The following is a 144,179-nucleotide window of genomic DNA, read 5'->3' on the forward strand; positions in this document are numbered from 1 at the left end:
GCCCCAGAGAAGCTCAAAACCCCCTGTGCCACTCAGTCAGACCTGCATCCATGGCTAATGGCCCCCTTCTCCAGCAGAGAGGAGTTGGACTATCAGCTAGCTAACAATACCCTAGGAATCTTCCCTTCTTCCATTAGCTGGGATTGGCAAATGTTCCCAGCTCCAGACTCCTGGCTCCCTTCCGTCAATGCTTGGTCCTGCTCAACCCACTTAAGAACCCAACGTTTAAAAAAGCCTTCAGACTTTACTGGGTGAGGGTGCCCCACCCCCTTGGACCCTAGTGGGTTGTGTCCAATTACATTTGGAACCCTAAATGACCTGACCTATTTCCACCATCCTCCCTGATGTCTCTAAAAATCTGGCTTACTTTGCTGTTTTGTGTGCCCCTTATATTGTGTTTCCTTACATTGGATTTTGGTATTTTGAACTTTCTGAAGTCTGCATCACTACAACCCTGTAGCCCCTTTCAGGAAGTCATGGTTGATTTGGGGGAGAGGGGTTTTTGTTGGTGTAGGTAACTTAGCTGGGCTCTGAGGAGTTGAACTGTAATTAAATGCATTAAATAAAGTGGTGGTTCTTTTTCTTTTTAAGTATACCAATCTGTTTGCTCAAATACCTACATGCCAGGGTCTCCAGAGGACCTGATCGACAGAGAGTTTTACTCTTCCTTTCACCAAGAGACTCAAACAAAGAATCTGGAACTGGGGATCCTTGAATGGTTTTATGATGGGCATTGGTGGACTTTGGGTCATAATAAACACATTATACTCAGTCATTTGGAATGCTTTCCTCTGCAACAGATAGAAAAGAAGATAACATTCACCATATACGGAAGTCATCTTCCTTTCACTCAAGGGCATGACTGCATTAGGAGGGGGAAACACTTACAAAACATGACAGAATGCTGACCAAATCAAATACACAGATGGGCCCAAAAGGAGGACACATCCTCAGCACTGAGAATGTCACGCAGGTCTAGCAGATATTCTGTTATTGTTCTTCAGTCATTTTTCAGTTCTGTCCGATACTTTGTGACCCCATTTGGCGTTTTCTTGGCAGAGATACTGGAGTGGTTTGCCATTTCCTTCTCCAGCTCATTTTAGAGATGAGGAAACTGAGGCAAACAGGGTCAAGTGACTTGCCCAGGGTCACATAGCTAGTAAGCACATGAGGCCAAATTTGAACTCAGAAAGATGAGTCATCCTGACTTTAGGTTCAGCACTCTATCCACAGTGCCAAAAATACTCATTTTATTTTCCCGTGTAGATATACCCTTGGAGGCTTCAAATCATAGAAAGAAAAAGGGGGGAAGAGAACAAACAGCAGGCAACAGCTAATTCTCTACCATTCATTATCTTTCCCTGAAAAAACTCATCCTTCTTCCTAACTTCTTATTCTGTCCAGGATGCCATCATCCTTCCTAGGTTCTTAATCTTTGAGTAATTCTCAACTCCCTCCTCCCCTAACTCCTTATCCAACCATTTGCCAAGTGCTAGAAGATTCTACTTCCACACAGCTAGTAAGTGTTAAGTGTTTAAGGCCGGATTTGAACTCAGGTCTCCTGAATCCAGGGCCGGTGCTTTACCCACTGTGCCACCTAGCTGCCCTCCTTCCCTCACTCCACCCCCCCCCCAGCCTACCTTTCCAGTCTAATTGCATATTATGTCGTTTGTTTGTTTTAATGCATTCTCTGATCCAGTTAAACTGACCCTTCCTATTCCCTACACATTTTATCAATCATTCCCTCCCCTTTATATAGGTTATGTCCCATGACAGAATGCACAGCCTCCTTAGCTTAGCCTCACAGGATCCCTTGTATCTCTCAAAGACCAGATCAAATGCCACCTCCTCCCTCTGAGGCCTTTCCTCTTCCCTGAGGTTTTGTGTTCCTCCACCCCTCCCCCATTACCTTGAACTTATGTAGGAAGACTATAGGGAATGCCCAGATTCCCTTTTGATAAATTCCTTTTATCAAGCCTGCTTGACACCTTACTGGAAACCTTATAAAGGTTTTTCTGGCTCTCGGGTTAGCTCTTTCCCTACATATGAAAGCTCCCTGAGGTCAGGGACAATCTTATTTGTCAGTGTCCCTCGCACCCAGAACAACGCCCGGCACATTGAAAGCACTTAATAGACACTTACTAATCAACCAACAGCAGGGTGTGGCAGGAAGAGGGAAGCAGAGCTGAGCTAAGTACATTCCATTCCTAGAATAAACAGCTCTGTGAATTGTTTTATCTATCCAAGCTCTACGTGGAGATGTACTACTTGTCATCTTGGCCAGCTCCCAGGGGAGTCCCTTCAAAAGTGCCACACCCAGAGACCTCATCTATGGGAACGCCTGAGCATCAAGAGTTTCCCCTTTTGCTACACTTCCCACCTTTTACAGAATGTGTCCCCCCCCCCCCCCCTCCTTAATTTCTCCTTTCTCTCAAATCTTCTGGTTAGTAGGGATTCTGCTGCCCAGGTTGTTCAGTGAGTAATAGTTCTCTCTCCTAAAAGAGACTGTAAATTCTGAGGAATGGGACCATGCTCACCATAGGAATTCTCAATTAAAATCTATTGTTCATGTATCAAATTGCTTGCTGTCTTGGGAGGGGGGAAATTCCCCAAATACTCTTATAAATTCAGCATCAGAGTCCATCCACCCTGTGGGGTTCATGGTGTTTTGCCATTGTGAGAGGCATGGAGGTTACCAAATCTCTCCCTGTGTGATTTGGTCATCCTGTCCACTCACACATTTCCTTGATGCCATTCTTGACATGGATTCTCCTGCATATTTATCCAATTTTGCTGTGTCGTGCTTATTCATATCCAGAATGTGCTGCTCCAATATCTTCTGGGGGATCCTTCGCTTCTGGTGTTTGAAGACCATAGTGGTCTAGTACTCACAAAACATACACTACTGGAGGAGATCTGCATAAGAAAACGAATGGAGGGGCAACTAGGTGGTGCAGTGGATAGAGTACTGGCTCAGGACTCAGGAGGACCTGAGTTCAAATCTAGCCTGACACTTGACACTGACTAGCTGTGTGATCCTGGGCAAGTCACTTAACCCTGATTGCCTCACCAAAAAACAAAAACAAAAAAACGAATGGAGCTTTGTTTGTTTGAAAGAGAGGTTTGGGATGTTTAAAAGAACTTTGTAGTTTCCCAGAGGTTAAAGGTGATAAACTCTGACTGATGGAGGTGGCCATGTTGGTAGAGACAAAGGGGACAGATGTGAAAGATGTCTTGTATGGATGCAAAAACACAAAGTTTAGCAAATCATTGTAAGTCGTGAAGTGAATAAGGTACTGGGGCTTGCAGACAGGGAGACCAGAGTTTAAATCTGACTTCAGATGCTTAATACCTATGAGATCTTGGGCATGTCATTTAACCCCCATTTGCCAGTTTCACCATCTTTAAAATGGGGATAATAATAGCACCTACCCCCTAGGGTGGTTGTGAGGATCCAATGAGATAATATTCATAAAGCAATTCATGTAATTCCTGGCACATAGTAGGCACTGCAGAAATGTTAGCTGCAGTTATTCTAATGTGTGGGAGGAGTGAAGAGTAAGGACTGGTTAATGCTGAGGTTGTGACCCTGGGGTGGCCAGAAGGATTTCAGTACTCCTGTTCAGAAGAAAGGTGCATCTAGGACAAAAAAAATTGTGAGATTTATGATGGATGTCTCAGTGGATACTTACTAAGTACCAAAAAAGGAGAGTAGGCCCTTTATTTCCTGGTCATTGTCCCATAGAGATGAGCCAGCCCTCTGAAGGGTACTTGTCACAGTCATGGTGATCTGGGGGCAGGACGGGGACAGAGGGTGAGTTGGCTGGAGAGGGGAGGAATTTCCCCATGCTACCTTTGCAGCTGCTGATGTAGGGGCCTGGTTCCAGCTTGGTTATTACTGCCCGGTGAAGAAGTGGAAAGACTGGGAGCCTAAATGGCAGCAAGATGGGCTGAGGAAGTGGATTGGCTATATACATTAAGTATAGATATGGGTCCATTGCATACAAACCACACTATCAGCTCCCCGCTCCCTCAGACAGGGAGTGAAGGCATCTATCATTCCAATCCTTAAATTGATCGCATACACCCTGAAGTCATGCCATGGCTCCCACTTTGGAGGCCACTGCTATAGAAGACTATGGGGGGCAGCTAGGTGGCACAGTGGATAAAGCACCAGCCCTGGATTCAGGAGGACCTGAGTTCAAATCCGGCCTCAGACACTTGACACTTACTAGCTGTGTGACCATGGGCAAGTCACTTAACCCCCACTGCCCTGCAAACAAACAAAAAAAAAAGACGATGACTATGGATGTCCTTAAAGTTCTTCCCATCTCTTAATCTATGACTCCACGATCAATCAATCAACAACTATTTATTAAGTACCTTCTGGGTGACCAGGACTCTGTGAGGTACAGAGATATAAATACAAAGAACAAAACAATTCCTACTCTTGAGGAGCTTACATTCTGATAATCCATCTCGATGGACACAGTTCCATCAGAATACGGAAAAAATAAAAGGAAAATGTTCAGTTCCCTCACCTTTAAGATAAAGAGGTGAAGAAGTATATGGAGAACCTCTAAAGTCTCTTTAAGTTGTCACATTTTAGACATAATTTGTTTTCAAGTAAACACAACAGCTGGGAATATTCCCAAATGGAATGAGACACCATTAGTAGCTAAGTAGAAGATATGTTAGAGTTGGCAAAAGCACCAAGAGATATTAACTAGAAAATCAGTCCATGACCCTGAAGAGTCAGCTAAAGGCAATAGCAAGGAAACATATACCTTTTCTCACTGTGAGATAAAGACCAATAATGAAAAAAAAAAGTGTGTGGGGGGGGAGAGGCACCCTAATGTAGCACCTGTTATTCATCTCAATTCAATACAAGAGAAATGAATGACTCGATTAGCTAATCTAATATCATTTTGAAATCTTGAGAGAGTGATGGATTGATAGCCATCTTTAGCATTTGCATTGTAGCCTTTGGGATCTTCTGGAATAACTGCAGTTTGCCTGTAAATAAAAAGCATTAGATTAGTCTTCAGAAATCAAATTATGTTTCTTATCTTTTCTGCCTTAATAGAAAGAACTGGTAAAAAGTGAGATTTTCTGCCTTAACAGAAAGAACTGATAAAAAGAGCACTTGTGGATTGTACATATATAACCTGGTTGCTGTCTTGTGGAGGGGAGAAGAAAGGGAGGGAGGGAGAAAAATTTGGAACTCTAAATTTTATGAAAATGAATGTTGAAAACTACCCTTATATGTAACTGGAGATTTTCTGCCTTAAGCAACAAATATTCAACTCTGAGGTTGTTGGGGGTGGAGGAGATGAATGTCTTGTGAACTTAGGAATTTAGAATAAAGTATTTGGTTGATTTTTTTTTTCTGAATGATGGGGAAAATGTTAATAGTATATCTTAACAAAGTCCCCTTTCTCTCTTCCCCACTTTGGACAGATAGCAACTGACCACACTATAAAGTGTGACCCAAATGCATGGCGTGAAACAAAATGCATCCTGATGGGATGTGAGAAAGCCTGGGATTATAAAAATGAATCCTTTTTCAAATGCCCAGTTGGGTAAATCTGAAGTTGGGAGTGGGGGAAGAAAGAAGAATTGATCTGTGAAAAAAGAGGGGACTATTATTTTGTATCAAGCAAGAAAAGGATACTTTGGCGTCCAAGAAATCAGATGTCAGGAACTTTAAATAAAGAGGAGAGATTAGTAAACTTTAGTTCTATGTAGACTGTGCCATATATACTTCATAGGATCCCTTCATACTTCATAGGATCTAGAACTGGTTAGGAGTACCTCAGACCTATATCCATCCTTTTGCCCAGGAACACCACCACAGGCACAGGAGAGAGTCCTGAATTGAGAAAAGGACTTATAGCAACACTTTAGCTACTAGCAAAGTACTGGATGAGAAGTAAGTGCCCAACAACTGAGGGATGATGGAAGAAACTGTGGATGAAATGAAATACTACTGAGGCATAAGAAATAATAAATATGAAGAATTTTGAGAAGCTTGGGAAAATTTGAATTATCTGACAGCATGAAACACTCAGAACCAGAAGAGCAATTTACATGATGACCACAATAATGTGAAGGAAAAACAAAACTGAACAACTTCATAACTAATTAATGGGACACCAAACATGACTTCAGGGGACTGACAATGAATCAACCCCAACTTCTGCAAAAGAGCACGGAAAGATGCCTATTCATATGTCTTATTTGGGGCCACGCTTGGTTTTAGTTCCACAACACTGGATTTCAAATGTTCTGTGGTTGTTGTTCCTTGCATTTTACATTGCTGAACTATTAGGTATAATGTTTTCCTGTGTCTAGCTAATCCTCTTTGTATCAGAGATATGTGATGCAAAGATTTTTCCCTTCCCTTGACTGATTCCCTTCTTTTCCTAGATGCATTAATTATACTTGTACAAAAGTTTTTCAATCTCTCATAATTAAAATGATCTATTTTGGTTTTTGCAATTGCTTCTATGCCCCGTTTGGTTGAAAAACCATTCCCTTTGTTGTTCAGTTTGCTTGTTTTTTATAATCACGTGTGACTCTATAACCCATTTGGCATTTTCTTGGCAGAGATACTGGAGAGGTTTGCCATTTCCTTCTCCAGCCCTTCTCCAGCCTGAGGAAAACAGGGTAAAGTGACTTGCCCAGGGTCACATAGCTAATAAGTGTCTAGGGCCAGATTTGAACTCAGGAAAACAAGTCTTTCTGACTCTTAGTCCCAACATTCTATCTATTGTGCCACCTAGCTGCCCGCATAACTATAAAAGATATATATGATCTTCTCTTCTAATTTTAAATGGGAGCTCTTATTTTGGATTTGTGGAATTTGGTATAAAATGTTGCCAAAAGTCTAATTTTTTCCAGACCATTTTCCACTTTTCTCAGTAGTTCTTGTGAAATAGAGAGATCTTTCCTAGGTATCTGAGTTTTCTGGTTTAGTAAACAGTGGGTTATGGAGTTCAGTTATTTATAATTCTTCGTTATATTGTGTGTTTCATTGATCCACTTTTCTATTTTTCAATCAATACTAAGTAGTTTTGATGACTGCTACTTTAAATAGTTTGAGGCCTGGAAATGCTATTCCCTTTTCATTTCTACTCTCCCCCCCCCCCGCCCCCCCCCCACTATTTCCCTTAATAGTCTAGATCTTTTGTTCCTCCAAATGAATTATTATACCTATTCTAGTAAGTATCCCTTTGGTAGTTATACTAAATCTGTAAATTAACTTTGATAGTTATTATCACTTTTATTATATTGGCATATGAGCACCGAATAGCTCTCCAGCTATTAAAGTTGTTCTTTGTTTCTTTATGGAGTGTTTGTAATTGAGTCCATACAAGTATTGAATGTGCTTTGTCAACTGGATTTTCCTATTATTACATAGAAATACTGTGGATTTTTGTGGGTTTATTTTGTAGCCTAAAACTTTACTGAAGTTATAGTCTTAATTAATATCTTTACTAATTCTCTAGGATTTTTGAATAAATCATTATGTCATCAGCAAATACTTTTGTCTCCTCTTTTCTTATATTGATGCCCTTAATTTTGTCCTCTTCTTACTGGTATTGCTAGCATTTTTAGAACTATGTTCAGTTGTTTTTCAGTTGTGTCTGAGATACTAGAGTGGTCTGTCATTTCCTTCTCTAGCTCATTTTATAGATGAAGAAACATGCAAATGGGGATAAGTGACTTGCTTAGGTTAACACAGTCTCTGAGGCCAGAAAGATGAGTCTTCCTGACTCCAGGCCTGGTACTCTCTCTACTACACCACTTAGATGTCCTCTAGAACTGTTATCAAACAATAATATATGGAGAGGGTTGTCCTTGCTTTACTCTCATATTTACTGTTACAGTTTCTAGTGTATCCCCAGTTACATACAATACAAGAGGGATGTGATTGCTTATCAAATAAAAGTCCTCATCATAAGACTTCCCTTAGAGGGACACAGAAAGATTAAATGACTTAACTAAATTCATATAGCTAGTGACAGGGCTAGAAAAGAACCTACATTTCTGGACTCTAAGCTCAGCCCTCTTTCAAGTGGGTAACAATGGATACTTCTTTTTTGTTTGTTTGTTTGTTTGTTTCTTCGGGAAATGAGGGTTAAGTGACTTGCCCAGGGTCACACAGCTAATAACTGTCAAATGCCTGAGGCCAAATTTGAACTCAGGTCCTCTTGAATCCAGGGCTGGTGCTTTATCCACTGTACCACCTAGCTGCCCCCCATGGATACTTCTTGTTTTTGTTTGTTGTTTTTTTTTTTTGGCGGGGCAATGGGGGTTAAGTGACTTGCCCAGGGTCACACAGCTAGTAAGTGTCAAGTGTCTGAGGCCGGATTTGAACTCAGGTACTCCTGACTCCAGGGCCGGTGCATTATCCACTGCACCACCTAGCCGCCCCCCCATGGATACTTCTAATAGGGATAAATGTGCTTTTCTTAACATGGCAAAAATTTTTTAATTTTACACATCTGCTTACTCATTTTGAGAGTTCCCAGAAGACACTTGTAGATTATTCTGTGATTCGCCAGCTTAATCAAGAAAGCATGATAACATAGCCATTGTGCTGCTTCAAAAGGAAATGGACCTGAGGCTCCTCTGGCACCTAGAGTAACTCCTAGAGACACAAACATATGAGTTCAAGACTGCCCAACCCCAACTTCAATGTTTTCTTAGCACATATTCCTTTCCATATACATAAGAAGAGAATTCATGCTAAGAAAAGTAAACACAAGTAATAATTATCTATGGCTGACATTTTCTTTTAAAAAAAAATTTAATCTAAGGTAGTAGTACCAACATTGCCCCCTTTGGAATTTCACTGCATATTCTTCTATAGATTTTAAAATACTTTGTTGATGCTCTTATTTCTTTTCCTTATTTATTGCTTCATATTTCTCCTCTAAAACTCTCCCTTCCCCTAATAAGAGCCCTCCCTTATAACAAAAGTATAGTCAAGCACAACAAATTTTGTTGAAATATTTGCGTCTGAAATGTATATGTCCTTCTGAACCTACAGTTTTTAAAACTATAAAAAAAAATTAAGGTGGTCATGCAAACATCCTGCTTATCTCCATGTCTGACAAACATAGGACAGGTTGACCTTGAGGAAAAACTCATGGAGAAAAATATCACACTATTTCATTTAGGAATTTGCTTAAATATATTTTTTGAATGGGTCTCTGACGTTTCAAGTGACTTTTCAAAAAACAAACCACAAAGGATTGATAGGAATGAATTTGACTTACTTCCTAACTCAGAGACCAGCCTGCAAAATTCCTGAATCTGAAAAAATAGAGCTGTTTTATAGGAGTTCATTTTGTGATTTAACAGTACCTTAATAAATTCTGTAGTAGAAATCTGGTTGCATTTTATAGTTTTATAAACAGGAGAAAAATGCAGTTGCATTTGTAGTTGTTTAGGAGTCAGTTTTGAGAATTGGTCTCATCCTTAGATAGCAGTAATTGGGCTTTTGTCTTGTGTTCCTGGACGCTTCCTCTCCTCCCCACTTCCTACCACATACACCATGAGGCAAACAGAATAATAGCAAAATCTTTGGGTTGAAAAAGAAAAGCAAAGAAAAATCATATCCAAGAAAGTTACCACTTCCCCTTAGGAAGGGTCATGAATATGATGAGTTCATTTAACTTGAAACTCAGAAGATTAACTTTAAGTTTGATTTAACTATGGCAAGAGCCTTTGTGTAGAATAGTATTTGTGTATCTACTGTGAGTTTAATAGATTTGTATTATTTGCAGATTTTTTTTTCTTTTTTTTTTTTTTGCACATTCTAGATCAGTAAAGTATGGAATAAGCCTACCAGAATTGTTCTCACCTGTCATTTCAGGTATATTTTTGTGAAATCAGTTTCCTATCTTTGGCTAGTGTACCGATCACTGCAATCCAATTTTTTATATCAAAACAATGACTGTATCTGTTTTTTCAGGGATGGGATTAGAGTTTAATTCTTTTTGTTTACATTTCTACATCCTTTCATCTAGGGCCCCCTTTTAAAGTTCCTCATCTAGCATACATAAATCAGAATAGACATGATTAAACAACTTGTCTCTAAGTTAAAAAAAAAAAAGCCAACAAAAAACTCATCATCATTTAGGGATTTGTGCTAAAATGAACCGCTGTGGTATCTCCTGTCACTTATAAGAGTTAATTTAAGCAATAAGCATGACAAGGGCCTTTTATGTTAACAGGATTGTCAGAGATGACAAAGGAAGCATTACAAATTTTGGTTTTAGCATATTCCCTGTGACTGCACCCACTCAGAGGACTTTCTGAAAATTATGATAACTATGTAAAAGTTTCTCTAACAAAATTGAAGTTGTACAATAAAAAACCCCTCCACAAAACCCAGTTTATGGATTAAGATAATCAAATCATATACTTACTTATGTAGTCTTTTTAATTTTTTAAGTAATATAACATATGAAAGGGTCAGCTTCAAGCAGAGCTTCTCAAATACAGTTATTCAAAAGGGAAACTACAAACTACAATTGGCAGAAAACAAATCCAAGAACCAAAAAAAAAAGAGAGAAACTGCCCTGCTGGAAGAAGGTCATTTACATCTTGGACCCGCCACCCATTTTTTTTTTTTTTGCGGGGCAATGGGGGTTAAGTGACTTGCCCAGGGTCACACAGCTAATAAGTGTCAAGTGTCTGAGGCCGGATACAACTTGGCCCCCTATTAAAAGGAACAGCTAAGGGGAAAAGTCAAGCTTGGGGGGCTGTAGTACCTCTTCTTAACAACCCTATTTAGATTTATGGCAAGATATTTTCCATTATAGCATGATAAGCAATGGGAAGCTCAGTACTTTAAACAACAAAATGATAAAGCTACAAAGACTGTCTATGCAGGCCATGCCAGAGGTATGATCTTAGGAAGCTGCCTCTTTTGTCATTTCTCAATCATAAAACTGTCTATTGGGATCATCCTGACTGTTTATATTAGTACTTTCCATCTTCCTAGAATATCATGGATATCAGTGAACTTATTTCAGGTGCTTAAAGCAGTAAACATCCATTCATTTTGCAAAATGGAAGATAATGATAATAAGAGAACCATAGGCTTTTAGAACTAGAAGGGGCCTAAGAGATCACTAGTTCAACCCCTTATTTGACAGATGAGGAAACGGACCTAGAAGGGCAAAGTGACTTGCTAATAAGTGACTGGCAAAGTGGGACTGGAAGGAATCTGGCTCTCCTGACATCCAGTCCAATGCTATTTTTTTTCAGTGCTATTTTTATTATATTGTGCAGCATTCAACTTTTCTACTTTCTTGTTCTGGGATAAGGTAAACCTTTTCCTAGAAAATGATTACGTCTATGTGATTATTATTCATATTTTTCACTTATACTGTGCCTTTTCTGCAAGGAACTTACACTAAATAATAACTAGCATTAATGTTGTGCTTTATCTTCATAACAACACTAGGGAGGGATAGGTTCTATTATTATCCCCATTTTCCAGGTGAGGAAACTGAGGCAGAGGTTAAGTGCCTTTCCCAGAGTAACAAAGCTAGTAAGTGTATGAGACCCAATTTGAACTCAGGTCTTCCTAACTCCAGGTACATCTCTCTGTTCCCTTTGCTAGCTTCTAGCAAATTTTTAGAAAATGTACTTCTTTTTTTTTTTTTTTTTTGGTGAGGCAACTGGGGTTAAGTGACTAGTAGCCCAGGGTCACACAGCTAGTAAGTGTCAATGTTCTGAGGCCGGATTTGAACTCAGGTACTCCTGACTCCAGGGCCAGTGCTCTATCCACTGTGCCACCTAGCTGCCCCATGGAAATGTATTTCTTGATAAACATAACTGAGAAAAACAAAACATATGATTGGGGAAAAACTGAATGTAGGCATACAATAGTGAAGAAGAATTACCAAATTTTGATCTGTCTATAATTCAAACAAGAACAGAAAAAAGTCAGACAACAGGTTAAATTTGTTCATGGGCTACCGGTGGTCATTATGAGAGGAAATTTGGGTTTGACAGTACATCTGAATTTTATAAATCCTGCATTTCACAGTAGGCACTGAATTAATCTGTCAATGCCTGCCCTGGGGACCTAAAACATTATTAGTTCAATAAAGTGACTGTTACCTTTTGGAATCTCTATCTCCAAAAAATGAAAATGAAAAGCTTATTAACTTATTCTTCCTTCCTCCCAACACTCAAGCCTTTATCACATACTTGTGCATTTACAGGAACCACTAACAAAACCAAATTCATCCCAGTAGCCTGTAATAATAGCCCAAGCTAAATAACACCCAGCTTCACCCAAACATACCTGGATTCTTGGCTTTCAGAATGGAATAGCAGCACGATGCCATGTCCGAAATGACTGAGAGAAAAAAAGCAGGGTTTTTTCTGACTTGCTGATTAAATGGCAGCTTGAGAGCACATGCATGAAACCTAATGAAAGAGAGCTGATTAATGACATATAAGCAAAGTGCCCCATTCATTATGAAAAACACAACCCCCATCATATCTCTCTATGCCAAAGGACAGATACAACACAAATGGCGGCAGGTACTTCTCATCTGCTCATAGCAAATGATGGCTCTGGTTTTGTGTTCTGACTGTTCTAGTGTTGAGAGGTAACAAAATTCTCAAAACACTGGGGCTCATATCAGATTGGCTAAAATGACAAAAAAGGAAAATAATAAATGTTGGAGAAGCTGTGGGAAAATTGGAACACTAATCCATTGTTGGTGGAGCTGTGAACTGATCCAACCCTTCTGGAGAGCAATTTGGAATTATGCCCAAAGGGCGATAAAGCTGTGCATACCCTTTGACCCAGCAATACCACTTTTGGGTCTTTTTCCCAAAGAGATCATGGAAGGGGGAAAGGGACCCACATGTACAAAAATATTTATAGCTGCTCTTTATGTGGTGGCAAAGAATTGGAAGTTGAGGGGGTGCCCATCAATTGGGGAATGGCTGGACAAGTTGTGGTATATGAATACAATGGAATACTATTCTGCTATAAGAAATGATGAGCAGGAGGAGTTCAGAGAAACCTGGAGGGTCTTGCATGGTCTGATGATGAGTGAGATGAGCAGAACTAGAAGAACATTGTACACAGTAACATCAACATTGAGTGTTGATCTACTGTGATGGACTATATTCTTCTCACCAATGCAATGGCACAGAAGAATTCCAGGGAACTCGTGATGGAAGAGGATCTCCAAATCCAGGAAAAAAAAAAAAAACTGTGGAGTATAGATGCTAAATGAACCATACTATTTCTTTTGGTTTTGATGCTGTTGTTTTTTTTCTATTTTGAGGTTTTCCATCATTGCTCTGATTTTTTTTTTCTCTTATAACATGACTAATGCAGAAATAGGATTAATGTTATTATGTGTGTATATATATATATATAAATAACCTATATCAGATTACCTGCTGTCTAGGGGAGGGGAAGGGAGGGGAGGGAGGGAGAAAAATCTGAAATTGGAAAGCTTGTATAAACAAAGGTTGAGAACTATCTTTACATGTAACGGAAAAAAAATAAAATACTTTATTAATTAAAAAAACAAAACAAAACACTGGGGCTCAAAGAGATCCACCGGGCTCTCTCTCTCTATCTGGCAGGAGTCAAGACTTCTGTCCTTCAGGGCTGGAAGTAGCATCTCCTTCTGGCTCCCCTGTTCATGACACTGTGGTTACAGGTAGAAGCAGCCTGCAGAAGGCTCACTCTCTTCCTACTTCCCCCTACCTACCTAGGCTTGGTAGATTTACCAACTGACCTTCTCCCTCCCAAAACCTCTCCAAAGAGGACAGGGAATGGGTGAATCAATGGTAAAAGAATGACAACGATAAAGGGTACAATATGCAAGCAAAACAATAATATGGGTAAGCCAAAGAGCCTAGGTCCTGTTCTTGGGCTGTATTTAGACATATGGAGACAGACACATATGCTCAGCCGATTTGGGACAGATACATGCACACATACAGACACACACACACATACACGCACACATACAGACACACACACACATACACACACACACACACCATTTGGGACAGAGACAGACACTGCCCAATTGGGTCGTTTTAGTCAGGATGATTTTGGCTCCCAAAACATTCTGAAAGTACCAATTATTTTTCTTCCTGGCATATGAAGCTGAACAGCAAAAAACAAAACAAAACAAAAAACAACAATAACAACCTAATTTATCATTGTTTTTGTCACTGCACTTCCTGGTCTAAAGGGAACTGAAGGTTTTTTAACTCACTGAAGAGTAGATATCTAAGGAACAGTTTTAAAAATAAAGTGTGTGGCAGGGGAGGGAGGAAGGAAGAGAAAGGGAGGAGGTTTCCAGCTTCTTTGCAAAGCTTATGCCTAAATAAAAAGACTTCTGTTAGCCTCTAAGTGATAAGATTATAAGTAGATTACTGCTTTTGGCTAGCTTCCCTTTACCTGTATCTCCTCTTTGTCCTTACTCTAAGAGGAAACATTAACCAATGATCAAAATACTTTCACAGAGCAAGCTTCACTTGTTCAGCTATAAAGTCATCAAGAAGTTAGTTATCTGTAATCCAACTTCACTTAATTTGGGAAAAATCTGGGCTAGGAAAATGTTCAGGTCAATGTCCGGTCTACTGGTCCAAAGGCTGAGTTAGGGAAATGATCAGGTTAATGAATAATATTTCTTGGCCTTACTAGGAGAGTAAATTTCCCTACGGAAAGATCTTCTAATCATAAATTCAGAGGATAAACACTGAAGAGACCTCAAGAGATACCGAAGAGACTTCCAGGGGACATCTAATCCTAACTCTTACCTGCCCCACACTTGTCAATGTTCCTACTATCAGAAAGAAATGGGTTCTCTTTTGTCTCCTAACTCACAGGACTGGATACAGTTCATCTACTGTCCCTCCCTCCCAGAACCTGAAGACTTCAAGAAATTTGAAGGTGAAGGTGAAGACGACTTAAGTGATAAAGCTGAGGAAGTGTTAGCTTTCTGATATGATCCATATCAGAGCTAATTGAGCCCCAAACTGAAAAATAAAGTACATTCATTTAATCCATTATTTCAATAAAAAGAATGCAGCATTCTCAGACAGAATAATATACTACACATTATATCTTTGTCAAATATGCCCCCAAAATGTGCACGTGTATTGTGTCTTAATACTATCAATCAAAGTAATTTGGCAGAGAATTTAACACATTTTTTTTTTTTTAGTGAGGCAATTGGGGTTAAGTGACTTGCCCAGGGTCACACAGCTAGTAAGTGTTAAGTGTCTGAGGCCGGATTTGAACTCAGGTACTCCTGACTCCAGGGCCGGTGCTCTATCCACTGCGCCACTTAGCTGCCCCAGAATTTAACACATTTACAAGGATGAATGAATATTTAGAAATCGCTGTTATTTCTGTGGACTTGTATTAATTCAAAATTAAATAAATGGACTCAATTAATGAAAGAATTCTAGGATGCTGAGGGTTTTTAACACTAGAAGGGTCAGGCATGTCGTGATGCTAAAATCGGATTTTAATTTTACTTTGAAATAAAAATTTTCAGTTTATCTAGATTTTCTTTGACTTATGGATTTTTAAAAAAGCACTGTATCAATTGACAGCTTGATATTCAGGTATTCTTAAATTTGTTCTGTATTGTGTGTGCATATGTATATGTATGCATATGCACACATACATATATACATATATGTATATACAGATACACATATATAATTTGCTTACTTCCTACTATTAGCTTTGTGTCAATCAATTAAGCATTATTAATTCCTATTTTTGCAGCATTAATTTATTTTTGTTTGTTTTTGTGAGGCAATTGAGGTTAAGTGATTTGCCCAAGGTCACATAGCTAGTAAGTGTCAAGTGTCTGAGTTCACATTTGAACTCAGGTCCTTCTGACTCCAGGGCCAATGTTCTATCCACTGCACCACCTAGCTGCCCAGCATTAATTTAATTTAATTTTATTTGGTGTGGTGGTGGTGGTGAAGCAATTGGGGTTAAGTGACTTGCCCAGAGTCACACAGCTAGTAAGTGTTAAGTATCTGAGGCCAGATTTGAACTCAGGTTCTCCTGACTCCAGGGCCTGTGCTTTATCCATTGCACCACCTAGTTGGCCCCATTAATTGATTTTTTAAAAAATTCCTTCTACTTCCAAGTAAGACTGTTTCCAAAGCACCATCCAAGGTAGAGAACTTTTTCTCTAGGGTTTTTTGTTGGGTTTTTTTTTTTATGCTAAGGAATTAACAAATGGGAGAACTTATCAGAGAACTAAGCTCTTCCACCACCACTACCACTACCACCTCCTCCTCCTTCTCCTCTTGTCTGCTTGGAAAATCAGTTGTTATATTATTCCCCACATCCTGCCCCTGGGGCTGTTCCATTTCCTAGCCTCTTTTTTATAACACAAAACCACAATTTTTCTTTCTTTCATTCCCTAGCCAGTTGATATACACCCTGGATTAACTGACACCTGTATAGCACTTTATTATTTACAAAGTACTATCCACGCCCCCAACCACTGATACCAAAGAGGACAAAATTACTCAGCTCTATGAAGATCTACAACATTTTCTAGAAATAACACACACACACACACACATACACAACCCAAAATGACACATTTGTCATAGGGGATTGGAATACTAAAGTAGGAAATCAAAAGAAAATTGGAATAACAGGTAAGTTTGGGTTTAGAGTACAAAATGAGGGAGGGCAGAAACTAATAGTTTTGTCAATATCATTTGCTGGTCATAACAAAGACTTTTTTCCAATAACCCAAAAGGTGACTCTACAGATGGACATCGCCAGGTAGTTTTTTTGTTTTTGTTTTGTTTTGTAGGGCAATGAGGATTAAGTGACTTGCCCAGGGTCACACAGCTAGTAAGTGTCAAGTGTCTGAGGCCGGATTTGAATTCAGGTCCTCAAAATTCAGACTTAAATTGAAGAAGGTAAAGAAAGCCACTAGACTATATCCCTCATGAATATGAAGTGGAAGAGATTGATAGATTTAAGGGATTAGATCTGGTAGAGAAAGTACCTGAAGAACTATGGACAGAGGTTCACAATATTATAAAGGAGGAAAAAACAAAAAAAAAAAATTCCAAAGAAAAAGAAGAGCAAGAAAGCAAAATGGCTGACTGATGAAGCTTTACAAATAGCTGAGGAAAGAAGGAAAGTGAAGTAGAAAGACATACCCAACTGCATGCAGAATTCCAGAGAATAGCAAGGAGAGATAAGAAGGTTTTCTTCAATGAGCAATGCAAACAAATAGAAGAAAACAACAGAATGGGAAAGAGAAAGTGAAGAAGAAGCCTCGTGATGAAGGTGAAAGAAGAGAGTGTAAAAGATGACTTGAAGCATAACATCAAAAAAACCCTCAAGATCTTGGCAACTGGTCCCATCACTTCCTGACAAATAGAGAAGAAGAAATGGAGCAGTGTCCGATTTTATATTTTGGGGCTCAAAGATCACTGCAGATGGTGATGGCAGCAGCCATGAAATTGAAAGACACTCGGCAAATCTAGACAGCATACTAAAAAGGAGAGCCATCGCTTTGCCAACAAGGGTCTGAACAAGTCCAAGCTATGGTTTTTCCAGTAGCAATGTATGGCTATAAGAGCTGAACTATAAGGAAAGCCGAGGGCCGGGGAATCAATGCTTTCATATTGTAGCACTAGAGAAGACTTTTGAGAGTCCCTTGGACAGCAAGGAGGTGAAATCAGTCAATATTTGAAGAAATTAATTCAGAGTATTTGCTGGAAGGTAAAACCATTGAAGCTTAAATATTTTAGTCACATAATGAGAAAACAGAACTCATTGGGACAGACCCTGATGTTGGGAAAGACTGAAAGCAAGAGGAAAAGGGAACAGCAGAGAATGAGATGGATAGATAATGTCATGGAAGCAACAAACACGAGACTTTGGGAGATAGTGGGGGACAGAAGGTCCTGGCGTGCTTTTGTCCATAGGATCATAAAGAGTAGGCCACAACTATCTTATCTAGCTATCTACTGAGCTGATAACAGCTGGCATTTGGATGTACTTTAAGGTTTACAAAATAATTAACAAACAAGATCACACCTGATGACATAAGAACCCTGTGAACATGTACATGTTATCATCAAAAGGCTGAATGACACATCAGACAGAATGTGGAGGATGCAGTTAGGAACACTGTGGGTTAAAATCCTGTCTCTGAAAATTATTAATCTGGATGACTCCATAGGCAGGCCACTTAACCCTCTAGGAATCTGTGTCCTCAGCTGTAAAATTATATTTATAGGAGTTACTGCCCACTCTCTTGGAAGGTACCCTCCTCAAGGGCAGGGACTGTTTTTAATTTGCCTTTTTTTGTCTTCCTGGTGCTTAGTACAATGCTTGGAAAATACTGTGGGCACTTCATTAATGCTAACTGACTCCCAGGGCTGTTGTACGGACCAACTGAAAATGTATGTAAAGAATTTTGCAAGCTACAAAGTTACTGTTATTATTATTATTATTATTTTTTTTTAGTGAGGCAATTGGGGTTAAGTGACTTGCCCAGGGTCACACAGCTAGTAAGTGTTAAGTGTCTGAGGCCGGATTTGAACTCAGGTACTCCTGACTCCAGGGCTGGTGCTCTATCCACTGCGCCACCTAGCTGCCCCTACTGTTATTATTACCATCATTTTACAGATAAGGAAACTAAGGCATGAAGAAAAGATTTATTGGTTTGTCCAAAGTCCTACAACAGTCAAGGGCAGAGCAAGGAAAGTCTTTTAACCCTGAATTCTGTCGTTGTTCCATTACATCAAGGCTGCCTTCCTAGCTTCCTCAACTGCAGTTTATTACAGTGAAAAGCCTTCACTGTCCAGCGCCAAGTACCATAATCCTAACTTCAAGAATCCATTAGGCAGAAGTATGTAGCAAAGAGCCTGATGCACCTACCAGATAGAATACAGCTACTGAGAACTAACAGAAGAGATTCCTGTTACTTACACTTAGGGGAAAAAGGGTCTCCTTCCATTCACAACTGCTGTTTTTTCAGAAAACACTGTACTCTACAACAGTAACTGAGAAGCCACCTTGTGAAAACAGCGGCTGAAAGCAATCCAGCTAACCTGCTAGTTTTGGTGGTGTATGCCTCCCCCTAGTGGGGTGAGGCAGTAAAGGAGTTCATTACAGAAGGTGTTTGACTTACCTGTAGGCCTGTAGCAAAAATATCTTGTAAACGTTTATGTAGACAGTTTGAAGACTATTCACCTGGTCAGGAAGAAAAGGAGCACAAAAGGGATAAAATGTATAGAAATTCATTCTTGATCATCAACCATCATGAAGTAGGATACAAGGAAATTTTTGACAAAGGAAAATCCAACGCCTCCGACCACACTGGGGACCCCTGAGCCTTGCTCTAATGACTACCCCTTAGATTTTCACATCTGCCCCATAACTGAAACCTCCCATATGGGTTGTCTTCCCCCAACGAGAGTGCAAATTACTTGACAACAGGGACTGTCTTGATTCTCTGTTGATAAGCTCTGAGCTTCACAAAATATTTAGCACACACCAAGTGCTTAATCAATGCTTTTCAAATCACTCGTTTATTCTACCAAGAACAGCCAGCTTTCCACTGCTTAGTTATTCACTTCATAAATTATTCAGGATCCTTTGGGAGGGAGGAAGGGAAAGGTGGAAGGAAGGAAGGGAGGAAGGGAGGGTGGGGAGGAGGAAGGAAGGGAGGAAGGGAGGGAGGAAAAGAAGGAGGGAAGAAAAGAAGGAGGGAAGGAGAAACTGAGGTAAAAAAATGAACAAAGGGAGATTATTAATGGATAAACTCTACCTAAAGGACTAAAGATTTGGTTTTTTTGTTTTGTTTTGTTTTTTGGTGCGGGGCAATGAAGGTTAAGTGACTTGCCCAGGGTCACACAGCTAGTAAGTGTCATGTGTCTGAGGCTGGATTTGAACTCAGGTCCTCCTGAATTCAGGACTGGTGCTCTATCCATTGTGCCACCTAGCTGCCCCAGGGCTAAAGACTTAAGGGGAGCTTAAATTATCAGAAGGGAAGAAAGAACTGAATTAACAATACTTTATTGACTAAATTCCATAATCTACCATAAGTGAATTGATAACTTTTATGGGAAGGATTACCTATTCTCTCCTTCCTGATCTGTAACATGAAGGGACTGGACTAGATAGAGGTGTTGAATTTGCCTCCTGGTTGTCCATGTAGTCGCAACCAGATTAAAATGTAATTGGGGAGGCGGGGCAGCTAGGTGGAGCAGTGGATAAAGCACTGGCCTTGGATTCAGGAGGAACTGAGTTCAAATCCGGCCTCAGACACTTGACACTTACTAGCTGTGTGACCCTGGGCAAGTCACTTAACCCCCATTGCCCTGCAAAAAAAAAAACCCAAAACAACAAAAAAACCACATCAAAATGTAATTGGGGATTCGTTCTCTTGTAACAGGATTAATGCAGAAATAGGATTAATGTTATTATGTGTATATATATATATATATCTATATGTATATGTATAGAGATATATAGATATAACCTATATCAGATTACCTGCTGTCTAGGGGAGGGGGGAGGGAGAAAAATCTGAAATTGTAAAGCATGTATAAACAAAAGTTGAGAACTATCTTTACATGTAACGGAAAAAATAAAATACCTCATACAAGAAAAAAAAAATGTAATTGGGGGGGGCAGCTAGGTGGCACAGTGGATAAAGCACCAGCCCTGGATTCAGGAGGACCCGAGTTCAAATCTGACCTCAGACACTTGACACTTACTAGCTGTGTGACCCTGGGCAAGTCACTTAACCCCAATTGCCTCACCAAAAAAAAAAAATGTAATTGGGAAGTGTTAAACAAAATGCATAAAAATACAACACAACACAGATAATGTTAATTTGCAGTTTGGGAAGTTACAGTAGCTGACAGGGATTGTAACTGAGTCTAATACCACTGGACAAAGTGATCTTAGAGGTCACTTCTGGCTTGAGACCTATAAAGCTTTTCCACGCCGTATAACATCTTTTTTCCTGTTAGCACTACCAATTGAGAGTGGGAAGGAAATAAATTCATTTTACTTGTCAGTAGAATCAGTGGAAAAAGATATATTTGTAATGGCTGCAAGTGATAGAAGGTGGGGATAGAGATGAAACTCATGTCTTCATGAGATTTACTGATCATCTGTGGATTTAAATTAAAGTCTATCATTAAGGACTGGCTACTTAACTGGATGGAGAATTCTAATTTAAAGGATTTTTGCAAATACTTCGAGATTATCTGAGTCATCCAAAGCTCAAAACACAGGATTCTGCATTGCTTCTTTTTAGTTTTTTATTTTTTTTAGTGAGGCAATTGGGGTTAAGTGACTTGCCCAGGGTCACACAACTAGTAAGTGTTAAGTGTCTGAGGCCAGATTTGAACTCAGGTACTCCTGACTCCAGGGCTGGTGCTTTATCCACTGCACCACCTAGCCACCCCTCTGCATTGCTTCTAAGAAGCCTCTAAAGACCAAAAGGGATTTCACAAAAGACAATGGACACCTGGTGTAAGTTATCACATGGAAATGAAAGTGCTCACCTGTAAATCCAGAAATAAAGCATGGCACTTCATCCTGAGCACCACAACCAGCTTGTTCCGCATGTTCCTCCCGGCTTGGACGCTGTGGTCAAAGGAAAGGCTGCTTCTAATGGAAGTGCGGGAGTAGCTGAAAGAGAAGAAAGGCCCAGGTCAGGCTGTTCAGCCGTCCCTCCCCTGGCCCCCTCCACCCCAGCCCTCACAGCCGTCATTCAGGGAAGCAACTCTTGTGTAGAAAGGGCCAGCCGCTGCCATGTGCCACCACCTGCACCACCATCTCCACTCAGACACTGATGGATGCAACCCTGAACCCAAGAGACGGGCAAGAACAGCTCTCCAGTTGTCATCCTAGGAAGCAGCCACTGTGGAGATACAGCCTGGAGACTGCTCCCATGGGTGTCTCAGCCACAGCTGCTGAAAACCCAGAAAAGAAAGTTCTTGCCACCAAAGTCCTTGGCTCTATCAAATGTATCAACATCAAAAACCGATAGGATTTCATCTGTGGAAATGACATACAAGTAGAAGTATTAACATTCCATCTGTCTTGTAGCTGACGACACCTCCACAAAATCTGCTGCACGGTTGACACTTAAAATGCATTTCATTGACTGACTGGGGGAAGAACACACCTTTTATTTTCTTTCTCTTGATATTGTTCTAGGGGCTTCCCATAAAGAGAGATGAAGAGACACTTTTACTCCTGATTCTGCCAACTAGAACTTCATTTCCAATAACCTGCTGGCCGTGTCTACCCATTCTTCCTTGTCATGTCAAACTGTGCCCTGAAAACCAAACTCATCCCCCTCTCCAAAGTGGATCACCCTCCCAATTCTTTTTTTCTCTTACTGGCACTCTCCTAGCAATTCAGGTTTATCTTGAATTCATTTTTGTATCTACTTTCTCCTTTACCTTCCCATATCTAAATCAATTACAAAGTCCTTTTGACTCTGCTTTTGCATTATCTGTTCAATATAATTTCTTCTTTCCCATCAGTAATCTTCATTCAGGCCCCCAGACCTACACTAGTACAAAAATTCTCCTAATTTGGTTCTTTGCTTCTAATTTCTACCCTCCAGTTCATGCTATATCCCAATTCTAAATCAATCTTCCTAAAATATCACTTTAATCAACTCATTTCCCTATTCAAAAACCAGTGCCTACAGGATAAAAGCCCACATTCCTTAGGCTAGCCTTGAAGGCCTTCAGAAGATGTCCCCATTCTCGCTTCCCAACATTTCCCCAAAAAGGGGGAACTCCATCCAAACTCATCCATTCATTGCTGCATCTAACTTATTGTCCCTACCTAATGTAATCCTTCACAGAGAATTCAAATCCTGACTTTTTCACATTTTTGTGGGGTTATTTATAGTTTAAACTTATTCTTTTGAAAACTTGGCTCCTATTCTCTGAACACAACTATTAGGGAATGGCGCTTATATTTCTGCCAATTTGGATACGACTTTTGGTACTGATACATAGGTCTTTCTCACTCTGCTGTTTCTCCAATTCTGTTCTCAGAGGCTCTCTTTTAATTTTATATAATCGAAACTACCAGATTTCTTATGCTCCACCATAAGAATTTTCTCACAGGGGGCAGCTAGGTGGCTCAGTGGATAAAGCACCGGCCCTGGATTCAGGAGGACCTGAGTTCAAATCCAGCCTCAGACACTTGACACTTACTAGCTGTGTGATCCTGGGCAGGTCATTTAACCCTCATTGCCCTGAGCAAAAAAAACCAAAACAAAACAAAACCAAAAAAACAAAAGAATTTTCTCACAGCTGTTATGGGAAGGTATCACAGCTCATTAGTTTCTCTAATTCTTTTGTGATGGGATCTTTTATAATCAGGTGCTTCAACATTTGGAGTTTATTGTAAAATACGGTGTAAGGTATTGGTCTAAATTACTCTAGAGTTTTCCCCAACAGTTCTTGTGAAGAACAGAACCTTTCCTCCAATAATTTGTTTTAGAGTTTGTCAAACATTGGGTTATTTTACAATATTGCTTATATTTTTGGCATAAGTGGCATATTTAACATATCAACTTTTCTGGATTTTAACCAATATGAAATAATTTTAATGATTAATGCTTTATAATTTGGTTTAAGAAATGTCAATACATCGTGAGGCCAGTGAGACCTATGTTCTAATCTGGGGTCACACTCACTAGTTATATGACACTAGGCAAGTCACTTAACTTCCCTCATATCTGTAAAATGGATATAGCAGGATTGTATGCAAAGGGTTGCTCAAATCTTAAAGCTGAAATATAAGCTGCTAACTTTATTCCCTCATATTTTTTTTCTTTTTATTTCCCTTGAGATTTTAGGCCTCTTGTTCTTCTGCATGAAGTATTATTTTGTCTAGTTCTATATTATCTCAATGATCTCACTAGCATTGCCCTAAATCTATAAATTAATTTAGGTAGTCATTTTTATTATATTATGGTCCAACCGTGAAAAGTGACTACCTCCACAGTTAAGTCTAATGTTAATATTGTAAAAAGCATTTTATATACATTTATATAAATCTTGCATTTATATAAATCTTGTGGGTGGTTGGCAGGTTTACTCCTAGGTCTTATGCTTTTTGCAGTCTATGTAGAAATAAGATATCTACAGGATAAGTTGAAGGTAGTCAATAGATGGAAGGGTTAAGTGTTAAAGGGATCAGAAAAAGTTTCTCATAGAAGATGAGAATTTAATTGGGGCTTAAAGCCACAGAAAGCCAGGAGGCAGAGACAAGGAGTGAGAGAATTCCAGGCATGAGGGACAGCCAGTGGAAATGCCTGGAGTATTAATCAGTAAAATGTAAGAATTATGGAAGCCTTTAAAATTTAACTTTGGAAAAAAATAATGGGCACAAACACTCCAATATGTATAAAATAGTTCAGTAACTAAAACCAGTTATGAAAGTAAAATGGTGCTCAATGTTTAGAAGAATTTCTTGTTAATAAGATAGAATTAAAAAAAACAATAACAACACCACACTACCCCCCCCCCAATAATTGTAGTATCTTTTTTGTGAGAAGGGAGAGGTATAAAGGATTAACCAGATATTATTCAATTAATTTCCATAATAGCCTAAAAATAAGAAGTATTAAGTTTATAGTTGGTATAAGATAGAAATGAAAAGGCAATGAGGGTCCTATTTGACACAGCAAGTTAGAAATAGAAATAAGATGTGAGTCTGTGACTTCTAATGTGTAACTCTCTAAGTAACTCTGCTCCTGAAAATAAGACAACAAGAAGCAAAAGTGGATGAGTTTTTTAGTCATGAATGGCTCTTTAAAGTTCTTATTTTGAATCTATTTGATAAAATTTCCTCACTATAGAATCAGATCAAGGTTTTATGCCTGGTTGACTTTATATTGACAGGGAATTCTGGCTTTGGCCCTACGGTTTTTATTTGTTACCAGTTTTTAAACTTTCCTCAAGCACCAGGAAAACAGACACACTAATGCATTGCTGGTGGAGTTGCAAATTGGTCTGGTCTTTCTGGAAAGCAATTTGGAGCTATGCCCTAAAAATCACTAAACTTTAGATAGCCTTTGATCCAGAGATATCAACTCTGGATCTAAACTCTGAAAAGAAAAAAAAGTATTTATATACACAAAAATATTTGTAGCAATTCATTTCGTAGTGGCAAGGATTTGGAAATTAAGGGAGGACCCCTAATTTGAGAATATCATGGTATAATGGAATATTATTAGACCATAAGAAATGACAACAGAGATGGTTTCTGAGAAACCTGGGAAGACATGAGCTGATGCACAGTAAAAAGATCAGAAATAGGAAAATAATTTATGCAATAACAACACTGTAAAAGAAAAGCAATTTTGAGAGACTTAAGAATTCTGATCAATGCAATGACCAACCATCATTTCAGAAGACCAATGGCAATACATTCTACCCACCTTTGACAGAGAAATTATGGACTCAAGATGCAAAATATTATATATGTATTTGGATACAGCCAATAAAGCTATTTGTTTGACTATGCATATTTGTTGCAAAGGGTTTGATTTGATTTGGTTTTGTTTCAATTTAAGACAAAAAAAAGAAAGGAAGGGAAAGGAAAAAGAAAAGAAATGAAAATTAAAGGCCAGAAAGAAATAGATGAGCAGGATAGCTTTGAAAATTATGTGATCGGGGCAGCTAGGTGGCGCAGTGGATAGAGCACCGGCCCTGGAGTCAGGAGTACCTGAGTTCAAATCCGGCCTCAGACACTTGACACTTACTAGCTGTGTGACCCTGGGCAAGTCACTTAACCCCAATTGCCTCACTAAAAAAAGGAAAAAAAAAAAAGAAAATTATGTGATCAATTGATCATATATTTTAAAAGTAGGCATACGAGATTCACATTTCACATGCAGTTAGTTGTCTTTATTCCACCATGTGTAAAGAAATTCTCTTTTTATCTTGTGTTTAAGTTCACAATAAAATAAATAAATTAAAATAGACCTTCCCTATGCACCAAAACATAAAATAGAGGCCTTCATTTCCTAACCTGGCATTCCTTTGCCTGACATAGTTCCTGACTGCTCGGCCATCTAGGCACAGAAATTTGTCATATCCGATCCCTAATTACCTTTCTACACAACTAGATACCCAATTCTGTCTTCTGCTTCCTCATTCCCTACTTATCTCTGTCTACCAAACTCCAGAACACAAAGCATGGTCTTCTAGGATTATTTAAAATGAAAAAGAATGTGAAAATTAATAAGGAATATGTCAGGGTAAGTAATAAGAAATATAGGAGAAGGCTGAGTATAGGAAGTGAAGGGCTAAGGAGGGGGGGAAAGGAAATTTAATCCAACTCTCTCCTTTTAGATGAAGAAACTGAGGCAGACATCAATTAAATGACTTGCCCTGGGTCACAAAGCTAATAAGTATCTAAGACAGGATTTGAACTTAGGTCTTCTTGACTCCAAGTCAAGAATTTGATCTACTGTACTGTCTATCATTCATTTGTTTTATCTATGTCATTTACACCTTTAACGTGTAAGCTCATAGTTCGAAACTATGCCTTTTTACTTAAAATCTATACAATGTGTTGTATACATGGTGGACATTTAATTAGCTTAGTGACTTTTGGGGGGTAAAATAGTATCCATTAGCTTGCAACTAAGTAATAGGTGTTCATATAAAATACAAAAGGATTTGTTTTGTTTTGTTTTGTTTTTTGGTGCGGGGCAATGAGGGTTAAGTGACTTGCCCAGGGTCACACAGCTAGTAAGTGTCAAGTGTCTGAGGGCAGATTTGAACTCAGGTCCTCCTGACTCCAGGGCCGGTGCTCTATTCACTGTGCCACCTACCTGCCCAAAAAAGGATTTTTTAAAAGATAGGACTTTGTGAAAAAGCTAGTCAAACCTAATTGGTATTATTAACCATGACTAAGTTTAAAGTAGAAGTTTAATAAGTTGCATCTATGAGAAGAAAAATAAATTCCACTGCCTGAGAATAAAACAAATCCTCTTTAGTAAGCAGATGCTAAGAGACACCTCTGGCATCTCTAGTAGATGGAACACAAGCTTTCTACTGGGCCACATCCTAAAATGTTCAGACAGCTGCATTAGGAGCAATCATCCCTTAATGAGGGAAATGTGGGTTTTCTAAGGACACAGTCCATCAAAACTGGAGGAACACTTACACTGGACATACACATCCGATTACAGGATATAAGAATAGTGCCTTTTCCCCTGAAGAGACCAGAAATCACTGGCAACCCATTCAATTCCCTCATTCCTTATGGAGGTGATACTCTTGAAGCCCAGTTCTGATGACAGATTGCTACAGACTGAAACAGGGAGGTGGTGGAATGAGCTTGATGATTACCTTTCATACTAAGACAGGCAGGCTAAAAAAAGCCCAATGTCTCTTTCTTCTTCCCAGGCCTGGGGGCAGCTAGGTGGTGCAGTGGATAGAGCACTGGTCCTGGATTCAGGAGGACCTGAGTTCAAATCCGGCCTCAGATACTTGACACTTACTAGCTGTGTGACCCTGGGTAAGTCACTTAACCTTCGCTGCCCCGCACAAACAAAACAAACAAAAAATGATGTCCCTGGGACGGGCAGCTAGGTGGCACAGTGGATAAAGCACTGGCCCTAGATTCAGAAGGACCCGAGTTCAAATCCAGCCTCAGACACTATTCTTCCCAGGTCTATGACCCTATGGCTAATTCTTCAACAACTATCCAGTAAGGTGAATGTACTTACTTGGAATAGTCACAAAACACATTTAGGGTCCTTGTATCCAGCAATAAACCACACCACGGGAACAGACAGTGGGCTGGTAACTGGGTAAAGTCAGAGTTACTTAGAATATCTTCTTCCACAGGAAAGTTCACCACCGTCTTCTTTGGGTTTATTAAACACCCATACTCAGGAATGCCTTTTGCCAGAGTCCTAAATTTTAAGGGGAAATGGTTAACGAATTGTAGGAGGAAGGAAAACTTCCCTAACAGAGATTTTTGAAAAAGGTATTTCAGGTCTTGGCTATCAACTGAAACCTTTAAGAAGTTAAAAAAAAAAAAAAAAGCGAGGGTGGAGGGAGCTAGGTGGCTCAGTGGATAAAGCCCAGGCTCTGGATTCAGGAGGAACTGAGTTCAAATCCGGCCTCAGACACTTGACACTTACTAGCTGTGTGACCCTGGGCAAGTCACTTAACCCTCATTGCCCTGCCCCCTCCCCAATTTTTTTTTAAAGCCTTAAAAAAAAAAAAAAAAGAATCACTTCAAGTGGTCTAAGTAACCTTGGCGGCTCTCCTGGATTTCATGAAAATCCTCCAGGATTCCAGTTGCCTCTAGTCCAAGAAGCAACTACTCTTTAAGGATGCTGAATTACCATATACTCGCCTTCTGTTTCTCAGCATACTTTGAAAAAAGGGAAACCACATCATGGGAGTAGAAACATGAACTAAACCCAAGGTCCCAGGATCCCAGGATATCTCTGAAAAACTATCAGGTAGTCTTTAAGGTCAAATTATTATCATAATAACACATATAATAATAATAATAATAATCTGTTTTGATAATACAAATAGTGAACTTTTAATAATAATAAGCTATTTTCATGATAACAATAGTAAACTAGTTTATATTAATACACACAATGATAAACTATATTTATATTAATATACATAAAAATAAACTATTTTCATCATAATACACATAATGTACAATATCTAATAAGAAAACATTAAGATATGCTTTCACAATTGGGGTGGGGGTGTCCTCAATGAGTTTTAAGAATGCAAAGAGGTCCTGAGATCAAAAAAGTTTAGGAATGTCTGGTCTAAGCCCACACCCAAATAAGACCCTCTTCTACAACATGGTGAACAAGTTATAAAGGGCCCAGCCCTTGCATGAAGACCTCCAGGGATGGGCGTCTCACTACCTTCCCTGGCAATTTAATGCTTTCTGTTAGCCCTAGCAACTTTTTTATTAGGTTAATATTAAAGTTTCTTTAAAATTCCATCCCTTGCTCCTAAGTCCTGTCCTCTGGGGCCAAGACAAACAAGCCCGATTCCTCTTATACATGACAGCTTTTCAAACACTTGAAGACACTTGAAAGACACTAGGCCCCTAGGTCTTCTTTCTTCTCCTCTGCTGTGCCCCTCTAAACCAGGTCTTTTCTTCTCTGGGTTGAAACTCCCTCATTTCTGCAACTGACCTTCCTATGACTTGATCTCAAGGCCCTTCACCATTCCAGTCACTATGCTCAGGCTTTCCAGATCCTTGGCTTTCTAAGAAACTGGAACTGAATACAACACATCAAAGGAGGTCTTACCAGGGAGAACGATCATCTTCCCAGTCCTGGACACATTGCCACTCAATACACATTAAGCCTTCACTGCTGTTTTATATCGAGCAGTGCACCCTAATCCTTCAGCTTTGGGTTTTTTTTTTTTGTTTTTGTTTTTAGTGAGGCAATTAGGGTTAAGTGACTTGTCCAGGGTCACACAGCTAGTAAGTGTTAAGTGTCTGAGGCCGGATTTGAACTCAGGTACTCCTGACTCCAGGGCCGGTGCTCTATCCACTGCACCACCTAGCTGCCCCCCTCCCTTCAATCTTATAAAGCCTATTTTTTAAAAATCCAAGAAGAATTTAATCATTTAATTTTAATTTTTAAAAATTACTTTTGAATTTTAAGAATGTAATAATTTTAGCAAGTAATCAAATGGTAAAACCAAATGCAGCTTATACAAGGTCAGAAACCCAATCTTATTTTAGATACCATACCTTAGGAAGACTTTGGCTTGTGTTAAATGAGGTGTCACGAGCAGGAAATCATCAATGAGTCGGATCAACAATCTGGAACAATGGGAAGAAAGGATGAGCAAATTTTAATAACACTCTTAGGTTTCAGCCTCAAAATGACATGTGTCAGAAAATCTTAAAATAACTGGACTCAAATTGATAATAAGGAAGATGATTAATATAATCTCCTCTTGGAATTATAATAATACAAATGCTAAATTTTCTCTAAGGAATACAAAAATATATATATTCTCATACATTTCAATTTAAGTCTCAGTTGTTATGACTTAGAAATAGGTAGGTGTGTGTGTGTGTGTGTGTGTGTTTGTGTGCACTCATGAGAGAGAGAGACAGACAGACAGACAATGTTTGCTGGTGACAAGCAGCATTTTCAAATAGTGCCAGTTCTCCATTCTAGATCAGAGAGATCAGAATAAAGCTGAGTTCCCTGAACCCTTTCAAAAACTCTTTTTGTTTAGGGGTTTAAATCAGAGTCCTATTTTATAGGCTCAGAGCACCACATTTGAGGAGCAGCTAGGTGGCATGGCAGATGGAATGTCAGAACTGGTTCAGGAAAGACCTGAGTTCAAATCCACCCTCAGATAACTTACTATGTGTGTGACTCTGGACAAGTCACTTACCCTGTTTGACTTGGTTTCCTCATCTGTAAAATGAGCTGGAGAAGGAAATGGCAAATCACCACTCTAGTATCTTTGCCAAAAAAATCCCCAAATGGGGCCATGAAGAGTCAGACACAACTGAAAACGCAACAACAACAGCAACCACAGATTTGAAGCTGGAAGGGTTCAGAGACCATCCAGTTCAATCTATTCGGTTTCCTGATGAGGAAATGGAGGAGGCCCAGAGTTTGTGACCTGTCCAAGAATATATAAGAAATGATGAGCTCGATGATCTTAGAAAAACATGGATAGACTGGTATGAAAAAAAGAAAGAGTGAAATGAGCAGAACCAAGAGAATGTTGTATACAGTAACAGCAATATTGTTTTAAGAACAACTTTGAGCAAGTAAGTCTATTATAAATACCCAAATTAACTATAAAGGATATATAAAGTATGATACTATCTACATCCAGAGAAATAACTCATAAATAGATGTATAGAATGATTTAACATTTATATATGTGTGTGTATGTATAAACACATATACCTCTCTATATATACACATACACACATCCATACACATACATATACACACATATTTGCGTGTAATGGCACCCATTTCTAGGGCAGGGAGGGAGGGAAGAAAAAGAAAGAAATGTACAGGATAACTTTATTATATATTTAAAAGGAATAGAAAGTTGTACATAATAGATTTGCAATTTCATGTGCAATCACTTTTTTATTATATTATGTTATGGAAATGCTCGTTTTATTCCATAAATTAAAAATAAAATGAAGAAAATTTAAAATTATTATTTTATTATTTTTTGGGGGGGTGGGGAAATGAGGGTTAAGTGACTTGCCCAGGGTCACACAGCTATTGTCAAGTGTCTGAAGCCAGATTTGAACTCAGGTTCTCCTGAATCCAGGGCTGGTGCTTTATGCATTGCACCACCTAGCTGCCCCCACATTTTTTAAAAAGAAAAAAGAAATAATGTTAATAAACCAAAGCCTCATAGCAAAGTCAATCAAAGGCAAGTTTTATCCAAGATTTGAGCCAGTTGTATAATAAAAATTCCAGTTCCACTTATTGAGAATCTGGAGTCTTTTGGGAAAAGTGAACTCAATTTTGCTTTGCAGTATCTCCGAACAACAAGGTATTAAGCAAGTGAACTGAGAGTGTAATTAAGATTGCAGTAGGAATTTTTAATAAACTTGTCTCAAACAGATGAAAATGAACTATCTAATCATAAAATACTCATCTATTCATGAAAGCAAATCTATACAGACTGCTAAGAGCCAACGTCTTGTTACCGCAGCCTGAGTTGTTTTATTTACTTGAAAGTAATCCAACTATTTCTTCAAATATTCAGACTTTTTCCAGTTTATACTGGATATTCTTCCAGTTAGTTCAAATCAATAAGGTTTTACTGACCTTACTTCTCCAGGCATGCTTATGTAAAATGAACAGGAATTCTACTGTAGATTTAACTTATTTCCTCAACTTATCAGACAGGCACTTTCACTAACTTCCTCATCATTGATTTTTTTTTTTTAACTTGGACAGCATACTTAAATGTTTAGGGCATTTTTTATATTATGAAACATACTCACTGTTTGGTTTTCTTGTCAAAAGGATAAGGGATAGGGAGTAGTTTTGGGATTTCCAGATGAGAGAACACCCTCTACCAATGGGCAAGCCTTGGCTGCTCAGAGAACAAAGAAGTGAAGGGAATGGCCCCAAGTCAATGATCTAGCATGTTACCAGAGGCAGGGTTTGAACCCAGGTCTTTCTGCTTGCAGGGTCAGCTCTCTACTCTTTCATCAGAGCACTTGTAAAATTTACAGAAGGAAATCTACTGAATTAGCTGAAGATTTACATTTTAAAACATTTGATGGAGGCTCTAGGTGGCACTAGAGGACTAGAGTCAGGAAGACCTGATTTCAAATAGGGGTTCAGATACTTATTTAGCTATGTGATCTTGGATAAGTCACTTAACCTCTTTCCACCCAGTTCTCTCAATTGTAACAAGAGGGTAATAATAGCACCCACTTCACAGGGTCGTTGTGAGGGTCAAATGAATTAATAATTGTAAAGTCATAACATAGTACCTGGGGGGCAGCTAGGTGGTGCAGTGGATAAAGCACCAGCCTTGGATTCAGAAAGACCTGAGTTCATATCTGGCCTTGGACACTTGACACTTACTAGCTGTGTGACCCTGGGCAAGTCACTTAACCCCCGTTGCCTGCAAAAAACAAACAAACAAACAAAAAAAATGGGGGCAGCTAGGTGGAGCAATGGATAAAGCATTGGACTTGGATTCAGGAGTACCCAAGTTCAAATCCAGCCTCAGACACTTGACACTAGCTGTGTGACCCTGGGCAAGTCACTTAACCCTCACTGCTCCATAAAAAAAAAAAAAGATAATGATGACATAGTACCTGGCACATAATAAATAGGTCCTCTATAAATGCTAGCTATTATTATTATTATATTATTATTATTATTCATTATATAATTGATTCACATAAGGAAAACCTGTTTATATTCAATACATTTGATCGAGGGAGCTAGGTGAACTCAAGAGAACTGGGCCTAGAGTCAGGAAAATCTGAATTCAAATTCAGCCTCAGACGCTTCCTAGCTGTGTGACCTTGGGCAGGTCACTTAACCTTTGTTTTCCTCGGTTCCACTAACTGTAGCATGAGGATTATAATAGGACATTCCCCCACCCCACCCCCAGGGTTGTTGTGAGGATGAAATGAGATACTATTTATACATTCAAATGAAATGTTTGTAAAGCACTTAGCACAGTGTCTGGCACATAGTAGGCCCTCTATAAATGCCAGCTATCATCTTTGTCATTATTACTGATTCACATAAGGAGGAAAACTACTAAATAACCTATTTATATTCAATACATTTAACTGAGGGAACAAGGTGGCTCTACAGAGAACTGGGCCTAGAATCAGGAATATCTGAATTCAAATCCAGCTTCAGACACTTCCAAACTGTGTGACCTTGACCAGGTCACTTAACCTCTATATGCCTCAGTTTCCTCCACTCTAATATTAGGATAATAGCACCTCCCTCTCAGGGTCGTTGTGAAGATCAAATGAGATAATAATAGTAAAGCCCTAAGAATAGTGTCAAGCACAAAGTAAGCCCTATGTAAATGTTATTTATTTTTATTATTTCTACTGACATTACTAGCTGTGTGATACTGGACAAGTCATTTAATCCCAATTGCCTCACCAAAAAAGAAAAAAAGGAATAATAATAGCACCTACCTTCCAGAGTTATTGTGAGCAACAAATGAGATACTATTTGTATATTCAAATGTAAAGCACCTAGTACAGTAACCGGCACATAGTAGGTGCTATATAAATGTTACATCCTAATTATTATTAAATTCAAATAACTATTTTTAAAACATGAAATAACATGTTACCCATCCTGCTGGATTCCAGGGAATAATTCGTTCTCCATGTTTCCGTAGCACAAACTACAAAGAAGGGTGGACAAAATAGAGCCTTGCGGAATTCCCTGGCACTGGATGTAGTACCTTGGAAAAAGGAAAAAAGTGAATTAACAATCATTATTATTCTTGTTAGAAGCTTTAAAAAGAGGGTATATTACTTATCAGTGGGAACTTGAGAAACATGACTTCAGACCCTCATAAGAAACGAACTGGTTGCTAATGAAACAACTGAGGGCAGTGAGAAGCAGTCAGACAACAGAAAGCTTCAGCTCTGGGCATTCTTGATTGGCGGAAAGAGAACTAAGTTCACTGGCCAAGAGCCTGTGGTGACAAGTGTAGCCCTTCACCACCCCTAGAGGTGTCATGGAGTGAAACTTTTCCTGTTGGGAGGGTCTATTGCCCTATCTCTGCTGACCCCTCTGACATGTTATTTTTACACATGGGCTTTTTTTTTCCCCACAGGGCAATGTGGGTTAAGTGACTTGCCCAGGGTCACATAGCTAATAACTGTCAAGTGTCTGAGGCTGGATTTGAACTTAGGTCCTCCTGAATCCAGGGCTGGTGCTTTATCCACTGCGCCACCTAGCTGCCCCCTCCTCATGATATTTTCAATCAAAAAACTGTGGATAAAAGCAGAGGTAAATTAGAGGAGAATCTCTGCCCTTATATAGTCTTTCACCCACCTACTCATCCAGAGAACCACAATAATCATGGCAAGAATCACTGGAATCTGTTCTGAAGCTCATTTTAAATTTCCTGCCACCAACCTCATCCCACCAGGTAATTTTGTGTATCTCCCCTATTAGATTATATAGCTGATGAAGGGGGGGCAGGGGCTATGTCTTATCTAAACTTGATAACTGCACCAGCCCCTAGTACTAGTGCTCCCATTGCACTAGGAATTTGGTGAATTCGCCTGTAGATCCTGAAACATTTCTCTGTTTGGCAGTTTGAATTCCTGAAAGGGTCATCTTGGAGTGAACAAATCATTAACTAAGAAATTTATAATGGAGACTTTGTCAGTGGGGAGGGTCAATGTGTTTATGAGAGATAAAGAAATACACAGCAGGGGAAGGTGGCAGGAGAAAGTATAAATGATTTCTAGTGACTGAAAGTGCTTCTTTTTAGAATTTTCTTTCTCTTTAAGTTTCTGGTTCATAGCATAAGCACCTGTGGATAAGGGGAAGAAGGACAAGACAGCTGCCGTAGGCTCCAGGGTCTACCTGCAGATAAGCCAAAGACATAGTCACCTCTTCTCTAACTCAGTAGGCAGACTAATCGACATGTTTTTTGTCATTTCTTAAATTTAATCTTTTATTGACTTCAACAACAATGACTTATTTGGGCAAAAAGCATTCCCTAATAGAGTTGTTTTTTTTTTTAAGTGAGGCAATTGAGGTTAAGTGACTTGCCCAGGGTCACACAGCTAGTTAATTATTAAGTGTCTGAGGCCAGATTTGAACTCAGGTACTCCTGACTCCAGGGCCGGTGCTCTATCCACTGCGCCATCTAGCTGCCCCCCAATAGAGTTTAAGCAAAAGAAAAAGACTTTAAGCCTTATTATTTTAACTGTATTGTTTAATTGTATCACTATGCAATCAGCTGTGAAGTGTACTAATGTTTTCAAAAACTGTGAGCTCCTACCAGCCAATGTGGTGGTTGCTTCAAAGGAAAAAAGATAGATATAAAAATATACAGAAATTAGGTGTATGTGGATATGTATATATACACAAATAGAGATATATAGAGATATAACTCTAGGTAGATACAGGATATAAAAATAGATATAAAAATATAGAAATAATATATACAGGGGCAGCTAGGTGGTACAGTGGATAAAGCACCGGCCCTGGATTCAGGAGGACCTGAGTTCAAATTCCGCCTCAGACACTTGACACTTACTAGCTGTGTGACCCTGGGCAAGTCACTTAACCCCAATTGCCTCACCGAAAGAAAGAAAGAAAGAAAGAAAGAAAGAAAGAAAGAAAGAAAGAAAGAAAGAAAGAAAGAGGGAAAGAAAGAAAGAGGGAAAGAAAGAAAGAATATATACACACGTATATGTAGAAAGCAGCTACATGGCTCAGTGGATAGTGTGCTAGGCCTGGAGTCAGGAAGACCCAAGTTCAAATCCAGCCTCAGACACTTAGTAGCTGTGCGACCTTGGGCAAATCATTTTACCTCTGTCTGCCTCGGTTTCCTCACCTATAAAATGGTTTTAACAAAAGGACTTACCTCCCAGGATTGTTGGGAGGATCAAAATGAGATAAGTGCCTGGCACCAAGTTAAATTAAATAAATACCTGTTTCCTTTCTCTAATTTTACAGAGGAGGCAATTGAGTTCAGAAAGATAAAGTGATTTTCCAATGGTCACAGAGCTAGTTAAGTGCCAGAGATAGGGTTTGAACTTTGGTCTTTCTGACTCCAGTTCCAGTACTCTATCAATAGTAGCATGTGGCCTCTTTAGAAGAAAAAAAAGAGAAAAAAAATCATGGGAGAGGATGCAATGCCAGCTACTGCCTTAGGCTGCCTCCCCTTGCTGTCTGCCCCATACCCACCACCCAGCTCACTCTCTGAACGAGATGTCAAAATGAAGTTTCTCTGATAAAGAGACTAATCTCTCAAGAATGTTTAATTGAGTCTTACTTGTTTTTGATTTTCAGGATGTTGTTACGAATCAAATGCAAAAAGAAAGTGAAGAGGTTGATACTGGTCTCATTTAAGGAAGAGCTCTGTTAAAAAAAAAAAATCCCAACATAAACAAATGACCGTCAGAGACACAGGAGAGCTAGAGAATACAAGAGAAAGTTACATACACACACACACACACACACACACACACACACACACACTAGCAAGGGTTATTAACCTGGGACCTGTCACCCTTCCTATCAAATGAGATACTTGACAAAAGGCTCAGCGCAGTGCTGGGAGTCAGGAAGATCTGAGTTCAAATTCAGGCCTCAGACACTTTACACTTACTAGCTGTGCGACCTTGGGCAAGTCACTTAACCCTCATTGCCCTTCAAAAAACAAAAAACAAATAAAAAAGAGTAGGTGGTGGTGTTAATAGGTAATAGTAATAATAGTAGGAGGAGGTGATGGTAGCAAGAATAGTAACAGCAACAGCAGTAGGAGTATTCATGAGTAACTCATGCACAGAATATGTCGTCCCCCTGGAGAGTTTTTCCTCCCATAGTTTTAGAGATAACAAGCTTCTGGCCTTTCTTTCTACAGCTCTATCCACTCCGTTCTTGCACAGGCTCTCCATCTCACCTCTTAGAGTAGGTCCTGCCCCAGAATCTGGCCACAACCCTTGTCTATCTTCCCTCTTTCACATTCTCTCCCTTGCCAGTCTCTCTCCCTCCTACCTATGGCTTCCACCTCTATTAAATGATACCCAAACCTCCCTTTCTAGTCCAGCCTTTTCCTTTGAGCTTTGGATCTACATCTGCAAATGTCTACAGGATATTTCAATCCAGGGGGGCCAGTGGTTCCTCATGTTCAACAAGTTTAAAACCAAGATCATCTTTCACTCCAGGAATGCTCTCTTCCCTCCTACTTCATTACTGATGTCAGAGATAGCATCATTCATCCCAGATGGTTCAGATCCAGGTCTCCTGACTCAAGTTCTATGATGTAACCACTATGTGATGCTGTACATTGCTTCATTCCACTCTATCATCCTAATTCACCTCTCTTCCCTAAGTCCTATTTCTCCAACCTCAATACCATCCTTTAGCCAACAGTAAACAGTAAACCGTTGGGGGAAAAATGTAATATATGTGGAGAGTTAATTGGGTGGCTTGCTGTAATATTGGGGTTCAGAAAATAATGAGGGACCTCTAGGTCCAACACTTCCTCCCTTCTAAAATGCCTTTTTAGTTATTTCTCTCAGGCGAATAAGAAAGGAGCTTAACAGCCTCTTTCCCACAAACGAATCAGGTTTCACTAATGGGAATAAGCACAGCAAAAGTGAAATTAATAAAGTCAAGGACGAGGGAATAGAGAAAAAGAAAAATGGATAATTCCCCTAACTCTAACAAAAGCCCATACAATCTCCAAACTTGCTTCCAGCTCAGCCAATTCAAAGGGCTGGATTTCTACTTTTTTTTTTCCCCTCCCCCAAAGGGGAGGTCCTTCAAGTTATGTGGCTGAGACTGGTTCCCTGTTGATGACCAAGTCCACAGCCTCTGAGTACACTCCTTTTCAGGGTTAGACTAGGCTTAACAGGGCAGGTCAGGTGTGGCTCAAGATCTAATCACCTTAAGTGGGTACTTAGTAGTTTCTCATTCACACCTAATTCAAACACTACTAAGTCAATCAAGTCGGACCCCTGGGCATCTGCCAAAGTTTGATCCTATCATTTCTTTGCCTAAAGCCTCCCCTAATGCATATAAGATAAAATATAAACTCTTACATTGGCATTCAAGGCTTCCTATAATGTTCCTCTCACTTGCCTTTCTAGTCATATCTCATGCAATTCCCAATTACAAAGAATGCTCCTGGAACATTTAATGAACTCAGCTGGCATATCCTGGGGTCTATCCTCACTGACCTAGTAAATAGTTGTTCCCAATCTCGCCCTACCCCTTTCCCACATATATGCATGCTTATTCCTGACACCTTCCCCACCTTTGCCTGTTGAAATTCTCTCCCTTTAAGACACGGTTCAGCAGCCACTTTCTAGTTTCTCTGGGCTTCAGATTCTTTTCCCCAAAATATGGAGATGGGATTTCAAGCTCTCTAAAGCACTTTCCAATTCTAAATGCCAAGAAGTCTCCCTTGAGCCCTGAGCTATGCCAGGAAAGATCCCTTCCTTCACAATTTCTCATCCCTCTATTTAATCACCCCTACACATAGCTGTGAGCCAGCTTTTTGCAAATATATCTTTAAAATTTTTAAAAATTTATTTTATTCTGAACTTAAGAAATAAAACAAGTATTTCCTACTGCATACATATCTTGTACCCCTACTCAACTGTAAGCTTCCCAAGGCCAAAGACTATGCCCCTTCTTTATCTCCCACATTTTCATCATCTTAGACTCCTCATTCTCATACACCTTATAAGGTATCTAATCACTTGCCAGGTCTCCTCCCGCCCCAATCTTTCTGCATATGCAATTTTTCTCTCCACTCACACAGTCCCTACCCTAATTCTAGCCCTTATCAACTCTCACCTGGATTCTTTACAACAGCCTCCTAATTGGTCGGCTGACCCAGGGTGCTTCCTTCCCCAAGTCATCCTCCACAGCTACCAAAGTGATTTTCCTTAGCCTCAGATCTAACAATGCACCTCCCGGACTCAATACCTTTCTCCACTCTTCTGTTCTACAGACACATCAAACCCTTCATTGCCTTGTCCCAACCTATCTCCCTAGCCTTATTCTCCATTATTCCCTTTTATGTCCTCTAAGTGCCACCTTCTTTATAGGGCTTTCCATGAAAAGTCAAGGAAAGGAATAAGCATTGATTAAGCTCCTACTGTGTACCAGACACTGTGTTAAGTGCTTTATGAATATTATCTGGGAAGTAGGTGCTATTTTTATTCCCATTTTATAGTTGAGAAAAATGAAGCAGGTAGAGATTAAGTGACTTTCCCAGGGTTACACAGCAAATAAGTGTCTGAGGTCCAAGTTGAACTCGGGTCTTCCTGACTGCACTATGGCGCCACCTAGCTGCCTTATGATTCCCACAGCTGCTAGTACCACCCAAAATGACTATGTATGTGTATGACTTTGTGTGTGTATATATTATATATGTATATATGTGTATACATACATATACGTACATATACATATATACCTACCTGTTATTACACCCATTAGAATGTTAATTTCCTTTAACTGCAGAGACTATTTCATTTTTGTCTTTGTACCACCAATGACTAGCTCACGGAAGGAACTTAATACTTGTTAGGTGACTAATTCATCTCTGTATCCCCAATACTTAGGTGCATAATAATTGTTTGCTGAATTGGATCGAATAGGCATAACCTGTTCAACCACGATGGCATTCTGCAGGGAGGTGGTCTCTTGCAAATGCGCCACAAACTGGTTCATATAAGGCAAGGCATCCTTGTAAGTGGAAACCTGTGATAAACAAAGGAGAAAAGAATCCTGGAAAACTTAACACGGGAAGTATTTGGGTTCTACAGTCTAGACTCAAAGTCCATCACATTAAAAGTCTCAATAGACTCAGAAGATAAAAATTTTAAAAATGTCTTTAAACTTCAAGGAAAAGCCTACTACAAGGTTTTTCTCTGCCTGATTGAGCATCACATGCCCTCTTGCATAGCATAAGTTCTAGAAATTTATTGGTGAATTTATACACTGGGGTTACTTCACCTTTCACCAAGAACTAATTTTCTAAATTAAGAACCACATTTTCAAATTTCCAACAATATTGAATATAACTAGATGCACTTAAATTTATTCCCTTTTTATTCTCAGTGTCTCTCTAGTTGCACTACTAATTAGTGGATAAAATGGTATACTTGGAGTCAGAACAGCTGGGTCTGAATCCTATCTTGGGTACTTAATAGCTTTTTTTGTTACTGCTCACTCGTGTTGATTCTTCTTGGCAAAGATACTCCAGTGGTTTGCCATCTCCTTCTCCAGCTCATTTTACAGATGAGAAAACTGAGACAAACAGGCTTGAGTGACTTGTCTAGGGTCACACAGCTAGTAAGTGTCTGAGGCTGGATTTGAACTTCCTGACTCCAGGCCCAGTGCTCTATCTACTGAGCCACTTAGCTGCCTATATTAATTGTGTAAGCTTTGGCAGGTGTCTCAGAGAATGTCAGTGACTTTTCCAAGGTGACACAGCTAGTAAGTATCAGAAATAGGACTGGAACCCAGCCACTTCCCAACTCCAAACCCAAATCTATCCACTATGCCATGCTGCCTCTCCAATCAAGAAGGGCTAAACATGTAATATCTGTAAAGTTCTGGTTTTGTATTCTCTGAACGTAGAGAAATCTAAGCAGATGCAAGATCAGGACGTCAGTATTAAGGACACTAAATATTTGCCATACGTGTCTTTTAAAGGATTTCTGGACGTTTCCATAGGCATTCTTCTGGACTACAGCATAACGTCTGATACAGTAGACTTTCTTCTCTTGAGGCTTAATAATGCTGGCAATCACTTCGACAAGCTTGTCATGGGGGAGAGTATCATAAGCACCTGTCACATCAGCCTGGGGGAGAACAAAAACTGGTTACAGACCTTCAAAAGGGAATAATGTTCAAAAGGCAAAGACCTGGCTAACTCTGCAAGACAATGCAATTCTTTTACAGGGGTTCTTAACCTGGGGCCTGTGAATTTGTTTAATTCTCATGTTCTGGTAAGTGTATTTCAATATAACCAATTTCCTTTGCATTTTATTTTATTCATTTAAAAACATTATTCTGCAAAGGGGTCCATAGCCTCCCCCACCCCATCCAAGAACTCCAAAACACCCACAAAAGGAGAAGAAGCCCTGCTTTATAACAGTGACCTGGAGTGGGAGTGGGGCAAGAAGATGAAAATCGACCTGAAAAATTAAGCATGTTTCAGGATTTTGCCATAACTAATTCTGGGAGTCAGTGTGTTCTGATGGAAAGGGTTCTGAACTTGAAGGGAAGAAACTCTGGGTATGAACCTTGCTTCTTGTTTGCCATTTCTTACTTGTGGCTCTAAGTCAATCACAACCTCCTAGAACCCATTTCCCCATCTTTAAAATTTCATTTAAATTCTAAATGGACTTAACACATTCTTTGGGGTCATGCAATAGAAGAGGGGAACATTTTAAAATGTGCAATATGATCAATCAACAAGCATCTATTAAAGCACCTACTACAATCCAGGCAAATTAGGGATAGGGACAGGGCCTATGATTTCACTAATATTGGGAACCCTGGAAATTCCCTCCACCAGTGCATGTCAGTGCCTCCCCTGCAGTTTACAGTCAGGGAATTGCCTATAAAAGGTCAAGTAATTTGCCCAGGCAGGGCTACACATAGCCAGTATGTATCACAGAAATGAAATTGGTTTTTGTGGGTTTATTTGTAGCCTGCCAAACCTATTTATTGTCAATATAAGGTGAATTGGCATTTATTCTGTGTACACACACACACACACACACACACACACACACACACGTAGGGAACATTTCCATTTAGTCTTCAGATCTCCAGCTCCTAGCAAAATGACCCTTAGGAAGACTAACCTTTACAAAGTAAAAGTTGGAGACTTTGTCCTTGAATTGCTGCACTCTGAGCACAAACTGTCGCCATTCTTTATAAATGCCATCAATCCCAAACAAGGAAGACCCCAAGACATCAGGGTGTATGGTCCGCTCATAATTCAGAACACTGAACAGGTTTTTAAGCTGGCCATTGAAATATCTTATCTAAAGGGGGAAAAAAAGAGAATGGGTTAAAAATATTCAAAACAACCTATTGCAAATGGCCCCATGCCCCTTTCCCCAATATCTTAACATAAAGCCCAAAGGGAGGAAAAACCCAACTCTTGGATTTATGGATTTATAGGAAAATTCTATCCAACTTTTAAAGAAAAATTAATACCTATCATATAAAAATTATCCTCAAAAATGGAGAAAGTACTATGCCAAACTTCTTTTACAAGAGAAATATAAAATTCTAATACCTAAACCAGGAAAAAATAAAGCAAAGAAAGAGAATCATATCAATATTATTAACGAATATAAATTTTAAACAATCTTGAAAAAACTACTCTTCAGACATTATAACTATGATGTATTTATACCAGGAATGCAAGTTTCAATGTTAGGAAAACAATCAACATAGTTAATCAAATCAAAAACAAAAATATCTAAAACTGTGTCTCAATAGACCCAAAAAGCCTTTGACAAAGTGCGACATTAATTTATGCTAAAACAAAACAACCCTACAAAGCATAAGCATAGAGAAATCTACTTAGAATTAAAAGAAAGCATAATAAATATGACAATAATAATAGCATTTATATAGAGCTTTAAGGCTTACAAAGTGCTTTACAAATATCACCTCATTTTGGAGGAGCTTTTTCATATAAATACAGGAACAAAGAAAAGTTATATTCCCTTCTCCCCAATATTATTTGCTATAATTCAAAAAATGCTAACAATACCATTAAGAAGATGAAATTAAAGTTTAGTATAAAGATAGGCAAAGAAGAGACAAAATAATATTTATTTGATGATAACAGAAGATCCTCAGGAATCAGCAAGAAACTATCTGAGACAATAAATAGGTTCGTCAGGCTACAAATAAACCCACAAAAACCAATTTCGTTTCTATAAAATAACAAAATCCAAGCAGCAATAATAGAAAGTGAAGTCCAAGTTAAATAAGTACAAAATCTATAAAACATCTAAGAATCAATCTACTAAAGAAAACCCAATACTTATTTAGGGTCAGTTACAAAACACTCCATGAAACAATAAACAACTTAAATAGAGGAATATTCAGTATTCATGGCTGGGCCATGCCAATATAATAAAAATGATAACGGTCTTAAAAGTTATTTACAGATTTAATTCTATACCAAATGTGGTAAAAAATGAAAGTTTTTAACTGAAATTTAAGAGTTGAACGTATACTATTGAAACGGTTTTTGAAGGACCGCCAGTTTTTGAAAGACTGCCCTTTTGGGGAAGAGACCCTGACAAATAGCCGTGTGCCTGCTGCTGCCTGAGAGAGTGCGGCCAAGCACAAGAGATTTCCGGGGCGCCAGCTTAAAAAACTCTCTCTCTCTCTCTCTGCTTGCACACTCTGGCTTCTGAGTTTAGCGGGGACTGCGATCGGCTCCGGTTCTCAGTGGTGGCACACGTTTGACTCTGGTTCTCAGTCTGAGAATATAGAATAAGCTTAGATCTGAGACTATTCATTTGTATTTCTCCTTTCCTATTTCCCTAATCAGTATCACCTGTTTGTTGTCTAAACAATAAAAGCTAATTAATCCCTCTCTAATTAAAGCTCAGAGGCTTTTTTCTCTTACTGGTCTGAGAGATATATAAGGGAAAAGTTAAAGGGGAGTTTAAAGCTCTTATAGTCAATTTTAAATCTCACACAACCAATCTACCAAAGGGATAATTCATGGAGACAGAGAAGAACTTACTGGTAAAATTGGAAAGCAGTTGGGCAGAAAGACCAATAATTTAAACCATATTCTACAAAAAATTAAAAATGAGTATGTGACTTGAATATTAAAGATCTTATGTAAAAAATTAAAAGATAAGCAGCTCTGATAAAGGCCTCATCTCTAAAATATATAGGGAATTAAATCAAATTTATAAGAATCCAAGTCATTCCCCAATTGAGAAATGGTCAAAGGATATGAACAGGCAGTTTTCTGATGAAGAAACCAAAGCTATCTATTCCCATATGAAAAAATGCTCTAAATCTCTAATGATTAGAGAGATGCAAATTAAAACAACTCTGAGGTACCACCTGACACCTATCAGATTGGCTAAAATGACAAAAAAGGAAGATAATAAATGTTGGAGAGGCAGTGGGAAAATTGGAACACTAATCCATTGTTGGTGGAGCTGTGAGCTGATCCAACCATTCTGGAGAGCAATTTGGAATTATGCCCAAAGGGCGATAAAGCTGTGCATACCCTTTGTTTGTTTGTTTTTTTGTTTTTGTGGGGCAATGGGGGTTAAGTGACTTGCCCAGGGTCACACAGCTAGTAAGTGTCAAGTGTCTGAGGCTGGATTTGAACTCAGGTACTCCTGAATTCAGGGCCAGTGCTCTATCCACTGCGCCACCTAGCTGCCCCTGTGCATACCCTTTGACCCAGCAATTCCACTTTTAGGTCTTTTGCCCAAAGAAATCATGGAAGGGGGAAAGGGACCCACATGTACAAAAATATTTATAGCTGCTCTTTACGTGGTAGCAAGGAATTGGAAGTTGAGGGGGTGCCCATCAATTGGGGAATGGCTGGACAAGTTGTGGTATATGAATACAATGGAATACTATTGTGCTGTAAGAAATGATGAGCAGGAAGAGTTCAGAGAAACCTGGAGGGTCTTACGTGAGCTGATGATGAGTGAGATGAGCAGAACCAGAAGAACATTGTACACAGTATCATCAACATTGAGTGTTGACCTACTGTGATGGACTATATTCTTCTCACCAATGCAATGGTACAGAAGAGTTCCAGGGAACTCATGATAGAAGAGGATCTCCAAATCCAAGGAAAAAAAAAAAAGAACTGTGGAGTATAGATGCTGATTGAATCATATTTCTTTTGTTTTGGGTGCTATTGTTTTTTTTTTCTGTTTTGAGGTTTTGCATCACTGCTCTGATTTTTTCTCTTGTAACAGGATTAATGCAGAAATAGGATTAATGTTATTATGTGTGTATATATATATGTGTGTGTGTATATATCTATATCTATATGTATATGTATAGAGATATATAGACATAACCTCTATCAGATTACCTGCTGTCTAGGGGAGGGGGGAGGGAGGGGAGGGAGGGAGAAAAATCTGGAATTGTAAAGCTTGTATAAACAAAAGTTGAGAACTATCTTTACATGTAAAGGAAAAAATAAAATACCTTATACATTAAAAAAAAAGATAAGCAGCTCATATACCTTTCATATTTATAAATAAGAAATGAATTCTTAACCAAATAAAAGACAGAAACAGGTATAAAAAATAGATCATTTTGATTACATCAAATTGTAGTTTTGCACAAAAAACCCCCAAAATGAACAAATCTAGGATAAACAGTTCAGAAAAAAAAATTCAGAAAACTCAGTAATTCAGAAAAAAATCTGTCAAATATCACTGATAAGGGTTTGACATTCAAGATACTACACAACTAACAGAAATATATAGGATGAAAGTCATTTCCCAGTAGAGAAGCAGTTAACTGATGTGAATAATTCTCAAAAGAATTGCAAAACTATTAATAAACATGAGAAAAAATGCCCAAAATCATTAAAAAGAGAAACGTAAGTCACATCAACCATGCCCAGCAAATTGGCAAAAATGACAAAAGACAGGAATGTTGGAAGGGCTGTGGAAGGGCAGGCACATATATTAATGCAGTTTTCATAGAGCTAGGAATTAGTAAAATCATTGTGGAAAGCAATATGTAATTATGGAAACAAAAGAACTAAAACGTCAATACTCTTTGACCCAGAGATTCCAGTGCTAGGCATATATCCCAAGAAGGTCAAATACAAATAGAAAAGTCCAATACACACCAAAATATTTATAGCAGCACTTTTCATAGTAGCAGAGAACTGGAAACAAATGATTAAACTACTATGGCCTATGAATGAAATGGCATATGCTGAATCTTAACAAACAATGAACATGATAAATGCAGAACAGCATGGAAGGATTTACATGAATTGATTCCAAATGAAGTTAAACAGAGTGGAAAAAACATACAATGATGGTGGTTGTTCTGTCATTTTTTAGTCACGACTGACTCTTCATGATTCCATTTGTGGTTTTCTTGGCAAAGATACTAGAGTGGTTTGTCATTTCCTTCTCTAGCTCATTTTACAGATGATGAAACTGAGGTAAACATGATAAAGTCACTTGCCCAGGGTCACACAGCTAGTGTCAGAGGCCAGATTTGAACCAAGTGAGTCATCCTGATTCCAAGCCCACTGTGCCACCTAGCTGCCTCATACAATGATTACAATGATATAAATAGAAATGACAACCACCACAAATAATCAGAACCAAATGATGTGAAATTATTAACAAGGCTCGGCCCCAAAGAAGAGCTATGAGAAGACACCATCCTCCCTTCTTTGCAGAGGTTGGAGTCTTTGGATGTGGAATATTACATATCTTGTCATTTTTCCTCCAATGTGTTGATTTGCCTTACCGAATTTTTTTTTTTTTGGGGGGGGAAGTGGGGCAATAAAGGTTAAGTGACTTGCCCAAGGTCACATAGCTAGTAAGTGTCAAGTGTCTGAGGTTACATTTGAACTCAGGTCCTCCTGAATCCAGGGCCAGTGCTTTATCCACTGCACCATCCAGCTGCCCCCAGCCTTACTGAACTTAAAAAAAATGTTTTCTGGAAAGACTTACATGAGCTGATGCAAAGTGAGATGTACTATTGTGAGTGGCTGAAATTGGCCTGGGGCACCCCAAACAGGCCATGCCCCTGTGGCCAACCAATTAGCTTTGTGTGTGTGGGGGCTTGGCCACGGGGTTCCCAATGAGAGGCCTTTTATATACTGGGGAAGTTAGAGAGGGGGATGCTACAGGGACGCTATGGAGACAGAGGGAGGAGAGCTATCGAGAAAGTGGAGACAGAGGGAGGAGAGCTAGCGAGAAAGTGGAGACACGAGTGGTCAGTGGGTGGGAGAAGAAACGCAGGGGAGCTGGAGTGAAGGAGAAAAAGAGTGAAAGGGAGAGGACCGAAGGCAAACCAGTCCAAGTGAGGTGTGGCTGCGGTGGTGGCAGCGGCCAGCATACCCTCAGGCAAGAGACATGCCAGCCCGAAAGAAAGTTTAAAATGCAGTCAGGTCGTATTTCTTGCGTTATCCTTATTTTTAAGTTTATTCTCATAAACAAACCCTTTGCTGTTAAATTGGAAAAGACTGTTTCTTGTGGTCTGGGAGAAGCAGTGGGAGAATTTTTAAACGGCCCTTGCAGACTAGCTTAGGCAGCTAATAGCCAGCTCTATAGCTTTACCAGCTAAAAGCAATCAGCTAGCTAGCTAGTAGTTCACAGATTAGCACCCAATTAAGTTAATATAATTTTTACACTGTATATAAAGAAACAGCAATATTGTAAGATAATCTGCAATGAATGACTTGGCTATTCTCAGCAATGCAATGATCCAAGACAACTCTGAAGTATTTATAAAAAATGTGATCCATCTCCAGAGAAAGAACTGATGGTGTCTGAGTACAGATTGAAGCATATTTTTTTTAGTTTCTTTTTCTTCAGTTTTTTTGTCTGTCTGCTTTCACAACCTGACTAATGTGGAAATGTTTTGCATGACTACACGTATAACTTATACTGATTGCTTGTATTCTTAAGGGGGACGGGAGGAAGAGAATTTGGAACACAAAGTATTAAAAATGGACATTAAAATTGTTTTTACATGTAATTGGGGAAAAATAAAATTCTAAATAAATGGAAAAAATTAAAATAAATTTTTAAAAATGCAGGAAGGGTAAGAGTACTTAAATTTCATAAGAACCAAATTCTAAATCCTGGGAAAAAAAGATTGGACAGCCTACCAAGCCTTTAGTCAAATATTTGTTTAGATTTACATGTAAAGTAGACATTTTAGCAGATATTGCTAAAAGGGCAGTCAGAAGATGGCCCCCTCTCGTTGATTTTGAAAAATAAAGACTGGTGATAGATATCTTTAAAAAAAATAAACAAGCAAACAAATAAATGAATGAATGCAGAAATAAATAAATAAATAAATGTTTTCCTCCCTGTCCCACCAGCCCCTTAATTATTATTTTTTTTTTTATTATAAGGAATGGCTTTCTGGGAGTAAAGAGGGATGCAGAGGGAAAACTAAGAAATGTAAAAACAAAGTGTGTGTGTGTGTATACACACACACACACACACACATATATATACACACACTTTAAAAAAAAATAAAATATGCACAGGGTCAACATACATATATGAACATGAAGTACAATTACCTTCTTATCTTTGGTTTCCTTATTGGATATTTTGGCTCCAACGATGCTGTCTACATTAACAATTGGCCGAAGCCCATTGGGTTTGGGGATGAACCGGAGTCTGGATGCCAGGCAGATAAATCTTGTTTCCGAATTTTGCTTAATCTCCTCTTCTGACAGTGCTTTAAGATGCACTTTATCAAAATGCTTTCTAAAACAAAAATAACTATTAAATTAATAGCAATAATAATGATGAAGATAACAGTTAACAATAAAACAATAATATTTATAGAGTACTTATTATGTGTTAAGTAATTTACAAATATTATCTCACTTGATCCTTACAGCAACCCTGGGAGATTAAGTGCTATTCTTATCTCCATATCACAGTTGAGTAAACTGAAGCAAACAGGTTAAATGACTTGTCCAAGGTCACAGAACCAGTCATACTAACAGAGTCACTTTCTTTTACATTCCATTAGCAGTCTACAGAATAATAAATATTCTTTATTCATTAATAAATAATAATTCCATGAATGGTCCACCAAATAATATTAAGTTGCTCCATCTAATCTTTTATCAGAAAGTAAGAAGCCCTAATTATTATAACTGGCTGAGGTGCTTGGGTGCCTGGGCACCATGGTGGAAGGTTCTTGGGTACTGGCTTCTTGTGACCCAAACCAGATCAGAGTCTTCCAGGCACCCAGGATTAATGGACAAGGGACAAAAATTTGACCCCAAACCATTTACAGCAGAATAGTAAGAAATTATCATTTTAATTAGACTATGCAGAACCCCCCACCCGCAGCCTTCACTGCATCATAGCAGTGATTCTCATCCTTCTCAGTTAGTTCCAACAGGAGCAAGGTACCTGAAGAACACCCACTTTATTTATTTTCATTTTCCTCTCCAAAAAAATTTTTCCACACATAAAGAGGGAATACTTTTGGCTGAGATATCAGCAATGTCGTTTCTGGGTTTTATTAAATCATATAATTACGACTTTCACCAGAAAAAAAAATCTAGATTTTGTCCAACTGCAAAAATCAATACTTCTTCAAGAGAGATCTCTTGTGGGTCACTGATAATCTGTTGGCCAATACCTGGAGAAGCACGGATACCAAGAATAAAGGGGAAAAGAGCAGAAAAACCTGAACCAAAGCAGGTCCTTCTTTTTAGTCTTTGGTGCAATTATATGCATCTCTTAGCTTGAAGTAATGCCCAAGAAAGGTTAGAAATGGATCTGATTGATCACTGGAATCATGACAATCCAACTGTTCAAGAAAATAACACATTCAGTTTGGATAATTAGCCAACTCCACAGAAGATCCAATCTCCACACTTAAAAGACTGTGTTCTGTCTTCTGCTATACTGAAATGTTACTGTATTGAACACTTCTTGAAATAAGCGGGCCATTGGGTGAAACCTGAATGTATTCTCTTTAAAGGAGAGTATTGCTCTCATGATATTATCTGTGAACTGATCTACACTAACAAGGAGATCCTTCAATGCAATTCAAAAATAGACATTTGTTAACATTTACTTATATATGCAAACAAAGAACGTCACAGCCTCTGTCCTGTGTTCTTTTGGAGGAGAAGGGGAGAAAATGATGTAAGGGCATACACTTAAGTATAATGCTAGATAGAATATATGGTCTGTCCTCAAACAAGTCCTTTACTCTTTTTGTAAATGAGTGCTGAGGCAGCTAGGTGGTACAGTGGCTAAAGCACCGGCCCTGGATTCAGGAGGACCTGAGTTCAAATCTGGCCTCAAACACTTGACACTTACTAGCTGTGTGACCCTGGGCAAGTCACTTAACCCTCACTGCCCTGCCCTCCCCCCCCCAATAATAAAATTTCTTAAAAAACAACCAATATCCCAAAAGGTAATGAGTGCTTTTCTTGCTTCTGCCAATCTGCTGATATCTGACTTTCCTCTTCAGCCTCCCTGTCACTTTTTGCTAACTGAGCTATTATGGAATATACTGACTGGGTTTTGGCTTGCTGTTTTACTTGGTCAGTAGGGTTGGGATCCTGCTTCACCCCACAGAAATCCTTAGGTCTACCCTAAAGAGGTTTATTTACCAGATTCCTGGCACTACTCCTGCTCTGAAAGCTAGGGAGACTCCTTTTCTTTTGGTAGAACATAGAAGTAGCTATTTTTATTTATTTATTTATTTATTCTTTTTAAAAAACCTTTCTTTTTCATTTAGTATTTTATTTTCCCCCAACATTCATTTTAAAAACTGGGTTCCAAATTCCCTTCCTCCCCACCCCTTTCATTGCAAAGGCAAGTAATTTGATATATGTTATACATGTGTACTCATGGAAAACTGACTTCCATATTAGTCATGTTGTAAAAGAAAGCACAGACCAAAATAAACACTCATAAAAAATAAAGAAAGCAAAAAAAGTCTGCTTCAATCTGTATTCTGCCTCCATCAGTTCTTTCTCTAGAGATAGATAGCATTTTTCATCTTAAGTCCTTCAGTGTTGTTTTGAATCATTATATTGCTGAGAATAGCTGAGTCACTGACCACTAATCATCTTACAATACTACTGTTACTATGTACAATGTTCTTCTGGTTCCATTCATTTCACTTTGCATCAGTTTGTCTAAGTCTTCCCAGGTTTTTCTGAGAGCATCTAGATCATCATTTCTTACAGCACGAGAGTATTCCATCAGAATCATAAACCACTTGGTTCAGTCATTCTCCAACTGATGGACATCTCAATTTCTAATTCTTTGTCACCTAAAAAGAGCTGCTATAAAAATTTTTGTTCATATATGTCCTTTACCTTTTTGTTTTTTATTTTGTTTGGGATACAGACCTAGAGGTGGTATTGCTAGGTCAAAGGGTATACATGGTTTCATAGGCCTTTGGTCATAGCTCCAAATTGTTCTCCATAATGGCTGGATCAGTTCACAGTTGCACCAACAGTGCATGTGTCAACTACTTTTCCATATCCCCTCCAACATTTGTCATTTTCCTTTTCTGTTCTATTAGCCAATGTAATGGGTGTGAGGTAGTACCTCAGAATTGTTTTAATTTGCATTTCTCCCCCCAACAGTGATTTAGAGCATTTTTTCATGACTATTGATAGATTTGATTACTTCACCTGAAAAAGTATCATTTTTTGATCACTTATTTGGGGAATGGCTCTTATTTTTGTAAGTTTGACTCATTTCCCTAGATATTTGAGAAATGAGGCCTTTTTCAGAGAAACTTACTTCAAAATTTTTTTCACAGTTATGATTAACTCTATTTCCCTTCATTCTATTCCCCCCATTTATTCTATTCTCTCTTTCACCCTGTCCCTCCTCAAAAGTGTTTTGTTTCTAAATACCCCCTCCTCCAATCCACCCTCCCTTTTTAAGCATCCCCTCCTTCTCTTATCCCTTCCTCTCATACTTTCCTGTAAGGTAAAATAAATTTCTATACCCAATTGAGTGTGTATGTTATTCACTCTTTGAGCCAATTCTAATGAGAATAAGTTTCAAGCATTCCCTGCCACATCACCCATCTTCCCCTCCACTGTAAAAGTTCTTTCTTGCCTCTTTTATGTGATATAATTTACCTCATTATACCTCTCCCTTTCCCTCAGTGCATTCCTCTTTCTCACCCCTTAATTTTTTTTAGATATCATTCCCTCACATTCAACTCATACTTGTGTCTGTCTATATATAATCCTTCTGTCTTAATAAAAAGAAAGATTTTAAGAGTTACAAGTAACATCTTCCCATGTATGAATGTAAACAGTTTAACGTTATTAAGCCCCTTATGATTTCTCTTTCCTATTTTCTTTTTCATGCTTTTTTTGAGTTTTTTATTTGAAAGTCAAATTTTCTATTCAGCTCTAGTCTTTTCATTAGGAATGCTTGAAAATCCTCTGTTTCACACAATATCCATTTTTTCCCTTGTAAGAATTATATTCAGGGGGCAGCTAGGTGGCGCAGTGGATAAAGCACCAGCCCTGGATTCAAGAGTACCTGAGTTCAAATCTGACCTCAGACACTTGACACATACTAGCTGTGTGACCCTGGGCAAGTCACTTAACCCCCCATTGCCCCGCAAAAAAAAAAAAAGAAAAAAAAAAAGAATTATATTCAATTATGCTGTGAAGATGATTCCTGATTGTAATCCTAGCTCCTTTGCATTCTGGAATATCCAATCTTTTAATGTAGATGTTACTAAATCTTGTGTTATCCTGACTGTGGCTTCATGATGCTTGAATTCTTTCTTTTTGACTGCTTGCAATATTTGCTTCTTAACCTGGGAGCTCTGGAATTTGGCTATAATACTCCTGGGAGTTTTCATGTTGGGATCTCTTTCAGGAGGTGAGCAATAGATTCTTTCAATTTCTACTTTTACCCTCTGGTTCTAGAATATCAGGGTAGTTTTTCTTGATAATTTCTTGAAAGATGATGTCTAGGCTCTTTTTTTTGATCATGGTTTTCAGGAAGTCCAATAATTTTTAAATTATCTTTCTTGGATCTATTTTTCTAGGTCAGTTATTTTCCCAGGGATATCTTACACATTGTATTCTATTTTTTTCATTCCTTTGGTTTTGTTTTATTGTTTCTTAATGTCTCATAGAATCATTAGTTTACATTTCCTCAATTCTCATTTTTAAGGATTTTGGGGGGGGCAGGGCAATGAGGGTTAAGTAACTTGCCCAGGGTCACACAGCTAGTAAGTGTCAAGTGTCTGAGGCCAGATTTGAACTCAGGTCCTCCTGAATCCAGGGTCGGTGCTCTATCCACTGTGCCACCTAGCTGCCCTAAGAAATTATTTTCTTCAGTGAGCTTTTGTGCCTCCTTTTCCATTTGGCCAATTCTACTTTAAAAAAAATTTTTTTTTTTTGGTGAGGCAATTGGGGTTAAGTGACTTGCCCAGGGTCACACAGCTAAGAAGTGTTAAGTGTCTGAGGCCAGATTTGAACTCAGGTCCTCCTGACTCCAGGGCTGGTGCTCTATCCACTGCGCCACCTAGCTGCCCCCAATTCTACTTTTTAAGGTGCTGTACTCTTCAGTCAATTTTTGTGCATTTTTTTCTATTTAGTCAATTCTGTTTTTCAAGGCATTCTTTTCTTCACTGGATTTTTTTTTTGGGGGGTGAGGCAATTGGGGTTAAGTGACTTGCCCAGGGTCACACAGCTAGTGTCAAGTGTCTGAGGCCAGATTTGAACTCAGTTCCTCCTGATTCCAGGGCTGGTGCTCTATCCACTGCGCCACCTAGCTGCCCCTTCACTGGATTTTTGTACCTCTTTTACCATTTGGTCTAGTCTTTTAAGGTGTTATTTTCTTCAGTATTTTTTGTTCCTCCTTTACCAAACTGTTGACTCTTTTATCATGATTTTCTTGCACCATTCTAATTTCTCTTCTCAGTTTTTCCTCTACCTCTCTTACTTGATTTTTTAAATCCTTTTTGAGTTCTTCCATTATCTGAGACCAATTCATATTTTTCTTTGAGGCTTTAGCTGTAGGAATGTTGACTTTTTATTCTTCTTCTGAATGTGTGTTTTAATCTACATCGTCACCAAAGTAACTTTCTATAGTCAGAATTTTTTCTGTTGTTTGCTCATTTTCCCAGCCTATTTCTCAACTTTTAATTCTTTGCTAAAGTGAGGCTCTGCTCCCAACATAGAGGGCTCACTATCCCAAGTTTCAGGAGTTTTGTGCAGTTGTTTTCAGAGATACTTCTAGCCATCTTTAAGTTTTCAGTTCTACCAAGGTGATATGACCTAAGGAAAGGTATATTTACTACTCTCCTGGCCTGTGCTCTGGTCTGTAAAAAACCACAAGCACTATTTTCTGCCTAGAACTGTGATGAGGGTCCGTGCTCCATTGCAGCCACAAGTTCTGGTGTGCTATTGCTCCTCCTCACCCTGGGACTGCCACCCAGGACTCTGACCAGGATCTGAGTATGGGCAAGGCAATAGAGTCCTGCCCCAGTGCCAGCAAAGAGAGCCCTATAATCTCCTTCTGACCAGTTTTCTACCCCCTCACTACCTATAGGTTGAGAGCTCTGGAAGCAGCCACTGCTGCTACTGATTCAGTCACTTCCAAGGCCAGCTCCTGGTTTCTGGGGTCTGGTCTGTCCTGGTATGGCCTGTGCTGGACTATGCTGCACTTTCTTAGTTCAGTATCTTCAGTTGCTACTATCTCTTCTTCTTCTTCTTTTTTTTTGGTGAGGCAATTGGGGTTAAGTGACTTGTCCAGGGTCACACAGCTAGTAAGTGTCAAATGTCTGAGGCCTGGGGCAGCTAGGTGGTGCGGTGGATAGAGCACTGGCCCTGGATTCAGGAGGACCTGAGTTCAAATCCGACCTCAGACACTTAACACTTACTAGCTGTGTGACCCTGGGCAAGTCACTTGATCCCAACTGCCTCACTGAAAAAAAAAAAAAAGCAAACAAACAAATGTCTGAGGCCAGGTTTGCACTCAGGTCCTCCTGAATCCAGGACCGGCACTTTACCCACTGTGCCACTTAGCTGCCCCTTATGCTGCACTTTCACCCCAGAGTGACAGACCTTTCTTGATGACCTTCTAAGATGTGTGGGCTGGAAAATTATTTTACTCTGTCCTTTTATGGGTTCTGCTGCTCCAGAATTTTTTTTAAAGACATTACTTAAAGGTAGTTGAAGGGGTTTGGGGGAGAGCTCAGTCAAATACCTGCCTTTTCTCTGCCATCTTTGCCTTGTCCCCAAAGTAACTATATTTAAAACAGACAGGATACAACATTTGACATTTGAATACTAGAGAAGCAAATCCACTTGCCTTTTGTATCTGCATCACCTCCCTCTACCAACTTAGGTTGTACTCTAGAGATAAATACCTGATGCCCACATTTTGCAGCTTGTTCCAAACACACTTCCGGTAGAAGAAGAGCCTATTTTTCTGGAACATGGTCTCAGTGATATAAAAAAAGGACCTGAGCAACTCCACCACATATGTGTCCATCAGCCAGTATACAAATTTGGCCAAGATTTCTTCACGCAAATGGTGTTCTGAGGCTGGAACAAAGTGATTCCCTGAAATGAGTCAAAATGTCAGAAAACTAAATTATGTCTACAAAGTCCACAGAACTTCAATACTGAAGTGCAACCTTTTTCCTTATCACCTTACCTCCTCCACCCTCACCCTGGTCATAGGAACAAAATGGAAATTAGAGGGAGAAGTAGAATCTCCCAGCAGAATATAAATTCCTTGTGGATAGGGACTGTGTCTATCTTTGTATCCCTATCACCTAGCATCATTATTATCATCCTTTATCATCAACATTTATATAGCACTTACGGGTATACCATAAAACCACCTTAAATATATAATCCCCATTTGATCCTAAGGCAAGTGCTATTCTTATTCCTAATTTATAGATAAGGAAACTTGAGATAGAAGAGAAGTTAAGTGACTTCCCCAGAGTTACAGAGCTAATAGGTATCTGAAGGCTGGATTTGAACTCAGGTCTTCCTGACTCTAGGCCTTGTTTTCTATCCATTCACCACCTAGCTGCATCACTAACCAGCTGCTATTAAATAAGAGTTAGTACCTTTCACCAGGGCAAGCCAAGCACAGTCCTTCACTCGCATCTTCCACATCAGCTCCCGAAGAGAAAACTTGTCATGTTTTCCCAGAGTGAGGAATTTCCTCACATTCTTTAAGAAGCGGCATTTGTTGCGAGTTGATCCCCAGAGCTCAGCAGGCACCAAACGGTGAAGACACTCCCTCAGAAATACATATACTTGCCAAGGGCTGCTGTGCCAACTGAGAAGCTGTAAGATATCACTACTTTCCTTGCCTGGGAACACTTCCTTCCCAACTGCAGGTGACCCTGGCTGTGTTTTTTTAGAAATCTTACTGGAAAGGACTGATTCTTTATCAGGTATCTGGTCTATAAGTGAGCAACGAGGCTCATTACTTCCACAGCTCAGGGGAGCTTCGGACATCTGTCCCCCCTCCTGGCCTTGGTCTTGGGTTTGATGCTGCATTTCCTCAGATTCAGTTAAACAGTTGGAAGCAATGGCTTGTGGCTTTTCCAGTTGGCTGGAAGGATCTGCTTTGGGTGCTGAAATCCTCAGGGGACAGTTCTTTTTTAGAAGCATAAAGTAAGGACACTTTCGGTGGTTCTGTATTAATTCCTTAAACAGGTGCCGCATCTGCCAGTAACGTTTGGGGAGACGTCTCTTTTTCCAGGGGGTCCTTTGCTGCTGTGGGTCACCCTTCTGCACAAAGAGTTGATTAGTGAAGAAGATGGTTTCAACCAACCTTTGACCCCCAGACAGTGAATTGTGTAAACGGTTCAGCAGAAATGATGTAGGCAAAGATTCTCTGAAGTTGCGGCCAGAATATAAGAAACGTTTCCTGTTAATGTATACAATAGAACTGGAGGCACTTCTCAATTTCTTTGGTGGGTCATTCCCAGGGCAATGTGGATGTGAGAAAATGGCATCAGTTTGTTTGGTGCCTCCATTCAAACCTTCTTCTGAAGATCTGGCTTTAATTTTACCTTTGGGAGTGGATTTGATCATAGGAGAATCATGACACGCTAAATCCCCATCATTATGTTCCAAAAGGGGCAGGCCACTCTTGGCTTCATTGAAACATCTCTCCCCAATACCATCTTCTTCGAGGACAGATTTCTCATTGGAGAAATGCCTTGAAGAACAGTCTTCCATCGATCTTTGGGTTATGTTCTCAGCACTGTCTGAATTAGACTCATTTGCATGGAGTTCAAAACCCTCTCCCAAGACCTGCTCTGTTCTATTTTTGAGAAGGCATTCCTCTTTCTTTGGCCGCTTTGCTGAAATTTTACTTTCCTCTTCATCTTCCCTTTGCCTTTTAGAGAACAGAGACGTGATGGAATGTATGGAGTGGGTTCTGGCTTGTTCTTCTACTTGGTCAGAATTAGGCCCCTGCTCAGTCCCACAGGAATCTTCAGGTCTGTCTTGAAGAGGTTCATCTACCAGATCCTCGGCACCATTCTGGTTTTGACCTGCAACTTTTAAGGCCTTGTGTTTGGATCTAAGCATCTCTTTCCTCAAATCTGATTTGACCAAGGATTTTCTGTGGAAGGAAATCTTTCTGGCACTGTCAAGTGAGGCATTTGGTCTCTGCTTTGGGTATTTTCTCCGCATGAATCCAGATGAAGAGTCAGGATTCTTTAAAGAGAGTTCATAGATAGGTAGCCCAGAGATCTGGTAAGAGCAGCTTGGGGGTACCATCATGAACAGGGAACAATGTTCTAACATATACATCATCACATCATCTCCTATCCTGCTTAGGAGCATCTCCCACAAGGCACTGACACTAATTGTTTCCGTTATTGTGTTAGGGTGATAGTTGTAGACATTTGTTGTAAACATAACTGGCAATGACATTTTGTTTTCTTCTAACAGGGTATAGCCAAAAGCCAGGATATTCTTTTTCTTCTTTTCACAGATCCTCTGGACAATTCTTGCAACCACCTCCTTCTGGGAAGATAGCTGAAGAAAGAAAAAATTCAAAATTATTCATGGCAGTTTTCTCTGATTTACTAAATAAGCATTCACAAAGTGATCCTAGGTTACTCAAAGCAGAAAACCAATTAAAAAATATATTCAACAACATTTTGAAGTTCTTCCTATATTCAGGGTACCTCTTATATTCAGGTATGGTCTTCAGGTAGAAGACCATATCCCCTTGGATCAATGTTTTTAAAAAAATGAGTCAATCAACAACCATTTGAAAGGTACAGACCATGTACCAAAACTGGAAATACAAAAAAAGAGACCAAATACAAAGCCTGCTCTCAGGGGCCTCACATTCTAAGAGAGAGACATAATCCTTTCCCTTAAGGAGTTTACACTGGGGGAAGGGGGGGTGGAAGACAACCTATACATTTAAGTGTATATAGAGAATAAATACAAAGGATTTAAACAAAAGGTATTTTGGGAGAAAATTCACGAATTAGTAGCTGGGAGAATCAGGAAAGATTTCCTAGACAAGATGCTGCTTGAGCCATATCTTGAGGGAAACAAGGGATGGTATGAGACAAAAGTGAGGAAGGAGTGCATTCAGGGCATGGAAGATGCAATGCCAATACAAAGTCTCAGAGGAAGATGGTGTGTCCAAAGAACAGAAAGAAGGCCTACTCAGCTGCACCATAAAGTAGGGAGAGTGGAGTAATGCATAATGAGGCTGGGGCCAGGTTGTAAAAGGCCTTAATAGTCCAACAAAGGAGTTTATATTTTTTCCAATAGGGCAGTGAAGATACTATGGAGCCCCTGAAGTTTACTAAGTAAGGGAGAGCCATGGTCAGATCTGAGCTTAGAGAAAATCACTTTGGTGGCTGTATGAGAGAAGGGAATGAATGGGAAGAAACATGAGCAGGGAAATAAATCAAAAGGCTATTGCAGGGGCAGCTAGGTGGCGCAGTGGATAGAGCACTGGCTCTGGAGTCAGGAGTACCTGAGTTCAAATCCAGCCTCAGACACATAACACTAGCTGTGTGACCCTGGGCAAGTCACTTAACCCCAATTGCCTCACTAAAAAAAATAATAAATTTTTTAAAAAAAGGCTATTGCAAATAATCCAGGCAATGGGTAATGGCTTTGTGGATAGAGATGGAAGGATGTTGTAAAAGTAGAAATGGTGGCATGTGGTGACTGATTAGATATGTGGTGTGAGGGAAAGTGAGGAGTAGAAGATAATGCTGAGGTTATAAACCTGACACACTAGAAGGTGCTAGTATCCTCAACAGATATCAGAGTGGGTTTTGGGGAAAAGATGAGTTCTGTTTTGAACGTGAGTTTAAGATGTTTAAGGTACATCCAATCTGAATAGTCCAATAGACAAGAAGTGATGTTGTTTGTCCTTCGTTCTCAAAAAGGACCATGACATCAAGGTGATGACATGACTTACAATGAATTGGATTTAAGTGAGGGAGGGCTATGCCTCACTCTCTTCTCCAGAGTCATCTGGTTCCAGTGGCAAGATATGGAGTTCAGCAGAAAGACCTCAGCCGACTTGAATATAATTCTGGGAGATGATGGGGTCACCAAATGAGAGAATGATGGAGAAAAGTGCCAGTGACAGGGCCTTGGAATACACTCATAAAAGGGCATATCACAGATGAAAAACCAGTGAAGCATTCTGAGAAGGAATGGTCAGAAAGGGAAGAGGAAAACCAGGTGAAAGAGTTTTTCACAAAAACTCATAAGCAGAAACCAAAAAAAGTGAATCAGGAAAGGCGACCAGATTTGGCCATTAAGAGACCACTGGTAACTCTGGAGAGAGCAATTTCAGTCGCAGGGATGAGGTCCATACGGCAAAAGGTTGAGAACAGAATCGTGGAAGGATTTTTCTAAGACTCTAGCTCAGAAAAGGAAAGGAGATACAGGGCAATTAATTGCTTGAGGAGATGATAAGGTTCTGAATCTTTAAGAATTGGAGGGGCAGCTAGGTGGCAGTGGATAGAGCATCGGCCCTGGAGTCAGGAGGACCTGGCCTCAGACACTTGACACTAGCTGTGTGACCCTAGGCAAGTCACGTAACCCCAATTACCTCACCAAAAAAGAGAAAAAAAAAAGAATTGGAGCCTTGGGTACTTTTGAAAGCAACAAGGAAGAAATCAATAGATTGGGACAAACTGATGATTATGGAGAGGGAAAGAGGGACAATCTGCTGGAGAACCCAGGGAATGGCATCTAAGAGTGCAGGTAGAAAGATTGGCATTGGCAAGAAGAGGTGGTTGTTGTTGAGTAAGAGGTGACTTCCCCAGGAGAGGAGAAGGGGGAGGTATGTGGAGTTAAAGGGCGGACAGCCTAGAGAGTGGGACAGGAAATCACTTAGGGAGGAATAAAAGGTAGAGATTGAGAAATTCGAGTTGTTAAATGACGTGCCCCCGACTTGGTGGGGGGGGGGGCAGCGGGTGCCCCTCCACAATCCGGGTATGATCCAAGCATTGCTTTGGTCGGGAAGGTAGAAAAGAGCAGCCACTAAAGGCAGTCGCCGGGCTCCTGGGGTGCGAGCTAATCAAGGCAATGATGAATTACCTGCTGGAAGGTGAGAGGCCTGGGGAGGGGCCGGGCATCCCAGGGCACACACACCACACATCGGGACACAAAAACGTGGAAGACCTCGGGGTCCTCGCTGCGCAGGAGCTGCACGTCTACCTGCCTGTCCGAGCTGTCCCCCAGACCCCGCGCAGTCTGCGCCTCGTGCTCGAGGCGCTGCACAAACTCGGCCAGTTCCAGCACGTCCCGGTAGCGGGCCAGTAGCACGCTGCGCACGCCGCGGAAGGCCGCCGAGGCCAGCAAAGAGCGCGGGGTCGTGGAACTAGAGGCCATGGGACACGAGAGCCCGGGAGGGCAGGCGCTACGGCGGCTGCTGATCCTCCTGCCGTAGCTGCCCTTACTGTTCCTGCTCCTCCTGCCACTGCCTCTGCTGCTGCCGCTGCTCCTCCTCCTGCTGCTGCCTCCCCCGCTTCCGCCGATACTCCTGATGCTGCCGCTGCAGTCGCTGCCGCTGCCGCTGCTGCTGCTGCAGCTGCAACGCGGGGCGCAGTCCGAACCAGAAGCTAGGCTGGCTGCTCACTGCAGGACCCGAGCCGGGAGAGAAGGGAGGCGGAAGAGGAAAAGGGGAGGGGGCTCCTCAGGCCGTCTGGGCTCTTAAAGGGGCAACAACTGGAAAAAGACAAGGCAGCGTCAGGAAGGATTCAGGAACCAAATTAGTTGTCAATTTTTATTTGGTCTTTCCAGAAGTGGCTAGGTCAGCTGTCTGATATTTGTTAATTCAATGGGGGGCGGGGGGCGCGGGGGTGGGGAGTCCCTCCCCTTCGCTCATTCATTAACTCCCTACTATGTGTCACACTCGTGCTCAGCACTGGGATTAAAAAAATCACAGAATCTCAATCTTGGAAGGATCTTCAAAAACCCATCTAGCCCATCCCAAACCTGAAAAAAAAATTATTTCTGCAACGTCCTCCTCCTTACTGTTACTTTGTGATAGGCATAAGTGTTACTGGCAGCTGACATTCTAGCTTGATTCTTTACTATAAATGTACAACCAGTGTTCAGGGAGGACCAGCACCTCTAGCCTGAGGGCTGGCCATCCCTCTTTGATGTCCATCTTCACCAACTCTCATCAGTGGCTCCAAGAAGCTGTGGCATGCACAGCTGGGGTCACACCCTGGTAAAACCATCTCTGCAGGTGGCCTAAATCAAGTTGAGGATAACCACAGGCCTCAAACCAGTTGGTGAGTGAGTTAGGAGGGTGTCTACCTCATCCATATGAAGACTTCCCAGGGCAGAAATGATGAGAATGGCTTGTTCCAAGGGCCATGAAGAAGGCTGAAGCAGGTGCTTAGTGGTTGGTCAAATATGAAAGACTCAAGGTCATCCACTGTTTCTCTGTCCATCACCAATAATCTAAACTTTTGTCTTGCCATTGGTCTTTTTTTTTTTGTGAGGCAATTGGGGTTAAGTGACTTGCCCAGAGTCACACAGCTGGTAAGTGTCAAGTGTCTGAGGCTGGATTTGAACTCAGGTCCTCCTGAATCCAGGGCTGGTGCTCTATCCACTTGCGCCACCTAGCTGCCCTACCATTGGTCTTTGATGAACTTAGAAGAGAGTAAAGCTGTGCAACTCTGCCTAACAAATCCAATTCACTTGCAGGTCAAGACATCATCACCCTTATGCCACTGGTCCTCTTCTAAGGCCAAACAACAGCTGGTAGGAGATTACTCAAGTAGACACACCCATTCTTTTTGTTCCTATCCCACCCTTGCTTATGTGGTCTTCATGTAAAATTTATCTCTTTCCAGGGTAAAAAGTTTTGTTGATAATAAGATAACTAATGGAGTGGGATTAAACATTTATTGAGCACTAACTAGAAGCAGAACACTGTATTAAGTACCAAAAACAAAAACAAAAAACCAGAAAACTCTTCTTTTATTCTTATCCTTTTTGTTGAGGGAACATACCATCCATTGGGGAGAAACAATGTATGCACAAGAAATGATATGAATACCAAGATATGAAGCATTTGTTGAACTTTCAAAGTAAAATAAGTTTTCTGAAATTCTCTGTATTTTCCTAGCTGAAAATTTGAACGAGAATTATAGAAATATAGATATGAAAAATGCCTCAGAAGCATTCTACCCCAACCTACATTTGGTCATGAATTCCTTCTGTAACACCAATGTTACCTGAACATCATTATTGACTTTGGATATCTTGCCATCTCTCTGCTATACTTTCCCTGGCACAGCACCCTCCTGACCAGATCTCTAGAGATCATGTCTTGCTTGAATGGTTGATCCATTCAGCTTTAGAACCTTATCCTGGGCTCAGCTATTCTGATAGGTATGTGGAGTACACATTGACCTGTCCCACTATCTGTAGCCAGCCCCAGGCCATGTGTCACATCCATTCACCCCAGGTATCTTGTCAACTGCCCTATCTCTACTCAGTAATCCTTTCATCAACCCCCAACCCTTTCTACTTCTTGTTCTGGGAACCATAATTAAATCAATACTACCATAGCTTGTGGAAAAGTTGTGAAATTTGACCTCCCTACTCATAACTCTATTCACTCTTCCTGTGAGTGCCCAAACCCAAACTCCCTTGCCTGGCTACACATATTCCCTTCCTACACATATTGCTCTGCCTATTAAAACAGAAGGTTTTTGACGTCAGAGATGGTCATTTTAAAATTTGTATCCTCGGGACCTAGCACAGTGACTGATACATAGTAGGTATTTAATAAATGCTTTTTTTATTCATTTATTATCTAAACTGTGAATGAAAACTTTGAAGAGTGGAACTCACCACCTCCCAAACATTTTTATATCATTTTTTGGACACCTCAAATTTTGGAAAGGTTTTTCACTTCTGTTGAGCCAAAGTTGTTCCACTTAAACTTTAATCATTGTTCCTAACTTTGCCTTTTGGGATCAAGCAAGATAAATCTAAATCTTCCTGATAGCAACCTTCCAAATATTTGAAGACAATTATCATGTTCCCTTCCTTCCCATAACTGCTTCTACTCATCTTCACATGGTGCTATCTCCAAGCCTTTCACCATTCTGTTCATCCCTTCTCTGAATTTTCTCTAGTTTATTCATGATCTTCCTAAACTGCGGTGCCCCAAACTGAACACAGTACTCTCTGACAATAACAGCTATACAATAATATCTGACTAGGACATAATAGACTAAAACTCTTAGATCTTTTTTGGATGAACTACTATCTGATTATGCCTCCCCAATATTATATACATATGATGATTATTTCTTTACCCAAATGAACATCTAGCAAAGGAAGAGCTCAATTTAAGGTTGACATAACTAACAAGAATGGCAAGGCAAAAGTAGAATGTGCAGTTTGAGGAGGCAATGAATTCGTTCCCTCTGGAAGTCCTTTTTTTACTTTGTTTTTGCAGGGCAATGAGGGTTAAGTGACTTGCCCAGGGTCACACATTAGTAAGTATCTGAGGCTGGATTTGAACTCAGGTCCTCTTGAATCCAGGGCTGGTGCTTTATCCACTGCATTACTTAGCTGTCTCCCCCCACCCAAGTCTTTAAGCAGAGATTAGGATGATCATTTATTAGGGATGTTGTAATGGGGAACTTTTTCACAAGTATGGGTTGGAGAAGTTGGCTATTGAAGTCCTTTGTACTTCTCAAATTTGGTGATTCTGTGATTCTGCTACAGGCCATGGCTGGGGATTAGCAGTGAAAAAAATAATGAAGAACAAGGGAACAAGAGACTGGTGTTTAAAAGGCAGTGCTTTGTTGTTATGTCTAGCTGTAGGGTCAAGATTATGAAGACAAGAAAGTGAAGCCAGAGCAGAAGTGATGGGCTGAGAGAAGAAGGCAGAATAAGGGGACCAGAGGTCATTATGAAGGCAAAGAAGAGTTTCAAGAGGAATAAGCCAATGGGAGAGAAGGAGAGACAGGAAGTGTTTAGGGAGGTTGTTGAAGGGAGCCTGGGAATTCTGGATCCCAATGAGAGGCAGAACTATTCTGGTGATGGTGAGGTCTCAGATGTGAACTCCTCTGTGGGGTAGCTATGGTCACATGGAGATGGGGTTCATGGGAGTTGAAGAAGCTGAGCAACTGAGCAATGAGTTTGTTAGAAGGGCCAGGAATGTGAATATAGAATTTACCAAGAATTGGGTTGGAAAAGAAAATTATGGGCAAGGTGTTGAAGTCATGGAGAAATCATAGGTGGAAAAAGGTGAGAGTGTACCCTGGAGGAAGGATCTGGGCGAGGTGATATAATTGGATGGTATTAATTTCAAAGATAGAATAATTGGTGAATGATGATGTCAGATCAAGGGCAAAAGTGGCCAGGGGACTAAGGCAGTATGTAAAGTACCCCTCATGGTCCTATGAATTAGAGTTAAAGGAGGAACATTTAAGAGGGTAGCAAGCCATATGGTTCTCTTCAAGAGAAAGCCATGTTTCAGTGAGTGCCAAACGGTGGGAGCCAGCCCCACTGGTTTTCTGTCTTCCTCCAGTCTAATATCCCTTCTTTCTCATTGGGTGTGTCCTTATTCATACAGTTCTCTCTTATGACATTCTTACATGCTTCTCCAGTGCTTTTTTCCCCCATCAATAAGTTGTTATAGCCTACTCTTGCTGACCATATACCTCCCCATTGCCCTCTGAATGACAAAACTTTTAAGTGCAGAGAGTTATGTATGCATAACATACAAGTCACTACAGCATGACTGGAAAAATGCTGATATTGAAAAAAGATTCCTCTTTGTTACAAAGAAAAGCTTGGGGTCATGAAAAGCATCATGTGGTTCTCTTAAAGTAGTCCAACCTCTCCTGCTGTGTATTTCTGGGCCTGGTTCATTGTTCATTCACACTATCTGTGTAAGATATGTATGTTTTGGGGGGCAGCTAGGTGGTGCAGTGGATAAAGCACCAGCCCTGGATTCAGGAGGACCTGAGTTCAAATCTGGCCTCAGATACCTGACACTTACTAGCTGTGTGACCCTGGGCAAGTCACTTAACCCTCATTGCCCCGCAAAAAACAAACAAACAAAAAATATATATGTGTGTATGTATATATATATGTATATAGATAGATATAGATGTAGATATGTTTTGATGCACTATTGCTATGGGTTGTCTATCCAACCATATATCTAGTCCAGAAATATACATTCTTTATTAATTTGGTTTTTTCTCTGTGGATAGTTAAACTGAACTCTTGTGAAGGATTCTGGATTTCATTTAGGAGACTCTCTGCTGTGTTCTTGTACTTGATGCAGTCAGCACAATGTTGTGGTAGCAGCTAAGTGGGGCAGTGCATAGAGTACCAGACCTGGAGTTAAGAAGATGAGTTCAAATTCAGCCTGAGACACTTATTAGCTGTATGACTCTGGGCAAATCACTTAACCTCTATCTCCTTCAGTTTCCCCATCTGTCAAATGGGGATAATAATAGCATGTACATCCCAGGGATATTAGGATAAAATGAGATAATATTTGTAAAGTGCTTAGCACAATGCATAGCACATAGTAGGTTCTATTAAAATGTTAGGTATTATCATTATTATTAGCCACAAACAGAAGCATCTTAATGACACCATTATCTAGAACAGAAGTTTTTAACTTTTTTGTGTGTCATGGACTTCTTCAACAGTCTAGTGAAACCTATGGTCTCTTTCTAAAACTAATGTTTTTAAGTGCATAAAATAAAACACATCAGATTATCAAGGAAACCAATTCTATTGAAATGTAGTCATTTTTTTTTAAAGTTCACAGACCCTAGGTTAAGAAATCCTAATCTAAAAATGCCTAGAACAATGCCTGGCAACATTGCAGATACTAGATAAATGCTTATTTCCATTGGGAATCCCTCTTACGTGTGGAGTCTGTGTTAGACCTCCTCCATGAAAGTGGAAATATCTTTGAGTATATGTATGTCTTTTTTTTTTTTTTTGGTTTAAATCACTGGAGAGATGTGGGTTTTTTTGTTTGGTTTTTGTTTTATTTTGGTTTTTTGGTGGGATAATGAAGGTTAAGTGACTTGCCCAGGGTCACACTGCTAGTATGTGTTAAGTGTCTGAGGTCAGATTTGAACTCAGGTCTTCCTGAATCTAGGGCTAGTGCTTTATCCACTGCACCACTTAGCTGCTCCCTGGAGAGTTGTTAAGCAAAATTATCTCACAATTTAATCTTTCCAGGAATCTTATATGATTTTGACATAAATTCACTTTCTCAAAATTGCAAAAAGAATAAAACAATTTGGATGTTTCGATTCAATTTAGCAAACATTTATTAAGGAACTACTATGTGCAAGGAACCATGCTAGATTGCTGGTATAAAAAAAGATACAATATAAACTCTCATCTCAAGAACCTTGCCATTCCTTAGGGGAAGAGAGGAGAAGAAGGGTTATGATAAGTGCTAATGAGATGTCCCAGAAAAAGTTCTGTGAGAACTCTGAGGTAGTGGGAATCACTTCCAACTGGGGGATCAGAGGCAACTTTGTGAAGGAGCCAGCACAAGACCGGGTAGAATCTTGAAGGAAGGGAGAGCTTTTGAAAGATGAGGTGCAGGGGACAGCTAGGTAGCAGCATCTGCTCTGTAGCCTTTAATTTTCAAAAGTTACCCAGATCCATGCAATTTAAAAAGCTAGAAAAAGAACAAATTAGAAATCCCCAATTAGATACTAAACCAGAGATCCTGAAAATTAAAGGCAAAATTAATAAGATTGAAAGCAAAAAAAACTATAAATTAATCAATGAAACTAAGAGCTGATTTTATGAAAAAACCAATAAAATAGATAAAATATTGGTTAATTTGATTAAAAAAAAGAAAGAAGAAAACCAAATTACCAGTATCAAATATGAAAAGGGTGATGTTACCACCAATGAAGTGGAAACTTAATCAATAATTAGGAATTATTTTGCCCAACTGCATGCCAATAAATTTGACAATCTAAATGAAATGGATGAATATTTACAAAAATACAAACTGCCCAGGTTAACTGAAGAGGAAATAAAATCCTTAAATAAACCCATATTAGAAAAAGAAATTGAACAAGCCATTAATGAACTCCCTAAGAAAAAATCCCCAGGGCCAGATGGGTTCATGGGTGAATTTTACCAAACATTTAAAGAACAGTTAATTCCAGTATTATACAAATTATTTGGAAAAATAGGTGAAGAAGGAGTTCTACCAAATTCATTTTATGACACAAATATGGTGGTGATACCAAAACCAGGCAAAGCAAAAACAGAGAAAGAAAATTATAGACCAATTTCCCTAATGAATATTGATGCTAAAATCTTAAATAAGATATTAGCAAGGAGATTACAGCAAGTGATCACAGGATAATACACTATGACCAGGTGGGATATAAATCCAGGAATGCAGGGCTGGTTCAACATTAGGAAAACTATTAACATAATCAATCACATCAATAAGAAAACCAACCAAAATCATATGATTATCTCAATAGATGCAGAGAAAGCTTTTGAAAAAATACAGCACCCATTCCTAATAAAAACACTAGAGAGTTTAGGAATAGGTGGAGCTTTCCTTAAAATAATAAACAATATCTACCTAAAGTCATTAACAAGTATTATATGCAATGGAGATAAATTAGAGGCCTTCCCAATAAGATCAGGGGTGAAACAGGGATGTCCATTTCACCCCTATTATTTAATATTGTACTAGAAATGTTAGCTTTAGCAATCAGAGAAGAAAAAGGAATTAAAGGAATTAGAATAAGCAAGGAGGAAACAAAACTATCACCCTTTGCAGATGATATGATGGTATATTTAAAGAATCCTAGAGAATCAACTCAAAAATTACTTGAAACAATTAACAACTTTAGCAAAGTAGCAGGATATAAAATAAATCCACATAAATCATCAGCATTTCTATACGTGACCAAAAAAGTCCAGCAGCAAGAGATAGAAAGAGAAATTCCATTTAAAGTAACGGTAGATAATATAAAATACTTGGGAGTCTACTTGCCAAGAGAAACCCAGGAACTCTATGAACACAATTACCAAACACTCTTCACACAAATCAAATCATATCTAAATAATTGGAAAGATATCAATTGCTCATGGATAGGCAGAGCTAATATAGTAAAAATGACAATACTACTTAAATTAATTTACTTATTCAGTGCCATACCAATCAGACTACCTAAAAATTATTTTATAGAGCTAGAAAAAATAATAACAAAATTCATCTGGAAAAACAAAAAATCAAGAATATCCAGGGAAATAATGAAAAAAAAAATTCACAGGAAGGTGGGTTAGCGGTACCAAACCTGGAGCTTTACTATAAAGCGGCAGTCATCAAAACTATCTGGTACTGGCTAAGAAATAGAGTGGAGGATCAATGGAATAGGCTAGGCACAGGAAATGCAGTAGTAAATGACACTAGTAATGTAGTGTTTGATAAACCCAAAGACTCCAGCTTCTGGGATAGGAACTCAGTATTTGACAAAAACTGCTGGGAAAACTGAAAGATAGTATGGCAGAAATTAGGCATAGACCAACATCTTACACCTTATACTAAAATAAGGTCAAAATGGATACATGATTTAGACATGAGGTGATACCATAGGTAAATTAGGAGAGAAAGGAAAAGTCTACCTATCAGATCTTTGGAAAGGAAAACAGTTTATGACCAAACAAGAGATAGAATATATTATAAAATGCAAAATGGATGATTTTGATTACATTAAATTAAAAAATTTTTGTACAAACAGAAACAATGCATCCAAAATTGGAAGGGAGGCAGAAAGCTGGGAAACAATTTTTGTGGCCAATACTTCTGATAAAGGCCTCATTTCTAAAATATATAGGGAACTAAATCAAATTTATAAGAATCCAAGTCATTCCCCAATTGAGAAAATGGTCAAAGGATATGAACAGGCATTTTTCTGATGAAGAAACCAAAGCTATCTATTCCCATATGAAAAAATCCTCTAAATCTCTAATGATTAGAGAGATGCAAATTAAAACAACTCTGAGGTACCACCTGACACCTATCAGATTGGCTAAAATGACAGAAAAGGAAAATAATAAATGTTGGAGGAGCTGTGGAAAAATTGGAACACTAATTCATTGTTGGTGGAGCTGTGAACTGATCCAACCATTCTGGAGAGCAATTTGGAATTATGCCCAAAGGGCGATAAAGCTGTGCATACCCTTTGACCCAGAAATACCACTTTTGGGTCTTTTCCCCAAAGAAATGGAAAGGGGAAAGGGACCCACATGTACAAAAATATTTATAGCTGCTCTTTATGTGGTGGCAAGGAATTGGAAGTTGACAGATTACCTGCTGTCTAGGGGAGGGGGGGGGAGGGGAGGGAGGGAGAAAAATCTAAAATTGGAAAGCTTGTATAAACAAAAGTTGAGAACTATCTTTACATGTAACGGGAAAAAAAAATAAAATACTTTATTAATTTAAAAAAAAAAAAAAGTCGCCCAGATCATTGAGAGATTGAGTGACATGCCCAGTTTCAGAAATCTGTGTCAAGAGGCAGGATTTGAACTCAGTTTTTCTAGACTCTTAAATAAGCTTTCTATCCAGTATGCCATCCTACCTCCTGATTCTACATATACACACCATACACACATGTATACACATATATGAATGTATACATACACACACACATATATATATAGTATTATAGAGGAAATTGTGTGTATGCACATTTAATACACACATGCATATATATTTGTTTTAATACCTATAATACATATTCTATAGAGATATATAATAATATTATATAATAAACTGAGACTTGGAGATGCAGCGTCAGTCATCTGTTGGTCAGTTGTTTCAGACACTTTGTGACTCTATTTGGGGTTTTCTCGGCAAAGATAGTATAGTGGTTTATTGTATCCTTCTCCAGCTCATTTTACAAATGAGGAAATTGAGGTCAACAGGGTTAAGTGATTTGCTCAGGGTCACACAGCTAATAAGTGTATGAGGCCAGATTTGAACTCAGAAAAGTGAGTCTTTCTGACTCCAGGCCTGGCACTTTATTCACTATGCCACCTGACTCCATGGTTAATCAGTCAGTCAGTCAGTCAATCAACATTTATGTTTAGACTTGGAAATGCTAACCTTTTGCGATGTTAAAACATTTGTGAATTACATCAGTTTTTTTTTTTTTAATTCTGGAGGACAGCATTTAAATAGTCCTTTGCTCACCTGCTTCCGCCAGGCATATAGGTCTTTCACATTCATCATATTCAACATCTCTCAACTGCTATGATATTGTAAATAGTCAGGATTAGGTTTTCCTATTTTTAAACCACATTTAGTGAGCAGCACTGTATATAAAACCTGGTTTTAAGGACTGTATTTGAGAATTACTTATTCCTACTGACAGATGGCTTGGCTCTACTTTACAAAATCTGTGCTTTTCTAATAAAGAGATTAGTATTCTATTCACCAAGGGATTAGGAAACTAAAAAATTAGAAATTTTACCATGAAAACAAGAATTAAGTTCAATAAATAAGTGCAAATCAGATGGGAAGAAGAAAATCACATAGACACAATTAGTTGACTTACTGGTGAGAAAAAAAATTTTTTTAATTGCCAATATACACACTCAAACTCCAGAAAACTCTTTCCTGTCATTCAATGTAAAACCTATCTTCATGCAGTGGATAAAGCACCGGCCCTGGAGTCAGGAGTACCTGAGTTCAAATCCGGCCTCAGACACTTAACACTTACTAGCTGTGTGACCCTGGGCAAGTCACTTAATCCCAATTGCCTCATACGCACACAAAAAATATCAAACAGGCAGTTCTCAAACACAAATGATCAATAGCCACCTGAAAAATTGCTCAAATTTATTAACAGTTAGAGAAAAAGGACCTTTTCATACTGCTTTGCACCCATTAAATGGTAAAATATAGTTAAAAGTGATAAAAGTTAAGGGTGGCAGGGCTGTGGAGAAATAGACACTCTATTGTACTTTGGGTGGAGCTAGGAATTGTGGTAGTCTTTTCAGACAGCTATATGAGAATAAACAGAAAGAGTTACAGAACTAGTCATATCCTTTGACCCAATGATACTACTCCTAGGATTATGCTCTAAGGGTGGGGCTAGAATAGGAAAAAATTACTTAACCTGTGCAAAAAGTATTGATAGTAGCATTATTTTTAATAATGCAAAATACTGGAAATAACCCATGCGTTAAGCAATTGGGGAATGGCTGAACCAAATGTGTTACATCGTGGGATATTATGACAGCACAAAAAATAACAGATTTGAAGAATTCAGAGGAATATGGGAAGAAATATAAGGTAGAGTTGAGTGAAGAAAGCAGAATCAAAGTAACAACAGACCCCTGTAAAACAAAATCTACCAACATCTGAAAAAATACACAGAAACAAGGGAATTTAGAAGAAGACTCAGAAACAAAGAAAGTAAGCAGAATTTCACTTCTGCTCTTAGCACAGTGCAGGCCATGTAGTATTGTATTGTATTATAAATGTTTTGGGGCAGCTAGATGGCACCATAGTGCACAGAGCACTGGGCCTGGAGTCAGGAAGACTCATCTTCATGAGTTCAAATCTGGCCTTAGATACTTACTAGCTGTGTGACCCTGGGCAAGTCACTTAACCTTCATTGCCCTGCAAAAAAAAAAAAAAGAAAAGAAAAGAAACATTTTGTATTTCAATTAATTATATATTTAATTAAAAGGTTTTTTTGTGCATCACATATATGCCTATACATATACATTATAATACATATACAGAAAGCCTTATACATATACATATACGATAAGCATTTCTATATTTGTTATTTATATAAATAGCACGTGTGTGTGTGTGTGTGTGTGTGTGTGTGTGTGTGTGTGTGTGTGTGTAAATATATATTATAAAAACTCTGGCTGGTCAGTGCTTTAAACATTTTACAATTTTCTTTGACCATAATTTTGTTGTCGTATATTCTTAGTAGAACAGATTTCTGATCCCCTCCCTGTAGTGGCTTTGCTATATTAATCCACCCAGATACCATTTCCATCTCCCTATTTGCCTTTCCTCACTCTTTAAACCACCTTATAAAAACTAATAAAAAGTACTTAGGAAAAAAAATCCCTCCAAAGGCAGCTATTTAATCCCCCTACCTGTGCAAACATGGCTCAGGCCCTGTTTTACATCTCAGGATTTCCGCAGCTCTAGAAGTTACCTGTTGGAGGTTAAGAAAATGGTGAGATACAATTTCTCACTCGGATGCTGAAGACTTGAAATTTACTCTAGGTATTAAACATCATTTTTTTTCCTAATAAAATCAGCGAGCACTTCCCTCAAAGCCTAGCCCAGCCAGGTAGTAAACAAGCCATAAAGTTCTTCCCTTCAGGTGAGGTGTCTGGAAGAAGGGTGAAGGGAAAAATGAGAGTGAAAGTCAAATTGGTTCCATTCAAAAGTCATATATTAAGTGTCTATTGTGTACAGAGCAACCACTGTGCTAAAGGGAGAGTATGAAAGCAAAGATTGGATTAACTATGGCTGTCTGATGAGGTTTTACAAATAGCTGAGGAAAGAAGGAAAGGAGAAAAGGAAAGGTATACCCAACTAAATGAAAATTTTCAGAGAACAGCAAGGAGAGATAAGGTTTTCTTAAATGAGTAATGCAGAGAATTAGAAAAACAAAACACAATAGAATGGGGAAGATCTCTTCAAGAAAATTAGAGATATCAAGGGCACGTTTCATCCAGAAAGGGCATGATAAAAGACAAAAATGGTAGAGACTTAATGGAAGAAATTCTGGAATCTTCCCAATGATCACTGTAGAAGAAGGGGTGGAATTAGCTTTTCTCTGTGTAACAGGGGTAGGGGCTGGAATGACCTTGGGCACATCACTTAATCTCTGTGTGCCTGTTTCCCTATGTGCAAAATGGAGGGTAGGTAGACTAGACTACATGGCCTCTGAGGTCCTTTCCACTCCCCACCTCCCCATGCTATCCCCCCAAAATCTGGCTGATATGATAGAGGAACAACACCTGCCAATCTTCTATCATCTTATCCCCAATCCTCTTGTGATAACTCTCCTGGAATTTAGTCCTCAGACAAAGGACATATGGTCTGACACTAGACCCATACTCAAATCTTTCCCTTTAAAAAAAACCAAAACTATGAACCTGGCAAACATGAAAATTAATATAGACAAAGATTACAAAAAAGAGAATTGTATGTGAAACTATGAAACATGCAACTTATTTTTAAAAGTATATTAAATTTTACAGAGTAATTAGCTAGCTAGCATTTTTATAGCTCTTTTAAAATTTTTAAATGTAAAAACTTTTGAGAAGTTGATTCCATTTCTTTAAAAACTCTATAATATGGACAAAATGTCAGGAAAAATTAGACAGCAGTTTATGCCTAAACAAAAATATATATCTGAAATAACACAAACTTTTAAAAGTATATTATATGTATGGATACAGATTATATTTTAAATGGCATGGCTACAAACTTAAAGTATGACAAAACTTATAGTAATTACATCCTTAACTGTAACAAAATATATATACATATTTAGTCAGTGTCTTCATTTTTCAAAGTTAAAAAAGGAGATGAATTTACAGATACCCTTGCTTATCAAACAAGTTAGAATATTTGAATGGCAAAGTGGTTTTTAAAAATACAGCAAGAACTTACATCACTATTTTCATCTTAATCTTCTTATGGTTTTGAGGAAATGAACTACCATTGTTATAAGAAAAAAATACTACTAAGGAAACTAGACAAAAGAACTAGGGGCCCCCAAGATGGAATCTCAAAACTAAGGTCAGCAGAACCAACTGAAGGGGAGGAGAAAAGGGGGGCAATCTACTGAGAAAAAAAACATGACAGAGCAGAAACATATAATCATATAAAAACAAAAGAGAAAAAGGAACAAATAAAACCCTAATGGAAAGAGGCGCTCTATCCACAGTGCCACCTAGGTGTCAAATATCCATTAACTGGGGAATGACTAAACAAACTGAGGAACATGTATGAAATGGACTACTATTTTCCCATAAGAAATGATGTGTGTGGGGCAGCTAGGTGGCACAGTAGATAAAGCATTGGCCCTGGATTCAGGAGGACCTGAGTTCAAATCCGAGTTCAGACACTTGACATTTACTAGCTGTGTGACCCTGGCCAAGTCACTTAGCTCTCACTGCCCCACCCCTCCCCCCAAAAAACAGAAAGAAAGAAAGAAAGGAAGAAAGAAAGAAATGATGTGTGTGATGAATATAGAGAAGCATGGAAGTAAGCAGGGCCAAGAAAATAATATGCATAATAACTACCACAATATGAATGGAAAGAACGATGATACATCCCAATATCAAAAGTAAATGCAACATAATTATAAAGATCCAGTGGGACTCTGATGAAGAATTATGAGAAGAAACCCTTCAACCTACTCCTTCATGGAGATATGGCGTCCACAGCTGTTACACATTGCATGTGGTTTTGGACTTTTTCAATGTATTGATCAACTGTGCTACTTTTTTTTGTTTTGTTCCTCTCCCCATAAATACTATTTGTTATGTCATTTGGCTCTCTGAGATTGGGACTGGAAGGGTTATGTGATGACATAAGAAACAGAAAATATCAATAAAACATAAAAATGTATTTAAAAAGGAAAAGAATCATATATAGAAAAATATAGCAACATTTTGTGTAATTTTGTGTAATACCAAAGAAAAAAGGAATTTATCAATTGAGGAATGACTGAACAAATTATAGTATATAAATATAACTGCTTGTTTCTATCCTATTCCCAACAATCTAACATTTTCTTTTCATTCCTATGGAGAGATTCCAGCATGTTCAGGTGCTTAGCATATATCTGATGCTTAATAAATGAGCAAAAAAGCTCATGGCCATGGCCTTGCCTTTTTGTGCTGAGCTCATACCTCACAGTTGTATAAGGGGCTAAAGTTCTAGCTATGATGTCTAAAATCTAATGAGTAGTTGCCTTAAATTAGAAGCTTTAGCAAGAGTTTAGACTTTTAAGTATTTATTAAAGTGCATAAGAAGTTGGTGAATAGAGAGAGAGAGGTAAAAATCAAACTTCATATAACTATCTAAGAGAGCCCCACATCTCACCAGCCAAAGCCCGAGTCAAGAACCAAAAAAAGACCTCGTCTCAGCGGCTTCTCCCAGAGCCTCTTATGAAACAGGAAACAGGGCCATCCACACACACACAGCTCCAAGCTAATTGGCTGGCAACTTTGATTGACACAACTAACAGGTGGTAACTTCCAGACACTAAAGCCACATGGTTTCCAATTGCATGCTTTCTCCTCATGGCGGAGCTTCTCTGCAATATCTTTCTCTACAGGTTGGTAGTGCTCTAAATCTCATGGTTGTGACCAAAATGTGGCTGCAGAAATAAATGAGAATTTGCTCCTTTGGTCCCTTCCCTAATCTTAGGAAACTATTGAATTGAGTGCTCCTGAGAGACATTAAAACTGTGATAACACTCTGTATGCTGAATGTTGAATCTGTTCCAGTCAGTCAGACACTTAAAATTTGTTAAGCACCTACTATGTGTCAGGCTGGCACTGTGCTAAGTGCTGAGGATATAGAGATGACAGTCCATGCTTTCAAGGTTACGGTCTGATAAGGGAAACAACATGCAAACAATTATGGATAAACAAGATATATGGAGGATAAATTGGGCACAGTCTCAGAGGGAAGACACTAAGATTGAGGACTGGGATGGGCTTCTTGCAGAAGGTGGGACTTTGGGTGAGATTTAAAGGAATCCAGGAGACAGAGATGAGAGAGCACACTGGAGGCATGGGGACAGGTGAATGAATGACTGTCTAGCACCTCCACTGAGTACAGCCTGTCAGGCCAACAGGAAGTGGGCACGTCTCAGACCCAGGTTTACCCAGGAGGTCCGGTCTTCTTAGCTTTTAGCCTGGAGGCGTGAGGGCAGCCCCCTCTCTGACTCAAGAGCTCAGAAAAGAGCTATCTGAGGGGTGAGGATTGCCCCATTAGTATATCTAGGGAACAAACTCTAGCTCAACACCCAAATAAAACATGTCCTTGCGTCCAATAGGAATCAGTCAGAGGGTGTCTGCATGTTTTCTAAAGAGAAAAAAGAAATCATTGGCCTAGGGAAATAGACAAAGAGGTCTGTGGACACTAGGGATGGATTCTGGCCGGGAGCATGTCACACAGAGAATTCCAGCACCCAGGGACTGAAAAAAGACTGAGGCTGTAGACCCTGGGACAGGAAGCAGGAGGGTAGGAAGAGGTCCCAGAGGGCCCCTGAATTAAAGTGCAGGATGTAGGAAAACGTGCCATCTGTTGCTCTGTTGCATGCTACCGATTTGTAGGTTACAGATGCAGGGTGGACTGAGGAAGGGACCTTTGTCTAGGGATGATGGAGAGGAGTGGACGCAGGCCCTCTTTGCTGAATAAGGAACAAATTCAGAAGCAAATAGTTGCTGTGTGACTCTGACCTCAGGAGCAGATCAGGGACTCAGTTCTAGCCTCCAACCCAGGATGAAACTCACAGTGGGATAATCAGGATAGGAATCACAGACCAAAGGCAAGGCTATAGTTTAATCACTCTGAACCTGTAGAACTTCTCAGCAGGCTGGGAGTCGTTGAGTCCAGCAGCAATCCAAGGGTACTTCCTTTTTTTTTTTCAGGGCAATGAGGGTTAAGTGATTTGCCCAAGGTCACACAGCTATTGGGTGTCAAGTGTCTGAGGCCGAATTTGAACTCAGGTCCTCCTGAATCCGGGTCCAATGCTTTATCCACTGTGCCACCTAGCTGCCCCCACAAGGGTACTTCCAACGAAGAACAAGCTAACAGTTATCTTGCTCAGACCCACTCAAACCCAGGTCAGGAACTTGAAAAGCTCAGACTAGAAGAGCAGTGAGAATACTTCATCCTGGATCACATCACTCTGGGATCAGTGAAAGCTTGTAGGTCCCCATCCTGAGGTGTCCCTGAGATCTTAGAATAGCACAACATTCAATACCCATAAGAAATCTACAAAAGAGAACAAAAACTCAGCCCAGACATTTCCCTAAGAACTTAGTGTGTAGAGCCCAGCCCTAACATAAAGTCCAAACTCAGGAAATGGGATGGAATAATGAGCCAATTAAAAAAAAAAGAATTCTACTACAAAGAGCTATTATGTTGACAGAGAAACTCGAAACACAAAACCAAGAGAAGAGAATGACTCCAAAATTATTTACAAGCAAAGTTCCCCCCCCCCCCAAATAAAAAATGCAGCTTGGACACAAGTTCAACCAGAATTCCTGGAAGAGATAAAGGAAAAGTTTTTTGTTTTTGTTTTTTTTAAAGAGAGATAAAAATTATTTTAAAAGTCATGAGAATATGGGAGGCAGAATGGAAAAGAAATGAGAGCCATGGAAGAAAGATATGGTAAGGGAATTAATAGCCTGGAATGAGATACAAAATCCTAACCCAAGAAAATAAATCTCTTAAAATTAGAATTGGCCAAATAAAAGATATCAAAAATATTTTGAAAAAGTCAAAAGACTGAAAAAATAGAAATTGAGGATAAGTAGAAATATACGGGAAAGTAAGGTTCAGGAAGAAGAAATGAGAGAGGCCAAAGACGACTAGAATACACAGAAGCCTCAAATCTCTACATCCTGTATCCTCTTCCGAGAAAAGAATTGATAGGTGTTGGACATTGTGTGCACCAAATAACATCAGAAATAACAAAATATATTTTAACAGGAAAAGAGTTATTCTTACTATGAATGACTTAGCTGTTCAGGTACAGTCTGACCATTAATTCATCAGAACTAAGATCGAACTTAGTTCAAAACAAAACAAAACAAAAAACCAACTCCCCCTGTCCCCCAAACTTATCCTAACCCTAACTTTAACCATGAATTTATACAAGTAGTAGACAGTAAAGAATGGGAAATAGACAACCAAATGACATAAACATTGGCTATGAGAACTTTATCCGTAAGTTTAACCAATGGAAACTAATTATCAACCTACTCTCCCATCACTACATCTCATTGTGTTATTTTGTGAAAGGAATGGAGGAAAGGCAAATTAAATCGTGATTCCTCATAGATGGTGAGACCCTAAGGATCTTCCTATTTGTGGATGGCAGTATGATGCTTGAGTCAAATCCTAGAATACTACAGAATTTCCTAGAAGAGATCTATAATCCCTCAAAGGAAATCAGTCTGACCAGGCACACAGGAAGAACCCTTTTGTTATTGTTCAGTTGTTTTTGCAATCATATCTGACTCTTTGTGACCCCATTTGAGGTTTTCTTGGCAAAGATATTGGAATGGTTTGCCATTTCCTTCTCCAGGTCATTTTACAGATGAAGAAACTGAGGCAGGGGTGAGTGACTTGCCCAAGGTCATACAGCTAGTAAGTGTCTTGAGGCTGGATTTGAATTGAGATCTTCCTAATTCCATGCCCAGCACTGTATCCACTGTTCCACCTGGCTGCCCCTATTGTATAGGAATATGATCATATCTATAGATTTAGAATGAGTATTACAAAGAGGGCAATGAAGAGGCATATGGTATGCCTGAGAAACCTGCAGCATATAACCAATGAGGAACTTAGAAGGAAAGGATTAAAAGATGTCATTAAGAAATTTGTGATATTGTACACAGTCAACATTGTGTGATGATCAGCTGTAATAGACTTAGCTCTTCTCAGCAATAAAATGATCCAAGACAATTCCAAAGAACTCATGTTGGAAAATGTTTTCCACATCCAGAAAAAAAGAACTGGATTCTGAATGCAGTTTGAACCATACTGTTTCTACTTTTGTTTTTTCTTTTTTGAGGTTTTTCCCTTTTCTGATTCTTCTTTCACAAGATGACTTAATGTGGAAATATGTTTAATGTGATTATACATATATAACCTATATCAGATTGCTTTCTGTCTTGGGGAGGGAGAAAAATTTGGAACTAAAAATCTTATGAAATCTATCTTTACATGTAACTGGAAAATAATAAAATACCTTTATAATTAAATTGAGGAGGATTTCTAACATTTTGAGTGAATCCTGGGGTGAACTTATTGGAGATCACAGATAAGAATTGCTCAAGATGGACTGTGATCTATGTTACTGGAAGGCACATCTGAATTGATGACATCACAGGTCCATCTGAGTATTCAGCTCTCTACCATATGTAGAGCATTTATAAATGTACACATGTACATGTACACTGTAATGATTGGAGTGACGCCACCTGCTGGAGAGCTACCGTAGGAAAGCCCCACCATGAGGAGAAGGCCTCTGAGGGCAAGGCCATGCGGCTTTTCTTTGGTGTCAGGAAGTGACGTTTGCTTGTGGGAGGAATTGGGGGAGAGGCTGGCTCTCTTGCTCTCTTTCCATCTGGACTCTCGTGGAGAGTGGAGCAAAATGCACTCTCCCTTTAATAGATGAATCTAGGCCTCTTCCTCTCCACCAAATTCTTATTCTCCTTAATAAATGCTTAAAAGTCTAACTTTTGCTAAAGCTTATAATTTATTGATGACCACTCATTAGATATTTTAGACTAGCTAGAATTTTAGCTCCTTACAACACATCCACATATACATACATGTGTGTTTCTTCTTGTTGCTTGTTTTGGGGATGATTTTATGTTTTCTTAAGATTTGTCTCATCTCCCTTCTAGGTATCTTCTAGTCATAACTATAATTGTATGATTTAATACCAGATGTTAAACTCTTATCTCCTTATGGAGCTAATTCTGATGCTGATGGATGTGTTTGGGCAACATTTTTCTAATACTTTCAGCATACATTTTAATTTTGTATGCTTTACTGAACATTGGCAGCTAAGTGGTAAAGTAGAGAGTGCATTGGGCCTAGAATTACAAGGATTTGAGTTCAAATCCAGCCTCAAACACGAACTAGCTATTTAGCCCTGGGCAAGTCACTGCTGTCTGCTTCAGGTTCCTTATCTATAAAATAGGGATAATAATAATACCTATCTCACAGGGTTGTTGTGAGGATTAAATGAGATATTTGTAAAATGCTTCACAAAACTTGAAGCACTACAGAAATGCTATTATGAATTTCTATTCCTATACTCAAAGGCAGAGAACCATGAGCCAGTGGTTGGTTACAATCTGCAGTCACACTATTGCCCAGGTTAAAAAAACCCAATTTCACCAGACCTGTGTAAAAGCATATCCAAGGAGTCCCATTAGCATTAAGTTCTTTCTTTCTTTTTTTTTTTTTTGTGAGGCAATTGGAGTTAAGTGACTTGCCTAGGGTAACACAGCTAGTAAGTGTTAAGTGTCTGAGGTCATATTTGAACTCAGGTCCTCCTGAATCCAGGGCCAGTACTCTATCCAGTGCGCCACCTAGCTGCCCTTAGCATTAAGTTCTTAACGACTGCTTCTTCATACTTCCTTGATCTCACATTTATTTTATTGTTTTGGTTTTTTTTTTTTGGTGGAGCAATGAAGGTAAAATGACTTGCCCAGGGTCACAGAGTTAGTAGGTGTCAAGTGTCTGAGGCCAGATTTGAACTCAAGTCCTCCTGAATCCAGGGCCAGCGCTTTATCCACTGCACCACCTAGCTGCCCCCTCACATTTATTTTAAATCACCACCTACTGTTTTCTTCTCCAACCCACTTCCTTTGCAAAGCTTTTCAGTTCATTCTATGATTAAGTCAACTCCTTGTTTTCATTCTAGTTTTTAAGCACCTGAAAAAATTCATCTACATACAATGATCCAAGACAATTCCAAAGAACTATTGATGAAACATACTATCCACCTCCAAAGAAAGAACTGATATTGATGGAACAGACTGAAGCATGCTATTTTTCACTTTCACTTTTTCTTTTAATCAAGTTTTCTTGTACAAAATGACAAACATGGTAATGTTTTACATAATCATACATGCATAACCCATATTGGATTGTTTGCCACCTCAGGGAGAGGAGAGGGGAAGAAGGGAAAGAGGGATAAAAATTGGAACCCAAAATTATAAATAAAAATATTACCAAAAAAACTTACTTAGATTAGAATGATGGACTTTTCTTCTTGTTCCAGTAGTTTATATGAAAAAGAAATACAAGTGGTAAATTCTATTATGCTAGTTTAGATGGGCTTTTCCCAATAAGGGCAAGGTGAATGTCTAGAATAATTTGGATACTAGTTATAATCATTTCACCAAATGCCAACCCCTCCATTGCTTTCATTATAATAGCTTTTTTTCCCCTCTCCTTTTGCAGTTCCTTTTGTAAGCATAGACAATTAAAACCAATATTGTCCTTTGCTGTCACTGTAACTGAATGTAAAGGTGCTCTAAGGTAACAAATGCAATAAGCCCACTTTAGTGACATTTCATTTCCAGCCTGTGTGGATTTGTCACAAGCCACCCACCTCCTTCTGCCCCCCAAACTCAGAATGCATTTCCTCCTTACTGGCAGCCTAAACCCTTAGCTTACTTCAAAGGTTAGCTCAGTGCCATCTTCCCAGTTTTTATTATTCTTTCCCTCTTTAGTGTATGAATTGTATTCCTTCTTTCCACCCAATAGGATGCAAGATCTTTGAGGTCAAGGACCATTTTTCAGTTGTGTTCCTAGCACCTTGCACATACTTAATACATGTTTTTGAATTGAATAATTGCCCACATATTAATTTTATTTTTTTAAAAATTCATCTCAAGAAATTCTTGAATAAAAACCATTCAACGTTTAATCTTTCACTTGTTCTTCAAAGAGTATACACTTAAGTTGTCATGTAATTTTTCCTAATAGGAATTAAAACTTGTTAAAAATGTCAAGTTTTGGGGGCAGCTAGGTGATGCAATGGATAGAGCACCAGCCCTGGAGTCAGGAGTACCTGAGTTCAAATCCGGCCTCAGACACTTAATACTTACTAGCTGTGTGACCCTGGGCAAGTCACTTAACCCCAATTGCCTCACCAAAAAAAAAAAAAAAGGTCAAGTTTTCCCCTTTGCAAACTTATTTCCTATGTTTGACTAGTTGAACATCTTTTCAAAGTTTTTAAGTTCTCTAGCAACAGCTTCACTTATAATACTCTCAGAACCCTGCTTCATAACTCAAAATCTTTCATATCTCAAAGTTCTATAACTTTTTGCAGTTCCCTCTACTGATACACGTTACAACTTCTCTACATCTTAAGACTGACAAGGACAAAACAGTTTCTCATCCTGAAGCCTCTGATTATGAGGTTGGCCCAAGGATTGCTGGTAGGTCCATATTTTGTTTTTAATTTATGCTAAGATTTGCCAGAGCTTGACTGGTATAGCCTTCAGGGACTCAGAGTCACCTCCATGTGATGAAGTATCAGAGTGTTAGCCAATTATAAAGTACTAGGAGATATAAGCTTCTGACTTTAGCAAGAAATGTTAAAGCTGGAAGAGGAAATGACACTTTCCATTCCTGCCCATGCAAGATTTTTTGAAAATGGATACAGGTGATTTAAGGTTTTAATTTCAACAGACACTCAAAAAGTTTCTTCTGTGTGCAAAATACTGTGCAAGATATTAAGTGAAATAGGAAGTTTAGAAAGAATACAGTCCCTGCTGTTATGGAACCTTCATTAGGATGTAGATATCAAAAATATTAAATGGAGCTGGAAGTGAATGTTCAACATCATACTGGTGAGGAACAGAAATGTGATGCATCAAGAATGCTACTGTAATTTAATGTTAATAAAGTTTGTTAGCATAAAAAAAAGTCAAAAGTGAAGTGAGGAATCATCATGTTGATGAACGTCCATGGAAGGCTAGTAGTCTCAGAGCTGGCAGGGATCTTAAAGATCTTCTAGAACAAACTCCTTATTTGAGTTTAACTTCTTGCCAAAGAAGAGACAGATGCAGAAGCTACCTTACACACAAATAATTTATTAGCACATGGAACACAGAAAGCATAAATAACTAATTCATTCAAAGCCTTACAATGGCTAATTAACAGCCTGTAACTTACTGATCACACGTCTTTAAAATATAATGTAATCTTAGCAGTCACAGAAAAAAAAGTTCCACATGCTGAATCATCACATTTCATTTACAACTTGATAAAAAAAAATTGGGCACTGGAGACTCATTGACTGATCACTGAGTATCAATGCTGTAAGCACTCTAGATTCAGAAATAAAACCACTGGAAGAGAATCTGTCTAATTCCAATTCTAATTCATTGGGAGATTAATTTTTGTCACTTTGAGGGAATTTCCACATGAGGATTTTTAAAAAAAAAGAATCATTCCATACTTTGTTGTAAAGTTAATTAGGTCATAGTCTAACTGTGGTAATACCTTTATGATTATTTGTCTAGATCACATGTCAGTTTTGGAAAAAAAAACAACTGAGCAGTAGATTTGATGGCAGAACAACACAGCACCTGTTAATAGCAATTATATCAATCTCTCAGATAAAAAAAAACCCAGTAGATATTAAAAACCAAAAATGAAATATATATATATATATATATATATATGTAAAAACAGGAATATCAGCAACATGAAACTAGATTTATTATGTAGACTTTCTAAAAATACCACTCTGCTGGTTTCTAACCCTAAATGACAATGCCACAAAGTAATGTGATTTTCTTTCCTTTTCATATTTTTCAGGACAAGTGCATGACATTAATTTTCTTAAGGATGTCTTTTACCAGACAATAACAAAACACCCATCTCTTTAAGAATGTAAAGGTAAATTATTAATGAGTGCAAACTTCCAGTGTTGGCACATGATTAAAAAAAAAAATCTCAATAAGCCAAATGTATCCAGATAATGTATCTACTTAAAAGGCTTTTTGTAAACATTAAAATGACATTTCTCCTGACTTGAAAATATCTTAATTACTGGCATATCAAAGCGTAGTGGAAGAGTAATTCTGTCTATAGAACAGAACTCATTACAGTAAAACAAATAAAAATCCAAGCAAAAAGCAAACTGCAGAAATTGTGGGCTGTGGGGAAGGTAAAATACCCATTGGGTAATCTGAAGCTTATAAAGCGCCTTGAGCGCATCAAGTAGAAAGGCACTATATAAATATAAGTTGATTATCTGAAATAATCATTTACGAACCTACAATCTGTTTTAGCATTTATTTTTAAATACAGAATTTGAAAATGTCAATTCACATCTCCTTACTGGAAATCTGCTGATACCGTGGACCAAATTGAATTTTCTTTCAAGTTTCAAATTAAATATCTACACAGCATTCCCAATCTATAAAGTGTTGGTGTAGGGAAATTAAGAATGTTACAAGTGGATTTTGCATAGTGACAAGATTGTGTGATTTGCTTCGAAAGAATGACTTATAAATGGTGCTCCTCTTCCATCAAAATTAATGGAATCAGGAGTACAGTCAGTGATTCTTCATGACACACTGCTGTACAAGTCAGAGTTTAAAAACTGTCCACTTTAACCCAGCATTAAGAGACCAGCAATAAAACAACAATGAAAAGGGAATTTAAGGCTGACCCTCCCATGCTCTTTGCTTTGAGATTACTGAAAGCATGTGCCAGGAACCTCAATTATTCATACACAAATATAGGTGTTGATAAAGGCACGTTTTGAAGACAGCTCCTCAAGGACATCATTTCACTGATCAGAGTGAACTTTAACTGATTCCTACCTCCTTTTGAAAAACATTGTGTTGAAGACAGGTATTCTTTTTTTAAGAGGGTTTTTCATGTTTTAGAAAAATGATGAAAATACTAGTCAATAATTGTATAATATTACAGCTGGTAGGGACCTTAGAGATTCATCTTGTTCAACACCTCCACTTTATGAGGCTCAGAGAGGTTAAGTAACTTGCCCTAAGTCACATAGCTAATTTGTGGCAAAGGCAGGGCTAGAACCCAGGATCTCCTGACAAATCTTAGGCAAGTGAAAATAATGCAGCATGCAAATGACACCTTACAACTTTAAACAGACATATATTTTGGGCCAGAGAACTTTATATAACTAAGTCTGAGAACATAGATGATTGGAAAACTGAATGGGAACTTTGTGCTACATATATATGTATTATTAGTTTTCAATTTTTTAAAACATTCTCAAAAAGACATCACGGAAGAGCAGTAAATCCATGTTATTTGTTAATTTCTTGGGAAAAGTGAAACTTTAAGTATCTGAATGATACTCTTTAAGAAAAGTAAAATAATCAGTAAAATTTATTTTAAAATGTACACATTCATTCAGCTTTAAAACAACTAAAATATAATCCAAATGGAGGGAAAAGCGAGTTGATCCCAAAGTGTCAATATGGAATGATTTGATATAGATATCTGGAATTTATGTAAGGTGCAAATTTAAATCCTAAAATAAACATAATTTTTAAAACCACGATTGTGATGGAAGTTCTGACATAATTTAACCTACAGAAATGCTACTTATCCCTGCTAGAGTTTCACAGTATCTGGCCTATTTGATGTTAATGTTTAAGTCACTGGCACAGGGTGCTCTTTCAGCAGTTAGTATTCCATAGCCAAAATCTATCATGCACCATCAAGTATGACAAGAGAAACGCCAAAAAGCTTTGTGACTGAGACTTATGTTTAAACTTTTATGGAAAAAAAAGTTGTAAGTGCTTAGCAGTGACTGATAGCTGGTATAAATATTGGCAGCCTTCTTTCCAAAGATAAACAAGTAAATCAAGAGATCTATGAGAAACATTCAAATATTTTGGCAATGCAGAAGATGTAAATGTCCATGAAAATCCATGAGACGCTTCCAAAAATACTCAGTTACTTGACAATCCAAACTTTTACTCTTTGCTTAAAGAAGAAAAATAAAAATTCAAGACACATAGCCAGTGGCAGTCCCAAGAGTAGCCTCTTCTAGACTTATTTCAACGATTATTCTCTGTGGGGTTTTCTTTTGGGTTTTTCTTCATATGACTCTCCATACTCATTAACTCTGCTCTTATCCACAGGATAAAGCCTGAAATAAAACAATTTTAGCAGAATTATTCTTTTCCATATGGCATTTTAAGTTATAATTATTATTGTTGGGTGGGGGAGGGGGGGCAGCAGAAAGTGACACTTGATTCATTTCCCAATATCTTGTAACAGATGACACAACCCATCTATTGTTAAGTAGTCCAAGCTAAACAGCTTGAACACATTAAACACGTTAAATTTCAGGGACTTGGGGGCCAATGAATCCAGGAACCTGAAGAGATGATACAGTTATTCTTGTTACTCTCACTCTGAAATGCATAACTATTCAAAGGCAGGGGAGGAGCGAAGGCAGGAAAAGGAAGAGAGAAGGTGGAATGAGGCCACCTTGATCTGGAGAGAGGAAAACCTGTACTCACTTTTCAGCCATTGGGAAAAAACAAGAATTCCATAACCTTTAGTTATGGAAACTCATCAGTCATTAGAAATGAACAAGCCATAAACTGATGAAACAAGACTCAAATGGGACAGTCAGTAGAAGAATCAAACTGATGCCCTTTTGGTCCATTACTAACTGCTGGGCAGAGAAGGTTTAGCCTCCTAATAGAACTTCTCTCCTCTGTTCTTGAGTCTTCTAAATCATCCTCCACCCCCCACCCTCAACTCATACTAAGAGACTATTTGCTAGGAGCTCCCCTCTTCTCCACTTTTCTACATCACAAGGCTCTTAGACATCAACCCCACTTCCACCGCCATTTCTCCTTTAATCCAGTCTCTAAGGTCTTAAGAAAGTGATGTTTCTACTTCCTAAATACAACTTCTCTATATAATACCTTTAGAATCCCCTTCTGTCTTTTCCTGAAGACTGCTCCTACAATCACCCCATCTTCAATCTCTCCTTATATTAGTTCTTTTCTTGTTGCCTACCAATATTTCCAAGTCTCTCCCAATCTTAAAAACCTTCATTAGAGCCCACCATTTCCTCTTCCCCATCAAACTACTGTCCTTTCTCTTTCCTCCCTGTGCCTCCACTTCAAGTCCTCTCACTCTTTTCTCACCCCTTTGCAAGCTGGTTAATGACCTCATCACTCAATTGAACCTGACCTCTCCAAAGTGGCCAAAGATGGATTAATCACCAAATCTGATGGTTCTTTCTCAGTCTTCATCATATTTTGACCTCTATGCTATATCTGACTCTGCTGACCACTCTTGCTTCCTGGATAGCTACTCTTTCCTCTCTAAATTTTTTGTGTAAGTGCTCTCTTGATTCTCCTCTGTATATGAACCTTCCTTCTCAGGCTCTTTAAAAAAATTTTATCATCCCTATCACACCCCCAAGGTCCCATCTTGACCCCACTTCTCTCTCTGCACTCTTATACTTTCTTGGTGACCTCATCAGCTCCCTCCTATAGGTTCAATAATCATTTCTATGTATATGATTCTGAGACCTATGTATTTATCCACTCTTCCTTCTTGAGTTCCAAATGGAAATCTCCAACTGCTTAGTGGACATTTGAGATTGTCATTCTCATCTCTGTCTCCCAGGCCTGCATCATTCTCTCTCATCTCTGCCTCTTATGAAGATTATTGCACTTGTAGTGTAGCAGTGTTTTGATTTTTATAATCAACTGCCTAAACAGAAAACCCTAAAATGAAGGGCAGTCACATTATAATAACAAGAGTCATTTTCATTACTATAGCTTTATTTAAGAATATCTGACTACTGTATCTCTAATTCTGTCCTCTTCAAACAACATGCTAATTTGTAGTTTGGTCTCTTGCATGGACTAACAATCCTCTAGGGGGTATAGCCCTATTCAAACGACAAATAGTAATTACCCTGTTAACTTCCATTATAAATTGATAATTTGGGATTCTAATAGTTCATTGTTTTTTATTAGCTAGCTTAGTATATAGTTTCCCTAGAGTGAGACAACCTCAAGTGAACGAATAAGATCAAATTTCTTGACTTATAAAACTTATGACCAGAACCTGAGCCTGTGGAAACCTTCAAAAAGATACAAAAACCTCATGAGTCCCAACATGTACAGTCAGAGAGTCTATGCTACAATTTTAATAGAAATATTCTATTAAACAAATAAAATTATAGGTAGGAGTGACATTTCTAAATTTGTTAAATTATTTTGAGTCAAATTGTCAGTGACTTAGCAAATTACACTAATAAACTACATACAGGACTGCTCACAAATACTCATTTTTCACGTGAACAGTGTACTTATGCCCAAGGTCCCATATATAAACATGAAATAGTACATTAAAAGCAAAGGATGGGAACATAAAAGTAAATGAAGAAAAACTCACCATCTTTGGTAAAGGTAAACAAGAAACACCACATCATCCCTAAAACACGCCAGCCTGTGTGATGTTGGCATAGTGATGATAAAAGCAAAGATATCATCAATGAATGTATTAAAAGCCTACAAAAATAGAAGGAAATATGGGTTAATAAATATTTGATATCTTATCCATTTCTATAACCTGAGTGAATAAGACTGACTAATAAGATGACTATTAAGTGGCTTGGCTAAGTAGAAATAGAAATACTTCATTATAGCAGAAAATGAACATAGACTAACTGTATACTTTTGTTTGTTATTCTTTTTTTTTTGTGAGGCAATTGGGGTTAAGTGACTTGCCCAGAGTCACACAGCTAATAGATGTTAAGTGTCTGAGGCCGGATTTGAGCTCAGGTCCTCCTGAATCCAGGGCCGGTGCTTTATCCACTGTGCCACCTAGCTGCCCCTTGTTATTCTTTTAGTATATAATAATCTCACTTGTTTTGATAGTAAAATTATTTCATCACACTAAAGAGACTAAATGTAAGAATACAAAATTCTCTTTTCATTGACTAAAAGTTAAATAAGAAGGAAATGTGCTCCACACTCCAAAATATTAATAAAGTGTAGTTGAAGTTATACCCAACTAAATTCTAAAAGGTACCTCGACCTTCAGCCTATCAGCAGTAATTTCCTAGTTAATTTTAGTTCTCATACTGTATAAAACGACTAAATCTAACAATATTGGATAACAATAATGGATGTTTCCCTCAGTCTGATAGATTACATCCTAAAGTGACCAACTAGCAAATGGGTATGATATGCTCTTGTTTTCTATAACCAACCTACCTAACGCAAGAGAACCTGAATCATTCAACAGCTTGCAGAGGGTGTTTAGAAGGTAGTTTAGTGAAAACAACAGGCCACAGGTGAATGTTTCTAAGGTTTTCACCAAGACAACAAAAAATTTGTAATCTAAAAAGCTCACAGAAAAAGTTACGGGGCTGCCACTGAAAAACATATCTAGAAATCCAAAAGCGACAGGTTCTAAATTGCCTCATTGTTCCTCTCAGACAATTTACTAAACTCAACTACTGTCAAAGTACAGAAAAAAAATGCCCCACCTCAATGAAATAAGTTAACCTTTCGTCAGTATACACTACAGAGTTCTTTCACTAGTTTTTCTAAGAAGAGAAGAAATCACTCTAGGACACGGAGAAACTACTGTACTCGCCACTGAACAGACTGAATGGAAACAGATCTAGGTAATATTGTACATTCTTGTAAAAGCAGGTCATTATAGGACTTTTAAAAATCCAAAGAATGATGCTATGGTACAGTCAAATAAATCATATTTTGCCCCACAACAAAAATACTTCTTGTTCTAAAACTGGACAGAGTTGTACTTTAAATAATAACTCAAAGTCTTACCATATCCTTTCCTTCCTGGGATTTCCCATGACTAATCATGGTAGACAACTTTCAGAATTATACTTGACACTTAGAAGTTTAAACTGTCTGGGTATATGACTTGATCATTTGGATTTCTGATTTGTGTGTTTTAAAGAAAAAGATTCCAAAAGTACCTTCCTAGAAGAGATTGGGCATGTATTTAAAATTCAGAAGAATTTTTAAGATGTCAATATTGCATAGTTATTTTCTATTTGAAAGCTTTTCATGTATATTTGGTATCATGTGGTTATAAATTAAGGTAATGCTCTACAACCACCAGAATGGGAAGAAGATTTGTAAATTATTGTAGGCAATTTCTTGAAAAAGTAACAATTGTCTTAAAAAATTTACAACCATATGACAATTTGGCAACATAAAACTGGGAGTTATATATCAAAATGATCCATTGGCCTTGGAACATCTTTGAGAATTACATCTTTCAGTCATACTTAATCTTACTTATCGAAATATAGTCATGCCTGATATACCAGCATGAAGTCTTTTAGAAATAAACAGCTTGAGCAGCTAGCACCAGCCCTGGATTCAGGAGGACCTGAATTCAAATCCGGCCTCAGACACTTGACACTTACTAGCTGGGCAAGTCACTTAACCCCAATTGCCTCAAAAAAAAAAAAAAAGAAAAAGAAAAAAGAAAAAGAAAAGAAAAGAAATAAACAGCCTTCACACTCTCTCCCTTCTTTGCAAATGTGGGTGACTGTGGATATGAAAGCTCTGCCAGAGAGTCTATTATGTCTTCATTTAGGTTTTTGTTTGTTTGTTTTGCTTCATTTAGTTTTGATGAGCTGTTTTCTTTTTGTTTATTCTGTATTATAAGGCTCTTTAAGGAGGTGAAAGGAGAGGAATAAGTTTGGAAATGAAGGGGATATAGAAACAAAAGTTATTACTACATTAAAAAAAGAAATAACACATTTACACTTACTTTGTATGTAAATGCCTTCCAAGGTAAATGTGCAACAGATTTCATCTAGAATAAAAGGCCACAAAGATTACTATTGGATTACCATATGGAGAAAAGAGTTATAAAATGGGGGGAAAAAAAGAAAACAGAAAACAACCTGGAGACTACCTGAATAAAATCATGCTGTTATCATACCTTATAATTCACAAACAGCTGGGGCAACATAAAGAGAAAGCCAAAAGCATATACTCCTAAAAGAGAAAATATAGACATTTGATGAAGTCTGTGAAGTAGTCAAGATTCCACGAGGCTCACAGTGGCACATGCAGACCTGAGTTTCACTCCTGGCTATGAGTCATAATAAGTATGTGATAGGGCAAGATTCTTAGGCTTTTAGTGTCCTAGTCAATTTACTAAGGCTGAGCTGCAAAGCAGTTTCTGATTTTAACTGGAAAGAGGAAGTTTCTTACACCAATGAAACCAAAGGTCCCATGAAAACAAATTACTTAAACAATTCATTTCTTTAAATAAAAGGTAGTATTTTCATTTTTGGTATCTATGAGAATATTACTTAATACCAATGCAGTACTACAGAAAGTCTAAAATATATTTCTGGCCTTAAAGTGTGTTGACTAGTAGATTTCGGCAAGGCAAAAAGTACCTGATGGAAAACCATAATTTTTGTTAAACAAAGTTAGTTAGTTAGTTACAATTTCATGTAGCTACAAAATTTTAAGCATTTTCCTCCTAGTATTCAAGAAAAAAAAAGATAAGAACAAATACTTAAACTTTAGCTTTAATTATATATCTGATTGTTTTGCAAAATTACTATCCTAGTAATGCCCTACATGACTCCCTAATGGATTTAAAGACACATTGCATCTCCTCAAATGTCTTATTTATGCAGAGAGTAACTTGATATAATAAAACCAGCTCCAGCAAAAAGAATCAAATGATAAAGGGCTATTTTACTTCTCTTTTGGGGAGTATGGTAGTGTAACAATTGGAGTGACACCACCTGCTGGAGAGTTACTGTAAGGAAAGCTCCGCCATGAGGAGAAGGAGTCTGAGGGCAAGCCACGTGGCTTGGGAGGTCAGTTCCGTGGCGTCAAGAAGTGACATTTAATGTTTCTGGTTGAGACAAGAGGCTTCTGGGAGGAAGAAGGAAGAGTTGGGTCCTTTTTGTTCCTGACCTTGCCACGGCAGGTTGGATGATTGGATCTCTTAGAAATAGTTAGATTTTTACCTTTCTCTCTGATCATTAGATCCTAATGCTCTTTAATAAATACTTAAAAGTCTAAACTCTTGTTGAAGCTTCTAATTTATTGACGACCATTCATTAGATTCTTAGACAGTATAGCTAGATAGCAACTTTATAGTATCATCAGGACTTTCTACAATTCTAGTTACTGGGAATATATCTTAGAACAGACATCTGTAGATAAATATAAGGACATTACATCCTACCAATTCTTTCTTTTGATAACTCAGGAAGAAGAGCCTAGACATAAAGGTTTTTTTTAGCTAGGAAAAAAAGGTCTTAGAGAAGCTTTAATAAAGATAAAATCCTGGATGAACCTTTCAACACAAAGTTAAATAGGTGTGTTAGTCTATTTGAAATTAATACATCAGATGAAAATGAGAGAAAGGATTAGGAATAAATATTAAGTGACAAGAAAGATACTTAATAACACACTTCAGAGATGTTTTTTCTTCAATTTTGTAATAAAACATTTTCTTTAAATATGATGTTCAAAGTTTGCTTTTATGAGTTATATATACTTTTGATATACATAGGAAATTGAAATTATGTTACAAATCTGGGGCTATGAACTATGGTCCATCATGATCAGTCACAAGAAAAGCACATACTTTTGGAATTGGACTGCCTACTCATCAAACATGGTCCCCTGGGGACAGTACGCCCATATCTGACTGTATACCAATCTAGTGGCTATTAGGGTAGTTTTTAAAGACTTGGGCCCTTTGAGGTACTAAGTTTACAAAATTAAAACAGGTGATATATTCTGTACACTTGATCATCAAAAATCTAGCCAAATAAGATCATTCAATAAAGAATATATAATAAAAATGTTGACTCACCATTGACAAAGCTGTTGATTAACCATGAATACCAGCTTGAAAAAATTAATAGAAAAGTTATTATCAGCATTATTTCATTTTGTACTAATCATTATAACATTCTTTTTCAATTCAGAGAAAATGGCCATAGCAGAAGTACCCTTGTTGGTAGAGGCTGTGGTGTATGAAGATGATTGCTGGGGTATAATCAATATGTAATAAAAACTCTAAGAAGTATTATATATATTGGATAACATGATTAACTTACATTAAAAAAAATCTATTTTGTAAAAACCTCAAGAAACAAGGGCTAAACCTGGCTTTTCTTTTCTTTTCTTTTCGGTGAGGCAATTAGGGTTAAGTGACTTGCCCAGGGTCACACAGCTAGTAAGAGTCAAGTGTCTGAGGTTGGATTTGAACTCAGGTCCTCCTGAATCCAGGGCTGGTGCTCTATCCACTGCACCACCTAGCTGCCCTTTTTCTTTTTAACACATTCAAAATTCCGATTTCATTGAACTTCTCTTTCCCCACTGGTCATCCTTTCACACTAGTGAGGCAGTGAGGTGGCACAGTAGAAAGTACTGGACATAGTCGTAAAGACTTGAGTTCAAATCCAGCTTTGGACACTTATTAGAAACATGACCTGGAATAAGTCATTTAATTTCTTTGTGTCTTAGTTTCTTTCTCTGTAAAATAGAGATAAATAACAGCATCTATTTCCCAGCACCTAGTTTCCCTTGTTTTAAGGACAAAATGAGGTAATATCTGTAAAATTCTTTGCAAACCTGAGAGTACTATATGAATACTAGCTGTTATTACTTATGTCAACCTACGCTACATAAGGGGATAGGAACCTGAAATTGGACTGAAAGTGTTTCCTTTCTAGGTAACATCACCTAATTTTCAATGCCTTCATTTATTTATTTATTTTTGGTCACTGAACTCCTCTTATTAATTCTTGGAACTGTTTTGGATCTTAGAGTATTCTTCATCATTAAAGAAGACATAATGATGCTTTATTTACTTGAGCATAACTTCACTGTCCTCCAAATTAATTAACTCTTTTAAACTTAAAAGACCAGATAAATCTTGTCAACATTGGCTTAAGCATACCCTTATGGGTAGGTCCAGGATCTTTAGAACACAAACCCAAGGTATTAACTACTGGTTTTCACAATTACTTAATAAAATCCTTCTCAAGACAACTATCTATTTAGACTTGACTTTTCTTAGCAATACAATGGTCCAAGATAGTTCCAAAGGACTCATGATGGAAAATGCTCTCCAAACCCAGAAAAAAAAAAGAATTGTGGCATCTAAATACAGATTTAACCATACTATTTCTATTTTTTTTTTGTTTTTCTTTCTTGAAGTTTTTCCCTTTTGCTCTAATTCTTCTTGAATGACTAAAGCAGAAATATATTTAATGTGATTGTACACATATAACCTATATTGGACTGCTAGCTGTCTTGGGGAAGGGGGAGGGAGAAAAATTTGAAACTAGAAATATTATAAAAACAAATGTTGAAAACTATCTCTACATGTAACTAGAAAATAATAAAATACTTTTATGATTAAAAAGGGAGACAACTATCTATTAGGCTGATTATACAGATTATTCATGAGGAATTAATTGTCCTTGCTCCCCCTGTTCTTGCTCTTCTCATGAGCATCAGAAAATGTGTAAGGAATTTATAAAACAAATGTCTAAAACCAGGCAATTTTACTGCCTATTAAGTAGCACTGGCAAAAAGTCTGAAGGAGCAAAGATGTTAAATTGGCTAAAATGAAATTTTTGAATTATCTATAGTAGTGCCAATCCTGAACTTCATGCTTGCTTGTTCCTGATTAATTTCACATATGTGTGGGCAGCTAGGTGGTGCAGTGGATAAAGCACCAGCTTTATTCAGGAGGACATGGGTTCAAATTTGGCCTCAGACACTTGACACTTACTTACTAGCTGTGTGACCCAGGGCAAATCACTTAAACTTCATTGCCCCCCCCCCCCAATTCACATATGTGATTAGTATAAATTGTAGTTTAAGAGTCACACTTTATCTCTCATCATTCATAGCCATAGCTCATCTACAGTCTAGAGATTAAAGGATGATACTTCCAATTAGTTTGAATTTCTTAAAATTTACTTTGCTATAAATCATTTGGCAAGTCTTTGTGTTATATACGAAGCATCCTTCACTTGAATTCTTTAGAAACACGGACATTTAAAACTCCTTCCTTACTATGAAGAAAAACTAGATCTGTTGTTAAGATTAAAGATTTTCCTCACTGTTAAATGAAGGGATAAAACCAGATCAGGGCAGCTAGGTGGCTCAGTGGAAAGAATGCTGGTTTTGGAGTCAGAAAAACCTGAGTTCAAATTTGGCTTCAGACTTACTAGCTATGTGATCCTGGGCAAGTCATTTAACCCTGTTTCCCTCAGTTTACTCGTCTGTAAAATGATCAAGGGAAAGAAATGGCAAATCATTCTAGTACCTCTGCCATGGGGTCACAAGGAGTAGGACACGACTGTATGATTGAACAACAAAAATGACCAGATTGCCTCTAAGAGATCCTCCAGTTCTAAAATTCTATTTCAACCCAATGGTTTAGACAAAATAACCTAAATTTAATTACATGCATCCCTGAATTATTTGTAGAGATGAATAGTTAATACGAATAGCTTACTGGGATATTCATCACCATGAACTATACAGGGTGAAACCACATGAAAATATGTATGAAGAACATTTCCTGGTTAACTATGCCTATTTAATTTTGGGGTATCCTGCAGTCACCTAGTAAGGAAGAACAGTATTACTGATGAGTGCACAGTGATGTTTTAAATTCATAGCTATCTCTATAACCCAATTTACTGCTTCTCTTCCTGAAGTTAACAGTCATCACACCACCTAGTCAGTAGCTAAAAATGAATTTTCTGCTAAACTTGTTACCAGCATTAAATGTGATATTTTAAGGAATCTTACCTTTTGTATTTGACATTTAGGAGTGAATAAGCTGCACCTCCAATACATAGTGGGTACAGTAAATAAGACAAATATTTCATAGCCTAGCAAAGGAATGAAAACACTTGGATTAATTGTTGGTGAAGAGTTTAAAACATAAAACTATTTGAAACACATTTCATGTAACTAATGGGAAATGTGATTAAGGAGCAAAGAACCCAATCTATGGCAAGTCAGTAAAAAGTAAAAGGAACAGACATCTGGAATCACATTCTCCCCAAGAAACAGGGTATGCAATTTAATTTAATCATTAGCTATATTCATTTATATTGCAGATTGAATTGTTTAATTCCGGGTAAATCTGGAATGAAAACTGAGGTGTACTAAACATAAAGGAAAAAACAAAAATATTTCTATTTGGCAAGAAGTGCCATTTATTACTCAAAATTCAAATCACAGCTACCCAAACAGTAGCTATCAAAAGACATAATAGTTCTACAAACACTGGAACCATTTTTCTACAGATTATTCTACCAATATGCTATAGTAATTGTTTTTCCATTTCAGTGTTGAGTTTGAAAAAATATAAACCTACATAATCTAAACTTTGATTGATTTGTGGTAATATAATTTCAATGAAAAAAGACTGGAATGGGTAAGAGGTTATGGAATCTCTTTGAGATTTTTAAAATGAAAGAGCCTCTTATCTGTCAGGGATAACATATAGATGGCCCTGTAAAGTACTAGGAAAGTCAAGACAACCTGCCAACTTTCCATTCAACCCTAAAATAGTAAAACATTATAGAATGACCGTGTGGTATCGGGTTTTTTTAGGTTCCATGTCTGTGAAATTATGTTTAGCCATTTAAGTGGAAACATTTTCCAGTGTATTAATCAGCATTTTTAACATGGATATTAAAATTATATTTTAAAATTACCACTGTCTACTATATTCTTCTTCTCCTTAGCCCTCCCCTAAAAAGCCTTTGAAATCAGTGTCATATTACTGACACAGTGCCTTGATTGAATGTGCATTAATAAAGTCTCACTATAAGACATTATCTTACCTGAGTATCATATTCCTCAGTTTTTCTTTCAGATTCATTGTAAGCTCCAAACTGTTTTAAATTTTAAAAAACTGCAATTAGTACATTTATGAAATGATTATAAAGTCTATTTAGTTACATATCTTAAGACCCAATGTTGTTCAATGGTAGGAAAAACCCTATAATTTTCACAAAACATATTAGATTCCATGCTGTATGTATTTAGATAACTTGCTGAAAGCTTATCAAAAGACAACTAGAGGGGGCAGCTAGGTGGCATAGTGGATAGAGCAACGGCCCTGGAGTTAGGAGTACCTGAGTTCAAATCCGGCCTCAGACACGTAACACTTACTAGCTGTGTGACCCTGGGCAGGTCACTTAACCCCAAATGCCTCACTAAAAAAAAAAAAAAAGACAACTAGAGAATAATTTTGAATATTATACCCTATCCAGTGTTCTAAAATTCAAGAACAATTATAACATGTGGGAAACGGAGAGTTGAGTATATGGAACAGAGAGAAGGACAATGTGGCTGAATCATAGAGGACCGGTGTTGAAAAACAGAGGTGGTAGAGTGGGTGTGGGACTTTTTGGGAGTAGAGAGTAATTTAGAATCATTCAAAGCACCACAAAATTTCCCAGATGTGAACTAGCTTGCTCCACCTCTGTTATTAAATTCTGAGCCTGTCTATAAACAGAGCCTAACCATAATTCATGTATTTATACATTAACTCAATGGACCATATGTCCAACTTCATGTCACAGTATGGACAAAATGCAATGTTCATCTACTTGACTTTTCTTTTGAGAATTAGGGCAGCTAGGTGGTGCAGTGGATAGAGCACCGGCTCTGGAGTCAGGAGTACCTGAGTTCAAATCCGACCTCAGACACTTAACACTTACTAGCTGTGTGACCCTGGGCAAGTCACTTAACCCCAATTGCCTTGCTAAAAAAAAAAAAAAGATTGAGAATTACTAAGCTAATAAAACCAATGGTTCTGCCTTAAAAAACATTATAACAGCTAGGGGGCAGCTAGGCGGTGCAGTGGATAAAACACCGGCCCTGGATTCAGAAGGACCTGGGTTCAAATGTGTCTTCAGACACTAGCTGTGTGACCTTGGGCAAGTCACTTAACCCTCATTGCCCCCCCCAAATATATATATATATATATATATATATATATATTCCCTCTCCCTTCCCTCCACTTCTCTCTCTCCTCCCTTAAAAAAAATCATAACAAATACATGTATATATTAAACCAGATGTGGCTTTTCTAAGTTGAAAGTTAAAGATAACATACAAAATACATTTTACTGTGTGTTAGAAAATCCTTGGCTTTCATAGTTTCTTTTAATTCTGAGAAGTAACTATTTTTGTCTATTATATATACATCAGCAATGAAAAAAGCAAAATGTCTGGTAAATTATTTCAAAATGAAAAAGTAATCTTACTATATTGTAGTTTAAAACTAGAAACCAGTATTTTAAAATTAATGTTGAAATATAGTCTCAAAGTTCCATGAAGTGCAAATTCTGGACAATTCAATATGAATTGAGAATGAAGATAACATTTCATTTCCTGGAAAACCCTGCATTACCTTAGAGCTGATCCTTTATAAAAGCCAGAGATGGACCATCAATCTAGATTTATCATTTCCCACTTTTCTATAATGTTCCCTGGAGCTGGTGAGAATTGTGGGGAGAAGCATTTGTCTATTCCTATTCTTTCTGCTTTGTGTCATTAAAACAGGACCCTATTACAATGTGTTCTCTGAGTTTTTTATCTGGTTTCTTGGTTTTTCATGTTTAGTATTTCAAATCATATTAATATAGTAGGTAAAATGCCAGTTTGATCATATCACTGTCTTGCTAAAAAAAATTTCTTCCATACATTCTCACTGTCAATACTTAGATGAAATTCAAATTCTTTCACCTGTTTTTTGCCCAATCTGGCCTCTATCTCACCTTCCACTTTTATTCCCCACTACTCCCTTATGTCAATCGCGCATTATGAACAAGAAGGCCTGTAACTGCTGTTTGCATTTTCACTTCTATGTCTCTGTGCACACACTCTCTTCTCTTCTGTCTCTGTCTAGAATTTAGGAACAGATGGAATAAATACTGAATGGGTGCTGTCCAAGGTGGTGAGGCAGGCACAAAGAGAGATGGAACTTGGACCTGGCCCTTATGGAGCTTACTGTCTAACAGGAAAAAAAGAGAGACACATACGCAAATCAGCACAATTTAAAATAGACTTGGTATGCACATAGTATAAACTGCTATAAGGATGGAGGCGGGGGGCTTTCACCTTCTCCTGTCACCTATTCAAATCTACTCATCCTTTAAGTTTCATTATATATAGAACAGGCTCTACTGGTTCAAATAATAAATCCCATAAAGTGGTCGCATTATTCAAATCTGCACTAAATATTTCCATTGGGATGAAACCAATCACCATATTTTACACCATTATAACTTTGAATAGTGTGAACCCAGATACATGAGACCACTTGGAAGAATTCATCATTTGGGTTAACTGGGACCAAGCCACATACCTCTCCATGAAGCCTTCTCCTGCCTTCTGTTATAGACATTAACTCTCTCTTTTCTCAACTATTAGTGATTTGTTTGAACAACTCCTATAGCACCCATCCATGCTTTTGATTTAAGTTATTTGTGAACATCGTTTTTTCCTCCCTTCTGCAAAGTAAGCTTCTTGAGGATGGAAACTAGTATTTTTTAAATACATTCCCCAAAGTACTATGGTACCTCACCCCAAGAGGTTTTCAATATTTTTTTGATGAATAAACTGACCAATTTAAGAAATTAAAATGTTTTGCTGCATGTATTTCATCAAAGTGTTCAACTTTACCTGAAATGTGGGTCTTAGGCCTTTCCACTGAAAGGTCATTTTCAATGCCTTTTTCACCTTCCATAGCTGAGGGAAAATGCCAACATTTAATTTTTTATACCAAGAACAAAAATAATACCAAGATTAAGCACCATTTAAACAAAGACATCAACATATGGTCTTTGTGGTATTTGACTTTGCTAAAATCCACCCCCACTCCCATCTTCACCCCACCTTAGAAACTGTCCTCCCTTGGTCTCCATGGAATTATACTTCCGTGTTTCATCCCCTCTGGATTTCTAGGTCTCTCTCTTTAGCTGGTTCCTTTCTCCTCCCCTCTCCTCTCCTCACTATGGCTATACCCCTTCCTTTTTTCTTTCTATAGTCATTCTAATAGCTCATTCTTTCTCATTTCAACAATTCTTTCTATGTTGATGATTCCCAAATATCTCTCTCCAGATGTGACTTCTTCCAAGTATGCTCCTATTTCCTACTGAACTTTCTACTACCAATTCAAGCTCAGTATCTCTATTTCCATTACTAGCTCAAATTCAATATGCCTCCAACTAAGTTTTGCATATATAGATATATAAAAAATATATATGCTTTATAAACGTTAAAGTGCTACATAAATCCAAGTTATTGTTACTATTAAGTACATGGATCAAAAGTTAGGATAAATACACACACACATCCATTCTAACTTTTGGTTCTCAGTGGAAGCACCATTTTTCCTAGACTTCTATGTTTGCAACTTTGGAGTCATCTTTCCTTTTTCTCTCTTCATCTTCCATACCTAATTAGGCAAAGATGTTCTGTTATATAACTTTCACTTGGATTCACCCCTTTATTCTCCAGTCTCACAGCCACTATCTGAGATAGACCCTCATCACTTCCCATTACTGTAACTGCCTTCAAAATGACCTAACTCTAGTCTGTCCCTTATAACCCCACCTATACTACCACTGGATTCATCTTCTACTCCCTTTATAATACTGTCTTCCTGCTAAATAATTTATGATGATTATTTATGTGTCTATGGTATCAGCATTCTTAACTCTTTAGTCAGACACTCAAAGTCCTATACTATTTTCCCTTCCTAACTCCTAATTCAATCATGTTTCCCAAGTGTATTTCAAAAGGAAGTCTACACTAGAAGTCAGGCTGCCCAGTTCACTGTGCAGACATGACAATTTGAGTTCTCCTTCTGTTTTCTGTTTATGGATGATCATACTTAAGAGATGGTACTATAATATCTGATTACATGCTGTTGAACATGATCTCCAATTGTTTTCTATATAATAGTCCTATCTTCTCATTAAGATTAAATGCTCAGGGGGCAGCTAGATGGTGCAGTGGTTAAAGCACTGGCCCTGGATTCAGGAGTACCTGAGTTCAAATCCGGCCTCAGACACTTGACACTTACTAGCTGTGTGACCCTGGGCAAATCACTTAACCCCCATTGCCAAAAAAAAAAAAAAAAAAAAAAAGATTATATGCTCCCAGAAGTAAGAAACAATTTCTTGGATTCTGAAACTGACTATTTACAATGGTGTTTCCAAGTCCAGCATGTATAATCCTTGGTTTCCGCCTTTCAGAGATTTCATTTTGCAAGGGGCTCTATACTCAGATCAATATTTTACTTCTTTGTACAATGTCTAAATATAGTACTCAGTTAATAGCAGTCAATTAATAAATATCTTTTGATGGACTGGTAATTACACCTATATGTCCAAAGACTATAAAAGACAAACAGAGGTCCTTCAAAAATAGTTCTTTCCTATTATTGATTAAATCAACAGTAAAAACTTCAAGACTATTTATTGTCTCCTTTTCTTCAAGCTGTTGCAAAAATTGTTGGTACATATTTAATTTCTAAGATCTTTTTTTTTAGTTGATAGCAAGCATCAATCATGGTTGAAAAATATTACCCAAACACGTGTTAAGGGTTTTATATTTTAGAGTTCACAAAAATATTTACTGAATACACTAATGCATGCAGTAAAAATGAAATTAGTAAAATTGAATTTTATAATTAAAAGTATCTAGACATTATCCTCTAGTAGCTGCTGAGAAACTCACCTCTATTATTGCTCCAATGCCTGCTGGAATCAGCACCAATAAACTTGTCTGCTCATCCAAAAGGAAAAGAAATATCACCACAGTACTAAAGCATCGCCAGAGCACTGCAGAAACAACCACAGATTAATTTCCTGTAAGAAAGGTGACGATTACAGAGTAATTTCATTTCTGAGTCTCATATTCTGAATTTCTATTTCCAGGGTCTTTAGGGAAGACTGAGCCTTTCTCTTTACATATTGATGATTTTAGGAAGGGAAAACTAAAAGACAACTCAAGAGCAATTTATTTTCTCATCCACTTATTAATAAGAAAAGTAGCATAGAAATCTGGCACATGTATAAAGCAAAATGTTCTAAAGTTAAATGTACTGTGCCTATGAAAAGAGAACAAAGATGATTCATGATAAAAATGGCATAGGCATGCATAGTATCTTTATAGAAGAATTTTTTCTTTATAATTTGGAAAATAACTTTTGATTATTTTACTTCTCATTCAGAAATGTGACACTTAGGATCTAAACTTGTCTTTAAACTCAAGAGTGCACAGTTCTCTCCACATTACTACATAAGTTAATGGCAGTGGACAGAGGGCTAAGAATCAGGACAACCCAAGTTTAATTTCAGCCTCTGAGATACACACCCCCCCCCTCCACACACATACTTCACGCACGCGCGCGCGCACACACACACACACACACACACACACACACACACACAAGCTGTATGACTATGGGTGGGCAAGTTGCTTAACATATCACTACCACAAGTAATTATTCAAATTATCAATTAAAGATGAGTTGCTAATCTTCATTTAAGGAGTTTTCATACAGTGATGATCTGATTAAATACTTAAATACTTTGTACTAAATATTCTATAATCTGAAATTTACACCCTTCTCCCAAATATTACTTAATTAAAACTTCATAATGAGTTTCAGAAATAAGATTTAAAAGTTGAGGCACAAGCAAAATTATTTCTGTCTTTAGAAGGCTATGTAATAAGACAGGATTCTCCGATTTTTATAGGTGGTTATTATGAGTACAAAGTAAGTTCTGAATGTAATAATCAAAATCTACAACACTCCGATAGGATCATAGAATCACAGGTTTAGAGTTGAAGGAATCTTAGAGGTTATGCTGAGTCTAAAACTTTCACTTTACAAAAGAGAAAACAGCCAGAGAAGTGAAGTCTTGCACAGTATCAGTTTTTCTGGGGTGAGATTTGAATCCAATTCTTCCTAACTAAAAGTCTAACATTCTCTCCACTACAGTATATAGTACAGAGTAGCAGTCAAACTAAAGATACTGGCAAATATTTTTGAATTTAATAGTTCTAAGTTTTGTAAGAATATCTAAGTATTTCAAAGGGAAAAAAATTCATAAAAATAGTCTCTCTTCCAGTGTCTTTTAGAAAATATAGATTAGATTGTTTAACCCTGCATAATTATTATCTCAACAATTTATCAGTGTTTTAAAATTATAAGGTAGGGAAAGGATGCTAAAAAAGACATCTTATCTACCATATGCCTTCAATATAATATAGAATTACCTGCTTTAGTAGACATTCCAATCATATTCTTCTTTTTCTTCCAGAAGCTTATATCATTTTTAAAAGCCAGAAAATCAAAAAGAAGCTGAAAATAGCAAAACATGACATAAACTTAAATGTTAAAATACTCATACAAGAGATGAGAATTCAAGCAAGGATGTTCACATGGTAAAATAATTAGCTATGAAAGTAGCATGAGTGGGGTGAGGGATCTCCCCTCTGATGGTTACTACTACCTGTGTGATTTCATGAAGAATCTTTTAACTTTCTTGGGCCTCATTTCCTCACTTGTATTATACAGAGATTCAACTAGATAGCCTTTAAGGTCATTTCCAGTTCTAGATTTGTGATCCCAAAAGGATGAGAGTTGTCATTCGATAAACATTTAAGGAATGAATAGTGGCACCAACAATACAGTTTAAAATTTAAGATGTAAATTGTTTTACTTTATGTTTTTCTTATGCTTTGGTTTTATGCCATAAAGTAATTTTCCTTAAATACCAGTCTGACTGTGTGACTTCCCTATTCCAAACAACTTCACTCAGCCCCTATGAACTCCTTATTGCACTGGCCATCCTGTAAGTCTGGGATGGCCTCCCCACTCCTGACCTCCACAGCAGAGGCCCTTTCTCTCTCCTCAGTTTAACATCCATATTTAAGCTCTATTACTGCAAAATTTCCCACTCTATATACTGAAAGAGAACAAAGCACCAAGGATTCACTTACATGAAATGCTGCTACAAAGAAAGTCAAAGCTAAGAAATACAAGTTGGTATCTACAAAAATTCCTTTTACTTCATCTGCATCCTTTTCTGAGAATCCTGTAGAAAAATAACAAAATTTGCATTGTAAAGTTGAATATGCAGCCCTAAATTTATCTCATGCTACAGTTTTTAAGTTTATGATACAACATCGATTTTATGAATTCATCAAAAAATGAAAGTTCAATTGGGAAAAATTATAAGCATTTCAGTTACTTTATATTTCTAAGAGTATACTTTGAAAGAGCTACTGGGGAAGAATGTAAAATTATCTCTAAGAAGTACTTGAAAGAAGAAAAATAAGTAGGTAATTCACATCTATTTTTAAAAGTCAAGCATAAGCATTTGGACACACAAAAAAACCCCATATACTCAGGAAAGTCAATAAATGACAATTCTGAATTAATAGCCAAATATTTTTGGAAAAATAACATAAAACATTAGGAATTGCTTGCCAAAGACTAGCAAAATTAGGGCTTTAATTGCAGTACTGTGTTCTGTGAAATTGCTTAAAACACACGGCAGATCTGAAAACATTAAATAATGATCACATATATGACAACATACCAAACTGTTGTAGGGAGTACACAGCATCTTGCATATGAATCCAAAAACGGAGTTTTCCTAATGATATCTTGTCATATGATACAGTCAGAGGTAGTTCAGTTGTTGAACGATTTATTACCTGAATGTCCCCCACAAAACAAATAAGTTTTAAAAATCCAAACTAAACACTGTACAAAGTACTGAAGTTTTTCAAATAATCAGAAACAAACCAAACCTACTGATCATTTCGTCAAGCATGGCAATTCAGGTATTTATTTCATGCCTGGACTACCTTCAAGCCTTTCTCTTTCTTTGAACCCTGCCTTCCCAATTGGAATGTTCTCTCCTCTCACATTATCCAAATTTTATCCACCATTCAAGGCCCAGATTAAATCCTACCTCCTCCATGAAGTCTCCCAATCACCCTATTAAGAACTGGTCCCCTTGTCCTTCCTCTGAACTCTCAAAACACACACTATCTATACCATAAATTTATTTACTGTCCTGTTAATTTATATATGGATATTTGATCTTCCTGAATACAATGAAAGTTCCTTGAAGGTATGAACAATGCCTTTATAGCCTCTAAAGGACCTAACATAGTGCTTCACACAAAGTAGTCACTTAGTAAATATTTTGATCAAATATAGAAACTGGTTATTATAAATCACCATATAAGTACCATCCTATGGAATAATATGATAAAGGAACAACTACCTTCATTTTGAAAGTTTTTCATTCCATGTAATTTGGATATTATGAGTATTTGGTATGGCAACTTCTATTTAGATTGTCCTTAAATTTTTATGGATTTCTGCTTATAATGATAAAGGGCAGTATAAAATCAGTTCTAATATTATCATCATGCTGCACTGGCATATAATACAAGCATCTGTATTTTCAATCTTATTTCCTGGGTGCTCATGGTTTACTTATTTTTTAGTGGTCAGGACTACATGTACCAAAGCATTTTCAGCATACAGAGTATTAGTACTTCTAATTTGTTCTTGATACATCTTACATTTTTCTAGTATAAGAACACAAAGGAGCACCACTCTCTCTGTTATTCTCTGGGTCAAGATGTTCATCACAATTCTTCCAATAGAGTCTACCTATGCTGTCTAGTCTATTTCTTATATTCATACTGGCTGGAGTGCTAACCCAGAACTGCTAAAGCCCAACTGGTCAGTGTTTCAGGGTTTCTGAGTTTTTTATTATTAATCATCATTCCATTCTTATCTTTTTTTTTGATGGGATTCAAATAGAAGTAATCATTGGACAAGCTGCCATTCTGCTCTTTATTATTCCTTTATATTTAATATTCTATGGACTAATGCGCAGTTAAATAAGATAAACACAAGGTTTGTTTTTCATTATTAGTATAATTAAAATTGATATTATTATTATTATAAAGCCTAGAAGGAAATCACAGTAATTCTATGTTATGGTTTCTATTCAGATAATGCTTGTGTATGCATTACTACATCAATTTGCTGGGCTCACATAAGAGAAGAGTATCCCAAGACATCACTTTGAATTATCTAACTTCTGTTACAGCCACAAAAGATCATATTAACATATATATGCATCTATATATTGGTGTATGCATCTACATATGTTCTTTTATTCTCTAAGCACCAGTTGATAAGCTGCCTCTTCTAGTGTTTTAAATAGTATCCATAGAATGAATACGCTACATCTATATACATATATAGAATATACTATATATTCTGAAAGGGTTAGTTTCTAATATATAAATATAAATATTCCTTTACTTAGAAAGAAAACCCTGAGTTACTAAATAATGTTTTGAATAGCAAAAACTAGCAAAAGAATGCATCACTATTGTAATATTTAACATCATGGTCTTTTAAAAATATCTAGTAATTCATTAAAACAATGAATAGACAATCACTTACCATTAGATCTTTTACTCGGTTGCTAAGTTGATCAATAAATAGTATGGGCAAATAATGCACTGTTTTTCCTAACTGAACCCTGTAAAATTAAAATAAGGATTTTAATATGAATTTTGGAATATCAAGCCGTCTAAGAAAAAAGTTTAGTCTGACAATCTGAGTTTATACAATGAACTATTTCTGTTTTTAGAAGATAAGCTGTTAGCTTGGAAAACTTGAAATTTATGTGTAAATAAAGATCAATTCTGATCCTTTACCATACAGCTTCTCAAGACAAATGCATTTTCTTAAGTACCTTAATTTTGTTACAGCTAAATGTAAAAGGCAATTCCACCTAGTGTCATCTTTTATAACCATTTACCTATTAAAAGGACAAAATTATGCAATCTTAATACAGGAGGGAGATAGTAATTTAGTAGTTATTAAAAATTCAGTAGAAATAGTAGTCTCACTACACTAATAATTTGATAGAACACAGAAGAAAGAAACTCATACTCTAATAAATAATGTAAACATTCTTCTCCAGAATAATTTCCATGTCATACAGCAAAAATAACCAACTGGAGTTTGTTTCCCTTTTCCTATCCCAGAAATTATGCTAATGACTGAAATAGCCAAAAGGGAAAAAGTGGGAGTAAGCCTGATAAAAGATGGTACCCTTCAGAGTCTGAACTACTTGAGATTTGTCAATACATTTTAAATGATCTATATTCAGATCTGAATTCTAGCTAACTTATTCCCTTTGCACCAGCTCAGAGAATGCAAATTGACTTTAATTACTTGAAGCTATGAGTTCCAAGAAATTTTTATCACCCAGCATTTTGAATTATCTCCATTTCAGTGGTGTCTCCATTACCATGGAGAATCCAAAGCTAACTGAACTGTTAATATTCATTTACTAATTGAATCATCACTTACATCTTCATGTATCTATGAACATCAGCAGGAAGAGAGGCCCCATCAAAGACAAAATCATCCACCATCACATTGAGCGTTAACCTTGATCTCCAGTGAGAAACTGGCTCATCTAGGGCATTTGTTGGTTTCTTTTCAGCTTCAATTTGCTTGTAAATTAAAAACAAAAACCCATGTATTAATCAAAATTAATAATGTACAACCAGGACTTTTCTGCCTCCTTGTTTTCACTAATTTTGTCCCCTCTACTGTCCTTGTCTATTGAAATCTCACCTATTCTTGTTTCAGTTTAAAATCCCCCTCTGTGATCTCTTCAGTCTATTCAGTAGTGTCTTCCTTATCTGAGCTCAGAGTGCGCTGCTCCTCTTACACGTTCTTAAATACTCTAATTTGTACTATAGCTACTGATGAACTTATGTTTTCACCCCTGACAGTTATGAAAAGCTTTACATACATTATCTTATTTAATCTTCATAATAACCCTGTATGGTAGATGCTATTATTATTATTATTATTCCCATTTCACAGATGAAGAAGTAGAGGTAGAGAGGTTAAGTGATTTGCCCAGGGCCACAGTTAAGTAATGAGGCAGGACACAAACTGGCTCCCAGTACTCTGCTCTGCCACTTGACTGCCTCCATGTTCCCTGAGTATAGGAACCTCTCCCCAAACAAGTGGTTGGGAGGCACTTAATAAATATTTTCTGAATAAAAGGAAAAATAGCATATGAAGATTTATGTTCTTATACATTGTCAAAATATAAATGTTTCTATTCTTATATGCCATCAAAAAGAAACAGCTGCATATGTGACCTTTACATTTTGGTAATAAAGCAGATAAATAAAGGCTTCCCACTTGCTATGGGCTCAGTCTGAACATTCCATTCTAGCCCATAACTACCTCACTTGCCTTGGACCCTAATTTATTTTCTCTCACTTCCACTTCACAGCTGAAAGAGGAAGTCATGAGGCAGTCATGAGGCAGTCATGCTTTATGCACACTCGACTTTTCTCGTTCTGAGTTACTAAGATGAGTTCTTGACTGCTCTCAGAAAGGCCTCCTAATTGTTCTTCTCAGGCTCTCAGAGATGCATAAAAGATAGTGCAGGCTTTGATAGTTTCCGGCTTTAACAAATCAGCAACTGAACTAAAAAGAAGATCCTTCCAAAACCAAGTGTTAGAAAGAAAAGGAAATAATTGACAATAAATCTTCATTAAATACAATTCAGAAAAGGAATTAGAATAGAAATACTACAGATGTTGTGAGGGCTAATGAAAAAGGAAAGTTAAAAAAAAACACAACCAACTGTTTACATTGATTGATATAAGATTTAGAAAGAATAGTTTCCAGCATTATTTTATTTACCTTCTAAAATAAAGGGACCTCAATAATTTACAGGTAAGAAGAGGCCTGGCTTTAGAATCAGAGGACCAAATCTTGTTCTCTGCTACTTCCTACTTGTGTGACTTTGGAACACAGTCTCTTGAACTGTAAAATGAGGAAACTGAACTATGTTCTTCCAAGGTTCTCTCCAGCCCCAACTTTCTGTTCCTACTGCATCACTTAGGACATGCATGACCAGAAAGGAAGGTGAGCTGATCAAGATAGCAAGAGTTGAGTTGAGTAAGCAAGAATTCAACTGTTGCACTGGGATCCATGAAAAATTAAAAGACCAACAAGTAGGCTTCCAGGTCATTGGATAAATCCTTTATGTAAGAAAAAGGACAAGAATTATATATGATGAAAAAGTACAGGTGGTTTGCTTTTTACATTGGTAGAGGAAATACTCACACTGATGAGGATCACAGAGCAAGTGAAGTATAAGTAATTGGTCAGTTTCAATTTTTTCTTAATTGAGTGGCCCATCATCTGACTTACTCCATTTAGTAGAACGTTTTGTACAAGTCACTCATCTAAAGGGTTTTCTCCTAGGCAAATGATCTTGTTCTAAAGCTCATCTCATTCTTTAATTTAGTTTCATTCCTTTTCAAGTCTATAATAGTATTAATCAATAAAGAATTAGGTATGACATTAAAGGTAAACAAGGATCCAGATCCTTTTAGTAGCCTTATTGTCCTATTAAATTGTGAAGTTACTAGCTGTGAGAGTATGAACCTAGTTTGGGAAGTATGCAACTAACACCTCAAAATGATTTCTAACAGATGAAAAATGGACTGTAGGGGCTTTTTCAAAAATAATTTCATGAAATCTGGGTGTGCCATGGATTTGGGAAGTCGTTTGGGCAAGCTATTTAAGTTATTATTTACCAATGCGCGGGGGGGGGGGGGGGGGGGGGGGGGGGGCGCTGGTATCTCCTACCATTAAATGTGTCATGAACCTTGCCAATAAATAGTAAAAAATAATAAGTGATGGACACAGGATGAAATCTAGATCTTTCAAACTCCAAGTCTGGTGACTTATCTGCTATGTTATGCTATAATTCCATTACAAATGATTAAATTCAAAACATTTACCTTACTTTCAAAAAGTACAGTATGCCTTAATAATTAAAATTTCTATGCTATCTTACAAGACTTGCCACATCTCTAAACAACCAAGAACAGCAAAACAGAACAGGTTCTATTTTGATTAGTAAACACTAAGCTTACCTGAGTAGCAGATTCTCCTGTGAGAAGATTGATTTCTTCTGGTTTGGGAATCATGTATGTAGTGAGAGGACTGACTATATGAACCTGCTTACCATCATGCCAAGGCAAGATCCCAGCATGGTGAAGAAATATGTAAGCATATAACGTGCCATTATTTCTTGTTTTCTTTGGCACAGATACATTGACTGTCCTAAAGCAAAAATAAAATAAAGATAATAATCACCTGCATAGCATGAATAATAAGAATAGTTTCAAATAACTAATTATAACTTAAAAATAACCAGACACCTGCACATGACTTCACTGAAAGTAGTTCATTTTCATAAGTATTTTTGTAATAATTAGCTTTTTTTTTGGGTGAGGCAGTTGGGGTTAAGTGACTTGCCCAGGGTCACACAGCTAATAAGTGTTAAGTGTCTGAGGCCAGATTTGAACTCAGGTCCACCTGACTCCAGGGCCGGTGCTTTATCCACTGCACCACCTAGCTGCCCCAATAATTTGCATTTTAACAATAAAAACAAGTTATATTTTAATCTTACTTAAAATGTTCATTTCCCAGGGGGCAGCTAGGTGGTGCAGTGAATAGAGCAGCGGCCCTGGAGTCAGGAGTACCTGAGTTCAAATCTGCCTTCAGACATTTAACATGTACTAGCTGTGTGACCCTGGGCAAGTCACTTAACCCCAATTGCCTCACTTAAAAAAAAGTTCATTTCCTAACTACAATTTTGTGATGTATTTACTGGAAAAAATGATTACTACCATTTTATAAATGACATTTTACATATATCATAGATCACACAATCACAAAAAACAGAACTGGAAGGGACTTTACAGGGCCATCTAGTCCAATCGTCTCACTGCAGAAATGAAAAAATTCAGCTACAAATCAGTTAAGTTATATGTCCAAAGTCATACAGGTAGTAAGTGGCAGAGCCTGCATTCAAATTCTGACCCTGCCTCAAAATTCATAGTTCTTTCCACTACATGGGAGGTTAAATAATGTGTGAGTGATCAAAGAGCTAATTAATGTGCTTGAGGAAGGATTTGATCCTAGGTCTCTAAACTCTCAAATCAAGCAATCTGAGTAATCCAAACACTAAGTGATGCTTCATAGAGGCAAGAACTTTAATGTAATCAAAGTCTGAGGAAACACAAGGCTGAGTTCTAAAACCATTCTCTAGCTCTACTTTCTCTTCAATGGGAGTGGAAAACTTTAGGTATCCAATATAGTGCTTCATATATCAAGGACAGTATTTTATTTGAAACAAAAGAAAAATATGTAGGCCTATGACAAGCCACACTTATCTCTGAATCAGACAAATTTTGCCTATGTTATTTTTACAAGTTTAAATTATATAGCAGCTTGTTAAATCATTGTTCTGTAAGTTTTTTAAGGACTACATCATTTTAAAAAATAATTCCAATGCAGTGAACTGTTAAATTTCTACATGCATTAATTTTTATAGCATTAAAATATTCAAACATTCTAATGACTTTAAACAGTAAGTATTTTTTATCTCCAAATAATTCCTATTGTAGTGACAGATACAATGCAAAACACCTCATTATTATTATAAAAAATTAAATCCCCATGCATAGGATTTTTCTACAAGCTTCAAAGAAACAGTGAATTAGGAGTATCTATCTCATAAATTCCTCAAATGCTAGTCTAGAACTTTCTTGATAGGATGATTCCACCAGAAATAAAAAATATGCATCAACTAACAGTACATTTAAAAAATATAGTGTTCTGTTGTCAAAGTTCTGAGTGCTTGCCACAAAAGCAAGCATTTCTGACTGACACTGTGGTGGTGGTGTCATAACCTCACAGTGCTCCTCCTAACTGTAAGATCGTCTGTTGCTGATTTGCATGGGTAAGGAGTGTCTCTTCACTGGGGATTCTTTACACCATGGAAACCATAATTCCAGACCAAAAAAAAAATTTTTTTTATTAGAATTTTATTATACCACAAAAGGAGCATTTTCTGGCCTTAGTTGCCAGTGGTGATTTCCATTTAAAAGCTGTGAATAACAGAAAACAAGATAAATGAGAATCCTAAAAATAATTCCCTTCCTACCTTTAAAATTTGATGACAAGATAGAATTCATTTTGTCTGCCCTTTCAAAAAAATAATTTACTTCACATTTTTAGACTTTTCTCTTAGCCTACATATTCAACCTATTTTCTTATCTCAAGAACCTTTACTTTTAGATAGATATGTCAACAAAACTAAGCAAAGAAAAGACAAAGTCGTCATATTGTGCAAAATATAAACATGTAAACACGGCCAAATAAATTAGTTATTTTCTATTGTAGAAACTATTTTTTGTATGTTGTTCACTACATTGTGATTACTGTACTTTGGGGCTGGAGTGTGGTGATTCTAACTATACATAATGTACTCTGGCATGTTGCTCTAAGGTGATTTCAGAATTTAGGGATATTTTGTTTCTTAAACCAGATAAAATTAAGGCTTTGTTTATAAGACAGAATAAAATGCTATAATTATGATCTTAGCTTTTAAGCAATGTACTTCAACAAGAAAAACACCGTTTCATTAAAAAATTTTAACACTAATATCATACCTTTCAAATTTAGACTCAACATCAAAATCTTCCACATTCAAAACCAGATCTATATTATTCTCAGCACCAAGATTGGACCTTGTAGTGGTATACACACTCAGCTGGCAAGCAATGATGATAAAGGAAAATTAGTGCACAAAGGACCTTTGTTAGAAAATGTACACACGTCCAACAAAGTTTCCCCACTCCACACACACTATTGATACTTTTACAATATGACCAGCTAAAGAGGCTGGCAAAAAGTTTTATCTTTGGAAGTGAAGACATCTTAAACTGCATTATAAAAACAAAGAGAGAAGACACAAGCAATACCTGGGGATAATCTAACATATTTACGAAAGCTACTAATGGAGGAAATGGAGGAAAAGGAATCAAAGATCTTTGCCTTAGTGTAAATAGACACAGTAAATCTTACTTATTTGAAAAAACTAAGAATGGACTCCCAAAGTAACAATTTGTCTTCTCATTCAAAGAAGTAGGTATAGGAGTCAATCTCCCAGTTGGAGCCCTCACTTTGCCTCTAATTGGGATACCAGTTTCATATGTGTGCATATATGACAAACATGCATGCAATAGCTATACCTGTCTACACACAACATGTGTGTTTAGTGCATGCACGCAACACAAGACATGCATGAATGTTACACCTGTTATTTGCAGACCTATAATGCACACATACATATATCTGTCATACATATATATATCCATACATGTTCTTTCTGTTATGTGTGTGCATACACATAATACACAAAATATGCTATACCCGCTGTATATCTCCACATGTATAGGTCTAATGCGGGCACACATTTCATCTAGTGTGTGCATATACACACAGTATATTACATGACCGTGCGTGGTATACATGCTCTAGGTGTATACGTACACGCCTAATGTACACATGCTCTCAGGTGGGGTCGTTAGGAGCTCTTCGGGCAGGGCGACTACACAAGCTCGGAGGGGCTGGGAGAGTGGAGCGTGCAGGGGTTAGGGGCGGGCCGGGGGAGGGGGTTTGGAGGAGGGGCCCTCACCTGCAGCTTGGGCCTCCGCGCCAGGTACGGTTGGATGCAGTTGCTGTTCCCGCTGCACGGCCTGGTGTAGACGATCCCGTACATCACCCAGCAGGTGTGCACCACGTACACCACGAACACCCCGACAATGAGGCTGGTGAAGGAGCTCCGGCTGCTCCACATGGCGCCGGGGCTGCCTCAGGGGGAGATGACACCCAGCACGTGGGCCAAGGGGCAAGCCCGGGGCCACCGGACGGGGGCACGCGCCCTCCCGAGTCCCTCGCGCGCACTCTCAAGGGGGGAGTGGGGGTGGGGGTCGTTCCCTCCCCCAGCTCCGAAGCGGCGCCTCCCCCGCCCCGGGCCTGAGAGGAAGCGTCCGGTAGCCTGGGCTGCTTTCGCCGCCTTCGCGGTTGCTGCCGCCGCCGCCGCCTGCACCCAATCACTGACAGGGCTTCGGGTCTCGCCGTGGGGACACGTAAGGGGGCTGCGCCCAAGGAGGCTCCGTGGCACCTCTCATGTTCCCAGTTCATCCATGGCCAACGGCGGCATCTCTAACCTGTCATTGCGGGATTCGCCGAGCCGGACACCCCGGAGCACTTCCGGGGAGGGAGGCACACTTCTTCCGGAAGGGGCCCCACCCCTCCTTCCGACCCTCGTCGCTGTCCCGCTACCTGCTGGGAAGTGTAGTCTTCTCCAGCTAGATCCCGCTCTCGTCCTTGAGCCCCTGAGGACGTCCTCTCCCTGTCAGCTTCTTGGTCCCTTTCTTCGCCCTTTTCCTCAAGACTCTGGAGGGAGAAATTAAAAGTTCTCTGAGTCCCTTTGAAGAATCACAGGCATATCTAGACCAAACCCAGGGCTTTTGGCAGTAGGTTCCCCCCACACATTTAAAAAAAAATTGTATTTTATTACATATTTCCCAATTTCATAAAATTTTTTTAACAATCAATTTTTTAAAACTTTGAATTCCAAATTCTTTCCTTTCCTCCTACCCCTTGAGAAGACAGCCAATACGATATACATTATACATGTTACTGTTTCGTGGTTTTTTTTTTTATCATATTTGACTCCATTTGGGGTTTTCTTTTCTTTCTTTTTTTAAACTATTTTTTCCTTTTTTATTATTAAAACATAAAAACCCCCAAAACTTCAGATTAAGGAGTTGTCAAAAAAATGTGTTTCAGTCTGTTTTCAGATACCATCAGTTCTTTCTCTGTAGGTGTATTTCAATTTTCAGAAGTCCTTCAGAGTTATATTGGATCATTGCCTTGCTGAAAATAACCACATGCTTCCCAGCAGATCATCTTACACTATTGCCGCTATTCTGTATACAGTACATTCCTCTCTGTCTCAGTTCATGTGGGTCTTTCCAGGTTTTTCTGATAGCATCCTGTTCATCATAACTTTTAGATAGTACCTTAAACTTGACAAAGAATTTTTTTTCACAATAGCCTGGCAGAGTAGGTACCATACATTTTGTCATTGTAGTTAATCATCATAACTATTTCCCTCCATCCTATTCCCTTCCAATGATGATGTGAGCTGGAATTAGGGTCCAATTGATTCCCAAAAGAATTACTGTTTCCCAAGTTTTATTGCAATATTGTGAGTGACCACAGGGAGAGAACCAGAATAGTGGAAAGGTATCTCTCAAATAGTGAAAGAAAAGACAGTTATATTTATAGTATGGATAAATTGATTATCAGTCTCATTAAAATAATCTCTACCTTGGGGAGGTACAGGGGAGGGCCTATCCTAATTTGGAGTTCCTGGGGTCCTAAGCCAACCCCCGAGGTGGATACCTTTTTCTGTGGAGGTGTGTTTTGGGGGGTTACACATCATAAGGTGAATCTGAGGACAAATTTGGCCTTTTCTGCATGTCTCTGATTCCCATGCTTAGTTTCAAAACCTCTTCATTTTTCATTAGAATTTCTATAGCCCGTCATTTAGTCTAAGATCTTCATGGCTTCTCTCCCTCTTTTCCCATTATGGGTACAGATTACTGTGCATAAGAGAATTTAGCATCCTGACTTGTAAGTTATTCATTAACTGAATTAAAGCTTGGGTCTTAGGTTTTTCTATTAACCCCTTTTTTTGCTGCCTATATCAATGATATTTATTCTATTTTCTATCTTATTTTGCCCTATTCCTCCTCAGAAGTGTTTTGCTACTGACTGCTCTCTCCCCGGCTCCACCCTCCCTCTCAAAGAGATAAAAGAAAGAAGAATCAATATGTACAAAAATATTTATAACAGTTCTTTTTCATAGTAGCTAAAAATTGGAAACTAAGGAGTAGTTTTGATGTAGGAGGCAAAAAGGGGTTAATAGAAAATTGATGTAGCCGAGGCTATAATATACAACTCCAAAAAAAGAACTGATATTGGTTTAGACTATAGAATCTGTCTCCACCCAAGAGTAGAACACAATGGCTTTCCCCACCCTAGATTAAATTCCTTGTGAGAATGTATGGGGTCTGACCAAGATGGAGGAACTCAATGCAATTTCATCATCAGTGACTGAGAGTCAAGAAAAACTGAACTGTTAGGACTTTGAAAGAAAGGGAGAACTCTGAATCTCTCCCCAAATTATTGGTTATTAATAATCATTTCTCACATTTCCCCATTTGATTCTTGAGATGCATGGCTTCCTCAGTGAATCACTAAATGATATGACAAACACTTCATCAAAAGTTTATAACTATGAGACTTATGAGAAATGACAATGTGAAGGGGAAGAGGGAAAAAAGGACTGTGCTTTGACAAAATCAAAGAGGGAAACTCCCTTTGATAATATTTTGACAAAATCAAAGTGGGCAATCCCCTTTGATAAGCAGACCTTACACATAAAAGGCACAAAGGGAAAAAAGTAAACAACAAAATAAAATTCATAGATGTATCTCCTTTTGTTCCTCTGGAAATATCTGGTACAATCCTGTAGTTCGGATGTGGTCTCAGTGTAGTTCTTCTCTGACTTGGGTCATTTGTAGAAATTCTCTGCTAAAAAAAATTACTGAAAAATTGATCTTAACACGATTTTAAATTTACTTTGCCAGTAACCAGATCAGATGATGAAAATTAGCTCAAACCTTATATCTATTACTAGAAAATGAAATTTGGAACCTTTTTGACAAGAGATTTTACAATTTTAGGTCATCACTTGTCATGTTGAAATACATACACATATATACATGTATACACACATATGAAACTCAGATACAAACAGATAAAAATCAGAATCTGGTTTTTTATACTTGACATTATTCATTTCCCCATTAGGAGGATGAACTTACTCTAAGGAATTAATAACAATACTTTTTTTTTACAAGAAAATGAATTTGTAACTAGAAAATAATAAAATACTTTTATGATTAAAAAAAAGAAGAAAAAAGAAATCCTAGTGAACTGGCTAGCTTTGTCCAAAAGCCTTCAAGAGTTAACCTGAGATGTATTTCTGTGAGCTCTGTTCTGACCGTACTATATAACATCTTCATGAGTGCATAGAAACCTGATCTGGTCTGTATAGCTGAGAAATACCCAGTTTGTGAGCTTTGTATTTCTTGGGTTGAAAAGGAGTAGGGAGGGAAAGGAGAGTAAGCATTTATAGGGCACTCACTATGTGCTAAGCACTCTGCTAAGTGCTTTACAAATGCTATCCTCACAATGACAGCAGTAACAACAAAACCAAGATGGATTATAATACAAAAACAAATTCATTTAAAAGTTGCTGGATTAACTTTGGTTATAACAAAAGGTTCATGGATGGTATACATAAATACATTGAGTAATCAATTTTAAAACAGTCCATAGCAAGGAAATTATTTATAATAAAAACATCTTCAATTTCTAACTGTGTTCAAATGAATAACCCCTAACCAAAAGAGATGTCTCTTTAAGGCATTTATAAGATCGACCACAAGCTATTCTTCTTCTAAGATTCCTTTCCTTAACACAGAACTGAAACAGCTATGCTATTAAGTAAATAACAGAATCATATCCTGGTTTCATAAGTCTTTGCATCATTTGCCTAATTATTCCCATGCATTGTGAGAAATCTTATCTTATGTAGGAATATATAACTAGTAACAGATACCAAGGCTAAATGATTACTTAGTTGTTTGGAATAAAGAAAGGACTAAAATTTTAGGCCAAATAGCTCTAATCTTATACCTGCATCTTATTATAGTAACACAGATGTGCTCCAATATTAGCCTACAAGATAAAGATTTAATATTGTGTTCATGTTGATCATCTGACATGATAGAAATCTGCCATAAAAGAACAAGAACATAACTATACAGTAAGAGAATAATGCTTCCCTAACTTCAAGTCAATCCCAGGCCAAAGTTACATAGATGGTCAATTGCATTGAGCCAAGCTTAAGTTAGCCATATTAAATTAGTGGCATATTTTCTATTCCATGTATCATATTGGGGAAATTGAGTCAGGAGAATCCTACCTCAGCCCATGCCAATAGTCATTCTCCCAGCCTCTTCCATGAGAACTCCACCTGAAGTTTATGCATATAAAACCCCATAGAGTTGCTGGCACCATCGATTTCATTGGTTCAAAGCATTCTTTGATGATCATACCTGGAGTCAGATTCAGAATATCAGCTAATAGTCCCATGAGGTCTTAAATAGCAGCTTCCAAAAATCAGAACTTCAGGTGGATTTAGCTCTCAAGGGTCACATATAGATTGTAAGTAATGATTATAATCTCACATTGAGATTCATCATGGAAAAATCACAGCTTGGAATAACTAGTACTCATGGTAAGTGGATGCTTTTTATCCCTAAATTCAACATTGTATGAATGATTTTCCTTCAAAATGCTTAATAATAAACAATAAAATATGGGATGGGATGTGTAAATATAATAATCCCAAATTTTATACAGATTAGACTTTCCTATAATAGTATACAGTATAATAGTATATGACTTTGGGTAGATCACACTTTGTTCTCTCTTGGGAAGGAAGTTAGATAAAATGGTCTCTAATGTCCTTTTCCAATTCTGACTTTCTCTGAGCTTATATATTCAGTCACTAGTGAAGGCAAAATATACTGCCAGTACAATAACACAGGCAAATTTCACATTCAAAGTCAACACAGATTTATTTAGTATCTGTTCTCCATGGGGTACTGTGTTTGGCACTGGAATTCGTTTTGGTTTTTTGTTTGTTTGTTTGTTTTTGTTTTTTGAAGGGCAATTAGGGTTAAGTGACTTGCCCAGGGTCACACAGCTAGTAAGTGTGTCAAGTGTCTGAGGCCGGATTTGAACTCAGGTCCTTGGCACTGGAATTCAATTAATCAACAAACTCTTATTAGGGGTCTGATATCTGCCAGGCCCTGTGCTAAAACACTAAAGACATTAAAAAAAGAGTCAAAAGACAGTCTATGCCCTCAAAGAGCTCACAGTCTAATTCAGGGGAGACAACAAGCAAACAAATATGTACAAACAAGCTATATATAGAATAAATAGGAAATAATTAAAAGAGAGAAGGCATTAGAACAAAGAGAGTTTGGGAAGGTCTACCTATAAAAGGTGGGATTTCACTTGGGACTTAAAGAAGGCCAGGGAAACCAGTAGCAAAGATGAAGAGAGAGAGAGAGCGTTCCAGGCATGGTACAGAGTCAGAACAAATGCCCAGAGCTGAGAGATGGAATGTCTTGTTAGAGAAATATCCAGGAGGCTGGTGTTACTGGATCAAAGACTATATGGCAGGGACTGAGGTGTAGGAAAACTGGGAAGACGGGAGGGGGCCAGGTAGATTGTGAAGAGCTACTGAATAAAGGTAGAGAAAATTATGGCATTGGTTTTGATTGGGTCCACTACAAATTTATGTTATATGACCTCAACTGCAACCTCACTACTGCTAAGCAAACTTCCCTTATCAACTCACTGTTTATGTGAGTTGTTTATGGATATATGTGTACATATCTCTCTGTATATACACATGTGTATATGTAAGTAAATACAGAATAAATATACAGAGAATAAGTACAAATGAATACAAAGTCATTGGGGAGGGAGAACACTGGCAGTTGGCGGTGTCAGGAAAAGCTTGAGGTAGAAAGGTGGTGCTTGAACTGGGTCTTGGAGGAAGGGAGAGATTCTTTGAGGTGGAGGTGAGGAAATTCATTCCAGGCATGGGGATACAAAGTGCAAAGACTGGAGATGGAGCACTATTTGTGAGGAACAGAGATGGCTAACTTGACCGGGGTGCAGTGTGTGTGTGCAGGGGAGTAACATACAACAAAGACAGAAAAGTAGAGTAGGGTTAGGTTGTGCAGGGCTTTAAGAACCAAGCAGAGTTTATACGGTCACTGGAGTTAATTAAGTAAAAGAGAGATCTGCAATTAAGGAAAATCATTGGCAGCTGTGAGAAGAATTATTAAATATGGTGGAGACTTGAAGCAGCACCAATTTAGTTTAATTTGCAATATTAACATTTTCATCATCACTTTCTTCTGATCTAGATGATCAGCAAACAAAAAAAATTAAGCCTGGATTTGAGTGACTTCAGATTTCTGAGTTGTTAATGCTTACCCTGAAACTTTAACAATTGGTTCTTATAAACTGGTTCTAGCTAACCCCTGCCTCTGTTTTCTTCTAGCTATACCATCTAACTGCTTATCTAGACCATTTTGCTATGCAAGTGAACTTAGAAAAGATGTCTCCCTCCTCTCCCATGTGGTCACAATTAACATAAGGTATTTTTATATAATTATATAATATTCACAGAGGAGTCGACATTCTTTCTCACAAGAGAAGACAATAGGGGCAGCTAGGTGGTGCAACACTTACTAGCTGTGTGACTCTGGGCAAGTCACTTAACCTTCATTGCCCTGGAAGAAGAAGAAAGAAGAAGAAGAAGAAGGAGGAGGAGGAGGAGGAGGAGGAGAAGGAGGAGGAGAAGAAGGAGGAGAAGGAGGAGAAGGAGGAGGAGAAGAAGGAGGAGAAGGAGAAGGAGAAGGAGAAGAAGAAGAAGGAGGAGAAGAAGAAGACATCAGAGCATTATTTAATTCAATTCAATGAAATCAACAAGCATATACAAAGTACCTTTTATATGTAAGGCACTGTGGTAGGTAGTATTGATATAGGTAGAAAAGCAAAAATGAAACATTCCCTGTCCTTGATGCAATCCAACAAGTATTTATTTAGTATCTACTATGTGCAATCAAAATCAATCAATCAACATTTTATTAAGTGTTTATTGTGTGCCAGGAACTAAATGCTAGAAATACAAAGAGAAAGCAAAAACAGCCCTGCCTTCAAAAAGCTTATATTAGAATGGAGAAGACAACACATATAAATTAGTACATACAAAATAAATACAAAGCAGATGGAAGGTAAACTTGGAGGTGATGGTACTAGCCAGAAATACCAACCAGGACAAGGTCGTGATTAAACTGACTTACGAAGGAAGCCAAGAACTCTGAGAGTTTGAAGTTGGAAGGGGAAACATTCTGGGGATGAGAACAGCAAGTACAAAGGCATTGAAATGTGAAATTGAGTATCATGTTTGAGGAATAATGAGTATGTCATTATGACTGGATTGTAGAATTTGTGGAGAGGAGTAGAAAGCAAGGAGACTGGAAAACTTGGAAGGGACTGAGGTTGTAAAGAGCTTTAAATGCAAGAAACTGGGCTAAGTTTATAAAAATCTTATGTTAAACTTTAGTACAAAGAGTGTATTATAACAAAATAAAGCATTACTTTTGAGACAAGCAGAGACTTGGGTTCGAATCCTGATTTTTTATTTACTTTGTAACTTTGGACAAGTCACTTAACCTTTTTTTAAAAAAAAAACAGTTAACAGTAACTTCTACAAAGGAGTATTTACTTTAGCGATATAGCAGAATAACCCAAACATTTTCCCAGGACACCTGGGAACACACTCTTCCTAATATCAGCTGCATCCTTGGGGAAAGTAAACTCAGAAGTAATGAAGCTTCCTCACTGCACCAATATTACTAAGTTCACTTGGAGATTCAGCATAACCACTGAATGAGTCCAAGTCTCAGCTACCATTGACCTGATTCCATTGATTCCTCAGGACTTCAGTGCTAAACTGGCTAGTTGCAAAACCAGATGCGGATTCCATTCCTAGATGTTTCTGCTGGACCACTCTCCTGTTTTGGTTTTGTTTTGTTTTGTTTTGTTTTTGTTTTAGGTTCAAAGTCATATTCACTTCCATTCTCCTTCACTTAAAGCCAGGAAGAACAAAATCAGAAACAACAATCAGAAACTCATATCCTGGGCACCATGTTGACCTGAGAGAGGGGACAGGGCAAAACCTCTTCCTGCAAATCATTGTCTTTCCCACCCCAATTTTGATTAGGCAGGAAAGAGACTGAATCTCCGCCCCCCCCCTTAATCTTTCTGAGCTTCAGTATCTTCATCTATAAAATGGAGATAATAATACTTATCAAATATGAAGGGGGCAGAGAAATACAAGGTTATTTATTAGTGTGGTGTTAGTGCCCTAGAAAGATTGATTCACCTCATACTATTGGCTATGCTTGGAAAGCAGCTCACAGACCCTGGCTAACCTCAACATCAGTCACCATTGTTGCACCACTTACTTTCTGGCCTTTCTAGTGATACTGGGAGCAGAAATCTGCTTAAAGGATGAATGAAGTGGGTACAGCTGACAGGCTTGAACTGCAAATATCAGAGGTGAATCAATTCCATTGCTCATCCCCCTATGTGGAGAGGATGAAATATGAACTACCTTATCTTGCCAGAAGCTGAAAATGTAAATAGCAACTGGGCAGCTGGGTAGAGAATATATCCTGACGTCAGAAGTTCACTGTTATTTCTCCCAAGAAGTCCACAAAGAGATAGGTAAACAGTAATGGCCTTAAAACAAGAGATGGATAAAGCAATCCTTTGACCCTAAGGAAGAACAAGGGTTTGTTTTGTTTTGTCAGTAAATCAAATGATTATGATTAACAATATTGTGGCAGATGTGTAGCTGTGTTTATATCACATATGTATAAAGAAGAAACACAAAGAATTCTTATGTAATCATTTTCCTTGATTTGTTGATTTAATTTTTAAAAAATTATATATCAAAATGGTTACTTAGTTTAAAAATTGTCATTCTATTCAGTTTAGAAATTGAGCTCTCTCTTGTATTCAGAACTGTTCTCAAAATCTAGGCCTAGATTTAGCTCTGCAGTTTTAAGAACCACTTTTCTTTTAAAAATATTTAAATTAAGGGCGGCTAGGTGGCACAGTGAATTAAGCACCGGCCCTGGAGTCAGGAGTACCTGAGTTCAAATCCGGCCTCAGACACTTGACACTTACTAGCTGTGTGACCCTGGGCAAATCACTGAACCCCAATTGCCTCACTATAAAAATATATATATATATATATATATATTTAAATTTCTTTTTAAAAGTTTTATTGATGTTTCATTTTCACATTACAAACTTTCAGATTCCTCTCACTTATAACAAAATAACGCAGTAAAGTGAAACAATTTTTAAAATTGTTTTAAATAAAATACAGTAGGGGGCAGCTAGGTGGCAAAGTGGATAAAGTACGAGTCCTAGATTCAAGAGGACCTGAGTTCAAATCCAGCCTCAGACACTTGACACTTATTAGTTGTGTGACCCTGGGCAAGTCACTTAATCTTCATTGCCTCACAAAAATAAATAAATAAACAAATAAACAAACAAACAAATAAAATACAGTGACTTTATCTGAAAGTTCATGCAGCTTTGAACATTTGTAGTATCTTCCTCTTATATCTCTATTTAGAAAAAAGGAAAAAAAATCTATTTTTTTCTCCCTTCTACCTCCTACTCCACTGGGAAGGAAAAAACAAATTTCTTGTAACAAATATACATAGTCAAGCAAAACAAATTCCCTTAATGGCTCTCTCTGTGTGCATCTCTCTCTCTCTCTCTCTCTCTCTCCCTCTCTTTCTCTCTCTCTCCTTCAATACACACACACACACACACACACACACACACACACACACACATATATATATATATGGAATTATAATTTGTATCCTAAATCCATAATGGATAATCTGTAATGGATAGCAGGTTTTATCCTTGGTCCAGCAGAATCATGAATAAAAATATATATTAATCTCCGTTCTTACAGTTTTGAAAGATACAAGTATTGTTCTTATATACATTGTCCTTCTGGCTCTGCTTACTTCACTCTGCATCAGTTCATATAAACCTTTCCATATCTTTCTGAAATGATTCATTTCCTCATTTCTTTTTTTAAAAAATAATTTCCTCATTTCTTACAGCATAATATAGTGTTCCATCATAGTTACATACTACAATTTATTCAGCCATTCTTCAATTGATAGGTATTCCTTTAGTTTCTTTTTTTTTTTTTTTGCCACCATGAAAAGAGCTGCAAAAATATTTTTGTAAGTAAAGGACCTATTACTCTTTGGTCAATTTTGGGTAAAGGCCTAGCTGAGTCAGTAGTATAGCTGGGTCAAAGGGCATGAAATGTTTAGTAACTTTTTGTAAATAATTCCAAATTGCTTTCCAGAGAGGTTGTAACCATTCACAGGTCTATCAACTGTACATTAATGCACCTATTTTCCCACAGCCTCTCCAACATTTATTATTTTCCTTTTTTGTCATCTTTGTCACTCTAATAGGTATGAGGTAGATGGTCAGAAATGCCAAATTTGCATTTCTCTAATTAGTAGAGATTTAGAGAATTTTTTCATATAGCTATAGATAATATGGGTTTCTTCTCTTGAGAACCACATTTCCAAGTCATCTTTATGCTCTTGGGATAAGAGGATAGCATCCTTAGTGTTCCTCAGCTTCTACCCTCCTGGACAAGTCAAGTCAATCTACCTTTACTGTGGCAACCTGATCATCTCATTAAAGGCTATGACCCCTGGGGGAAGTTAGGTGGCACAGTGGATAAAGCACCGGCCCTGGATTCAGGAGGACATGAGTTCAAATTTGGCCTCAGATACTTGATACTTACTAGCTGTGTGACCCTGGGCAAGTCACTTAACCCTCATTGCCCCAGAAAAAACCAACCAAACAAACAAAAGCTATGATCCCTGTACATTTTTCAGCCTTACAGCATTTTAATAGATTTTTCAGCCTTACTGAGCATTTTTCTATATCAAATTATATGGAAGAAAAAGACTTCTTTACTTTCAGTCTTGGGGAATTTTTACCTTGCCTTTGTACTTGCCCATGCTCATTAGGGTTAATTAGATAATTGGTTTTCTTTGTTTTCTGCTGGGCAGAAGCTACTAGTTCCCCTCTTTCCCCTTCCACATTCTTAGTATTTTCTATAGGTTGATTAGTGTTTGGGGGCCATTTAAATGATGGAATTCTACTTACAAAGCACAGGATGAGACTTGAGAGGGCAAATGAAAAGTGGGGTAGTTGTTTATTTTTTTAATTTTTTTATTTTTTTTTACATATAAGGTATTTTATTTTTTCCGTTACATGTAAAGATAGTTCTCAACTTTTGTTTATACAAGCTTTACAATTTCAGATTTTTCTCCCTCCCTCCCCTCCCTCCCCCCTCCCCATGACAGCAGGTAATCTGATATAGGTTATATCTATATATCTATATATCATATCCATATCCATATAGATATATATATATATACACATAATAACATTAATCCTATTTCTGCATTAATCCTGTTACAAGAGAAAAAATCAGAGCAGTGATGCAAAACCTCAAAACAGAAAAAAAACCCATCAGCACCCAAAACAAAAGAAATAGTATGGTTCAATCAGCATCTATACTCCACAGTTCTTTTTTTTTTCTTGGATTTGGAGATCCTCTTCTATCATGAGTTCCCTGGAACTCTTCTGTACCATTGCATTGGTGAGAAGAATATAGTCCATCACAGTAGGTCAACACTCAATGTTATTGATACTGTGTACAATGTTCTTCTGGTTCTGCTCATCTCACTCATCATCAGCTCATGTAAAACCCTCCAGGTTTCTCTGAACTTCTCCTGCTCATCATTTCTTACAGCACAATAGTATTCCATTGTATTCATATACCACAACTTGTCCAGCCATTCCCCAATGGATGGGCACCCCCTCAACTTCCAATTCCTCGCTACCACGTAAAGAGCAGCTATAAATATTTTTGTACATGTGGGTCCCTTTCCCCCTTCCATGATTTCTTTGGGAAAAAGCCCTAAAAGTGGAATTGCTGGGTCAAAGGGTATGCACAGCTTTATTGCCCTTTGGGCATAATTCCAAATTGCTCTCCAGAATGGTTGGATCAGTTCACAGCTCCACCAACAATGAATTAGTGTTCCAATTTTCCCACAGCTTCTCCAACATTTATTATTTCCCTTTTTTTGTCATTTTAGCCAATCTGATAGGTGTCAGGTGGTACCTCAGAGTTGTTTTAATTTGCATCTCTCTAATCATTAGAGATTTGGAGCATTTTTTCATATGGGAATAGATAGCTTTGGTTTCTTCATCAGAAAACTGCCTGTTCATATCCTTTGACCATTTCTCAATTGGGGAATGACTTGGATTCTTATAAATTTGATTTAATTCCCTATATATTTTAGAGATGAGGCCTTTATCAGAAGTACTGACCTCAAAAATTGTTTCCCAGCTTTCTGTCTCCCTTCTAATTTTGGATGCATTGTTTCTGTTTGTACAAAAATGTTTTAATTTAATATAATCAAAATCATCCATTTTGCATTTTATAATATACTCTATCTCTTGTTTGGTCAAAAACTGTTTTCCTTTCCAAAGATCGGATAGGTACACTATTCCTTTCTCTCCTAATTTACCTGTGGTATCACCTCTTATGTCTAAATAATGTATCCATTTTGACCTTATTTTAGTATAAGGTGTAAGATGTTGGTCTATGCCTAATTTCTGCCATACTATCTTCCAGTTTTCCCAGCAGTTTTTGTCAAATACTGAGTTCCTATCCCGGGGTAGTTGTTTATCCCCGACCTCAGAGAGACTCAGTGGGGGATGTATAGGGTAGGGGAAAAGAGCAGAAGATGCCTACACACTGGGGCAGGGAAGAGATAAATGAATGGAATTCATTTTCCTTAACTCAACCAAGATTATGGGTTGGGGACATTACATACAGCTAGGTGGCACGGTGGATAGTGTACCAGGCTTGAAGTCAAGAAGATCTGAGTTCATATCTGACCTCAGACACTTACTGGTTATATGACCCTGGAAAAGTTACTTAATCCTGTTGTCTCAGTTTCCTCATCTGTCAAATGAGCTAGAGAAGGCAATGGCAAACTATTCCAGTGTCTTTGCCAAGAAAACCCCAAAGTGGGGTTGTGAAGTTAGACATAATTGAAAATTACTGACAACAAATTATCCTGATATGATTAATAAGGCCATTATTTGGAGGCAATGATAGGATACAAGAAGCTATAACCAATGCTTTGGGGAGATGGAGAGTTACCCGTTTTTCTTTTTCTTTTTTTTCTTTTCTTTAATAATAAACTTTTGGGGGCAATGAGGGTTAAGTGACTTGCCCAGGGTCACACAGCTAGTAAGTGTCAAGTGTCTGAGGCCGGATTTGAACTCAGGTCTTCCTGAATCCAGGGCTGGTACTTTATTCACTGTACCACCTAGCTGCCCCATAGGTTCCAATTTTTATCTCTCTTTCCCTTCCTCCCCTCCCCCTTCAGTCTCTAGAAAGACCTTACTAATAATGAGATTGGATTAACTTTCTTAACAATCTTGCTCAGATCCCATCCATGTGAGGAAACTGTGGTGCTCTACTCAGATTTGGGTGGTGATAAATTTTTTTAATAGATTGCCCAGGCTAGGGATGGTCTGGGTATACGGATAGTCTTTCTTTGACCTGGTGTCACTCTCAGCCTTTAAATGTAATATTCATTCTCTCATTAATTATTAACCAATAAGAATTGATTGCCACTCTCTAGAACGCCCCTCTTTCAAAGGGGATATAAAATATGAGCCTTTGGCATTCCAGAGAGCCACTGGTCCTTTTATTAAAATGCTGGCATTATTAATAAAATGATTAAATTACCCAGAAATTCTGTCTCTTGAACTTTTTAATCATCGCATAATAAATAGCTGAGGAAGGATCAGCCTCCTCCCCTTGTGGCCTATTAAAAAAAAAGGCAAACTGTTTGCATTCTCTTGGACTCTAGATGCCTATGACTCTTTCGTTGCCTTTCCCCTTATATCTTCTTCCAAAGTGCTACAAGGGGGCAGGAGAGGGCTTCTCCTTTCCTGCTCCTTCCCAGAAGCAGTAATGACAACTTATTGTCTTACAAGGTTGTATAAGCAATCTTTTTTTTTTTTTTCCTGCAGGGCAATGAGAATTAAGTGACTTGCCCAGGGTCACACAGCTAGTAAGTGTCAAGTGTCTGAGGCCAGATTTGAACTCAGGTCCTCCTGAATCCAGGGCCAGTGCTTTATCCACTGCACCACCTAGCTACCCCTATATAAGCCATCTTGAAGAGAATGTTTTGGAATGTGAGAAAAAGGGACAGAAGGTTGTCCTGACAGCCACTGAGGAGCTAAATGCTTTAAGTTTTTGCTTTAGATCATAGGTTCCCATGATCTAGGAACCTACGATCATAGGTTCCTTTTGTCTCATGCCTTTTCTATTGGGCGAAATAAAGGCTTTCCTATACCCAGTACCCTTAGTGCTTGTTGAGGAGTTCAAGACCCTGTTACCAACATAGGGGGAAACCTAGGCACAAACTATAACTAACCATTATTTTGGAGATTTTTCAGGATTATTTTCAGATGAGGAAAATGGGCCAGTGAGAAAAACTAACCCTCTGGGGAGGTGGGGGATGGAATTAACTCCCAATCTGTGTCAGCCCAGTCTTGGGAGGGAGAGACTTGGAGACTGGCGTTACAAGCCTAGACATTGGATAAGGGCATCAATAGAATATGGGCTTCCATGTTGAACCTAAATAGTGGTAAGAGTCCAGGGCTGAGTAGAATATATATTATGTAGAAGAGGATTTTAGTTGCGGGGTGGGGGGGAAGGGGGGCAGAATGCAGAAGGAAATTTTAGTGGCTAGTTGATAAGAACATCGAGGAAAAAAGTAAATAGTTCAGCAGATTATGACTAGGAATCTTAAGATAAAGGTGAATCCAGGCATTGCCTCTTTCTAGTTGTGAGAAGTGCTGGCACTTACTGATGTTTACATATAAGGTGTACAATGCTTGTTACCTTACTCAGAGGGCAGTTGGGAGGTAAGTGCTTTGTAAACTATAAAGAGCTAAAGACATCTCAGCTATTATTATTACATGAGCAGGATACCATATAAGGAAAGCAGTATTCTATACTAAATAGAATAGTGCAGCATATTAGGCCAGCAAATAAATCAGGAAAGAAGCTTTAATTAATGAAAACTCAAATGTGCAATTGGTATTCTAAGCCCCCTGATGACTATGTCTTATTTATATTTTTACTGTGAAAAAATAATTAGTTTGTGCTTAATAAATGTTCAGTGAATGAATGAAAGGACTAGACACCCCAAAGGAATCCTTAACATTTTCTAAAGAGTGCAGCAGTAATTAAATAAGCTAATCAAGTACAAATGGGAAAACTGTACTGCTAAGAGATTAGGTTAGTTGGAGGACTTGAGGAAGGGAGGGAGGGTAATAACAGAGGAGTAATGATACTCCTCAAGTTAGAATCATGCCTACTTGACCATTGCCCCTCTTGCCCATTCACCCTTTGTTGGGAAATGGGAGAGGAGCAAGGAGGAAAAGGGTCAACTACCATTTAGTGGTAAAGTGCTTTTCTTTACAACACTCCCAAGGATGTAGGTAGAATAAATCCTGACATTTCGGTGATCAGGAAGCTGAGTCTTAGATAGGTTGATTAACTGGCTTATAGATGTATCTAGAAAGCATCAGAATTGTGATTTGAACCCAGGTTTTCTGACTGCATTTGGGGTGCTTGCCCATGATACCATTCTGAACCTGGGATCTGAACCTGCATCTTCTGGCTTAGAATCTTGGGTCCTTGCCTATTGTGCCACGCTGTTTCTTGTATAAAAGAGTGTAATGGGGGGGGTGAGGAAGGGGGTGAAGTGGACACCTTGAAGTAGTTTTCTTTCACTCAGAAATGAGAAATCAAAATTCAAATCACCAAACCCCTAAGCACCCTCCCTCCTCACACAAAACACCACAGAAGAGGATATGAAACTTGCCTCAACCCTTGCTCTGCCCTCCCCTCCCTCCTTGACTCCCACAAATCCCCTCACTATGAATTCTTCAGCCCCCCAGGCAATTGGTTATCCTTGTTTTTTATTTGCACAACCTATGGATAAAGACTGTGGACAGCTCTGAGCAAATGTCAAGGATGTGGGTTTCCCCGAGTCGGAGGCATCCAGCAAGAGGGGAGCAAACAGGGCATAGTGTGAGTTTGTGAGAGGCCATGTAGAGAAAAATGGAAATAAAGAATCCTCAGAAGTATTAGTGAGGCATATATCATTTTAAGTACTAATCTATTTATATACATAACCCCCAAGCTTTTGGAAATTGACCTAGTCTGGGTAAGGAGGAGATGAATCAAATGTCAAGAATTTCAAATAGGTTATTACTGGCTTATGGTATTTTTATATTTAAATATAGAATAAAATATCTTTAATTTGTACACATTAGGGAAAGGTTGGTATGAATCATAGAAAAATCAGAATTATAGCATATGTTTAAACTAATACAGTTTTATTATCATGTAACACTGGATTTGGATTCAGAAGACACGGATTCAAACTTTGTGCTGCTTCCTTGACCTTCCTTGGCCCTACTCGAGTGACCTTGGGGAAGCAATTCCACTTTTCTGGGACTGTTTTCTTATCAGTAAAACAGAAGGTTGTATTAATCTTTTGTGATTCTAAGTACAAACAAATAAACAAATACATACATATATATACATATACATATATATATATATATATATATATATTTGTGATCCTAAGAAATTTACACACATGAATATGTATAAGGGCAGCTAGGTGTCACAGTAGATAGACTCTCAGGCCTGGAGTTAGGAAGACTCATTTTTCTTGAGTTCAAATCCTACCCCAGACACTTATTAGCTATGTGACCCTCGGCAAGTCACTTAACCCTGTTTGTCTCAGTTTTCTCATCTGTAAAATGAGCTGAAAAAGGAAGTGGCAAACCACTTCAGTATTTTTGCCCAAAAAAAACTAAACCCCAAAAACAAATAGGGTCATGGAGGGTTGGATATGACTGAAAAATGACTGAAAATATATGTATATATGTTTATATATGTATGGGTGGGTCTATGTCTATAGTTAAAATTAGCTATAAATATAGACACACTAAGCTACAAATTATTGCCAAGAAATCTTTCTGACTGGGTTTTGTTTGTTTGTTTTTTTGTTTTTATCATAAAAGTATTTTATTATTTTCCAGTTACATGTAAAGATAGCTTTCAACATTTATTTTCATAAGATTTTTAGTTCCAAATTTTTTCTCCTTCCCTCCCTCCCTTCCCTCTCCACTCCTCTAGACAGAAAGCAATCTGATATAGGTTATATATGTACAATCACATTAAACATATTTCTGCATTAGTCATGTTAGGAAAGAAGAATCAGAACAAAAGGGAAAAACCTCAATAAAGAAAACAACAACAACCCAAAAGTAGAAACAGTCTGGTTCAATCTACATTCAGAATCCACAGTTCTTTTTTCTGGATATGGAGAACATTTTCCATCATGAGTTTTTTGGAATTGTCTGACTGGGTTTAATTCTAGATTTGCCTTTTTTAAACCGAGTCCTCTGAAATTCACTAACATTTAGTATGTTTTTAGCATTTAGGGACCATTGTTATTATTACAGTGACAGTTAATTCTATTGCACCAGAAGTAAAAGCTATGATGTCACATGGGGGGAATAAAAGGTTAGGCTGAAAAGGGAATTTGATAGCCTGAAACCAGTGACAAAGATGCAGTTTTGGTGCCACCTAGTTTCCTATAAGCAGTATGACCAGGAGAGCCAATGAGTTTAATTAGGTATGTAAACTGAATGTGTGTCTTGCAGGAAGAATGTTTCCTGGAAAAGACCCAAGATAGATCCAATCCCAAAGTTACTTAGTATGTTAGAAATAACAGTGGATTTGAAAACAGAGGTCTTGGGTTTGAACTGCAGTCTTCTTACTAGTTAACTCTGTGACCTTGGATAAGTCATTTAACCATTATGGGCCTCAATCTCCTCATTTGTATTTCTTCCAGCTTTAATATTCAGTTCAGGATATTAAACACTGGACTAAGCCATGTGGTGAACCTATTGACAAACTAGAATATCAGAACTGAAAGGTTCCTTCCAGGTCATTTAATCCTACTCTTTCACTGTACCAATAAAGGAATGAAGGCCAGATAGATTGAATGACTTGCCCAACATCACATAATAAGTTCAGGGAACAGTAGGGGTTCTAGGACCTTTGTCTCCTGACTCCTAGGTCTGTGCTCTTTCCATTAAGCTATCATGTCCTCTGATGTACTCTGGGTGCTTTCTAGATTGGTAATAGTGGCCTATAGGAGACATAATAAAAGTCCAGAGGTGTTCAACAGACCACCACATTGATCACATTTGGACATTTAGGAGCAGGGTGAGGATCTGAAGAAGTGGTTACTCAAAGTTAGGGAAAGGGTATTTCTGAAATTCCATTGATCTCCCTTGAGGGGATCAGCACTATGTAAGGATGCTCTCGGATCTGACTATTAAATCATTTGTGTTACTTTCAGACATAACACTTCCACTCTGGCCATCATCCCCGATTCTTTCCATCAGGGACTTTGTACTCCACTGCCCCTGAATCCATTCTGAGCTCTGATATATATGAGTTTCCACTTTATTTTTTCTCTAACCAGATCTCTTCCTTACTACGTTCTGGCCATTGTCTTCAATCCGTGCCCCATCTCCTTTCCAACTCCCCAGATATTTTCTTCCATTAGAATGTAAGCCTCTTGAAGACAGGGACTATCTTCTTGCTTATAATTTTACTTGCATGGCTTATCACAGTGCTTGATTTCATCTATCTATCTATCCATCCATCCATCCATCCATCCATCCCATTAACTAATTGAAGATTAGCCTTCTCATTCCTTCTCTTTTCTCTCAGTGTCTTGAAGAACCTTAAAAAGTATATAAATCAGCAAGGAGAAAAGGAGAAATAAAGATCTATTACTGTAAAAGAAACCCAGCCTTCACCTAAGACCAGAGAGGGGGAAGGCATTTCCTCTTAAGTCATCCTTATTCTAACCTCCACCTCTTAAAAGTGAAGAAGTTAGGATTTCTCACCCTGGAAGCCATTTCTAATGATCTGTCTCCCAAATGCCTTTCTTTTTTTCAAGAAAGAGATATCACGACTCCTAGAAGAAGTAATGTCATTATAAAAACAAATGGAGGGGGCAGCTAGATGGCGCAGTGGTAAAGCACTGACTCTGGATTCAGGAGTACCTGAGTTCAAATCTGGCCTCAGACACTTGACACTTACTAGCTGTGTGACCCTGGGCAAGTCACTTAACCCTCATTGCCCTGCAAAAAACAAAAAACAAACAAAAAAACCAAATGGAAACAGGGCTTGACATTTTGTACCTTTTCTTTTTGGCATCTTTTCTCCCTTTGCTCCTTTAATCACTGGGAATTTCAATGTGCTTCAACCCATTCTCTTTTTTGAAGACTATATTTATACCCTATTTTTCAAGGAGAAACTTGTTTGTGTGAATTACTGTATATGCTGTCAAAAAATACACTACTACCAAGATCCAAAGATGTTAAATTCTACTTTCTTTCATTTTTTCTTTTAATCAAGTTTTCTTATACAAAATGACAAATATGGTAATGTTTTACATAATCGTACATGTATAACCCATATCTGATTGTTTGCTGCCTGGGGCGGGGGAGGGGAGGGAAGGAAAGAGGGATTGGAACCCAAAACTATAAATAAAAATGTTTATTACAAAGATGTTAAATTCCTAAGACTTTGGGAATATATCTGTAAAAGGAAACTCAATAACAATTTCTTATATCTTCCCTGGTTTTTAGGGCCTATAGTTCTGATTTTGAATGATATTAACAACCAAAGATGGTTACAAAGGAAACAAATAGTTCAGTCCTAAACTTGGACTAAATTTCTGAATTGGACCCATTTGAATAGGTAGGGATTGGCCTGTCCCCAAGGTGAAAAAAATGAATATTTTATAGGTGATGAATGCCAGACTATATCAGTGCTAGTAAGTGTCTTTGTACATGCTATGTGTGTATATATGTATGAATTTATGTGTGTATATATGTGCACGGTAGATAATTGAGGGAGCCCATGGTATATAATTGAGGGATGTTGATCAGGTAAGGAAGTGTCAGTAGATATAGTACAGCTGAATTTTCTTCAAAGTAATTCACGTTTATATCTGCTCAATTTTTAGTCTAAAAAAATTAGACTTGTCAAGTCTGTCAGAAGTTGACAGTGTATTAGTTCCATTTCCTCACTGATATTTAAATTTCCAACTGGAGGAGAAATCAGTACAAATAAAGGTTTCAGGCAACCAATTCAGAACCCTAATCATTTCATTGCCTTGCAAAAAAAAAAATGGGCTGTTAGTGGGCAACACTAACGTTTAAATATGACTTGATGTCAATATTAAGTGTTTTGTAGTTACCTCAGGAAACCTATTTTTGAAGCAAATGGAAAGCTAAATAACGTGTGAAAGCCAACAAACTAATGGAAACCGCTCTTTCCTTGGCAGGAGAAAATCGATTCTGTGTTGCTGCCACATATTATCAAACAGCTTCTTTTCAGTATTTATGCTTTTAGACCCATCTTTCAACTTGAGGTCTATGATTGTTAGCATAATTGCCTCTTTTGATGGAGAGCAGTAATCACTGCCCAGACCACAGTGCTAATGTCACTGTATCCTCTTGGGAGAGGCAGGGTTCCAACTGGCCTTCCCAGACTGGTGATGAATTCCTCAAAGGTGCTAAGAAGGCAGACCACTATCCCACACCACCTCACTGTTCAAAGTCAAGTGCAAGATATCATTTGCCACTAAAGTGTTAAAAAAAAATGTTCTTTAACAATCTTGTTAGTTTTCTCAACTTGCATAAGAACACATACATACATATAGGGAAAATGCATGTGCACCCTGTGGCTCTGAGTTCACATGGACTGGATTCAATTCAATCATTCTTTGCCTCATGATCCTACCAGGGGTTTTCTCTAAGAACCTCAACATTTGACATATTTTTGGCCAAACTAGAATTTTTCCTATGGACATCAGAACTCGGCTTTTATTTAGGCCTCTATAGGAAATGCAAGGAGATCAGTCCTTTATGCAAGCACCCAGGCTAACAGATACTGAACACAGAACAATCTGCTCCTGTCAAACCTCCAGTTCTCCAGTGTGTGTGTGTGTATGTGTGTGTGTGTGTGTGTGTGTGTGTATCTGCTCTGGTACCTTGGAAACTTCCCCAGTGGCTCATCTCATAATCTTTCTCAGTGATCCTCCCTAATTCTCTGATACATTCTATCAGAGAAAAAGTTTTCTCTGAAAGTAGGTTTGAATCTGGCCTCCGCCACTTACAAGCTTTGTGACATTGGGCAAGTCACGTCACACTACTGGGCCTCAATTTCCTTATCTATAAGACAAGAGGGTTGGAGTACCATCCTCTAACATCTCAGATTTTGAGACAGAGAAGAATGAGGGGAAAACCTCTTGCAAGAATTTGTCTGCAGGGGCAGCTAGGTGGTGCAGTGGATAGAGCACTGGTCCTGGAGTCAGGAGGACCTGAGTTCAAATACGGGCTCAGACACTTAACACTTACTGGCTGTGTGACCCTGGGCAAGTCACTTAACCCCAACCAACTGCCTCACAAAAAAAAAAAAAAAAGAATTTGTCTGCAGTTCCTAGTGGCACACAGCAGGTGTCAGCAGATATCCCAACACTTTCTACTTCCTTATGCTCCAGGAAGGGAGACCCAGACAGGGATCTTTTCACAAACAACATCTTTATTTTTTAGCTAGGAGAAATTTCAAACTCTCCATCAAATCAGAACTTTTTCAGGTATTTGGGGAAATCTGCATCATCACAAAAATACATTTTAAGCATTTTCCCTGTTTGGCAGGCAACAGTGCATATTCAAACCCAGATCCCCTGATACCAAATCCATTGCTTGGAGCATCCCTCTCAGCTTCTCTCTGATAGGATGTGTCAGACAACTACTCAGTGAGGGTCATGGAGGAGAGTATAGGATCTGCCGCTGGGGATACGTCAAAGAGACCAGAGAATAGAGCCAATCCTTCAAGGGACTGTTGAGGTTTAATGGGACCGGAAGTCTTCAAAGAATTGCTCATCTCAAGACTAAGAATTTCCTTCGATTCATCTTCATATCCACCAGGCTTCATTTCCCTTTGGACTTCTCCATCATGTTTCAGAATATCATTTCAGCCCTGGAACTCTCCCTTTGGAAGTACCTTCTGTCCCTAGGGCCCCTTTCTCTGATTGGACAGCTCCTCCCAGAAGAGGGTGCCCACGTTAGCCATGTTTTCATTTCTTACCAGGTTGCACTCCTCTTGGACTTCCATTATTCCCCCAACTCTTTTTATTCTATCCAACCCACCCCCTCACCTTTAAGTTTCCTTTTATATGTTGTCTTCCCCATTAGCTTATATTCTATCAACTATCTTTTTGCTTATAATTGTATTCCTAGCACTTAGCACAATGGTGGGTACATAGTAAGTGCTTAATAAATGCTTGTTGAGAGGCAGCTAGGTGGTGCAGTGGATAGAGCACTGGCCCTGGAGTCAGGAGGACCTGAGTTCAAATCTGGCCTCAGACACTTAACACTTACTAGCTGTGTGACCCTGGGCAAGTCACTTAACCTCCATCGCCCCACCCAAAATAAATAAATAAATGCTTGTTGACTTACGTGTTGACTTTTTTTGCCCCCTCACCTGTTGACTATTAACCAAAGTTATTATCCTTTGCCAACAATTCTGATCTCCTAAAACCAAGCCCTCAAAGCAGCATCCTTCACATTCCTCTTCATACTTCCTTACTAGTTCTAGGCTTCAATGTGCTATCTACCAACTTTGCTATCTTTTCCCTCTGATACCTCCAGCCTGAGAGAGTGGAACCCACTTATTTTGGAACTAATCAAGCAACTCAATTCTTGTATGACTAGCAACTAGATGGAATTGTTCAAATCATCTGAAGGGGTCAACCCACTCTGCTAGTTATCAGCGATGCCTAAGGTGTTCTTTCCTTTCCTCTTGGGCAAAGTGCATTCCTTCTTGGAAAAAGGAAAGAGGGAAGAGGGAAGAGGGGAAAAGCACAAAATCCCAGCATCTGCTATATGGGGAATCCTGATCACCCACAAAAGTCTTTCTCTCTCTGTCTCTGTCTTGTCTCTCTGTGTGTATGTCTCTCTCTCCCTCTTCCCTTCTCTCCCTCCTGCCTCCTGTAGCCTCAGGGAAATTACTTAAAACTAAGGTTTGGTTCATACCTAAAATCTCCCCAATGCAGGAAATATAAAAGATATAGAAATATTTTACACAATGTACAATATAGATCAGATATGGCACTGCTATTTACTTCCTCCAAATGGAAAAAAAATGCTTAACACAGACTTACACCTGCTCAATGACTGAAGACTTAAAAAGGAAGACAGTAACTTATAATTACTACTATACTCTACAAGGAAGTTCTTACTTAAACTTCAGAAAATGAAACAGCTTGTGAGTATGCTTTACATTTCACCTTGGTTCTGCCCTGTCCAAACAATTCTCAGGATCCACATCTTCCAAAATTTGAATTCCTCTGCTTTTCTTTCTTTCTTTCTTTCTTTCTTTCTTTCTTTCTTTCTTTCTTTCTTTCTTTCTTTCTTTCTTTCTTTCTTTCTTTCTTTCTTTCTTTGTGAGGCAATTGGGGTTAAGTGACTTGCCCAGGGTCACACAACTAGTAAGTGTTAAGTGTCTGAGGCTGGATTTGAACTCAGGTCCTCCTGACTCTAGGGCCAGTGCTCTTTCCACCATGTCACCTAGCTGCCCCGAATTCCTCTGCCTTTCAATGATCATCCTTTCCAAGCAGAAACTAGTACCTGAGAGCTCTTACCAAAGGATCCAAAATCTCTTTGACCTCTAAAATTCACAAAGTTGCTTCAAAGGCTGGACACCTTTCAGAATTGTTAGTGTTCAGCCATCAAAGAATGAAGCAAAAAAGCCTAAAAGGCAGCAACCCCCTTTCCAGCTGTGCTGGGTGTATTGAAACTGAGTCAGGAAACTTGGTTTCTGACACTATTCACCAACCAGCTGTGCCAAATTTGGGCGGTTACTTAAGCTTTCTGGGTTCTAGTTTTCTCATCTATAAAACAGTGAAAGATCAAAGCTGCCGCCACCACCACTTCACTACCATCTGCTTGAGAGGGCTGCTGTGAGGATAAAATGAGGTTATGAATATGAAGATGCTTTGAAAAGGCTGAAAGTTACCTACAAATGTAGCATTAATAGACCAGTTTTCTCCTCCCTGGTGCTTAGCAGCTCCAGAATGCATGGCTCTGCACTGTACAACTCCCATCCATTTACCTGGATGGCTCTGAGTAATTTGAATAATTCTACCCACTGGGGTGAAGAGAAACTCACAGGCTCGAAGGGACTATTGGAAGGGGAAATTGGGTAGAACTGCTAAGTTCCTACACTTTCAAAGAGCGTTGTCCTAACCAGGGAAGTCCATTACCTAGGTGCTGGGGAAGAGAAGACACCAGATTGTAAAAATCCCTCTGAACCAACCTAATATTGAGCATGAAGATCTGCTTGAGATATCAGGGGCACAATATTCCTGGCTACATGCTTTACTTCTGTGAGGTTGGAGTTTGGTAGGGGTGAAAGGGAGATATAAAGACTTAATCAGTGAAACAAGCAATTATTTGTAAAAAAACCTACTATGTTTAAGATGCTGTGCCAAGCACTAGCAATACAAATGCCAATAATAAAACCAACCCTATTTGCAAGTATATATTCTTATGGGGGAGAAAACAAGTATGTATAAGTATATATGGGCACCTAGGTGATGCAGTGAATAGAGTGCAGGGCCTGGAGTGAGAAAGATTCTTCTTGAGTTCAACTCTGGCCTCAGACACTTAGCAGCTGTATGACACTGGGCAAGTGACTTAACCCTGTTTGCCTTGATTTCCTCATCTATAAAATGAACTGGAGAAGGAAATATCAAACCTCAAATGGGGGGTCACAAAGAGTCAAATTCAACTGAAAATGACAACAACAAACCAGTACCTACATACACACACATATATATGTATGTGTACATATACATATATCATAAATATAAAATGAATAGATACAATTATATGCAAAGCAGTTAAGACCCAGGTAGTTTGGGAGAAAGAACACAAGTATGGGGCGGGGGGGGGGAGGGGGGGCAGGCAGATCAAAAAGGTCTTTTTTTGTTTGTTTTTGTTTTTTGGTGGGGCAATGAAGGTTAAGTGACTTGCCTAGGGTCACACAGCTAGTGTCAAGTGTCTGAGGCCACATTTGAACTCAGGTCCTCCTGAATCCAGGGCCTGTGATTTATCCACTATGCCACCTAGCTGCCCCCTCAAAAAGGTCTTCATGCATTAGATAGCATCTGAGCTGCAGCTTTAAGGAAGAGAGGGACTCTATGAGGTGGAGGTAAGGATCTAGGGCATCCTAAGTATGGGAGATGGTCAGGATAAAGGCACAGAAATGGTAATAATAACTAATATTTATATATTGCTTTAAGCTTTATAAAACTTTTTTACATGCTATCTCATTTGTTCCTCATGACAAACCCTGTGAAGTAGGTGATATTATTGTATTCATTTTATATATGAGGAAACTGAGGTTGAGAATGATTTAAGTCACACAGCTGTTATCTGAGGAAGAATTTGAACTCAAGTCTTCTTAACTCCCAGTTAATGTCTATCCATGAAATTACCCAGCAGTCTTTTGTAATATAGAACTTTAAGACCTGCAAAGATGGGAGATGTAGTGCTGTGTGTGGAACACACAGGAACAGATGGAGGGGTACAACTATAAGGAATGATTTCTGGGTGTTCTGGCATGTTTTTCTATCTTGTGCACAAAGGAAAAAAGTCTTTTGTCTGAAATGCTCCTGCTTTTCAGCCTGGCCAAAGGAGAGAAATATTTTCAGGCTATTAGAAGAAGCCTGTGCGGTTGTGAGCAAAAAATGCTTTTGCTATGGGACTATTAAAGTGAAGACACAAAGTCCCTAGCAGGAAACTGAACCACAGCCTTTTTGTTAGCGGGGAAAACCATAAACCACAAGCAACCACTGCCTTCACAGCGGCAAACCCCAGTTCTCTCTCCTCGTTTCAGTTCCCTTACTCTCAGTGGATAGTGCTATGTTTTACTTAGTGACTGTGTGTACAGGCTTTCTACTAATAAAAACAAAAGCTATTACTTATGCGTTGTTGTTTATAATATTAATGATGATTATAAATTCCTTTCTTCATAAAGAAAGACTGTGAATCTCATTATGCCCATTCTAGAGATGAGGAAACTGAGACTCAAGAGAGGTTAATTGACTTCCTCATGGTCATGCAGTTAGTAAGTGTTGGAGCTGGGATTTGATCCCAAGTGTCCTAAGTCCAAACATAGAATGCTTTCAACTATGCCTTCCTGGAACAGTGTCCTTGTACTCCTGGGGCATTGCCGCTTTGTGTGGGGCATAGCAGCGCACAACACACACACACACACACACACACACACACACACACACACACACACACACACACACACAGTTACGCTGCTGAAAGGGAGAGCACAGGGATGAGGCTGAGGTCGCAGGAGGTCCCCCTCACAACTATCCTTAAGCCAGAAGCTGTCCTAGTCTCAAGTCCGCTATCCCACTGATTCACTAAAACCTTCGGACCTTCGTCACTAATGTCGGTCATGACTGAAAGGAAGCCAATCTGCATTCAAATGGGTGGTGTTTGATTCGTAGCCTTGGCTGTAGATGAAATTGTGAGAATCGTCGATTTGGGGCTAATATCCTGCCAATGCTTGTGCTGCAGCTGAGCCACAGGCCCGTGTGTTAAGAGGCTGCTGGAAGAGCTGGCAAAAATCAATGCTTTCCGTATTAACCAGACCTGAATTTCCAGCCCAGGATCTTAGACGTGCTCCTTTAGTGAGCATTTTTAGAAGGCAAATTGTTTTGAAGACTTGAGTCAAAGAAAAGCAGCAGACAGCTTCAGGTGTGGAAGAGCTGTTTAGAGAACATATGTTGGGTTCTATAGTCAAAGGAAGTCACCATAATACCTTCTTTTTTTTTTCCTTCTTCCTTAAAAGGGAGTCAGGTAGCTCAGGCAGTGTGCCGAAGGAAAAAGATTTTTTAAATGGTGAACTGCATTTTGCTCACTTCACCCCACCTTACCTCAATCTATGGAAGTCAGATAAGGACATCTAGAGAGGCAGCAGATAGATGGTCTATCCTAGAGTTAGGAAGTCCCAAGTTCAATGCATGCCTCTGACACATTCTAGCTGTCTGACTCGGGGCAAGTTATTCTTGTGATTTAGTCTCTAAGTGCCCTTGACAACTCTTTAACTTAAGAGGTGAGTTGCTATTTAAATTGATGGAGGGAATTTCCATAATGGGAGTTCCGCACTCTAACAAAATCATGGGTTCATATAAAACAAACAAATGAACAAAATTTAATGGACCTAAGGCAAAAATGGGAAAGTCACTCTCCTCTAGTCTATACTGAGTGTACCATGAAACAGGGCTGGTTTTACCTCTGAGTGCATCATGACATTTACAGAATCACAAAATCCTGGAGTTGGATTTTCAGAGGCTATCCAGTCCAATACCTACCTAAAGCAGGAATCTTCTCTGTAACTTACCTGACAAATGGTTATCTTAACCTCTGTTCAAATATCTGCAGTAATGCAATATCTGCAATAACATCTATACTTCTTCATGGGCAGCTTATTCCATATCCTAAAACAGGGCTAAAATAGGGGCTCCACCCATTTTTTTCTATTTTGCTCTCAGGAGACAGAATTGTTTTAGCAACAATGTCCCTAGAATTGACTGAAAGTCAGAAAACTTGGGTTCTAGTCCTACTTCTACCACAAACTTGATATGTGATCTCATTTGGGAATTTTACTTTCTAGAAATCTGTTTATTCATCTAAAATGAGGTTCTGACCACCCTTACTGAACAAGAGTGGTGTCTCCTAGGATTGTATATCACCCCATGAGAAGTGATGTATATTTCCCAGGAGACAGTCTGCATAGTAGGTGGGGAACATAGAACCAGAAATAAGAGAACCTTTGGGCAGAGGTATGCTGGTAAATGTTTAACAATCAACTTTCTGGGGGAAAAAAACCCAAACACACACACACACACACACACAACACACTTTTAAGTGTAATCTGTGTTATCAATAGCTTCTTTTCTTAACAAATAGACAATCAACAAAACAATAAGTCAAACTCTGGTTTGTAGTTTGCCTATTTCAGAGGTGTAAATGTTCATAGTGAAAATTTAACAATCAGCTCTCTGGAGCAGGTTGGAGCTGGCTTCAGCACTTCTGCTTAAGAAAAATGAGTGATGGGCAGCTAGGTGGCGCAGTGGATAGAGCACCGGCCCTGGAGTCAGGAGTACCTGAGTTCAAATCCTGCCTCAGACACTTAACACTTACTAGCTGTGTGACCCTGGGCAAGTCACTTAACCCCAAGTGCCTCACTAAAAAAAAAAAAAAAATGAGTGATGGGGGAAGTGGAATAGAACCAGATCTCATGACTCATAACACAAAGTGACTCCCACTACATGACATTGCTTCCTTCATGAATCAATATCTCTAAGAGTGAAGCAGAGAAGGAGAAGGGCCTGGTTAAAACCAAAGAATCAACCAATAAATGCACAGGAGAAAAGGAAACACGAGGGGGAGGTCTATAAATTAAATCACATAGAAGTGGGATAGAGCAAGAAGCTCAAGTTTGGCACTACAGAAGCTCTATCTTTATGAAGGATATAAAGAAAATGAAGAAAGGACAAGTAAAGGGAAAAAGAATAGACTAGAAATCCAAATAGCTTAGAAGGGGAATAGCTTAGAATAAAGAAGAGGAGGACAAAGTAAATGAAAGCCTCTTGGAAGAGAGTACCACAAAAGAATGTTACTTAAACTAAGACTTTGCAGGGGGTGGGGGAGGGATGACTTTGTATGACATGTTTATCTGAATAGGAAAAGGAAATAGACAAAAAGGAGAGATAAATAAAATGAACGAAAGAGAAATGAAGTAAATTCAATGAACTTGGTATAGGGCAGATAAGTGTAAGCAGTGGTGGAGGGAGGTGGGTGGAAATCTATGGAAGTAGATTAACATCAAAGTAAGGTAAGCAAAATGATTTGCCAGAATGATGTATTGACTTAAAGCATATTAATATATACTTTTTCCTTTGACAACTGGTTTAGATATATTCCAAATGTTTTCATATGTTGTTTTATCATTGTTGTTCCTATATTTGCTAATTGTTTATGTGATTTGTTTTAGGACCTACTCTTTTTTTTTTAAGTGAGGCGATTGGGGTTAAGTGACTTGCCCAGGGTCACACAGCTAGTAAGTGTTAAGTGTCTGAGGCAGGATTTGAACTCAGGTACTCCTGACTCCAGGGCTGGGGCTCTATCCACTGCGCCATCCAGCTGCCCCTAGGACCTACTCTTTATTTAGGATATCATCATTAGATTTCCATTTAAATTTCAATATTTTGTTAAGAGAAAAGAGAATAAAAATCAGAAAAGAAACAGAGGAAAACAAAAAATGAAAATTGAAATCTTATATGTAAATGATTTGATTTAAAAAATTTTTTAATTGGCAGAATGGATAAAGAAACAAAACCTAGGAGCAGCTAGGTGGCGCAGTGGATAGAGCACCGGTCCTGGAGTCAGGAGGACCTGAGTTTAAATCTGGCCTCAGACACTTGACACTTACTAGCTGTATGATTCTGGGCAAGTCACTTAATCCCAATTGTCTCATCCCCCCCCTCCCTAATAATGAAATAGAACTACAGAACCAAAAAAATTAAATAGTCAAGAAAAAAAGAAACAAAACCTAACAGTTTATTACATGCAAGAAACATCTAAAAAACAAATACAAAATGAA

The 144,179-nt window shown here is 38.2% G+C and overlaps 2 protein-coding genes across 2 annotated transcripts; both read right to left on the bottom strand.

Moving 5' to 3' along the window:
• Positions 1 to 4,394: 4,394 nt before the first annotated feature.
• TERT (telomerase reverse transcriptase) lies at positions 4,395 to 60,921 on the bottom strand. The gene is made up of 16 exons (XM_043976296.1): positions 60,622 to 60,921; positions 56,139 to 58,071; positions 55,425 to 55,620; positions 48,604 to 48,793; positions 42,161 to 42,343; positions 40,988 to 41,149; positions 39,948 to 40,043; positions 36,598 to 36,683; positions 33,925 to 34,038; positions 29,834 to 29,905; positions 27,810 to 27,998; positions 21,598 to 21,724; positions 19,209 to 19,270; positions 12,335 to 12,459; positions 8,519 to 8,656; positions 4,395 to 5,016 (listed from the first exon to the last, which is right to left on the bottom strand). Exons 1-16 carry the CDS (start codon positions 60,913 to 60,915, stop codon positions 4,913 to 4,915), a joined length of 4,071 nt encoding a protein of 1,356 aa, XP_043832231.1. The 5' UTR covers positions 60,916 to 60,921; the 3' UTR covers positions 4,395 to 4,912.
• Positions 60,922 to 83,419: 22,498 nt separating this feature from the next.
• CLPTM1L (CLPTM1 like) lies at positions 83,420 to 114,629 on the bottom strand. The gene is made up of 17 exons (XM_043966945.1): positions 114,054 to 114,629; positions 113,026 to 113,126; positions 110,440 to 110,629; positions 107,834 to 107,979; positions 106,916 to 106,994; positions 105,018 to 105,135; positions 104,416 to 104,510; positions 103,690 to 103,774; positions 102,142 to 102,245; positions 100,081 to 100,146; positions 97,230 to 97,280; positions 96,184 to 96,266; positions 93,221 to 93,255; positions 91,313 to 91,368; positions 91,139 to 91,183; positions 88,772 to 88,887; positions 83,420 to 86,492 (listed from the first exon to the last, which is right to left on the bottom strand). Exons 1-17 carry the CDS (start codon positions 114,213 to 114,215, stop codon positions 86,408 to 86,410), a joined length of 1,617 nt encoding a protein of 538 aa, XP_043822880.1. The 5' UTR covers positions 114,216 to 114,629; the 3' UTR covers positions 83,420 to 86,407.
• Between the last annotated feature and the right edge of the window lie 29,550 nt (positions 114,630 to 144,179).

The sequence above is a fragment of the Dromiciops gliroides genome, chromosome 1 (assembly GCF_019393635.1).
Source record: "Dromiciops gliroides isolate mDroGli1 chromosome 1, mDroGli1.pri, whole genome shotgun sequence".
Classification (NCBI taxonomy): Eukaryota; Metazoa; Chordata; class Mammalia; order Microbiotheria; family Microbiotheriidae; genus Dromiciops; species Dromiciops gliroides.

Bases quoted from the DNA above. Each gene is read 5' to 3' on its own strand.
- TERT (XM_043976296.1), bottom strand. From the start codon at position 60,915: ATGGCCTCTAGTTCCACGACCCCGCGCTCTTTGCTGGCCTCGGCGGCC. The intron at 58,072-60,621 runs GTAATTCATCAT...TTCTTTCTTCAG, and splicing joins GGCCTCTCACCTTCCAGCAG to CTATCTTCCCAGAAGGAGGT. The intron at 21,725-27,809 runs GTAAGTACATTC...CTTCTCTTTCAG, and splicing joins GTGTTTTGTGACTATTCCAA to CTACTCCCGCACTTCCATTA.
- CLPTM1L (XM_043966945.1), bottom strand. From the start codon at position 114,215: ATGTGGAGCAGCCGGAGCTCCTTCACCAGCCTCATTGTCGGGGTGTTC. The intron at 113,127-114,053 runs GTGAGGGCCCCT...ATTGCTTGCCAG, and splicing joins CGCGGAGGCCCAAGCTGCAG to CTGAGTGTGTATACCACTAC. The intron at 105,136-106,915 runs GTAAGTGATTGT...GGGGACATTCAG, and splicing joins ACCGAGTAAAAGATCTAATG to GTAATAAATCGTTCAACAAC.